Genomic DNA, 144,179 nt, shown 5'->3' with positions numbered 1-144,179 from the left:
TTAGCCGCTTTTTCTAAATCACGAAGTCCAATATTCGGATATATTGAGTCAAAATAATTTCTTAACCCATTGCGTAAAATAGCATTTGGGTTCCCCGCAATATATGCGTCAAAGTAAACACATCGTAACTTATGAATTTCCCAATGTGATATCCCCCATCTTTCGAACGAAAGCCTTTTATAAACCAAGGCATTCTTGGAACGTTCTTCGAATGTCTTACAAACTGATCTCGCCTTAAATAGTTGTGCCGAAGAATTCTGACCGACTCTAGACAAGATTTCATCAATCATGTCTCCGGGTAGGTCTCTTAAAATATTGGGTTGTCTATCCATTTTGTGTTTTTATACTGTAAAATAGACAAGAGTTAGATTCATAAAAAAAAATACTTATTAATACAATCAATTTTTACATATATCATAAAGCATAAGCACACTATATTACATATATTACACCACACGAATACAAATATCTTATTCCGACTCGCTTGTTTCTTCTTCTTCGGTTTTGGTTCATTTTGCCAAGTTTCTAGGGATATATGATGTTCCCCTAATACGAGCCGTCGTTTTCCACATTGGTTTTGAAAAACCTGGTGGTTTAGAGGTTCCCGGGTCATTGTTACAAATTAAGGACTTCGGGGGTTGACGATACATATAAAGTTCATCGGGGTTGGAATTAGATTTCTCTATTTTTATGCCCTTTCCTTTATTATTTTCTTTTGCCTTTTTAAATTCAGTTGGGGTAATTTCTATAACATCATCGGAATTCTCGTCGGAATCCGATTCATCGGAGAATTGGTAATTCTCCCAATATTTTGCTTCCTTGGCGGAAACACCATTGACCATAATTAACCTTGGTCGGTTGGTTGAGGATTTTCTTCTACTTAACCGTTTTATTATTTCCCCCACTGGTTCTATTTCTTCATCCGGTTCCGATTCTTCTTCCGATTCCGATTCTTCTTCCGGTTCCGACTCTTCTTCCGGTTCCTCTTCGGGAACTTGTGAATCAGTCCACGAATCATTCCAATTTACATTTGACTCTTCATTATTATTAGGTGAGTCAATGGGACTTGTTCTAGAGGTAGACATCTATCACATAATATCAAACGCGTTAAGAGATTAATATATCACATAATATTCACATGTTAAAAATATATAGTTTCCAACAAAATTTGTTAAGCAATCATTTTTCAAGTAAACACGGTCGAAGTCCAGACTCACTAATGCATCCTAACAAACTCGTTAAGACACACTAATGCAAAATTCTGGTTCTCTAAGACCGACGCTCGGATACCAACTGAAATGTCCCGTTCTTATTGATTAAAAACGTTCCATATTAATTGATTTCGTTGCGAGGTTTTGACCTCTATATGAGACGTTTTTCAAAGACTGCATTCATTTTTAAAACAAACCATAACCTTTATTTCATCAATAAAGGTTTAAAAAGCTTTACGTAGATTATCAAATAATGATAATGTAATATCCTGTTTACACACGACCATTACATAATGGTTTACAATACAAATATGTTACAACAAAATAAGTTTCTTGAATGCAGTTTTTACACAATATCATACAAGCATGGACTCCAAATCTCGTCCTTATTTAAGTATGCGACAGCGGAAGCTCTTAATAATCACCTGAGAATAAACATGCTTAAAACGTCAACAAAAATGTTGGTGAGTTATAGGTTTAACCTATATATATCAAATCATAATAATAGACCACAAGATTTCATATTTCAATACACATCCCATACATAGAGATAAAAATCATTCATATGGTGAACACCTGGTAACCGACATTAACAAGATGCATATATAAGAATATCCCCATCATTCCGGGACACCCTTCGGATATGATATAAATTTCGAAGTACTAAAGCATCCGGTACTTTGGATGGGGTTTGTTAGGCCCAATAGATCTATCTTTAGGATTCGCGTCAATTAGGGTGTCTGTTCCCTAATTCTTAGATTACCAGACTTAATAAAAAGGGGCATATTCGATTTCGATAATTCAACCATAGAATGTAGTTTCACGTACTTGTGTCTATTTTGTAAATCATTTATAAAACCTGCATGTATTCTCATCCCAAAAATATTAGATTTTAAAAGTGGGACTATAACTCACTTTCACAGATTTTTACTTCGTCGGGAAGTAAGACTTGGCCACTGGTTGATTCACGAACCTATAACAATATATACATATATATCAAAGTACGTTCAAAATATATTTACAACACTTTTAATATATTTTGATGTTTTAAGTTTATTAAGTCAGCTGTCCTCGTTAGTAACATACAACTAGTTGTCCACAGTTAGATGTACATAAATAAATCGATAAATATTATCTTGAATCAATCCACGACCCAGTGTATACGTATCTCAGTATTGATCACAACTCAAACTATATATATTTTGGAATCAACCTCAACCCTGTATAGCTAACTCCAACATTCACATATAGAGTGTCTATGGTTGTTCCGAAATATATATAGATGTGTCGACATGATAGGTCGAAACATTGTATACGTGTCTATGGTATCTCAAGATTATATAATATACAATTCAAGTTGATTAAGTTATGGTTGGAATAGATTTGTTACCAATTTTCACGTAGCTAAAATGAGAAAAATTATCCAATCTTGTTTTACCCATAACTTCTTCATTTTAAATCCGTTTTGAGTGAATCAAATTGCTATGGTTTCATATTGAACTCTATTTTATGAATCTAAACAGAAAAAGTATAGGTTTATAGTCGGAAAAATAAGTTACAAGTCGTTTTTGTAAAGGTAGTCATTTAAGTCGAAAGAACGACGTCTAGATGACCATTTTAGAAAACATACTTCCACTTTGAGTTTAACCATAATTTTTGGATATAGTTTCATGTTCATAATAAAAATCATTTTCTCAGAATAACAACTTTTAAATCAAAGTTTATCATAGTTTTTAATTAACTAACTCAAAACAGCCCGCGTTGTTACTACGACGGCGTAAATCCGGTTTTACGGTGTTTTTCGTGTTTCCAGGTTATAAATCATTAAGTTAGCATATCATATAGATATAGAACATGTGTTTAGTTAATTTTAAAAGTCAAGTTAGAAGGATTAACTTTTGTTTGCGAACAAGTTTAGAATTAACTAAACTATGTTCTAGTGATTACGAGTTTAAACCTTCGAATAAGATAGTTTTATATATATGAATCGAATGATGTTATGAACATCATTACTACCTCAAGTTTAGTAGGTAAACCTACTGGAAGTGAAAAGAAATGATCTAGCTTCAAAGGATCTTGGATGGCTTGAAAGTTCTTGAAGTAGGATCATGACACAAAAACAAGTTCAAGTAAGATTTTTACTCGAATTAAGATAGTTTATAGTTATAGAAATTGAATCAAAGTTTGAATATGAATATTACCTTGAATAAGAAAGATAACCTACTGTATATAAAAAAGGTTTCTTGATCTTAGATGATTACTTGGAATGGATTAGAAAGCTTGGAAGTAAATTAGTAAACTTGAAGGGATTTTTGAATTGTTCTTGAAGTGTTCTTCCTATGATGATTATAGCTTGATTCTTGAAGTGATTTTTGATGAAGATGATGATTAACTACTGGAAAAATACGTTCATAATAGTGTGTGTGTGTTGAGAGAGAATTGGAAGTGAAATGGAGTGAATGATGAGTGGTAATTGGTGAGTGGTGAGTGGGGTTAAAAGGAGTTCTAGTTAGTTGACTAGCTCATGGTAGAAGTTAAAATTGATTAGTCATACATGACATAATCAAGAGTGGAATCCCATGCTAGTTCCTATTGGTATATACCCATAGTAAGTACGTTTTGAAGCTGTGTATAATACGGGTAAGAATACGACTAGAATTCTTGATGAAAGAAAAGAATGGGAAAGTAACTGTAACCATTTTCGTTAAGTATGAGTGTTTTGATATATGTCTTGAAGTCTTCCAAAAGTATTTTAATACATCTAAATACACTACATGTATATACATTTTAACCGAGTCGTTAAGTCATCGTTAGTCGTTACATGTAAGTGTTGTTTTGAAACCTTTAAGTTAACGATCTCAATTAATGTTGTTAACCCATTGTTTATTATATCTAATTAGATGTTAAATTATTATATTATCATGATATTATGATATATTAATATATCTTAATATGATATATATACATTTAAATGTCGTTACAACGATAATCGTTACATATATGTCTCGTTTCGAAATCCTTAAGTTAGTAGTCTTGTTTATATGTATATAATTCATTGTTAATATACTTATGGAGATACTTACTTATCATAATCTCATGTTAACCATATGTATATCCATATATATATCGTCATGTCGTTTTTACAAGTTTTAACGTTCGTGAATCGCCGGTCAACTTGGGTGGTCAATTGTCTATATGAAACATATTTCAATTAATCAAGTCTTAACAAGTTTGATTGCTTAACATGTTGGAAACATTTAATCATGTAAATATCAATCTCAATTAATATATATAAACATGGAAAAGTTCGGGTCACTACATCATATTCAGTTGTTTCTGATTAAATATGTGTTGAAGACTTTTGTGGTCGGTATATATAATACTTTTGACCCCATATAAGTAGTGCCTCCAAGTCTTTAATGCAAAAACAACCGCGCCTAATTCCAAATCATGCGTCGTATAATTTTGTTCGTGAATCTTCAATTGTCTAGACGCATAAGCAATCACCTTCGTTCGTTGCATTAATACACAACCGAGACCTTGCTTTGATGCATCACAATAAATCACAAAATCATCATTCCCTTCAGGCAATGACAATATAGGTGCCGTAGTTAGCTTTTTCTTCAATAACTGAAACGCTTTCTCTTGTGCATCATTCCATTAAAATTTCTTCCCTTTATGCGTTAATGCAGTCAAGGGTTTTGCTATTCTGGAAAAGTCTTGGATGAACCTTCTGTAGTAACCAGCTAGTCCTAAAAACTGGCGTATGTATTTCGGAGTTTTTGGGGTTTCCCACTTTTCAACAGTTTCTATCTTTGCCGGATCCACCTTAATACCTTCTTTGTTCACTATGTGACCGAGGAATTGAACTTCTTCCAACCAAAATGCACACTTTGAAAACTTAGCGTACAATTCTTCCTTCCTCAATACTTCTAACACCTTTCTCAAATGTTCACCGTGTTCTTGGTCATTCTTTGAGTAAATAAGTATGTCATCAATGAAAACAATGACAAACTTGTCAAGGTATGGTCCACACACTCGGTTTATAAGGTCCATGAACACAGCTGGTGCATTAGTTAAACCAAACGGCATGACCATAAACTCGTAATGATCGTAACGTGTTCTGAAAGCAGTCTTTGGAATATCATCTTCTTTGACCCACATTTGATGATACCCGGAACGTAAGTCAATCTTTGAATAAACAGACGAGCCTTGTAGTTGATCAAATAAGTCGTCGATTCTCGGTAGTGGGTAGCGGTTCTTGATGGTAAGTTTGTTCAACTCTCGGTAGTCGATACACAACCTGAATGTACCATCTTTCTTCTTGACAAACAAAACAGGAGCTCCCCACGGTGATGTGCTTGGTCGAATGAAACCATGCTCTAAAAGTTCTTGTAATTGGCTTTGCAGGTCTTTCATCTCGCTGGGTGCGAGTCTGTAAGGAGCACGAGCTATTGGTGCAGCTCCTGGTACAAGATCTATTTGAAATTCAACGGATCGATGTGGGGGTAATCCCGGTAATTCTTTCGAAAATACATCGGGAAATTCTTTTGCAATGGGAACATCATTGATGCTCTTTTCTTCAGTTTGTACTTTCTCGACGTGTGCTAGAACAGCATAGCAACCTTTTCTTATTAGTTTTTGTGCCTTCAAATTACTAATAAGATGTAGCTTCGTGTTGCCCTTTTCTCCGTACACCATTAAGGGTTTTCCTTTTTCTCGTATAATGCGAATTGCATTTTTGTAACAAACGATCTCTGCTTTCACTTCTTTCAACCAGTCCATACCGATTATCACATCAAAACTCCCTAACTCTACTGGTATCAAATCAATCTTAAATGTTTCGCTAACCAGTTTAATTTCTCGATTCCGACATATATTATCTGCTGAAATTAATTTACCATTTGCTAATTCGAGTAAAAATTTACTATCCAAAGGCGTCAATGGACAACTTAATTTAGCACAAAAATCTCTACTCATATAGCTTCTATCCGCACCCGAATCAAATAAAACGTAAGCAGATTTATTGTCAATAAGAAACTTACCCGTAACAAGCTCCAGGTCTTCCTGTGCCTCTGCCGCATTAATATTGAAAACTCTTCCGCGGCCTTGTCCATTCGTGTTCTCCTGGTTTGGGCAATTTCTAATAATGTGGCCCGGTTTTCCACATTTATAACAAATTACATTGGCATAACTTGCTCCGACACTACTTGCTCCGCCATTACTCGTTCCGACACCATTTGTTCCTTTCGTTCTATTAACCCATGGTCTGTAGACCTCACACTTCACTGCACTATGATCATTTCTTTTACACTTGTTGCAAAATTTGGTGCAGAACCCCGAGTGATACTTTTCACACCTTTGGCATAGCTGCTTCTGATTGTTGTTATTGTTGCGGTTATTATTGTTGTTGGGATGATTGTTGTAGTTGCTGTTGTTATTGTTGTTGTTGTTGTTGTTATTGTTGGGCCGTTTGTTGTAGTTGCGATTGATGTTGCGATTGTTGGGATAATTGTTGCGATTATTGTTGTAATTGCTGTTGTTGTTGTATTGGAGATTCTTATCACCGTTTTCCTCTCACTTTCTTTTGACTTGCTTCACATTGGCCTCTTTAGCAGTCTGTTCTTTAATTCTTTCTTCAATCTGGTTCACTAGTTTATGAGCCATTCTACATGCCTGTTGTATGGAGGCGGGCTCGTGTGAACTTATATCTTCTTGGATTCTTTCCGGTAATCCTTTCACAAACGCGTCGATCTTCTCTTCCTCATCTTCGAATGCTCCCGGACACAATAGGTACAATTCTGTGAATCGTCTTTCGTACGTGGTAATATCAAATCCTTGGGTTCGTAACCCTCTAAGTTCTGTCTTGAGCTTATTGACCTCGGTTCTGGGACGGTACTTCTCGTTCATCAAGTGCTTGAATGCTGACCACGGTAGTGCGTACGCATCGTCTTGTCCCACTTGCTCTAGATAGGTATTTCACCATGTTAACGCAGAACCTATGAAGGTATGCGTAGCGTACTTCACTTTGTCCTCTTTAGTACACTTACTTATGGCAAACACCGATTCGACCTTCTCGGTCCACCGTTTCAATCCGATCGGTCCTTCGGTTCCATCAAATTCCAAAGGTTTGCAGGCAGTGAATTCTTTGTAGGTGCATCCTACACGATTTCCTGTACTGCTAGATCCAAGGTTATTATTGGTATGTAGCGCAGCCTGTACTGCGGCTATGTTTGAAGCTAGAAAAGTACGGAATTCCTCTTCATTCATATTCACGGTGTGTCGAGTAGTCGGTGCCATTTCCTTCAAAATAGTCAAATGGAACAAGTTAATCATACAGAATATTAAGAGTAGTTAATAGTATTTCGTAGCATAATATGAACTCATTTATAAAAGCTTATTCTTCATATTAGCGTTTTATAAGTTTAAATTCTGGTAGTACCTACCCTTTAAGTTCATATACAATTCAACTACTACAATTCTATATGAAAAATTGATTATAATAATATTTCGCGTTCAAACTTTTACACAATATTTTACAAACTTACAATACCGCTTATTTTACATATAGCATGAAATATAGCACACAGTAAATTTGATACAAGATGGTTGTGAAGATAATTCTAGCTAGTACACAAGTCGTTCAGCAAAGGCAATAAAAACACGTAATTCATACGTCCAGAAACAAGTCATGCATTCTGGTTTTACTAGGATTACTTCCCATCCTTGGTCTTGTGGAACATAACCGTTATGGCCGTTGATAAGACAGCGTGTTGTAACGTCATCAAAGGGACGAGGGTTACGTAATGTCCAACAGTCCCGTAACAATCTAAAAACCTCATTTCTTACCCCAATTACCGACTCCGTCACTTGTGGGAACGTTTTGTTTAATAGTTGTAGCCCGATGTTCTTGTTCTCACTTTGGTGAGAAGCGAACATTACTAATCCGTAAGCATAACATGCTTCTTTATATTGCATGTAAGCCGCTTTTTTTAAATCACGAAGTCCAATATTCGGATATATTGAGTCAAAATAATTTCTTAACCCATTGAGTAAAATAGCATTTGGGTTCCCCGCAATATATGCGTCAAAGTAAACACATCGTAACTTATGGATTTCCCAATGTGATATCCCCCATCTTTCGAACGAAAGCCTTTTATAAACCAAGGCATTCTTGGAACGTTCTTCGAATGTCTTACAAACTGATCTCGCCTTAAATAGTTGTGCCGAAGAATTCTGACCGACTCTAGACAAGATTTCATCAATCATGTCTCCGGGTAAGTCTCTTAAAATATTGGGTTGTCTATCCATTTTGTGTTTTTATATTGTAAAATAGACAAGAGTTAGATTCATAAAAAAAATACTTATTAATACAAGCAATTTTTACATATATCATAAAGCATAAGCACACTATATTACATATATTACACCACACGAATACAACTATCTTATTCCGACTCGTTTGTTTCTTCTTCTTCTTCGATTTTGGTTCGTTTTGCAAAGTTTCTAGGGATATATGATGTTCCCCTAATACGAGCCGTCGTTTTCCACATTGGTTTAGAAAAACCTGGTGGTTTAGAGGTTCCCGGGTCATTGTTACAACTTAAGGACTTCGGGGGTTGACGATACATATAAAGTTCATCGGGTTGGAATTAGATTTCTCTATTTTTATGCCCTTTCCCTTATTATTTTCTTTTGCCTTTTTAAATTCAGTTGGGGTAATTTCTATAACATCATCGGAATTCTCGTCGGAATCCGATTCATCGTAGAATTGGTAATCCTCCCAATATTTTGCTTCCTTGGCGGAAACACCATTGACCATAATTAACCTTGGTCGGTTGGTTGAGGATTTTCTTTTACTTAACCGTTTTATTATTTCTCCCACCGGTTCTATTTCTTCATCCGGTTCCGATTCTTCTTCCGGTTCCAATTCTTCTTCCGGTTCCGACTCTTCTTCCGGTTCCTCTTCGGGAACTTGTGAATCAGTCCACGAATCATTCCAATTTACATTTGACTCTTCATTATTATTAGGTGAGTCAATGGAACTTGTTCTAGAGGTAGACATCTATCACATAATATCAAACGCGTTAAGAGATTAATTGTAGTGACCCGTCCTAATCCATCTGGACGAAATCGTCAACAGTTGGTCCCATTGCGATGTTCTGACCTCTATATGCCATGAACGACTCCATGTAATATGAGCAAATGCACAGCGGAAGATTTCTTTCATACCTAAGAATAAACATGGTTTAAAGTGTCAACCAAAAGGTTGGTAAGTTCATAAATTTATCATAAAACAATAAAATTCATCATTTTGATAGATCACAAGATTTAAATGCGGCATGGTACAAATGGGCCCGAATCCTATTCCCACCTGTAAGGTACATGCGATGTCTTTTAAATACAGTACACCTTTTTCGTGTACAAAATCATCTTTCATAAATCTTAGTAATCGTACACATATCTCGTGCACAAAAATAACATACACATAACTTGTGTATAAAATCATTCTCTCGATACATAACATTCACTTTTCATTGCTTTCATAGCTTGGCTTAGTAACCGACCTTAACATATAATGCGCATAATAATATCCCCAAAACAGAACATATCGTCTGTATAATAATCATATAAACTTCGAAGTACTAAACACCACGCCCACTAGCCCTTCCGTCTAGTGAACATTCTGGGTGGGGGTGTTAAACCCGGTAGCTACCTTTAGGATTCGCGTCAATTAGGCGTGCACTAATTCTCAAAATTAGTGATGTTCCCTAATTCTTAGGTTACCAAGCAATAATAATCAGGGGAAAAATATTCATATCAATTGTGGCAATTATCACGTCCACATAATTCAATGGTGGCAATTATCACGTCCACATAATTCCTTCGAGGAATGTTTTGCTTGTGTCTTATCTCGTCAAACATTTATAAAAGCATTTCATGTATTCGCAGTTCAAAATGTATTTCAAAAGCATTTAATAAAGCAGTTGTAAAAGTAGCGCATGTATTCTCAGTCCCAAAAATGTAAAGAGTAAAAGGGAATCAAATGAACTCACGCATATAAATATTGTAAAATGGTTAATAAAGCATTTGCATGTATTCTCAGCTCAAAAACGTAAAGAGTAAAAGGGAGCAAATGAACTCACGATACGATATTTTATAGTAAAAATATCCATACGACGGAACTGAACAATGCAGGGTTGGCCTCGGATTCACGAACCTTAGAATAAGCTTCCTAAAAACAAATAGAAAACCGCCTCTGCCCGGGCTCGAACCCGCGACCTCTCGTTAAACCCAAACATTCTGAACCATTACGCTATGTGTTTCAATTCTGAAATAACACCCAACTTGAATTTTACTTCTGTATCCTTCTTCTTCTTTTTTTTTTCTAAAAAAAAATGCTTGAGCCCAGGCTCGAACCCGAGACCTCTCGGTTAAACGTACAAACACTCTTAACCCTTCCTCCAATTCTATTTTTCTGTTAATATATGGGGCCTAATTATATTTAACCCGTAATTATTTATTTCCCTTATTCTTCATCTTATTCATCAAATAAAACCCAATTTGCATCATGTATCTTCATCATCATTTCGCTACTGTACACATCCCATGATCACATCCTAATCTAATCATCATCATATATCATACATCATCGTTCCTTTTACATTATCATTATCGTCAATATGTATAGCATGTCATAATCTTCACAAACCCGTACCTGGCCCAAACGTACAGCCCAAGATAAAGTTTAATATTCTGCGGCCCAACAGAATAATTCACGGCCCAACATACAAAAACATAGTTCACGGCCTAAAAGCAGTTTAGCAAGCCCCAATATAATTTCATGGTTCAATCTACTTCCTAAGCCCACTAGTCTAAAAAAAAAAATATCCATCCCGTATTCAACTTGAGAAGGATGGATCCTTTATGTAACAATTATAAAGAAAAATATGTGTATGCCATGTTATATTAATCTACCCACATTTGTCGGCCACTAACACGTTCCATAAGCATCTATTTGAAACACAAGAAAAATAAAGAACGCAGTTGCAGTTGTGTTAATCATGGTTATAGAGATGGTTTAAGTGAGAGTTGTTTGTGAGATTGATATGATCGTTTGTGATTAGTATCGAACAGAAACAGAAAAGCAGCGGTGAGGAGTACATAACAACTTACAATAGTTTTGATTGTTAGACTAAGCTGAAACAGAAACGTTTACAACATTATCTTTGATCATAACAGAAAACAGGAAACGGGTAGTAGAAAGAATCATCGAGCAGCAGGTTGTAACAGTTGTGGGTTTTGGTTTGATTCAGGAAAAGAAAAAAAAATATGAACGCAGCAATAACCTGATTCAATGGTGGTGGTTTGATTAGCAACCGAACACGAAGACAGCAACAGCTTCAAATCTCAGGATTAGGGTTTGAATTTGGGTTTCATTATCATGGACCGGTGTCGGGTTGGGATGAACGTTTTAATGGGTTTGTTCGACATAAAGGAAATAGACCAAATGGGTTTTCGGTTTCATGAAGTTGGTGGTAATTGTCAATAGTCAAGTAACAAATAATATAGGAGATGGGTTGCGGTGTTGATCAAAATAACAAGAACAAAATGGAAACCATAGTTGTTGAGCAGCTGGAGAAAACTCATATATTTCTATGTGGGTATGGATCAATGAAGAGAAAAAAAATATAATACGGATCTATATTATGTGCATGTGTTTTCTAATAAAAACAAGATATAATATATATCTATATCTTATGCGTTCACAATAATATATAAAAATGAAATTTTTGTAACGTGTCTCAAAGGAAAAATCAAGTAGCCATTCCTATTTTGTCTTGTTGAACTCATAAGATAAGGAAAAGAAAACCCGTGATATTTTGTTATTTGCCACCAAAACCTATTTTAACAATACTTTATCAAAAGTTGTTTTATTCCTAGTAAATTGAATTCATCATTTTTTTTTTACAACACAAGTGCGTCTTGAAAATTTGGTGGTTAGCAAACCTTTTTGATTTAGGCATGTGAGAAGTGGGGTTCTTGTTGTACATGAAGGAGGAAAGTAAGTGTTTGTTTGGTACATGTGTGTCGATATATGCAAAATAATTGATTGATTATGTTAAATGATTACTCAATAACATTAAATAATATTATGGATTTACATTTATGTTTTCCACATACATTCATGCATTAAAGGAAGTCAACATGCAGTAGTCATTTTCCTATAGCTAGCTATCAATTAGTGTAATCATTCATATCACTGATTTAATTTATTTGTTATATACATACTTATATATACTATTGTAAATCAATATATAATCTAGGGAAAAGAATATGTAAGTTTCAAAAAATCATATCATCTAGCTATCTTTGTGAAAAATGTGATTTGGTCTCGGTTATATAACATTTATTTATGAAAGATCATCTAAACTCATTTAACTTATAATAACATTATAACAAATCGTCATCAGTCAATTAATAAAATTACATACCCTGTATTATTACTAAATAATATTTGTTATATTTTCATATATATATATATATATATATATATATATATATATATATATATATATATATATATATATATATATATATATATATATATATATATATATATATATATATATATATATATATTCAAATTCAAATACATACTATAGTTTGGTGAATCGTCGGTATAGTCAAAGGGTAAATGAATATATGAATACAGTTCAAATTTTTTTAAGACTTAACCTATCAGACTTTGCTTATCGTGTCAAAAATAAAAAATCGTATCGAGAATTTGGTTTAAAATTAGTCGAAATTTTCCTGGTCGTCATAGTACCTACCCGTTAAAGAAATTTCGTCCCGAAATTTGAGTGAGGTCGTCATAGTTAACAATGAGAATGTTTTCATGATGAATATGAGTTGATAAATAGAGTTTTATTACCATAGAGTAATATGGAATAATCGATTCGATTATGTGAAGTGTACGAGTGAAGCTGTCACAAAAGATTGATATAGAGACTTAACTTTTGACGTAGTGACTGTTGAATTCCGGAATTCAAGGAATTTAAAGAAAATCTTTGAAATCTTTATAAGATTTGATTCCTTAGAAATTAAGAAATTTAGGATCTCTTTAATTAAATGCGGTAATCTGCCTTGATTGTTATGCCTGAAATTTTACTATAAATTCATCTATTCCGTTCCATTATTTTCACAATTCCTCTACTTCCTTCTATTTTGAAGCTTCATGCTTCTGTTTTCTTCCCGACTTCAAGTGAAGAAAGTAATGGTCCAGAATTCGTAGGTATATAGTTTCGAATGATCGTAATATACTTTGCAGAAAGGAAAGGTAATAACACGATTTGATTTGTCGAATTACCAGAATCCATGAGGATAGAACTATCAAGAATATATTTTCTTGACATGTTCAGAGGTTAATTAGAATGAAAGAGTTATGTAACATGACACATGATGATGGTATGATCTGTGAATCATCATGTTTCATTAGAACTTCCAGCATAAATTACTGTAATATAATCACGTTGGCCAAGCGTCATTATATTATACTATCTCATGCTCAAATTCTTAACACTTCTCCAGAATTCATTCATAATTTATACTTAGATGTTACAGAATATTGAAAACTAAAACAGTTTTCAATATGATGTAATACAGATAGCACGAAGAGGTATATAATTTCGGATAAAGATATCTATGAAAGTATTCTCAGATATATCGAAGATATTTATGATGATATTTTGGAATTTCTAAGTTCGAAAGTTGATGAAGAAAAATTTTCCGTAAGATTTTAACATGGTTTCGGAGCAAGATATTCTCTAAAGATTTCATCGGATCCATAATTATCTGGATTCTTTGAATATAGGGTTTGGTCCTCCTTCATGGTTAGCTCAATCCATTTTTCAGTACCAAATTTTCTATCGAGAGTTCCCAACATTCCATTCTTTTATCATCACCTTTGGCCATTAAGACCATTTACCACATGCTACTTCGTCAGCATTTTCAATTTTAACAGATCTAAATCATTGGTTATCAAACCGAGGGGTTTCAAGAGAATTATATTTTTAGATGATTAAACGCTGATTGTAATCGTCAAGGTACAAAGGATGTTTAGGATGAAATCAAGTGGCAAACTTGAAGAATTGTTTAACTGTAGAAGATGTAACTTATTAACGATATTCTAAATCAAAATTTGTTATAATTTATGTTTCCTACTCTTTTAATACTTTTTAATTGTTCAAGGTTGGTAGTCCAATAGTCCAATAATCCCATAGTCCAATATATAATCCTAAAATTTTAAAATATTTAAGATCTGGAGATGATGAAGAAAATTTTACGTGGTTAATTAATTGGTTAATAATCAATTTTTAGTTTATTCATTATTTTCTTCATTACGCCACTTGTCAAATCTTGTCTTGGATTTTGATTGGCATAAACTCGTATACGAAATTGAATTGGGAGGAAAATGGTTATTCTTTGGTGAACGAATATGTGTATCTGTGGTTGTATGTAGGATAGTAGATGACTGTTGAATCGGATTTGAAGAATATACAGTGTAACATGTTAATGTGAAATCTAAATATTCCTTGGGTATTACCTACCCGTTAAAATATTTTTACCATTAACAGTTTGTACAAAAGAATTTTTAATTACAATTTTTATGAAAATATATATACATATATATTTTCTTCAGATGTAATCACGGATTTAATGATTTATTATGATATTAATCTCATTTGATTTATGGTTAGAACTTAGAGTACATAATCTCTAAAACATTAGAGATTACATAATCGCCATGTCGAATGGAGATAAATGATGTAGAACGATATATAGAACGAAGATATTCAATGTAGAACGAATATGTAGAACGAAGATAAATGGTGTAGAACGTCATGTAGAATAAGATTATGCTTGAGGTACAGATTGTGAGATTGAAGCTTATGATGCGAATGTTGAGGCTTGTGTTGTTGGTGCTGATGCTGGTGGTGTTGTTGATGTCGGTGATGTTGCTGAAGCTGATAATTTTTGCACCATAATTTCCAAAGCCACTACTCGAGCGCGAAGCTCGTTGACTTCTTCTATTACTCTGGAATGATTGGCGGTTGAAACGAGTGGATGGATAAGGTTTAGAATTGTAGATATTACGTAATCGTTACGAGATATCCTGAAAATGAGGGTTAATATGGTGTTTCGGACAGGTTCGCCGGGATCTTCACCAAGAGGTGAATTTGGTTGGTGGAAAGGATCGTGTTCTTCTCATCTCTATTGATTAAGTCGACTACGAACCCATCCCCAATTCATCCAGAATTGGTGATGACTGATTTGTTGATCCATTCCGGTTATACTGTTTTCGGAGCTCAAGTGTGTTTCCATATCGGATTAGCTGTCGGAATCCGAGGAACTTGAACTAGTGAAGAGTTCCTTTTCGTACGATTGAATAAAGGATTTTTGATATGAAATGAGTTTCGGCTATCGGATGGTATTCTAATTACATAGAATATATATATATATATATATATATATATATATATATATATATATATATATATATATATATATATATATATATATATATATATATATATATATATATATATATATATATATATGTATGTATATATAGAACAAAGGATTTCGTAGATTACGGAGTGATTTACAGAATATGTCAGGCAAAGTTTTACAGTAACAGATACGCTAAGATATGAATTAGCAGATACGCTAAGATATGTGTTTTGTCTATACACTAATCATGCAGTCAATGCAGTAAGATGTGCCTAGACTAAGAATAATGAGCAGGTAATTTCCTAAGGATGATAAGCAGGTAATTTTCGACACGAAACGATAAGCAAAACTTTTGACATGCAGACACGGTCGAAGTCCAGACTCACTAATGCATCTAAACAACTATCATTTAGACACACTAATGCAAGACCTGGTTCGCTAAGACCACCGCTCTGATACCACCTGTAGTGACCCGTCCTAATCCATCTGGACGAAATCTTCAACAGTTGGTCCCATTGCAATGTTCTGACCTCTATATGCCATGAACGACTCCATGTAATATGAGCAAATGCATAGCGGAAGATTTCTTTCATACCTAAGAATAAACATGCTTTAAAGTGTCAATCAAAAGGTTGGTGAGTTCATAAATTTATCATAAAACAAAAAAATTCATCATTTTGATAGATCACAAGATTTAAATGCGGCATGGTACAAATGGGCCCGAATCCTATACCCACCTGTAATGTACATGCAATGTCTTTTAAATACAGTACACCTTTTTCGTGTACAAAATCATCTTTCATAAATCTTAGTAATCGTACACATATCTCGTGCACAAAAATAACATACACATAACCTGTGTATAAAATCATTCTCTCGATACATAACATTCACTTTTCATTGCTTTCATAGCTTGGCTTAGTAACCGACCTTAACATATAATGCGCATAATAATATCCCCAAAACAGAACATATCGTCTGTATAATAATCATATAAACTTCGAAGTACTAAACACCACGCCCACTAGCCCTTCCGTCTAGTGAACATTCTGGGTGGGGGTGTTAAACCCGGTAGCTACCTTTAGGATTCGCGTCAATTAGGCGTGCACTAATTCTCAAAATTAGTGATGTTCCCTAATTCTTAGGTTACCAAGCAATAATAATCAGGGGAAAAATATTCATATCAATTGTGGCAATTATCACGTCCACATAATTCAATGGTGGCAATTATCACGTCCACATAATTCCTTCGAGGAATGTTTTGCTTGTGTCTTATCTCGTTAAACAATTATAAAAGCATTTCATGTATTCGCAGTTCAAAATGTATTTCAAAAGCCTTTAATAAAGCAGTTGTAAAAGTAGCGCATGTATTCTCAGTCCCAAAAATGTAAAGAGTAAAAGGGAATCAAATGAACTCACGCATATAAATATTGTAAAATAGTTAATAAAGCATTTGCATGTATTCTCAGCTCAAAAACGTAAAGAGTAAAAGGGAGCAAATGAACTCACGATACGATATTTTATAGTAAAAATATCCATACGACGGAACTGAACAATGCAGGGTTGGCCTCGGATTCACGAACCTTAGAATAAGCTTCCTAAAAACAAATAGAAAACCGCCTCTGCCCGGGCTCGAACCCGCGACCTCTCGTTAAACCCAAACATTCTGAACCATTACGCTATGTGTTTCAATTCTGAAATAACACCCAACTTGAATTTTACTTCTGTATCCTTCTTCTTCTTTTTTTTTTTTCTAAAAAAAAATGCTTGAGCCCAGGCTCGAACCCGAGACCTCTCGATTAAACCTACAAACACTCTTAACCCTTCCTCCAATTCTATTTTTCTGTTAATATATGGGGCCTAATTATATTTAACCCGTAATTATTTATTTCCCTTATTCTTCATCTTATTCATCAAATAAAACCCAATTTGCATCATGTATCTTCATCATCATTTCGCTACTGTACACATCCCATGATCACATCCTAATCTAATCATCATCATATATCATACATCATCGTTCCTTTTACATTATCATTATCGTCAATATGTATAGCATGTCATAATCTTCACAAACCCGTACCTGGCCCAAACGTACAGCCCAAGATAAAGTTTAATATTCTGCGGCCCAACAGAATAATTCACGGCCCAACATATAAAAACATAGTTCACGGCCTAAAAGCAGTTTAGCAAGCCCCAATATAATTACATGGTTCAATCTACTTCCTAAGCCCACTAGTCTAAAAAAAAAAATATCCATCCCGTTTTCAACTTGAGAAGGATGGATCCTTTATGTAACAATTATAAAGAAAAATATGTGTATGCCATGTTATATTAATCTACCCACAATTGTCGGCCACTAACACGTTCCATAAGCATCTATTTGATGATTTTATAAAGCTATGAGTATTAATATTTAATACATCTTTATTTCCTCTCTTTGAATAGAAACACAAGAAAAATAAAGAACGCAGTTGCAGTTGTGTTAATCATGGTTATAGAGATGGTTTAAGTGACGGTTGTTTGTGAGATTGATATGATCATTTGTGATTAGTATCGAACAGAAACAGAAAAGCAGCGGTGAGGAGTAGATAACAACTTACAATAGTTTTGATTGTTAGACTAAGCTGAAACAGAAACGTTTACAACATTATCTTTGATCATAACAGAAAACGGGAAACGGGTAGTAGAAAGAATCATCGAGCAGCAGGTTGTAACAGTTGTGGGTTTTGGTTTGATTCAGGAAAAGAAAAAAAAATATGAACGCAGCAATAACCTGATTCAATGGTGGTGGTTTGATTAGCAACCGAACACGAAGACAGCAACAGCTTCAAATCTCAGGGTTAGGGTTTGAATTTGGGTTTCATTATCATGGACCGGTGTCGGGTTGGGATGAACGTTTTAATGGGTTTGTTCGACATAAAGGAAATAGACCAAATGGGTTTTCGGTTTCATGAAGTTGGTGGTAATTGTCAATAGTCAAGTAACAAATAATATAGGAGATGGGTTGCGGTGTTGATCGAAATAACAAGAACAAAATGGAAACCATAGTTGTTGAGCAGCTGGAGAAAACTCATATATTTCTATGTGGGTATGGATCAATGAAGAGAAAAAAAATATAATACGGATCTATATTATGTGCATGTGTTTTCTAATAAAAACAAGATATAATATATATCTATATCTTATGCGTTCACAATAATATATAAAAATGAAATTTTTGTAACGTGTCTCAAAGGAAAAATCAAGTAGCCTTTCCTATTTTGTCTTGTTGAACTCATAAGATAAGGAAAAGAAAACCCGTGATATTTTGTTATTTGCCACCAAAACCTATTTTAACAATACTTTATCAAAAGTTGTTTTATTCCTAGTAAATTGAATTCATCATTTTTTTTTTACAACACAAGTGCGTCTTGAAAATTTGGTGGTTAGCAAACCTTTTTGATTTAGGCATGTGAGAAGTGGGGTTCTTGTTGTACATGAAGGAGGAAAGTAAGTGTTTGTTTGGTACATGTGTGTGTCGATATATGCAAAATAATTGATTGATTATGTTAAATGATTACTCAATAACATTAAATAATATTATGGATTTACACTTATGTTATCCACATACATTCATGCATTAAAGGAAGTCAACATGCAGTAGTCATTTTCCTATAGCTAGCTATCAATTAGTGTAATCATTCATATCACTGATTTAATTTATTTGTTATATACATACTTATATATACTATTGTAAATCAATATATAATCTAGGGAAAAGAATATGTAAGTTTCAAAAAAATCATATCATCTAGCTATCTTTGTGAAAAATGTGATTTGGTCTCGGTTATATGACATTTATTTATGAAAGATCATCTAAACTCATTTAACTTATAATAACATTATAACAAATCGTCATCAGTCAATTAATAAAATTACATACCCTGTATTATTACTAAATAATATTTGTTATATTTTCATATATATATATATATATATATATATATATATATATATATATATATATATATATATATATATATATATATATATATATATATATATATATATATATATTCAAATTCAAATACATACTATAGTTTGGTGAATCGTCGGTATAGTCAAAGGGCAAATGAATATATGAATACAGTTCAAATTTTTTTAAGACTTAACCTATCAGACTTTGCTTATCGTGTCAAAAATAAAAAATCGTATCGAGAATTTGGTTTAAAATTAGTCAAAATTTTCCTGGTCGTCATAGTTCTGACCTCCTTGGTCAAAATAAGAAAAATGTTTGGCACGCTATGGACCTCCGATTCACATGAGACTTGTTTTAACATGCTTATATATGAATAAAAACCTCAGAAAAATAGTTCGGGACCCTACCCGAACGTGTTGACTTTTTCGTTGATTTTGACCGACCAAAGTTTGACTTTTTGTCAAACTTGACCAAATGATTATGCAATCTTTCTAACATGATTCTTTACTCGTATCTTGCATGAAACTTGACAATTTGATTCACATGCTTCATAATCGAGTCGTAACGAGCCATAGGACTAATTGAACATCTTTGACCGTTTGTGTTTACCGCTATTGATACAACCTATATGTTTAGGTTAAGACTAGCTTTGTCTTTGCACGCGTTTACTTGTTGAAGTACTTTATTAACTCTTGCACTCAAGGTGAGATCATAGTCCCACTTTTACTCTTTTGAACTTACATTTGGGATGAGAAAACATAAACATTTCTTTTTAACTAAGTGAACACAGATGAGAAAACATAAACATTTCTTTTTAACTAAGTGAACACAAGTAGAGGAAAACAAACATTCTACATACGATTTTAGAACAAAATCCTCAATTCGATTATCATTAGTTACTCTTGCAGTGTGTAAGTGTAGGCATGAACTTATGTTGTATTGCCATATGGGTTTGACAAACCCTCATCTCGGACGGTTCGCTACCGTCTACGGATGAAATATATTTCCGAGAAACAGTGTTGTTTTAGCACTATTAATGGGGTTCAACGGACGGAATGTTAAGCCTTGATAATTGGGTGCTCGTGAATATTAACTTTTAGAATGTATTACTATTTTATCAATGTTGCAAATCTTGTGGTTCGACTTATTTTTACTCACTTACTTACTTAAACCTATGATTTCACCAACGTTTTCGTTGACAGATTTCTATGTTTTTCTCAGGTCTTTGAACGCTATGTGAAACATGCTTCCGCTCATTATTTGATACTTGCTTTGGACGTCGAGTATACATGCATTTCATGGAGCGTCTTTTGACTTTCTTTAAAACTGTGTCGCATAGGTTTCACATGTAACTACAACCTTGTAACGTAACTTTTGGATGAACAATTCTTGTAAACTTTGAAACAATCTTTATTTTTGAAAGGAATGCGACATATCTTTGGTCAAACGTCACGTTAAAGACCTATGACCACGCAACGGGACCTAAGTAGTCGACGCCGTCAATTGACGATTTGTCGGGGTCGCTACATTATGTGCTATATTTCATCCTATATGTATAATAGTGGTATTGTATTTTGTAAAATATTGTATAAAAGTTTGAACGCGAAATATTCTTGTAATAAGTTTTTCATATAGAATCGTAGTAGTTGAATTGTATAATAGCTACTAAGTATGAACTTAACGGGTAGGTACTACCCGAATTAAAACTATAAAATGCTAATATGAAGAAAAAGCTTTTATAAATAAGTTCATATTATGCTACGAAATACTATTGACTACTCTTAAATTCTATATGATTAACTCAATTCTTTTGGGCTATTTTTGAAGGAAATGGCACCGGCGACTCGTCATAATTTGAACATAAGCGAGGAAGACTTCTGTGACGACCCGGAAAAGTTCGACTAATTTTAAACCAAACTCTCGATACGATATTATATTTTTGACACGATAAGCGAAGTCTGTTAGGTTGAATCTCAAAAATTTTGAACCATTTCATATATTTAATTGAACTTCGACCAATTCTGACGATTCACGAACAGATAATTGTAAATAGATTTGTGTGTATTTAAATAAATATGTATATATAATTATAATAATTTGGAAATATAATTTTAAATATTATATGTCGTTGTTATTAAACTTAATAATGTAAAATAAAATAAAAAATGCGATATTATGATAATTAGTATTTAAAACATATCTATATATATAAATAAAGTATATTAAATATATATTTTGTGATTTCGAATCTATTTAGTAAACGACGGTAACACTCAAATGCCATTCGATGGATGTTAAGCAAGTTAAATTCAAACTTATATAATTTTAAAATAAATGGTGATCCGAAAATGGAGTACGATACACTCTCTGTGTAAACTGTCGACATAAATAATCAATTGAGTTAACGTTACTGTTTTTTTTATTTATTATTTAACTGACACGTTATTTTATTATTTGATTAAAATAGTATTATATTTTTGTTTAAAGTGATTGAAAACAACACGTAACAATACCACTTGTTTTATATGAGCATTTCATGAGATTCCATCGATTGAAATTACTTTTGTGATTGTTAGTGATTCTAATTGATTAATTGATTGATTAATAATTGGATGTTGTGCATATTAAAATATCTATTACTGTTTTTGATTGATTCAATCCCACTTTTCAAGTTAATTAAGTAAGCATCACTATGTTGATTTGTACGGGCATATGAATCCATCTGTGTTGTTTTAAGTTTCTCCACACATAGCATATTGCAAGATACAATCACCAAAAACTAAAACCCACATGTACCACTAATTTCTTTCTCTTACCTTTGCCTTTAAAACAACATTTGTTACCAAGACCATGCCATCATCCCTCTTTCTCTGTTTTAATAATCACCAATTCACCATTACCACCTAAACCCATTTCATGCACCCATCACCTTATCAACTTCTTCATTCATGCTTGAACACCCTTCTTTGAACACCATCACTCACCACAACCTAGTAACCCAACTTCACCTACTTTTTCTACGAGAACCGAATTCACCATCACTCTACATCTTCTTGATTAAACCCATCATATCCACCAAAACCTCCAACAACATCGAAGGTTTGCTGCTAATATCTTGCTTTTATTCTTTGAACACTGCTACGCTACTCACTACGATTCCTACTTCTATATGAAACCCACCACCACTTACTCGATTTATTTCTTGTTGGTTACGATAATAACAACCACCGGAACATACAACTACTGCAACTAATTATTTTCTGTTATTCCAAAACTTACTGCCATTTGATTTTCTTTCTATTCGGTTGAAATCTACAAACCCAGGAACCAACCTCAACCACCATCAACCATCATAAACCCACTTTTATTTTTCTGATTTCGTTGAAACCACAAAACAACCGTCCTCAACACTTCGTTTACTATTGCTACACGATTGTTGTGATGATGTACTAAGCCGTAAGACCATCTTTAAAATCCGCCATAAACAACCATCCGTCAACCCTTTAGTAACTGTATCCTCCTTTATGTTTCACCGTCTCCTCCTCTCTCAATAAACGAACAAAACAACCACCCAACCTGCTCTATCTATTCTGTCATTTATTTCTGTTTTGAAAACAAAGATGAACCCACACCACACCACTTCACTTTTGATCCATCTCTCTCTTCTCTCTCTCTCTCCTAACCGTAAACCGAGAACCATCATCCTCTTCGTTACATAGTGCTGATATACTTCTGTTTTTTTTCTGGTTGCTGAATCATGAACCACAAACCCAAAACCCAATTTATTAGAAACCCACTTCTGCTACGAAGGTTAACTGTTTCTGTCTCAGATACTTTTTTTTTTGTCTTCTTTGTTTCCTGCTCGAATAAACAACTGCCATCCTTAGGTTATTATTCCTTTGTTGTGGCCGACAATTTATTAAACAAAGAATGATAATATTAAAGCGGTGACGGGGACGTATATATATATATATTAAAGAAGACAACAACAGGTCAGTGTAATACTATAGTGGAGTTGGGCTTGGAATGAATAAGTTGGGCTGCCATAATCTGTTGGGCTGAATTATACCTGGATCACGATTGCAGACCCATCAATTTTCTGTTTTCTTATTCGACGACAATACACACACATATTATTTAAGTGACGATGACGGCTATGAAGAGACAATGATATTTGCACGTGATATACAATGATAAATTTATAATCTTGATGATGACGATTGGATGATTGTAAATGAAGAAGATGATGAATAGTACTTGACAATAATGATATACGATATACGAACCTATTTATGTCTGTAATTAATAAAGAGGAAGGTGAACCGAAGCCATGTTGTTAACCTACTACTGCCTTCTAAACCTGTTCCGTTCGAGTTGTCAAAAACCACAAACAACCATTACTGTTCGAGGTTTCTGCTAATATATTACTGTTGCGTATTTTTCTGTTCTGTGTCGATAGAGAAGCCCTAAACTAAACACCATTCTATTACGGCCTGCTACTGTTTCTAAATCTGTTTCTGCCCAACGAATGGCCCATAAAACAAAGTTATGGACTTAGTGGATCGGGTTAAATAAAAATAAGATGTGTTTTAAATTAGATAAACAGAAACGGAGGAGTGTTTATGAGTTGTTTCGGGTTAGCCAGAGATCTCGGGTTCGAGCCCCGTCGTGCGCAATTGTTTTTAGAAAAGTTTTCAAAAGGGTATACACACTTATATTCTCATTTTCAATATTATTATTATTATTATTATTATTACTATTATTATTATGAACATAAGAATTATTATTATTAAAAATTATAATCATTATTATTATCATCATTATTTTTATTACTAGTATTATCATTATTATTATTTTTACAACAAATAAATATTGTGCATATAAAGTTAAACTTATAATAAACATATTTTTTTATATAAACATTCATATTTAACAAATGATGTATTTTTAAATATAATATTAATCATATATAAATATTAATATAACTATATAAATATTAGTCATTTTTACATACAAATTGAATATATATAAGATATAATTTAAGATATAATAAATTTGTTCGATTATAAATATATGTGTTAATATATATAAATGATATAGGTTCGTGAATCCAAGGCCAACTTCAATATAGTCATATGTATTTTTACTACAAAATACATTAGGTGAGTTCATTTGATTCCCTTTTACTCTTTATATTTTTGGGACTGAGAATACATGCGCTGTTTTTACAACTGCTTTATTAAATGCTTTTGAAATATATTTTGAACTGTGAATACATGAAATGCTTTTATAAATGTTTGACGAGATAGACACATGCAAAACATTCCTTGAATGAATTATTATGCAGACAGAAGTTCTGCGGATTATTGTTGAATTATGTGGACATGATAATTGCCACCGTTGAATTATGTGGACATGATAATTGCCACCGTTGAATTATGTGGACATGATAATTGCCACCATTGAATTATGTGGACATGATAATTGCCACCATTGAATTATGTGGACATGATAATTGTCACCATTGAACTATGTGGACATGATAATTGCCACCAATTGATATGAATGTTATGTATCGAGAGAATGATTTTATACACAGGTTATGTGTATGTTATTTTTGTGCACGAGATATGTGTACGGTTACTAAGATTTATGAAAGATGATTTCGTACACGAGAAAGGTGTACTGTATTTAAAAGATATCGCATGTGCATTACAGGTGGGTATAAGATTCGGGCCCATTTGTACCATGCAGGATTTAAATCTTGTGGTCTTTCAAAATAAAGAATTTTATTGTTTTATGATAAACTTATGAACTCACTAACCTTTTGGTTGACACTTAAAAGCATGTTTATTCTCAGGTATGAAAGAAATCTTTCGCTGTGCATTTGCTCATATTACATGGAGTCGTTCATGGCATATAGAGGTCGGAACCTCGCAATGGGACCAACTGTTGAAGACTTCGTCCAGATAGATTAGGACGGGGCATTTCAGTTGGTATCAGAGCGGTGGTCTTAGCGAACCAGATCTAGCATTAGTGTGTCTAACTGATAGTTGTTTAGATGCATTAGTGAATCTGCACTTCGATTGTGTATGCATGTCAAAAGTTTTGCTTATCATTTAGTGTCGAAAATTATTTGCTTATCATCCTTAAAGTCTAGACATGTCTTACTGCCTCTATTGCATAGATAGTGTATTGAAAAAATTCATATCTTAGTGTATCTAATGATTCATATCTTAGCATATCTGTTACTGTAGACTTGCCTGACATACTCCGTAAGTCCCTCCGTAATCTACGCAACCTTTTGTCCTATATATATATATATATATATATATATATATATATATATATATATATATATATATATATATATATATGTATTCTATGTAAAAAGAATATCATTCGATATCCGAAAATCATTTCTTATCAAAAAAATCCTTCATCTGATCGTACGAGACGAATCCCTTAACCAGTTCGAATTCCTCGGATTCTGACAGCTATTCCGATATGGAGTTTCACCTAAGCTCCGAAATCAGTGTTACCAGAATGAATCATCCATCCCTAATTCATCTGATGGGTTAGTGATAAGAAGGTGATCCTTTCCACACACCAAATTTTCCTCTTGGTGAAGAACCTGAAGCATTTACTGATGAACCTGTCCGAAACACCATTTTCACCCTCATTTTCAGAATAGCTCGAAACGATTACGTAATATCTACAATTCTAGATCTTATTCATCCGCTCGTCCGAACCGACAATCATCCCGGTATAATAGAAGAAGTCAACGAGCTACGCACCCGAGTTGTAGCCTTGGAAAATATAGTGCAAAACGTACCAGCTTCAACAACATCACCGGTACCAACACTATCACCAATAACAACACTAGTACCACCAACAACTCAAGCTTTAACATCACATGCTTCAACATCTCATTCTGTACCTCAAGTATAAACATCGTTCTACATGACGTTCTACATTTTCGTTCTTCATGATGATTATGTAGTCCCTAATGTTTTAGAGATTATGTATTCTAATTCTAACGATAAATCAAATGAGATTAATATCACATTAACTCATTAAATCCATGATTATATCTGAAGAAAATATATATGTATATATATTTTCATAAAGATTGTAATTAAAAATTCTTTCGTACAAACTGTTAATGTTGAAAATATTTTAACGGGTAGGTAATACCCGAGGAATATTTAGATTTAACATTAATAAGTACGCTGTACATTCTTTCAAATCTAATTCATCTGTCATTTACTATCATATTTACATCCACAAGATATATGTATCCGTTCACCGCAGAATAATCTTTTTTATTCAATTTCATATTTGGATTTTGATCAATCAGAATCCAACAAGTGGCATAATGAAGAAAACATTGGACAAAAATAAAAATTTGTTAGAAACAAACAAATTAACCATGAGAAAATTTTGTTAAGAATCCACGCTAACAAAATCCTAGCTAACTGTTTCTAGCTAACTGATTACATTTTATTTATCGCAATTTAATTATCGTAATTTTATTTATCATCATTTAATTTCTGTTATTTACTTTACGCATTTTATTTATCGTCATTTAATTTCTGTATTTATTTTACGCACTTTAAATATCGGGACACGTATACAAGGTTTTGACATATCATATATATATATATATATATATATATATATATATATATATATATATATATATATATATATATATATATATATATATATATATATATATATATATTATTTGGAATAACCATAGACACTTTATATGCAGTAATGATCGAGTTCTCTATACAGGGTTGAGGTTGATTCTATAATAATATATATACTTTGAGTTGTGATCGAGTCCGAGACATGTACACGGGTCACGATACGTATTAATTAATTCGAATATTATATATTAAATTATATATGAATTATTGGACTGTTAACTGTGGACTATCGACTGTGGACTAATGACATTGGACAATTAAAATGAATTAAAATATTGATTATAACATATGAAACCAAAAAAAAAAAAAAATTTCTTCAAGTTGCTGAAAGGACCCGTCCTAATCCATCCGGACGATGTCCATATCGATTATAAACGATTCACAACAGTTGATTACATCGCGAGGTACTTGACCTCTATATGATACATTTTACAAACATTGCATTCATTTTTGAAAAGACAATCTTTCATTTCATCGAAAGTTGACAACATGCATACCATTTCGTAATATATCTTACTATAATAGACTTAATAACAATCTTGATGAACTCAATGACCCGAATGCAACGTCTTTTGAAATATGTCATGAATGACTCCCAGTAATATCTCCAAGATGATCAAATGCACAGCGGAAGATTTCTTTCGTACCTGAGAACAAACATGCTTTAAAGTGTCAACCAAAAGGTTGGTGAGTTCATTAGTTTAACATAAATAATCATTTCATAATTTTAATAGACCACAAGATTTCATATTTCCATTTCTCATGAACATACATCCCATGCATAGAGACAAAAATATCATTCATATGGATTGAACACCTGGTAACCGACATTCACAATATACATAAAAGAATATCCCCATCATTTCGGGATCCTCCTTCGGACATGATATAAATTTGGAAGTACTAAAGCATCCGGTACTTTGGATGGGGCTTGTTGGGCCCGATAGATCTATCTTTAGAGTTCGCGTCAATTAGGGTGTCTGTTCCTAAATTCTTAGATTACCAGACTATATAGGGGCATATTCAATTCGATCATTCAACCATACAATGTAGTTTCGATTACTTGTGTCTATTTCATAAAACATTTATAAAAACAGCGCATGTATTCTCAGTCCCAAAAATATATATTTTAAAAGCATTTAAAAAGGGATTAATGAAACTCATGCATATAAATATTGTAAAACAGTTAATAAAGCATTTGCATGTATTCTCAGCCCAAAAATATAAAGAGTAAATAGGGCAAATGAAACTCACTGTACTGTATTTTGTAGTAAAAATACATATGACGACATTGAACAACTGAACAATGCAGGGTTGGCCTCGGATTCACGAACCTATATCAATTGTATATTTATTAATATACATAGTTGTAATTAAACAAATATATATATATAAATTTATTAGTTATATCCTTTTTATATTAATAATATATATATGTTTCATATATTTATTTTGTATATAAATATATTATTTATTGTTATGTCATATATATATTAAACATATTATTTGTATATCAATAATAGTAATTACATTAATACCAAAATAATCTTAATAGTGATAGAATGATAATAATTATTATACTTAATATTGTTAATAAGATAATAATATTAATAATTCTATTAATGATAATATGCGTAAAAATATTAATTTTAGTGTTAATGACAGTTTTAAAAAAAATAATGATTTACTAATACTAATAATAATTCTAACCATAGTCATAATATTGATAATACTACTAAAATGGTAAGTTTAATAATATTAGTAATACTTATAATAGTACTAATGATAATATTAATAATAATATTACTTAATAATAATTCTAGTAATGATAATGTTGTTGGTAATAACAATTATCATAATAATAATAACAATAACTAAAAATAATCATAATCATAATAATACTTATATCAATACTATAAATGATATTATCAACACTTACTAATGTTACTTAGTAGTATCAATATTACTAATAATATCAATTATATTAATGATAATGGTATTCGCTTAATTATATCTAGGGATAATAATAATTTACATCACAACAACAATAATTACTAATAATGATAATAATAATAATAATAATCAATAACAAAAACAATAACAATATCAATATCAATAATAATAATAATATAATATTACTAATAATAAAAATGAAATATAAATGTATACCTTTTAAAAAAAAACTTTTCTAAAAAGATTGCCCAAGACTAGGCTCGAACCCGAGACCTCTCGGTTAATTGCACAAACCCCAAACCATCTAGCCGAACCTCTATTTCTGTAATTATACCCAATTTAATAAATATAGCCCGTCTATTCTTCCGTTTCTTCTCTTCTCCTTCCTCTTCATAATACACGACTGAAATTAACAATAACCATAACAGCAATTCAAAGGGGTTTTTTTAAGGACTTGCATACGTAATATGATCAACCCAATTTGATTCTTGAGTGAAATAAAAATAAAAAAAAAGATATATAAATTGAAAAAAATTCGCTGCTGCTGTACGGGGTTTAAAAAAAAAAAATAATTGATATTGAATTAGAGGACGTTATGGCCAAATGTTATAACACGAATTTGGTTGCAAAACACTCCTAAAAACTTTTAAAATTATCAATTGAACCATAATTGCAACAGGTATCACGAATTTGATTCAAGAACACTCGTTTGACTTTTTACTTCATAACCTTGACACGTAAAATTTGAACTCAATATGAAAAATTGGAAATCGAGACTTTCCAGATAGTTTTAATGAAGCATTTACAACAAGATTGCATTATTAGATTTTTAAATTGAATACAAAACCGTGATTTGGCCAAAAAGTTACATAACAGAGACGGGAGGTTTTTGTTTTAAAAATGCTGTTAAACTTCTCAGATAAATAATTGATAAAGATCGCGTTGGATAATAGTAGTGAGGAATGAAAATGTTTTTCAATTATTACTGCAATTCGATTGACTTAAAGGGAGGAATGTCGACATGAGTATTTCATCAGTACGAAAAATAAAAAAAAATAAAAATTCTAAATCTGACTTTACCCTCATCAGATTTTGTTGCTACTGGAATAAAGAGATTCGATTTGCTGAATGGTAGACGTAAGAAAACAAAATATAATACAGTTTATTTGTAACAAACTCTTGACTTTCTAATCCCTTTTTAGATTAAGATTAAATAAATTAATAATAATAATAATAAAAAGTAATAATACTAATTTCCAATACATATATAAATATATCTGTATATACTGCATATATGTATCTTTATAATAGTGGCAAAATTTGGAAATTTAATAAGTAATAATATATTAATACTATTAATAATAATAATATTATTGGTAAAACAATTAGTAATAATAAATAATAATTAATAATATGATGATACTAATATTACGAAAATTTTAATAATATTAATAATAATAATCAATCAATAATAGTAATTCTCAATGATAAAAATATTAATATTAGGTAATAATACTAATATTATTCATATTAGTTATAATTATAATTTTTACTATTAGTTATAATAATAATGATATTAATAATAGTAATAATAATATTAGTAATAATCAAATGTGTCAAATTTCATATATATAACATTATTAATAATACTTATGTTAATATTATTGATAACGAAAGTAATAATATCAATATAATATCTATATATTAACTTGTTATTAATTTATTAATAATTATGTAATATTATACAATACATTTTATGATAACTTTTATTGTATGTTTATTATTTATACATTTTATATATATTACATAATAATAGAATTTATATATATATATCTATGTATAGCTTCATTTTTAATAACAACTTTTTATCTTGTTAATTATTTTATATAACTAACTTAATTGATTAAGTTAATTTTATTAATTCAAATTATTACATATACATATATTTATATTTATACATATTTGTTTACACACAATTGTTCGTGAATCGTCGGGAATAGTTAAAGGTCAAATGCATACATGAACACAGTTCAAAGTTTTCAAGACTTAACATTACAGACTTTGCTTATCGTGTCGAGATCATATAAGATTCAAGTTTAAATTTAGTCGGAAATTCCCGGGTCATCACAGTACCTACCCGTTAAAGAAATTTCTTCCCGAAATTTGAGTGAGGTCGTCATGGCTAACAATAAATATGTTTTCCTGACGAATATGAGCTGATAAATAGAGTTTATCATTATTGAATAATACAGATAAAAATAATTCGATTATTCGAAGAGTACGAATGAAACTATCATGAGAGAGTTCCCAACGAGCATCATCCACCTTTGCCCAAAAACTTGCCCAAATTTTTAGCCGTTAGTAAAATAAAAAAAATAAAAAAAAAATTTCCAACGGCTATCCCAACGGTCACTTTTACACTATAAAAACACTAACCATATACTTCATTTTATACACTCAAACATATATTTCTTTTATATTTCCACCTTTCTCAAAATCAAAATCAAACACTCCCAAACTGCAAAATGTTAACACTTCCCCCAATGATTGTTTAATTCGATGTTCATTACGGAGGTGCGTTCTGTAATCAAATGAAGGAATATAAGTGGGGCGACAGTATTTCGTTTAAAGATATCGACATTCGTGATGTTGGTTTACAAGACTTGCTATCCTTTCTAAAGGAAAAAGTTCCGTGTGAATTCACGTCTGTGTTCTTTTATAAAGACGATTATGATGCGGATTGTAGGGCAAGTTTTCTGTGTACCGATGATCAATGGTACTTTATAAAAGATACTATTGAAGATCGCGGTAAACGCATTTCTTTGTATGCGGTTCTTGAAGATGAAGAGACGTTGGGTTATCGTTACCTCAATGAATCAGCTGAAGCAGCAGTTGAGGCATCAAGAGAAATACTGATGTCTCCAGAGTACCTCACGGATGGTGAAATGACTGGTGAACACTGAAATGTCCCGTTCTTATTGATTAAAAATGTTCCATATTAATTGATTTCGTTGCGAGGTTTTGACCTCTATATGAGACGTTTTTCAAAGACTGCATTCATTTTAAAACAAACCATAACCTTTATTTCATCAATAAAGGTTTAAAAAGCTTTACGAAGATTATCAAATAATGATAATCTAAAATATCCTGTTTACACACGACCATTACATAATGGTTTACAATACAAATATGTTACAACAAAATAAGTTTCTTGAATGCAGTTTTTACACAATATCATACAAGCATGGACTCCAAATCTCGTCCTTATTTAAGTATGCGACAGCGGAAGCTCTTAATAATCACCTGAGAATAAACATGCTTAAAACGTCAACAAAAATGTTGGTGAGTTATAGGTTTAACCTATATATATCAAATCATAATAATAGACCACAAGATTTCATATTTCAATACACATCCCATACATGGAGATAAAAATCATTCATATGGTGAACACCTGGTAACCGACATTAACAAGATGCATATATAAGAATATCCCCATCATTCCGGGACACCCTTCGGATATGATATAAATTTCGAAGTACTAAATCATCCGGTACTTTGGATGGGGTTTGTTAGGCCCAATAGATCTATCTTTAGGATTCGCGTCAATTATGAAATGTCCCGTTCTTATTGATTAAAAACGTTCCATATTAATTGATTTCGTTGCGAGGTTTTGACCTCTATATGAGACGTTTTTCAAAGACTGCATTCATTTTTAAAACAAACCATAACCTTTATTTCATCAATAAAGGTTTAAAAAGCTTTACGTAGATTATCAAATAATGATAATCTAAAATATCCTGTTTACACACGACCATTACATAATGGCTTACAATACAAATATGTTACAACAAAATAAGTTTCTTGAATGCAGTTTTTACACAATATCATACAAGCATGGACTCCAAATCTCGTCCTTATTTAAGTATGCGACAGCGGAAGCTCTTAATAATCACCTGAGAATAAACATGCTTAAAACGTCAACAAAAATGTTGGTGAGTTATAGGTTTAACCTATATATATCAAATCATAATAATAGACCACAAGATTTCATATTTCAATACATATCCCATACATAGAGATAAAAGTCATTCATATGGTGAACACCTGGTAACCGACATTAACAAGATGCATATATAAGAATATCCCCATCATTCCGGGACACCCTTCGGATATGATATAAATTTCGAAGTACTAAAGCATCCGGTACTTTGGATGGGGTTTGTTAGGCCCAATAGATCTATCTTTAGGATTCGCGTCAATTAGGGTGTCTGTTCCCTAATTCTTAGATTACCAGACTTAATAAAAAGGGGCATATTCGATTTCGATAATTCAACCATAGAATGTAGTTTCACGTACTTGTGTCTATTTTGTAAATCATTTATAAAACCTGCATGTATTCTCATCCCAAAAATATTAAATTTTAAAAGTGGGACTATAACTCATTTTCACAGATTTACTTCGTCGAGAAGTAAGACTTGGCCACTGGTTGATTCACGAACCTATAACAATATATACATATATATCAAAGTATGTTCAAAATATATTTACAACACTTTTAATATATTTTGATGTTTTAAGTTTATTAAGTCAGCTGTCCTCGTTAGTAACCTACAACTAGTTGTCCACAGTTAGATGTACAGAAATAAATCGATAAATATTATCTTGAATCAATCCACGACCCAGTGTATACGTATCTCAGTATTGATCACAACTCAAACTATATATATTTTGGAATCAACCTCAACCCTGTATAGCTAACTCCAACATTCACATATAGAGTGTCTATGGTTGTTCCGAAATATATATAGATGTGTCGACATGATAGGTCGAAACATTGTATACGTGTCTATGGTATCTCAAGATTACATAATATACAATACAAGTTGATTAAGTTATGGTTGGAATAGATTTGTTACCAAATTTCACCTAGCTAAAATGAGAAAAATTATCCAATCTTGTTTTACCCATAACTTCTTCATTTTAAATCCGTTTTGGGTGAATCAAATTGCTATGGTTTCATATTGAACTCTATTTTATGAATCTAAATAGAAAAATTATAGGTTTATAGTCGGAAAAATAAGTTACAAGTCATTTTTGTAAAGGTAGTAATTTCAGTCGAAAGAACGACGTCTAAATGACCATTTTAGAAAACATACTTCCACTTTGAGTTTAACCATAATTTTTGGATATAGTTTCATGTTCATAATAAAAATCATTTTCTCAGAATAACAACTTTTAAATCAAATTTTATCATAGTTTTTAATTACGACGACGGCGTAAATCCGGTTTTACGGTGTTTTTCGTGTTTCCAGGTTTTAAATCATTAAGTTAGCATATCATATAGATATAGAACATGTGTTTAGTTGATTTTAAAAGTCAAGTTAGAAGGATTAACTTTTGTTTGCGAACAAGTTTAGAATTAACTAAACTATGTTCTAGTGATTACAAGTTTAAACCTTCGAATAAGATAGCTTTATATGTATGAATCGAACGATGTTATGAACATCGTTACTACCTTAAGTTCCTTGGATAAACCTACTGGAAAAGAGAAAAATGGATCTAGCTTCAACGGATCCTTGGATGGCTCGAAGTTCTTGAAGCAGAATCATGACACGAAAACAAGTTCAAGTAAGATCATCACTTGAAATAAGATTGTTATAGTTATAGAAATTGAACCAAAGTTTGAATATGATTATTACCTTGTATTAGAATGATAACCTAATATAAGAAACAAAGATTTCTTGAGGTTGGATGATCACCTTACAAGATTGGAAGTGAGCTAGCAAACTTGAAAGTATTCTTGATTTTATGTAACTAGAACTTGTAGAATATATGAAGAACACTTAGAACTTGAAGATAGAACTTGAGAGAGATCAATTAGATGAAGAAAATTGAAGAATGAAAGTGTTTGTAGGTGTTTTTGGTCGTTGGTGTATGGATTAGATATAAAGGATATGTAATTTTGTTTTCATGTAAATAAGTCATGAATGATTACTCATATTTTTGTAATTTTATGAGATATTTCATGCTAGTTGCCAAATGATGGTTCCCAAATGTGTTAGGTGACTCACATGGGCTGCTAAGAGCTGATCATTGGAGTGTATATTCCAATAGTACATACATCTAAAAGCCGTGTATTGTACGAGTACGAATACGGGTGCATACGAGTAGAATTGTTGATGAAACTGAACGAGGATGTAATTGTAAGCATTTTTGTTAAGTAGAAGTATTTTGATAAGTGTATTGAAGTCTTTCAAAAGTGTATAAATACATATTAAAACACTACATGTATATACATTTTAACTGAGTCGTTAAGTCATCGTTAGTCGTTACATGTAAGTGTTGTTTTGAAACCTTTAGGTTAACGATCTTGTTAAATGTTGTTAACCCAATGTTTATAATATCAAATGAGATTTTAAATTATTATATTATCATGATATTATCATGTATGAATATCTCTTAATATGATATATATACATTAAATGTCTTTACAACGATAATCGTTACATATATGTCTCGTTTAAAAATCATTAAGTTAGTAGTCTTGTTTTTACATATGTAGTTCATTGTTAATATACTTAATGATATGTTTACTTATCATAGTATCATGTTAACTATATATATATCCATATATATGTCATCATATAGTTTTTACAAGTTTTAACGTTCGTGAATCACCGGTCAACTTGGGTGGTCAATTGTCTATATGAAACATATTTCAATTAATCAAGTCTTAACAAGTTTGATTGCTTAACATGTTGGAAACATTTAATCATGTAAATATCAATCTCAATTAATATATATAAACATGGAAAAGTTCGGGTCACTACAGTACCTACCCGTTAAATAAATTTCGTCCCGAAATTTTAAGCTGTTGAAGGTGTTGACGAATCTTCTGGAAATAGATGCGGGTATTTCTTCTTCATCTGATCTTCACGCTCCCAGGTGAACTCGGGTCCTCTACGAGCATTCCATCGAACCTTAACAATTGGTATCTTGTTTTGCTTAAGTCTTTTAACCTCACGATCCATTATTTCGACGGGTTCTTCGATGAATTGAAGTTTTTCGTTGATTTGGATTTCATCTAACGGAATAGTGAGATCTTCTTTAGCAAAACATTTCTTCAAATTCGAGACGTGGAAAGTGTTATGTACAGCCGCGAGTTGTTGAGGTAACTTAAGTCGGTAAGCTACTGGTCCGACACGATCAATAATCTTGAATGGTCCAATATACCTTGGATTTAATTTCCCTCGTTTACCAAATCGAACAACGCCTTTCCAAGGTGCAACTTTAAGCATGACCATCTCTCCAATTTCAAATTCTATATCTTTTCTTTTAATGTCAGCGTAGCTCTTTTGTCAACTTTGGGCGGTTTTCAACCGTTGTTGAATTTGGATGATCTTCTCGGTAGTTTCTTGTATAATCTCCGGACCCGTAATCTGTCTATCCCCCACTTCACTCCAACAAATCGGAGACCTGCACTTTCTACCATAAAGTGCTTCAAACGGCGCCATCTCAATGCTTGAATGGTAGCTGTTGTTGTAGGAAAATTCTGCTAACGGTAGATGTCGATCCCAACTGTTTCCGAAATCAATAACACATGCTCGTAGCATGTCTTCAAGCATTTGTATCGTCCTTTCGCTCTGCCCATCAGTTTGTGGATGATAGGCAGTACTCATGTCTAGACGAGTTCCTAATGCTTGCTGTAATGTCTGCCAGAATCTTGAAATAAATCTGCCATCCCTATCAGAGATAATAGAGATTGGTATTCCATGTCTGGAGATGACTTCCTTCAAATACAGTCGTGCTAACTTCTCCATCTTGTCATCTTCTCTTATTGGCAGGAAGTGTGCTGATTTGGTGAGACGATCAACTATTACCCAAATAGTATCAAAACCACTTGCAGTCCTTGGTAATTTAGTGATGAAATCCATGGTAATGTTTTCCCATTTCCATTCCGGGATTTCGGGTTGTTGAAGTAGACCTGATGGTTTCTGATGCTCAGCTTTGATCTTAGAACACGTCAAACATTCTCCTACGTATTTAGCAACATCGGCTTTCATACCCGGCCATCAAAAATGTTTCTTGAGATCCTTGTACATCTTCCCCGTTCCAGGATGTATTGAGTATATGGTTTTATGAGCTTCTCTAAGTACCATTTCTCTCATATCTCCAAATTTTGGTACCCAAATCCTTTCAGCCCTATACCGGGTTCCGTCTTCCCGAATATTAAGATGCTTCTCCAATCCTTTGGGTATTTCATCCTTTAAATTTCCTTCTTTTAAAACTCCTTGTTGCGCCTCCTTTATTTGAGTAGTAAGGTTATTATGAATCATTATATTCATAGATTTTACTCGAATGGGTTCTCTGTCCTTCCTGCTCAAGGCATCGGCTACCACATTTGCCTTCCCCCGGGTGGTAACGAATCTCAAAGTCGTAATCATTCAATAATTCAATCCACCTACGCTGCCTCATATTCAGTTGTTTCTGATTAAATATGTGTTGAAGACTTTTGTGGTCGGTATATATAATACTTTTGACCCCATATAAGTAGTGCCTCTAAGTCTTTAATGCAAAAACAACCGCGCCTAATTCCAAATCATGCGTCGTATAATTTTGTTCGTGAATCTTCAATTGTCTAGACGCATAAGCAATCACCTTCGTTCGTTGCATTAATACACAACCGAGACCTTGCTTTGATGCGTCACAATAAATCACAAAATCATCACTCCCTTCAGGCAATGACAATATAGGTGCCGTAGTTAGCTTTTTCTTCAATAACTGAAACGCTTTCTCTTGTTCATCATTCCATTCATATTTCTTCCCTTTATGCGTTAATGCAGTCAAGGGTTTTGCTATTCTGGAAAAGTCTTGGATGAACCTTCTGTAGTAACCAGCTAGTCCTAAAAATTGGCGTATGTGTTTCGGAGTTTTCGGGGTTTCCCATTTTTCAACAGTTTCTATCTTTGCCGGATCCACCTTAATACCTTCTTTGTTCACTATGTGACCGAGGAATTGAACTTCTTCCAACCAAAATGCACACTTTGAAAACTTAGCGTACAATTCTTCCTTCCTCAATACTTCTAACACCTTTCTCAAATGTTCACCGTGTTCTTGGTCATTCTTTGAGTAAATAAGTATGTCATCAATGAAAACAATGACAAACTTGTCAAGGTATGGTCCACACACTCGGTTCATAAGGTCCATGAACACAGCTGGTGCATTAGTTAAACTAAATGGCATGACCATAAACTCGTAATGATCGTAACGTGTTCTGAAAGCAGTCTTTGGAATATCATCTTCTTTTACCCGCATTTGATGATACCCGGAACGTAAGTCAATCTTTGAATAAACAGACGAGCCTTGCAGTTGATCAAATAAGTCGTCGATTCTCGGTAGTGGGTAGCGGTTCTTGATGGTAAGTTTGTTCAACTCTCTGTAGTCGATACACAACCTGAATGTACCATCTTTCTTCTTGACAAACAAAACAGGAGCTCCCCACGGTGATGTGCTTGGTCGAATGAAACCACGCTCTAAAAGTTCTTGTAATTGGCTTTGCAGTTCTTTCATCTCGCTGGGTGCGAGTCTGTAAGGAGCACGAGCTATTGGTGCAGCTCCTGGTACAAGATCTATTTGAAATTCAACGGATCGATGTGGGGGTAATCCCGGTAATTCTTTCGGAAATACATCGGGAAATTCTTTTGCAATGGGAACATCATTGATGCTCTTTTCTTCAGTTTGTACTTTCTCGACGTGTGCTAGAACAGCATAGCAACCTTTTCTTATTAGTTTTTGTGCCTTTAAATTACTAATAAGATGTAGCTTCGTGTTGCCCTTTTCTCCGTACACCATTAAGGGTTTTCCTTTTTCTCGTATAATGCGAATTGCATTTTTGTAACAAACGATCTCTGCTTTCACTTCTTTCAACCAGTCCATACCGATTATCACATCAAAACTCCCTAACTCTACTGGTATCAAATCAATCTTAAATGTTTCGCTAACCAGTTTAATTTCTCGATTCCGACATATATTATCTGCTGAAATTAATTTACCATTTGCTAATTCGAGTAAAAATTTACTATCCAAAGGCGTCAATGGACAACTTAATTTAGCACAAAAATCTCTACTCATATAGCTTCTATCCGCACCCGAATCAAATAAAACGTAAGCAGATTTATTGTCAATAAGAAACGTACCCGTAACAAGCTCCGGGTCTTCCTGTGCCTCTGCCGCATTAATATTAAAAACTCTTCCGCGGCCTTGTCCATTCGTGTTCTCCTGGTTCGGGCAATTTCTAATGATGTGGCCCGGTTTTCCACATTTATAACAAACTACATTGGCATAACTTGCTCCGACACTACTTGCTCCGCCATTACTCGTTCCGACACCATTTGTTCCTTTCGTTCTATTAACCCCTGGTCCGTAGACCTCACACTTCGCAGCACTATGACCATTTCTTTTACACTTGTTGCAAAATTTGGTGCAGAACCCCGAGTGATACTTTTCACACCTTTGGCATAGCTGCTTCTGATTGTTGTTGCGGTTATTATTGTTGTTGGGATGATTGTTGTTGTTGTTATTGTTGTTGTTGTTGTTGTTGTTGTTGTTGTTGTTGGGCCGTTTGTTGTAGTTGCGATTGATGTTGCGATTGTTGGGATAATTGTTGCGATTATTGTTGTAATTGCTGTTGTTGTTGTATTGGTGATTCTTATCACCGTTTTCCTCCCACTTTCTTTTGACTTGCTTCACATTGGCCTCTTCAGCAGTCTGTTCTTTAATTCTTTCTTCAATCTGGTTCACTAGTTTGTGAGCCATTCTACATGCCTGTTGTATGGAGGCGGGCTCGTGTGAACTTATATCTTCTTGGATTCTTTCCGGTAATCCTTTCACAAACGCGTCGATCTTTTCTTCCTCATCTTCGAATGCTCCCGGACACAATAGGCACAATTCTGTGAATCGTCTTTCGTACGTGGTAATATTAAATCCTTGGGTTCGTAACCCTCTAAGTTCTGTCTTGAGCTTATTGACCTCGGTTCTGGGACGGTACTTCTCGTTCATCAAGTGCTTGAATGCTGACCACGGTAGTGCGTACGCATCGTCTTGTCCCACTTGCTCTAGATAGGTATTCCACCATGTTAACGCAGAACCTGTGAAGGTATGCGTAGCGTACTTCACTTTGTCTTCTTCAGTACACTTACTTATGGCAAACACCGATTCGACCTTCTCGGTCCACCGTTTCAATCCGATCGGTCCTTCGGTTCCATCAAATTCCAAAGGTTTGCAGGCAGTGAATTCTTTGTAGGTGCATCCTACACGATTTCCTGTACTGCTAGATCCAAGGTTATTGTTGGTATGTAGCGCAGCCTGTACTGCAGCTATGTTTGAAGCTAGAAAAGTACGGAATTCCTCTTCATTCATATTCACAGTGTGTCGAGTAGTCGGTGCCATTTCCTTCAAAATAGTCAAATGGAACAAGTTAATCATGCAGAATATTAAGAGTAGTTAATAGTATTTCGTAGCATAATATGAACTCATTTATAAAAGCTTTTTCTTCATATTAGCGTTTTATAAGTTTAAATTCGGGTAGTACCTACCCGTTAAGTTCATACTTAGTAGCTAATATACAATTCAACTACTACAATTCTATATGAAAAACTGATTATAATAATATTTCGCGTTCAAACTTTTACACAATATTTTACAAACTTACAATACCGCTTATTTTACATATAGCATGAAATATAGCACACAATAAATTTGATACAAGATGGTTGTGAAGATAATTCTAACTAGTACACAAGTCGTTCAGCAAAGGCAATAAAGACACGTAATTCATACGTCCAGAAACAAGTCATGCATTCTGGTTTTACTAGGATTACTTCCCATCCTTGGTCTTGTGGAACATAACCGTTATGGCCGTTGATAGGACAGCGTGTTGTAACGTCGTCAAAGGGACGAGGGTTACGTAATGTCCAACAGTCCCGTAAAAATCTAAAAACCTCATTTCTTACCCCAATTACCGACTCCGTCACTTGTGGGAATGTTTTGTTTAATAGTTGTAGCCCGATGTTCTTGTTCTCACTTTGGTGAGAAGCGAACATTACTAATCCGTAAGCATAACATGCTTCTTTATGTTGCATGTTAGCCGCTTTTTCTAAATCACGAAGTCCAATATTCGGATATATTGAGTCAAAATAATTTCTTAACCCATTGCGTAAAATAGCATTTGGGTTCCCCGCAATATATGCGTCAAAGTAAACACATCGTAACTTATGGATTTCCCAATGTGATATCCCCCATCTTTCGAACGAAAGCCTTTTATAAACCAAGGCATTCTTGGAACATTCTTCGAATGTCTTACAAACTGATCTCGCCTTAAATAGTTGTGCCGAAGAATTCTGACCGACTCTAGACAAGATTTCATCAATCATGTCTCCGGGTAGGCCTCTTAAAATATTGGGTTGTCTATCCATTTTGTGTTTTTATACTGTAAAATAGACAAGAGTTAGATTCATAAAAAAAATACTTATTAATACAAGCAATTTTTACATATATCATAAAGCATAAGCACACTATATTACATATATTACACCACACGAATACAACTATCTTATTCCGACTCGCTTGTTTCTTCTTCTTCGGTTTTGGTTCGTTTTGCCAAGTTTCTAGGGATATATGATGTTCCCCTAATACGAGCCGTAATTTTCCACATTGGTTTAGAAAAACCTGGTGGTTTAGAGGTTCCCGGGTCATTGTTACAACTTAAGGACTTCGGGGGTTGTCGATACATATAAAGTTCATCGGGGTTGGAATTAGATTTCTCTATTTTTATGCCCTTTCCCTTATTATTTTCTTTTGCCTTTTTAAATTCAGTTGGGGTAATTTCTATAACATCATCGGAATTCTCGTCGGAATCCGATTCGTCGGAGAATTGGTAATCCTCCCAATATTTTGCTTCCTTGGCGGAAACACCATTGACCATAATTAACCTTGGTCGGTTGGTTGAGGATTTTCTTTTACTTAACCGTTTTATTATTTCCCCCACCGGTTCTATTTCTTCATCCGGTTCCGATTCTTCTTCCGGTTCCGATTCTTCTTCCGGTTCCGACTCTTCGGGAACTTGTGAATCAGTCCACGAATCATTCCAATTTACATTTGACTCTTCATTATTATTAGGTGAGTCAATGGGACTTGTTCTAGAGGTAGACATCTATCACATAATATCAAACGCGTTAAGAGATTAATATATCACATAATATTCACATGTTAAAAATATATAGTTTCCAACAAAATTTGTTAAGCAATCATTTTTCAAGTAAACACGGTCGAAGTCCAGACTCACTAATGCATCCTAACAAACTCGATAAGACACACTAATGCAAAATTCTGGTTCTCTAAGACCAACGCTCGGATACCAACTGAAATGTCCCGTTCTTATTGATTAAAAACGTTCCATATTAATTGATTTCGTTGCGAGGTTTTGACATCTATATGAGACGTTTTTCAAAGACTGCATTCATTTTAAAACAAACCATAACCTTTATTTCATCAATAAAGGTTTAAAAAACTTTACGTAGATTATCAAATAATGATAATCTAAAATATCCTGTTTACACACGACCATTACATAATGGTTTACAATACAAATATGTTACAACAAAATAAGTTTCTTGAATGCAGTTTTTAAACAATATCATACAAGCATGGACTCCAAATCTCGTCCTTATTTAAGTATGCGACAGCGGAAGCTCTTAATAATCACCTGAGAATAAACATGCTTAAAACGTCAACAAAAATGTTGGTGAGTTATAGGTTTAACCTATATATATCAAATCATAATAATAGACCACAAGATTTCATATTTCAATACACATCCCATACATAGAGATAAAAGTCATTCATATGGTGAACACCTGGTAACCGACATTAACAAGATGCATATATAAGAATATCCCCATCATTCCGGGACACCCTTCGGATATGATATAAATTTCGAAGTACTAAAGCATCCGGTACTTTGGATAGGGTTTGTTAGGCCCAATAGATCTATCTTTAGGATTCGCGTCAATTAGGGTGTCTGTTCCCTAATTCTTAGATTACCAGACTTAATAAAAAGGGGCATATTCGATTTCGATAATTCAACCATAGAATGTAGTTTCACGTACTTGTGTCTATTTTGTAAATCATTTATAAAACCTGCATGTATTCTCATCCCAAAAATATTAGATTTTAAAAGTGGGACTATAACTCACTTTTACAGATTTACTTCGTCGGGAAGTAAGACTTGGCCACTGGTTGATTCACGAACCTATAACAATATATACATATATATCAAAGTATGTTCAAAATATATTTACAACACTTTTGATATATTTTGATGTTTTAAGTTTATTAAGTCAGCTGTCCTCGTTAGTAACCTACAACTAGTTGTCCACAGTTAGATGTACAGAAATAAATCGATAAATATTATCTTGAATCAATCCATGACCCAGTGTATACGTATCTCAGTATTGATCACAACTCAAACTATATATATTTTGGAATCAACCTCAACCCTGTATAGCTAACTCCAACATTCACATATAGAGTGTCTATGGTTGTTCCGAAATATATATAGATGTGTCGACATGATAGGTCGAAACATTGTATACGTGTCTATGGTATCTCAAGATTACATAATATACAATACAAGTTGATTAAGTTATGGTTGGAATAGATTTGTTACCAAATTTCACGTAGCTAAAATGAGAAAAATTATCCAATCTTGTTTTACCCATAACTTCTTCATTTTAAATCCGTTTTGGGTGAATCAAATTGCTATGGTTTCATATTGAACTCTATTTTATGAATCTAAACAGAAAAATTATAGGTTTATAGTCGGAAAAATAAGTTACAAGTCATTTTTGTAAAGGTAGTCATTTCAGTCGAAAGAACGACGTCTAGATGACCATTTTAGAAAACATACTTCCACTTTGAGTTTAACCATAATTTTTGGATATAGTTTCATGTTCATAATAAAAATCATTTTCTCAGAATAAAAACTTTTAAATCAAAGTTTATCATAGTTTTTAATTAACTAACCCAAAACAGCCCGCGGTGTTACTACGACGGCGTAAATCCGGTTTTACGGTGTTTTTCGTGTTTCCAGGTTTTAAATCATTAAGTTAGCATATCATATAGATATAGAACATGTGTTTAGTTGATTTTAAAAGTCAAGTTAGAAGGATTAACTTTTGTTTGCGAACAAGTTTAGAATTAACTAAACTATGTTCTAGTGATTACAAGTTTAAACCTTCGAATAAGATAGCTTTATATGTATGAATCGAATGATGTTATGAACATCATTACTACCTTAAGTTCCTTGGATAAACCTACTGGAAAAGAGAAAAATGGATCTAGCTTCAACGGATCCTTGGATGGCTCGAAGTTCTTGAAGCAGAATCATGACACGAAAACAAGTTCAAGTAAGATCATCACTTGAAATAAGATTGTTATAGTTATAGAAATTGAACCAAAGTTTGAATATGATTATTAACTTGTATTAGAATGATAACCTACTGTAAGAAACAAAGATTTCTTGAGGTTGGATGATCACCTTACAAGATTGGAAGTGAGCTAGCAAACTTGAAAGTATTCTTGATTTTATGTAACTAGAACTTGTAGAATATATGAAGAACACTTAGAACTTGAAGATAGAACTTGAGAGAGATCAATTAGATGGAGAAAATTGAAGAATGAAAGTTTTTGTAGGTGTTTTTGGTCGTTGGTGTATGGATTAGATATAAAGGATATGTAATTTTGTTTTCATGTAAATAAGTCATGAATGATTACTCATATTTTTGTAATTTTATGAGATATTTCATGCTAGTTGCCAAATGATGGTTCCCACATGTGTTAGGTGACTCACATGGGCTGCTAAGAGCTGATCATTGGAGTGTATATACTAATAGTACATACATCTAAAAGTTGTGTATTGTACGAGTACGAATACGAGTGCATACGAGTAGAATTGTTGATGAAACTGAACGAGGATGTAATTGTAAGCATTTTTGTTAAGTAGAAGTATTTTGATAAGTGTATTGAAGTCTTTCAAAAGTGTGTAAATACATATTAAAACACTACATGTATATACATTTTAACTGAGTCGTTAAGTCATCGTTAGTCGTTACATGTAAGTGTTGTTTTGAAACCTTTAGGTTAACGATCTTGTTAAATGTTGTTAACCCAATGTTTATAATATCAAATGAGATTTTAAATTATTATATCATCATGATATTATCATGTATGAATATCTCTTAATATGATATATATACATTAAATGTCTTTACAACGATAATCGTTACATATATGTCTCGTTTAAAAATCATTAAGTTAGTTGTCTTGTTTTTACATATGTAGTTCATTGTTAATATACTTAATGATATGTTTACTTATCATAGTATCATGTTAACTATATATATATATATATATCCATATATATGTCATCATATAGTTTTTACAAGTTTTAACGTTCGTGAATCACCGGTCAACTTGGGTGGTCAATTGTCTATATGAAACATATTTCAATTAATCAAGTCTTAACAAGTTTGATTGCTTAACATGTTGGAAACATTTAATCATGTAAATATCAATCTCAATTAATATATATAAACATGGAAAAGTTCGGGTCACTACAAATTAGGGTGTCTGTTCCCTAATTCTTAGATTACCAGACTTAATAAAAAGGGGCATATTCGATTTTGATAATTCAATCATAGAATGTAGTTTCACGTACTTGTGTCTATTTTGTAAATCATTTATAAAACCTGCATGTATTCTCATCCCAAAAATATTAGATTTTAAAAGTGGGACTATAACTCACTTTCACAGATTTTTAATTCGTCGGGAAGTAAGACTTGGCCACTGGTTGATTCACGAACCTATAACAATATATACATATATATCAAAGTATGTTCAAAATATATTTACAACACTTTTAATATATTTTGATGTTTTAAGTTTATTAAGTCAGCTGTCATCGTTAGTAACCTACAACTAGTTGTCCATAGTTAGATGTACAGAAATAAATCGATAAATATTATCTTGAATCAATGCACGACCCAGTGTATACGTATCTCAGTATTGATCACAACTCAAACTATATATATTTTGGAATCAACCTCAACCCTGTATAGCTAACTCCAACATTCACATATAGAGTGTCTATGGCTGTTCCGAAATATATATAGATGTGTCGACATGATAGGTCGAAACATTGTATACGTGTCTATGGTATCTCAAGATTACATAATATACAATACAAGTTGATTAAGTTATGGTTGGAATAGATTTGTTACCAATTTTCACGTAGCTAAAATGAGAAAAATTATCCAATCTTGTTTTACCCATAACTTCTTCATTTTAAATCCGTTTTGAGTGAATCAAATTGCTATGGTTTCATATTGAACTCTATTTTATGAATCTAAATAGAAAAAGTATAGGTTTATAGTCGGAAAAATAAGTTACAAGTCGTTTTTGTAAAGGAAGTCATTTCAGTCGAAAGAACGATTTCTAGATGACCATTTTAGAAAACATACTTCCACTTTGAGTTTAAGCATAATTTTTGGAAATAGTTTTATGTTCATAATAAAAATCATTTTCTCAGAATAACAACTTTTAAATCAAAGTTTATCATAGTTTTTAATTAACTAACCCAAAACAGCCCGCGGTGTTACTACGACGGCGTAAATCCGGTTTTACGGTATTTTTTGTGTTTCCAGGTTTTAAATCATTAAGTTAGCATATCATATAGATATAGAACATGTGTTTAGTTGATTTTAAAAGTCAGGTTAGAAGGATTAACTTTTGTTTGCGAACAAGTTTAGAATTAACTAAACTATGTTCTAGTGATTACAAGTTTAAACCTTCGAATAAGATAGCTTTATATGTATGAATCGAATGATGTTATGAACATCATTACTACCTTAAGTTCCTTGAATAAACCTACTGGAAAAGAGAAAAATGGATCTAGCTTCAACGGATCCTTGGATGGCTCGAAGTTCATGAAGCAGAATCATGACACGAAAACAAGTTCAAGTAAGATCATCACTTGAAATAAGATTGTTATAGTTATAGAAATTGAACCAAAGTTTGAATATGATTATTACCTTGTATTAGAATGATAACCTACTGTAAGAAACAAAGATTTCTTGAGGTTGGATGATCACCTTACAAGATTGGAAGTGAGCTAGCAAACTTAAAAGTATTCTTGATTTTATGTAACTAGAACTTGTAGAATATATGAAGAACACTTAGAACTTGAAGAAAGAACTTGAGAGAGATCAATTAGATGAAGAAAATTGAAGAATGAAAGTGTTTGTAGGTGTTTTTGGTCGTTGGTGTATGGATTAGATATAAAGGATATGTAATTTTGTTTTCATGTAAATAAGTCATGAATGATTACTCATATTTTTGTAATTTTATGAGATATTTCATGCTAGTTGCCAAATGATGGTTCCCACATGTGTTAGGTGACTCACATGGGCTGCTAAGAGCTGATCATTGGAGTGTATATACCAATAGTACATACATCTAAAAGCTGTGTATTGTACGAGTACGAATACGGGTGCATACGAGTAGAATTGTTGATGAAACTGAACGAGGATGTAATTGTAAGCATTTTTGTTAAGTAGAAGTATTTTGATAAGTGTATTGAAGTTTTTCAAAAGTGTATAAATACATATTAAAACACTACATGTATATACATTTTAACTGAGTCGTTAAGTCATCGTTAGTCGTTACATGTAAGTGTTGTTTTGAAACCTTTAGGTTAACGATCTTGTTAAATGTTGTTAACCCAATGTTTATAATATCAAATGAGATTTTTAATTATTATATTATCATGATATTATCATGTATGAATATCTCTTAATATGATATATATATACATTAAATGTCTTTACAACGATAATCGTTACATATATGTCTCGTTTAAAAATCATTAAGTTAGTAGTCTTGTTGTTACATATGTAGTTCATTGTTAATATACTTAATGATATGTTTACTTATCATAGTATCATGTTAACTATATATATATATATATATATATATATATATATATATATATATATATATATATATATATATATATATATCCATATATATGTCATCATATAGTTTTTACAAGTTTTAACGTTCGTGAATCACCGGTCAACTTGGGTGGTCAATTGTCTATATGAAACATATTTCAATTAATCAAGTCTTAACAAGTTTGATTGCTTAACATGTTGGAAATATTTAATCATGTAAATATCAATCTCAATTAATATATATAAACATGGAAAAGTTCGGGTCACTACAGTACCTACCCGTTAAATAAATTTCGTCCCGAAATTTTAAGCTGTTGAAGGTGTTGACGAATCTTCTGGAAATAGATGCGGGTATTTCTTCTTCATCTGATCTTCACACTCCTAGGTGAACTCGGGTCCTCTACGAGCATTCTATCGAACCTTAACAATTGGTATCTTGTTTTGCTTAAGTCTTTTAACCTCACGATTCATTATTTCGACGGGTTCTTCGATGAATTGAAGTTTTTCGTTGATTTGGATTTCATCTAACTGAATAGTGAGATCTTCTTTAGCAAAATATTTCTTCAAATTGGAGACGTGGAAAGTGTTATGTACAGTCGCGAGTTGTTGAGGTAACTCAAGTCGGTAAGCTACTGGTCCGACACGATCAATAATCTTGAATGGTCCAATATACCTTGGATTTAATTTCCCTCGTTTACCAAATCGAACAACGCCTTTCCAAGGTGCAACTTTAAGCATGACCATCTCTCCAATTTCAAATTCTATATCTTTTCTTTTAATGTCAGCGTAGCTCTTTTGTCGACTTTGGGCGGTTTTCAACCGTTGTTGAATTTGGATGATCTTCTCGGTAGTTTCTTGTATAATCTCCAGACCCGTAATCTGTCTATCCCCCACTTCACTCCAACAAATCGGAGACCTGCACTTTCTACCATAAAGTGCTTCAAACGGCGCCATCTCAATGCTTGAATGGTAGCTGTTGTTGTAGGAAAATTCTGCTAACGGTAGATGTCGATCCCAACTGTTTTCGAAATCAATAACACATGCTCGTAGCATGTCTTCAAGCGTTTGTATCGTCCTTTCGCTCTGCCCATCAGTTTGTGGATGATAGGCAGTACTCATGTCTAGACGAGTTCCTAATGCTTGCTGTAATGTCTGCCAGAATCTTGAAATAAATCTGCCATCCCTATCAGAGATAATAGAGATTGGTATTCCATGTCTGGAGACGACTTCCTTCAAATACAGTCATGCTAACTTCTCCATCTTGTCATCTTCTCTTATTGGCAGGAAGTGTGCTGATTTGGTGAGACGATCAACTATTACCCAAATAGTATCAAAACAACTTGCAGTCCTTGGCAATTTAGTGATAAAATCCATGGTAATGTTTTCCCATTTCCATTCCGGGATTTCGGGTTATTGAAGTAGACCAGATGGTTTCTGATGCTCAGCTTTGACCTTAGAACACGTCAAACATTCTCCTATGTATTTAGCAACATTGGCTTTCATACCCGGCCACCAAAAATGTTTCTTGAGATCCTTGTACGTCTTCCCCGTTCCAGGATGTATTGAGTATCTAGTTTTATGAGCTTCTCTAAGTACCATTTCTCTCATATCTCCAAATTTTGGTACCCAAATCCTTTCAGCCCTATACCGAGTTCCGTCTTCCCGAATATTAAGATGCTTCTCCGATCCTTTGGGTATTTCATCCTTTAAATTTCCCTTTTTTAAAACTCCTTGTTGCGCCTCCTTTATTTGAGTAGTAAGGTTATTATGAATCATTATATTCATAGATTTTACTCGAATGGGTTCTCTGTCCTTCCTGCTCAAGGCATCGGCTACCACATTTGCCTTCCCCGGGTGGTAACGAATCTCAAAGTCGTAATCATTCAATAATTCAATCCACCTACGCTGCCTCATATTCAGTTGTTTCTGATTAAATATGTGTTGAAGACTTTTGTGGTCAGTATATATAATACTTTTGACCCCATATAAGTTGTGCCTCCAAGTCTTTAATGTAAAAACAACCGCGCCTAATTCCAAATCATGCGTCGTATAATTTTGTTCGTGAATCTTCAATTGTCTAGACGCATAAGCAATCACCTTCGTTCGTTGCATTAATACACAACCGAGACCTTGCTTTGATGCGTCACAATAAATCACAAAATCATCATTCCCTTCAGGCAATGACAATATAGGTGCCGTAGTTAGCTTTTTCTTCAATAACTGAAACGCTTTCTCTTATTCATCATTCCATTCAAATTTCTTCCCTTTATGCGTTAATGTAGTCAAGGGTTTTGCTATTCTGGAAAAGTAATGGATGAACCTTCTGTAGTAACCAGCTAGTCCTAAAAACTGGCGTACGTGTTTCGGAGTTTTCGGGGTTTCCCACTTTTCAACAGTTTCTATCTTTGCCGGATCCACCTTAATAGCTTCTTTGTTCACTATGTGACCGAGGAATTGAACTTCTTCCAACCAAAATGCACACTTTGAAAACTTAGCGTACAATTCTTCCTTCCTCAATACTTCTAACACCTTTCTCAAATGTTCACCGTGTTCTTGGTCATTCTTTGAGTAAATAAGTATGTCATCAATGAAAACAATGACAAACTTGTCAAGGTATGGTCCACACACTCGGTTCATAAGGTCCATGAACACAGCTGGTGCATTAGTTAAACCAAACGGCATGACCATAAACTCATAATGACCGTAACGTGTTCTGAAAGCAGTCTTTGGAATATCATCTTCTTTCACCCGCATTTGATGATACCCGGAACGTAAGTCAATCTTTGAATAAATAGACGAGCCTTGTAGTTGATCAAATAAGTCGTCGATTCTCGGTAGTGGGTAGCGGTTCTTGATGGTAAGTTTGTTCAACTCTCGGTAGTCGATACACAACCTGAATGTACCATCTTTCTTCTTGACAAACAAAACAGGAGCTCCCCACGGTGATGTGCTTGGTCGAATGAAACTACGCTCTAAAAGTTCTTGTAATTGGCTTTGCAGTTCTTTCATCTCGCTGGGTGCGAGTCTGTAAGGAGCACGAGCTATTGGTGCAGCTCCTGGTACAAGATCTATTTGAAATTCAACGGATCGATGTGGGGGTAATCCCGGTAATTCTTTCGAAAATACATCGGGAAATTCTTTTGCGACAGGAACATCATTGATGCTCTTTTCTTCAGTTTGTACTTTCTCGACGTGTGCTAGAACAGCATAGCAACCTTTTCTTATTAGTTTTTGTGCCTTCAAATTACTAATAAGATGTAGCTTCGTGTTGCCCTTTTCTCCGTACACCATTAAGGGTTTTCCTTTTTCTCGTATAATGCGAATTGCATTTTTGTAACAAACGATCTCTGCTTTCACTTCTTTCAACCAGTCCATACCAATTATCACATCAAAACTCCCTAACTCTACTGGTATCAAATCAATCTTAAATGTTTCGCTAACCAGTTTAATTTCTCGATTCCGACATATATTATCTGCTGAAATTAATTTACCATTTGCTAATTCGAGTAAAAATTTACTATCCAAAGGCGTCAATGGACAACTTAATTTAGCACAAAAATCTCTACTCATATAGCTTCTATCTGCACCCGAATCAAATAAAACGTAAGCAGATTTATTGTCAATAAGAAACATACCCGTAACAAGCTCCGGGTCTTCCTGTGCATCTACCACATTAATATTGAAAACTCTTCCGCGGCCTTGTCCATTCGTGTTCTCCTGGTTCGGACAATTTCTAATAATGTGGCCCGGTTTTCCACATTTATAGCAAACTACATTGGCATAACTTGCTCCGACACTACTTGCTCCGCCATTACTCGTTCCGACACCATTTGTTCCTTTCGTTCTATTAACCCCTGGTCCGTAGACCTCACAATTCACCGCGCTATGACCATTTCTTTTACACTTGTTGCAAAATTTGGTGCAGAACCCCGAGTGATACTTTTCACACCTTTGGCATAGCTGCTTCTGATTGTTGTTGTTGTTGCGGTTATTATTGTTGTTGGGATGATTGTTGTAGTTGCTGTTGTTGTTGTTGTTGTTGTTGGGCCGTTTGTTGTAGTTGCGATTGAAGTTGCGATTGTTGGGATAATTGTTGCGATTATTGTTGTAATTGCTGTTGTTGTTGTTGTATTGGTGATTCTTATCACCGTTTTCCTCCCACTTTCTTTTGACTTGCTTCACATTGGCCTCTTCAGCAGTCTGTTCTTTAATTCTTTCTTCAATCTGGTTCACTAGTTTGTGAGCCATTCTACATGCCTGTTGTATGGAGGCGGGCTCGTGTGAACTTATATCTTCTTGGATTCTTTCCGGTAATCCTTTCACAAACGCGTCGATCTTCTCTTCCTCATCTTCGAATGCTCCCGGACACAATAGGCACAATTCTGTGAATCGTCTTTCGTACGTGGTAATATCAAATCCTTGGGTTCGTAACCCTCTAAGTTTTGTCTTGATCTTATTGACCTCGGTTCTGGGATGGTACTTCTCGTTCATCAAGTGCTTGAATGCTGACCACGGTAGTGCGTACGCATCGTCTTGTCCCACTTGCTCTAGATAGGTATTCCACCATGTTAACGCAGAACCTGTGAAGGTATGCGTAGCATACTTCACTTTGTCCTCTTCAGTACACTTACTTATGGCAAACACCGATTCGACCTTCTCGGTCCACCATTTCAATCCGATCGGTCCTTCGGTTCCATCAAATTCCAAAGGTTTGCAGGCAGTGAATTCTTTGTAGGTGCATCCTACACGATTTCCTGTACTGCTAGATCCAAGGTTATTGTTGGTATGTAGCGCAGCCTGTACTGCGGTTATGTTTGAAGCTAGAAAAGTACAGAATTCCTCTTCATTCATATTCACGGTGTGTCGAGTAGTCGGTGCCATTTCCTTCAAAATAGTCAAATGGAACAAGTTAATCATACAGAATATTAAGAGTAATTAATAGTATTTCGTAGCATAATATGAACTCATTTATAAAAGCTTTTTCTTCATATTAGCATTTTATAAGTTTAAATTCGGGTAGTACCTACCCGTTAAGTTCATACTTAGTAGCTAATATACAATTCAACTACTACAATTCTGTATGAAAAACTGATTATAATAATATTTCGCGTTCAAACTTTTACACAATATTTTACAAACTTACAATACCGCTTATTTTACATATAGCATGAAATATAGCACACAATAAATTTGATACAAGATGGTTGTGAAGATAATTCTAGCTAGTACACAAGTCGTTCAGCAAAGGCAATAAAGACACGTAATTCATACGTCCAGAAACAAGTCATGCATTCTGGTTTTACTAGGATTACTTCCCATCCTTGGTCTTGTGGAACATAACCGTTATGACCGTTGATAAGACAGCGTGTTGTAACGTCGTCAAAGGGACGAGGGTTACGTAATGTCCAACAGTCCCGTAACAATCTAAAAACCTCATTTCTTACCCCAATTACCGACTCCATCACTTGTGGAAACGTTTTGTTTAATAGTTGTAGCCCGATGTTCTTGTTCTCACTTTGGTGAGAAGCGAACATTACTAATCCGTAAGCATAACATGCTTCTTTATGTTGCATGTTAGCAGCTTTTTCTAAATCATGAAGTCCAATATTCGGATATATTGAGTCAAAATAATTTCTTAACCCATTGCGTAAAATAGCATTTGGGTTCCCCGCAATATATGCGTCAAAGTAAACACATCGTAAATTATGGATTTCCCAATGTGATATCCCCCATCTTTCGAACGAAAGCCTTTTATAAACCAAGGCATTCTTGGAACGTTCTTCGAATGTCTTACAAACTGATCTCGCCTTAAATAGTTGTGCCGAAGAATTCTGACCGACTCTAGACAAGATTTCATCAATCATGTCTCCAGGTAGGTCTCTTAAAATATTGGGTTGTCTATCCATTTTGTGTTTTTATACTGTAAAATAGACAAGAGTTAGATTCATAAAAAAAATACTTATTAATACAAGCAATTTTTACATATATCATAAAGCATAAGCACACTATATTACATATATTACACCACACGAATACAACTATCTTATTCCGACTCGCTTGTTTCTTCTTCTTCGGTTTTGGTTCGTTTTGCCAAGTTTCTAGGGATATATGATGTTCCCCTAATACGAGCCGTCGTTTTCCACATTGGTTTAGAAAAACCTGGTGGTTTAGAGGTTCCCGGGTCCTTGTTACAACTTAAGGACTTCGGGGGTTGACGATACATATAAAGTTCATCGGGGTTGGAATTAGATTTCTCTATTTTTATGCCCTTTCCCTTATTATTTTCTTTTGCCTTTTTAAATTCAGTTAGGGTAATTTCTATAACATCATCGGTATTCTCGTCAGAATCCGATTCATCGGAGAATTGGTAATCCTCCCAATTGGCGGAAACACCATTGACCATAATTAACCTTGGTTGGTTGGTTGAGGATTTTCTTTTACTTAACCGTTTTATTATTTCCCCCACCGGTTCTATTTCTTCATCCGGTTCCGATTCTTCTTCCGGTTCCTATTCTTCTTCCGGTTCCGACTCTTCTTCCGGTTCCGACTCTTCTTCCGGTTCCTCTTCGGGAACTTGTGAATCAGTCCACGAATCATTCCAATTTACATTTGACTCTTCATTATTATTAGGTGAGTCAATGGGACTTGTTCTAGAGGTAGACATCTATCATATAATATCAAACACGTTAAGAGATTAATATATCACATAATATTCACATGTTAAAAATATATAGTTTCCAACAAAATTTGTTAAGCAATCATTTTTCAAGTAAACACGGTCGAAGTCCAGACTCACTAATGCATCCTAACAAACTCGATAAGACACACTAATGCAAAATTCTGGTTCTCTAAGACCAACGCTCGGATACCAACTGAAATGTCCCGTTCTTATTGATTAAAAACGTTCCATATTAATTGATTTCGTTGCGAGGTTTTGACCTCTATATGAGACATTTTTTCAAAGACTGCATTCATTTTAAAACAAACCATAACCTTTATTTCATCAATAAAGGTTTAAAAAGCTTTACGAAGATTATCAAATAATGATAATCTAAAATATCCTGTTTACACACGACCATTACATAATGGTTTACAATACAAATATGTTACAACAAAATAAGTTTCTTGAATGCAGTTTTTACACAATATTATACAAGCATGGACTCCAAATCTCGTCCTTATTTAAGTATGCGACAGCGGAAGCTCTTAATAATCACCTGAGAATAAACATGCTTAAAACGTCAACAAAAATTTTGGTGAGTTATAGGTTTAACCTATATATATCAAATCATAATAATAGACCACAAGATTTCATATTTCAATACACATCCCATACATAGAGATAAAAATCATTCATATGGTAAACACCTGGTAACCGACATTAACAAGATGCATATATAAGAATATCCCCATCATTACGGGACACCCTTCGGATATGATATAAATTTCGAAGTACTAAAGCATCCGGTACTTTGGATGGGGTTTGTTAGGCCCAATAGATCTATCTTTAGGATTCGCGTCAATTAGGGTGTCTGTTCCCTAATTCTTAGATTACCAGACTTAATAAAAAGGGGCATATTCGATTTCGATAATTCAACCATAGAATGTAGTTTCACGTACTTGTGTATATTTTGTAAATCATTTATAAAACCTGCATGTATTCTCATCCTAAAAATATTAGATTTTAAAAGTGGGACTATAACTCACTTTCACAGATTTTTACTTCGTCGGGAAGTAAGACTTGGCCACTGGTTGATTCATGAACCTATAACAATATATACATATATATCAAAGTATGTTCAAAATATATTTACAACACTTTTAATATATTTTGATGTTTTAAGTTTATTAAGTCAGCTGTCCTCGTTAGTAACCTACAACTAGTTGTCCACAGTTAGATGTACAGAAATAAATCGATAAATATTATCTTGAATCAATCCACGACCCAGTGTATACGTATCTCAGTATTGATCACAACTCAAACTATATATATATTTTGGAATCAACCTCAACCCTGTATAGCTAACTCCAACATTCACATATAGAGTGTCTATGGTTGTTCCAAAATATATATAGATGTGTCGACATGATAGGTCAAAACATTGTATACGTGTCTATGGTATCTCAATATTACATAATATACAATACAAGTTGATTAAGTTATGGTTGGAATAGATTTGTTACCAATTTTCACGTAGCTAAAATGAGAAAAATTATCCAATCTTGTTTTACCCATAACTTCTTCATTTTAAATCCGTTTTGAGTGAATCAAATTGCTATGGTTTCATATTGAACTCTATTTTATGAATCTAAACAGAAAAAGTATAGGTTTATAGTCGGAAAAATAAGTTACAAGTCGTTTTTGTAAAGGAAGTCATTTCAGTCGAAAGAACGACGTCTAGATGACCATTTTAGAAAACATACTTCCACTTTGAGTTTAAGCATAATTTTTGGATATAGTTTTATGTTCATAATAAAAATCATTTTCTCAGAATAACAACTTTTAAATCAAAGTTTATCATAGTTTTTAATTAACTAACCCAAAACAGCCCGCGGTGTTACTACGACGGCTTAAATCCGGTTTTACGGTATTTTTAGTGTTTCCAGGTTTTAAATCATTAAGTTAGCATATCATATAGATATAGAACATGTGTTTAGTTGATTTTAAAAGTCAGGTTAGAAGGATTAACTTTTGTTTGCGAACAAGTTTAGAATTAACTAAACTATGTTCTAGTGATTACAAGTTTAAACCTTCGAATAAGATAGCTTTATATGTATGAATCGAATGATGTTATGAACATCATTACTACCTTAAGTTCCTTGGATAAACCTACTAGAAAAGAGAAAAATGGATCTAGCTTCAACGGATCCTTGGATGGCTCGAAGTTCTTGAAGCAGAATCATGACACGAAAACAAGTTCAAGTAAGATCATCACTTGAAATAAGATTGTTATAGTTATAGAAATTGAACCAAAGTTTGAATATGATTATTACCTTGTATTAGAATGATAACCTACTATAAGAAACAAAGATTTCTTGAGGTTGGATAATCACCTTACAAGATTGGAAGTGAGCTAGCAAACTTAAAAGTATTCTTGATTTTATGTAACTAGAACTTGTAGAATATATGAAGAACACTTAGAACTTGAAGATAGAACTTGAGAGAGATCAATTAGATGAAGAAAATTGAAGAATGAAAGTGTTTGTAGGTGTTTTTGGTCATTGGTGTATGGATTAGATATAAAGGATATGTAATTTTGTTTTTATGTAAATAAGTCATGAATGATTTCTCATATTTTTGTAATTTTATGAGATATTTCATGCTAGTTGCCAAATGATGGTTCCCACATGTGTTAGGTGACTCACATGGGCTGCTAAGATCTGATCATTGGAGTGTATATACCAATAGTACATACATCTAAAAGCTGTGTATTGTACGAGTACGAATACGGGTGCATACGAGTAGAATTGTTGATGAAACTGAACGAGGATGTAATTGTAAGCATTTTTGTTAAGTAGAATTATTTTAATAAGTGTATTGAAGTCTTTCAAAAGTGTAAAAATACATATTAAAACACTACATGTATATATATTTTAACTGAGTCGTTAAGTCATCGTTAGTCGTTACATGTAAGTGTTGTTTTGAAACCTTTAGGTTAACGATCTTGTTAAATGTTGTTAACCCAATTTTTATAATATAAAATGAGATTTTAAATTATTATATTATCATGATATTATCATGTATGAATATCTCTTAATATGATATATATACATTAAATGTCTTTACAACGATAATCGTTACATATATGTCTCATTTAAAAATCATTAAGTTAGTAGTCTTGTTTTTACATATGTAGTTCATTTTTAATATACTTAATGATATGTTTACTTATCATAGTATCATGTTAACTATATATATATATATATATATATATATATATATATATATATATATATATATATATATATATATATATATATATATATATATATATATATATATATATATATGTATGTATATGTCATCATATAGTTTTTACAAGTTTTAACGTTCGTGAATCACCGGTCAACTTGGGTGGTCAATTGTCTATATGAAACATATTTCAATTAATCAAGTCTTAACAAGTTTGATTGATTAACATGTTGGAAATATTTATGTAAATATCAATCTCAATTAATATATATAAACATGGAAAAGTTCTGGTCACTACAAACGCTACTTTGCAGATGACAATTGACTTCGGGGCAAGATATTCTCTAAAGATTTCAACGGATCCAGAATTATCTGGATTCTTTGATTATAGGGTATGGTCCTTGTATTTGTCCTTGGTCTCCTTCATGGTTAACTCTATCCGTTTTCCAGTTCTAACTTTTCTGAGCTTTTCCAACATACTATTCTTTATCATCAACTTCCGACGGTTAATGTCGTTTACGGTTGTCTATCGTTTCTGCTGCTTCATTCAGCTTTTTCAAAGATCAATGTATTGATTCGTAGGCTGGATGCTTTTCAAAATTTAAGAATGGAAAATCTTAATTTCGAGAGATAAATGCTATATGTATACGTTTAACTGTTGATGTAGAGACATTGTGAGATTCAAAATACTGATTGCTATTTCCCGGTAATTGGTATGGCAATTCTTGTTACAAGATGTGGATGAGTATATGATGAGACTTCAATAGATAAATATAGTGATTTGTAGGAGGGATTTAAACCAAGGAGCAACGAGATTACTGGTATGTTTGCTGGTAATATGGTAGAATATAAAAGGTTCCCTGGTAGCAATAAAAGAGCATGCATATATATCAAGATTATAATAAGGTTATTTCGAACGAAAAGTCGATGTTGACTTGCTGGAGCTGTGACAAAATTTGCTACTTTGAAAATGAATAGCAAAGTTATTTTCGGTAATAACAACGCCAAAAGAGCTAGCACAGATACGTTTTAAGCGTTTACTCAGGTTCCGAGTATTTTCAGGTGCATAACTATATGCATCAATCTTTTCCCCCATAGATGAAGTGTGGTTGATCCATCCTCTTGATTGAGGTGTTTTCAAGAATCATGAAAGGTTTGAACGCAGATTGTAATCAGCAAGATACAATTGAGGTTTAAGATGAGATCAAGTGGCAAACTTGAAGAATTGTTTAGTTTCATATGTTATAATCAGTATTTTAATTCATTTTAATTGTCCAATATTGGCAGTCCACAGCCAATAGTCCACAGTTAACAGTCCAATAATTCATACATTGTTTAATATATAATATTCGAATTAATTAATTCATATCGTGACCCGTGTACATGTCCAGACTCGATCACAACTCAAAGTATATACATTATTTGAGAATCAACCTCAACCCTGTATAGAGAACTCGATCATTACTGCATATAGAGTGTCTATGGTGATTGTAAATAATATATATAGATGTGTCGATATGATATGTCAAAACCTTGTATACGTGTCACGATATTTAAAGTGCGTAAAAATAAATAACAGAAATTTAAATGACGATAAATAAAGTGCGTAAAGTAAATAACAAAAATTAAATGACGATAAATAAAATTGCGAGAATGTAAATTGCGATAAATAAAATGTAATCAGTTAGCTAGGAACAATTAGCTAGGAACAGTTAGCGTGGATTCTTAACAAAACTTCTCATAGTTAATTTGTTTGTTTCTAACAAATTTTATTTTGTCAAATGTTTTCTTCATTATGCCACTTGTTGGATTCTGATAAATCAAAATCCAAATATGAAATTGGATGAATATGGTTATTCTGTGGTGAACGGATTTGTATATCGGTGGATGTAAGTAGGATAGTATATGACTGTTGAAACAGATTCGAAGAACGTACAAGGTAACTTATAAATGTGAAATTTAAATATTCCTCGAGTATTACCTACCCGTTAAAATATTTTCACCATTAACAGTTTGTACAAGAGAATTTTTAATTACAATCTTTATGAAAACATATATACATATATATTTTCTTCAGATGTATTCATGGATTTAATGAGTTAATATGATATTAAACTCATTTGCTTTTCGGTTGGAACTAGAATGAATAATCTCTAAAACTTTAGAGATTACATATTCGCCATGTCGAACGAAGATAAATGAGGTAGAACGATACGTAGAATGAAGATCATACTCAAAGTACAGATGATGATATTGAAGCATGGATTGTTGATGGTACTGATGCTGTTATTGATGGTACTGTTGGTGCCGGTGATGTTTTTGAAGCTGGTACATTTTGCACCATATTCTCCGAATTGATTATTCGAGCGTGAAGTTCGTTGACTTATTACTCCAGGATGATTGTCGGTCGGAACGAGCGGATGAATAAGGTTCTGAATTGTGGATATAATATAATCTTGCCGAGTTACCCTGGAAATGAGATTGAAAATGGTGTCTCGAACAGGTTCGCCGGTAAACGCTTCAAGTTCATTGTCAAGAGGTGAATTCGGTTGATGGAAGGGATTGCCGTCTGCGCGTCTCCATCGATTAAGTCGACAACGAATCCCTCAGATGAATTGGGGATGGATGATTGGTTGATTCATTCTGGTGACACTGCTTTCGGAGCTTAGGTGAAACTCCATATTGGAATAGCTGTCGGAATCCGAGGAATTCGATCTGGTTGAGTGATTCATCTCGTACGATCAGATGAATGATTTTCGATAAGAAATAGATTATAGGATGTAGATTAGTACCCTGCAATACATAATTTACATATGCATATATAATACTAAAATCCCATAAGTTACGGAGGAATCTACGGAAACTGTCAGGCATCGGTAACAATAATAGGTACGCTAAGATATGAATTAGCAGATATGCTAAGATAAATTTTTTTTTTTATACACTAATCATGCAATTAATGCAATAAGATGTGTCTAGACTAAGGATGATAAGCAAGTGATTCTCTAGAAATGATAAGCAGGAATTTTCGACACGAAATGATAAGCAAAACTTTTGACATCCAGACACGGTCAAAGTCCTGACTCACTAATGCATCCTAACGACTTATCAGTTAGACACACTAATGCAGACCCGGTTCACTAAGACCACCTCTCTGATACCAACTGAAAGGACCCGTCCTAATCCATCCGGACGATGTCCATATCGATTATAAACGATTCACAACAGTTGATTACATCGCGAGGTACTTGACCTCTATATGATGATACATTTTACAAACATTGCATTCGTTTTTGAAAAGACAATCTTTCATTTCATCGAAAGTTGACAACATGCATACCATTTCGTAATATATCTTACTATAATAGACTTAATAATAATCTTGATGAACTTAACGACTCGAATGCAACGTCTTTTGAAAAATGTCATGAATGACTCCCAGTAATATCTCTAAGATGATCAAATGCACAGCGGAAGATTTCTTTCGTACCTGAGAACAAACATGCTTTAAAGTGTCAACCAAAAGGTTGGTGAGTTCATTAGTTTAACATAAATAATTATTTCATAATTTTAATAGACCACAAGATTTCATATTTCCATTTCTCATGAACATAGGTCCCTTGCATAGAGACAAAAATATCATTCATATGGATTGAACACCTAGTAACCGACATTCACAATATACATAAAAGAATATCCCCATCATTCCGGGATCCTCCTTCGGACATGATATAAATTTCGAAGTACTAAAGCATCCGGTACTTTGGATGGGGCTTGTTGGGCCCGATAGATCTATCTTTAGAGTTCGCGTCAATTAGGGTGTCTGTTCCCAAATTCTTAGATTACCAGACTATATAGGGGCATATTCGATTCGATCATCCAACCATACAATGTAGTTTCGATTACTTGTGTCTATTTCGTAAAATATTTATAAAAACAGCGCATGTATTCTCAGTCCCAAAAATATATATTTTAAAAGCATTTAAAAAGGGATTAATGAAACTCATGCATATAAATATTGTAAAACAGTTAATAAAGCATTTGCATGTATTCTCAGCCCAAAAATATAAAGAGTAAATAGGGCAAATGAAACTCACTGTACTGTATTTTGTAGTAAAAATACATATGACGACATTGAACAACTGAACAATGCAGAGTTGGCCTCGAATTCACGAACCTATATCAATTGTATATTTATTAATATACATAGTTGTAATTAAACAAATATATATATAAATTTATTAGTTATATCCTTTTTATATTAATAATATATATATGTTTCATATATTTATTTTATATATAAATATATTATTTATTGTTATGTCATATATATATTAAACATATTATTTGTATATCAATAATAGTAATTATATTAATACCAAAATAATCTTAATAGTGATAGAATGATAATAATTATTATACTTAATATTGTTAATAAGATAATAATATTAATAATTCTATTAATGATAATATGCGTAAAAATATTAATTTTATTGTTAATGACAGTTTTAAAAAAAATAATGATTTACTAATACTAATAATAATTCTAACCATAGTCATAATATTGATAATACTACTAAAATGGTAAGTTTAATAATATTAGTAATACTTATAATAGTACTAATGATAATATTAATAATAATATTACTTAATAATAATTCTAGTAATGATAATGTTGTTGGTAATAACAATTATCATAATAATAATAACAATAACTAAAAATAATCATAATCATAATAATACTTATATCAATACTATAAATGATATTATCAACACTTACTAATGTTACTTAGTAGTATCAATATTACTAATAATATCAATTATATTAATGATAATGGTATTCGCTTAATTATATCTAGGGATAATAATAATTTACATCACAACAACAATAATTACTAATAATGATAATAATAATCAATAACAAAAACAATAACAATATCAATATCAATAATAATAATAATAATAATAATATAATATTACTAATAATAAAAATGAAATATAAATGTATACCTTTTAAAAAAAACTTTTCTAAAAAGATTGCCCAAGACTAGGCTCGAACCCGAGAACTCTCGGTTAATTGCACAAACCCCAGACCATCCAGCCGAACCTCTATTTCTGTAATTATACCCAATTTAATAAATATAGCCCGTCTATTCTTCTGTTTCTTCCCTTCTCCTTCCTCTTCATAATACACGACTGAAATTAACAATAACCATAACAGCAATTCAAAGGGGTTTGTTTTAAGGACTTGCATACGTAATATGATCAACCCAATTTGATTCTTGAGTGAAATAAAAATAAAAAAAAGATATATAAATTGAAAAAAATTCGCTGCTGCTGTACGGGGTTTTAAAAAAAAAATAATTGATATTGAATTAGAGGACGTTATGGCCAAATGTTATAACATGAATTTGGTTGCAAAACACTCCTAAAAACTTTTAAAATTATCAATTGAACCATAATTGCAACAGGTATCACGAATTTGATTCAAGAACACTCGTTTGACTTTTTACTTCATAACCTTGACTCGTAAAATTTGAACTCAATATGAAAAATTGGAAATCGAGACTTTCCAGATAGTTTTAATGAAGCATTTACAACAAGATTGCATTATTAGATTTTTAAATTGAATACAAAACCATGATTTGGCCAAAAAGTTACATAACAGAGACGGGAGGTTTTTGTTTTAAAAATGCTGTTTAACTTCTCAGATAAATAATTGATAAAGATCGCGTTGGATAATAGTAGTGAGGAATGAAAATGTTTTTCAATTATTACTGCAATTCGATTGACTTAAAGGGAGGAATGTCGACATGAGTATTTCATCAGTACGAAAAAAATAAAATAAAAATTCTAAATCTGACTTTACCCTCATCAGATTTTGTTGCTACTGGAATAAAGAGATTCGATTTGCTGAATGGTAGACGTAAGAAAACAAAATATAATATAGTTTATTTGTAACAAACTCTTGACTTTCAAATCCCTTTTTAGATTAAGATTAAATAAATTAATAATAATAATAATAACAAGTAATAATACTAATTTCCAATACATATATAAATATATATCTGTATCTACTGCATATATGTATCTTTATAATAGTCGCAAAATTTGGAAATTTAATAAGTAGTAATATATTAATACTATTAATAATAATAATATTATTGGTAAAAGAATTAGTAATAATAAATAATAATTAATAATATGATGATACTAATATTACGAAAATTTTAATAATATTAATAATAATAATCAATCAATAATAGTAATTCTCAATGATAAAAATATTAGTATTAGGTAATAATACTAATATTATTCATATTAGTTATAATTATAATTTTTACTATTAGTTATAATAATAATGATATTAATAATAGTAATAATAATATTAGTAATAATCAAATGTGTCAAATTTCATATATATAACATTATTAATAATACTTATGTTAATATTATTGATAACGAAAGTAATAATATCAATATAATATCTATATATTAACTTGTTATTAATTTATTAATAATTATGTAATATTATACAATACATTTTATGATAACTTTTATTGTATGTTTATTATTTATACATTTTATATATATTACATAATAATAGAATTTATATATATATCTATGTATAGCTTCATTTTTAATAACAACTTTTTATCTTGTTAATTATTTTATATAACTAACTTAATTGATTAAGTTAATTTTATTAATTCAAATTATTACATATACATATATTTATATTTATACATATTTGTTTACACACAATTGTTCGTGAATCGTCGGGAATAGTTAAAGGTCAAATGCATACATGAACACAGTTCAAAGTTTTCAAGACTTAACATTACAGACTTTGCTTATCGTGTCGAGATCATATAAGATTCAAGTTTAAATTTAGTCGGAAATTCCCGGGTCATCACAGTTGCCACTTGATTTCATCTTAAACCTCATTTGTATCTTGACGATTATGATCTGCGTTCAAACCTTTCATGATTCTTGAAAACACCTCAATCTAGAGGATGAACCAACCACAAATCATCTACGGAAGAAAAGATTGATGCATATAGCTATGCACCTGAGAAACACTCGGAATCTGAGTAAACGTCTAACACATATATGTGCTAACTCCTTTGACATTATTATTACCAAAAATAACTTTGCAATTCCTTTTCAAATTAGCCAAATTTGTCACAGCTCCAGCAAGTCAACTTCGACTTTTCAGTCGGACTAGCCTTACTATAACCTTGATAAATATGCATGCTCTTTTATTGTTACCGGGGAACCTTTTATATTCCACCATATTACTAGCAGATGTACCAGCAACCTCGTTGCTCCTTGGCTTAAATCTCTTCGACAAATCACTATATTTATCTATTGAAGTCTCATAATGTACTCATCCGCATCTTATAACAAGAATTGCCATACCAATTACCGGAAATCAGCAAATCTGTATTGTGAGTCTCGCATCGTTCCTACATCAACAGTTATATGTATCCATATAACATTTATCTCTTAGAATTACGATCTTCAATTCTGAAATTTTGAAAAGCACCCTGCCCACGAATCAATACATTGAACTTTGAAAAAGCTGAATGAAGCAGCAGAAAACTGTAGACAACCGTAAACGACCTTAATCATCGGAAGTTTGATGATAAAGAATAGTATGTTAGAAAAGCTCAGAAAAGTTGGAATTGGAAAACGGATTGAGCTAACCACGAAGGAGACTAAGGACAAATACAAGGACCATACCCTATATTCAAAGAATCCAGGTAATTCTGGATCCAATGAAACCTTCAACGTATATCTTGCTCCATACTCATGTTAAAATCTTGCGAAAAATCTTTCTTCATCAACCATCGATATTAGAAATTCCAAGATATCATCGTATCTTTCATTATAAATATCCTCCATATTTCTGAAGATATTTTCATAACTATTCTTGTCAAAAATCATTAATCTCTTCGTGCTATCAGTGTTACATCATATAGAAACTTTTAGTTTCTATATTCTGTAAACTTTCGAGCTTAAAATATGAATGTTATTGAAGTAATGTTGGGAACTGATGCATGAGTTAGTATAATATAATGACACTTGATCAACGTGATTATATTACAGTAAGTCATGCTGAGTTTCTAATGGAATGTGATGATTCAAAGATCATACCATCATCATGTGTCATGTTACATAACTTTTACATTCTACTTAAACTCCTGAACATATCAAGAAAATGTATTCTTGATGGTTCTATCTTTCGTGATGTTGATAAATTTGAAAATTAAATCGTGCTATCACATTCCTTCCTGCCTAGAACATTATAATCATTTGAAACTCTATATCTACAAATTCTGGACTATTATTCGTTTGACGTAGAATCGGGACGAGAAAACAAAAGCATGAAGCTCCGAAAGAGAAAGGGGGTATAAATCGCAGCAAATAAAAGAGAGCATTAATTGTGAATGACGATGATTATAGAAGACGGAAGCAGGGACTCTAAAATATAAGAGAAAATATAAAGCACAATAACATCACGGAGGTTACAAACCATGGATACTAATACGAATAGCAATATAAAGACACGGTATAATTAAGAATAGTATCACCCCAAGGTAATAGTAGAAGTAAACAGATTCTTCTGATGGAAAATTGAAAAGAAGGATGACAGAAATGATAATTAGAAAAATATCAAGGATTAGAACTGGATTAAGCATTTTCACAATCCTTTAGATGTATGAACTAAGAAAGAAAGTATAGGAATGATGAGAATAATAAAATGGAAGAGATAAATTTATAATGGAAACATCCGACAGAGCAATCGAGACAGATGATCGCATTTAATTAAAGAGATTCTAATTTCCTTGTTTACTGAAGAATCAAATCTTATATAGATTTCGAAGATTTTCTTTAAATTCCTTGAATTCCGGAAATCAACTATAACTACATCAAAAGTTAAGGCGAACAGTTATTTCCACAGTTCACTATTTTGTGATAGCTTCACTCGTACTCTTCAAGTAATCGAATTATCTTATCCATGTTACCCAACAGTGATAAAACTATATTTATCAGCTCATATTCGTCAGAAAAAAATTCTTATCGTTAGCCATGACGATCTCTATCAAATTTCGGGACGAAATTTATTTAACGGGTAGGTACTATGACGACTCGAAAAATTTTGACTAATTTTAAACTAAACTCTCGATACGATATTATATTTTTGACACGATAAGCAAAGTTTGTTAGGTTGAATCTCAAAAATTTTGAACCATTTCATATATTTAATTGAACTTCGACCAATTCTGACGATTCACGAACAGATAATTGTAAATAGATTTGTGTGTATTTAAATAAATATGTATATATAATTATAATAATTTGGAAATATAATTTTAAATATTATATGTCGTTGTTATTAAACTTAATAATGTAAAATAAAATAAAAAATGCGATATTATGATAATTAGTATTTAAAACATATCTATATATATAAATAAAGTATACTAAATATATATTTTGTGATTTCGAATCTATTTAGTAAACGACGGTAACACTCAAATGCCATTCGATGGATGTTAAGCAAGTTAAATTCAAACTTATATAATTTTAAAATAAATGGTGATCCGAAAATGGGCTATATGAATCATAGACCTATTAAAAATATATGATTTTTCTGAATATATTTTATCCGCCACTGATTAAATAACGGAGTACGATACACTCTCTGTGTAAACTGTCGACACAAATAATCAATTGAGTTAACGTTATTGTTTTTTTTATTTATTATTTAACTCACACGTTATTTTATTATTTGATTAAAATAGTATTATATTTTTGTTTAAAGTGATTGAAAACAACACATAACAATACCACTTGTTTTATATGAGCATTTCATGAGATTCCATCGATTGAAATTACTTTTGTGATTGTTAGTGATTCTAATTGATTAATTGATTGATTAATAATTGGATGTTGTGCATATTAAAATATCTATTACTGTTTTTGATTGATTCAACCCCACTTTTCAAGTTAATTAAGTAAGCATCACTATGTTGATTTGTACGGGCATATGAATCCATCTGTGTTGTTTTAAGTTTCTCCACACATAGCATATTGCAAGATACACTCACCAAAAACTAAAACCCACATGTACCACTAATTTCTTTCTCTTACCTTTGCCTTTAAAACAACACTTGTTACCAAGACCATGCCATCATCCCTCTTTCTCTGTTTTACTAATCACCAATTCACCATTACCACCTAAACCCATTTCATGCACCCATCACCTTATCAACTTCTTCATTCATGCTTGAACACCCTTCTTCGAACACCATCACTCACCACAACCTAGTAACCCAACTTCACCTACTTTTTCTACGAGAACCGAATTCATCATCACTCTACATCTTCTTGATTAAACCTATCATATCCACCAAAACCCCCAACAACATCGAAGGTTTGCTGCTAATATCTTGCTTTTATTCTTTGAACACTACTACGCTACTCACTACGATTCCTACTTCTATATGAAACCCACCACCACTTACTCGATTTATTTCTTGTTGGTTACGATAACAACAACCACCGGAACATACAACTACTGCAACTAATTATTTTCTGTTATTCCAAAACTTACTGCCATTTGATTTTCTTTCTATTCGGTTGAAACCTACAAACCCAGGAACCAACCTCAACCACCATCAACCATCATAAACCTACTTTTATTTTTCTGATTTCCTTGAAACCACAAAACAACCGTCCTCAACACTTCGTTTGCTACTGCTACACGATTGTTGTGATGATGTACTAAGCTGTAAGACCATCTTTAAAATCCGCCATAAACAACCATCCATAAACCCTTTAGTAACTGTATCCTCCATTATGTTTCACCGTCTCCTTCTCTCTCAATAAACGAACAAAACAACCACCCAACCTGCTCTATCTATTCTGTCATTTATTTCTGTTTTGAAAACAAAGATGAACCCACACCACACCACTTCACTTTCGATCCATCTCTCTCTTCTCTCTCTTTCTCCTAACCGTAAACCGAGAACCATCATCCTCTTCGTTACATAGTGCTGATATACTTCTGTTTTTTTCTGGTTGCTGAATCATGAACCACAAACCCAAAACCCAATTTATTAGAAACCCACTTCTGCTACGAAGGTTAACTGTTTCTGTCTCAGATACATTTTTTTTTGTCTTCTTTGTTTCCTGCTCGAATAAACAACTGCTATCCTTAGGTTATTATTCCTTTGTTGTGGCCGACAATTTATTAAACAAAGAATGATAATATTAAAGCGGTGACGGGGACGTATATATATATATATATATATATATATATATATATATATATATATATATATATATATATATATATATATATATATATATATATTAAAGAAGACAACAACAGGTCAGTGTAATACTAGAGTGGAGTTGGGCTTGTAACGAATAAGTTGGGCAGCCATAATCTGTTGGGCCGAATTATACCTGGATCACGATTGCAGACCCATCAATTTTCTGTTTTCTTATTCGACGACAATACACACACATATTATTTAAGTGACGATGACGAGGGCTATGAAGATACAATGATATTTGCACGTGATATACAATGATAAATTTATAATCTTGATGATGACGATTGGATGATTGTAAATGAAGAAGATGATGAATAGTACTTGACAATAACGATATGCGATATACGAACCTATTTATGTCTGTAATTAATAAAGAGGAATGTGAACCGAAGCCATGTTGTTAACCTACCACAAACAACCATTACTGTTCGAGGTTGCTGCTAATATTTTAATGTTGCGTATATTTCTGTTCTGTGTCGATAGAGAAGCCCTAAACTAAACACCATTCTATTACGGCCTGCTACTGTTTCTAAATATGTTTCTGCCCAACGAATGGCCCATCAAACAAAGTTATGGACTTAGTGGATAGGTTTAAATAAAAATAAGATGTGTTTTAAATCAGATAAACAGAAACGGAGGAGTGGTTATGAGTTGTTTCGGGTTAGCCAGAGATCTCGGGTTCGAGCCCCGTCGTGCGCAATTGTTTTTAGAAAAGTTTTCAAAAGGGTATACACACTTATATTCTCATTTTCAATATTATTATTACTATTACTATTATTATTATGAACATAAGAATTATTATTATAAAAAATTATAATCATTATTATTATCATCATTATTTTTATTACTAGTATTATCATTATTATTATTTTTACAACAAATAAATATTGTGCATATAAAGTTAAACTTATAATAAACATATTTTTTTTATATAAACATTCATATTTAACAAATGATGTATTTTTAAATATAATATTAATCATATATAAATATTAATATAACTATATAAATATTAGTCATTTTTAAAGATACATACAAATTGAATATATATATAATATATAATTTAAGATATAATAAATTTGTTCGATTATAAATATATGTGTTAATATATATAAATGATATAGGTTCGTAAATCCAAGGCCAACCCTACACTTGTTCAATATAGTCATATGTATTTTTACTACAAAATACATTAGGTGAGTTCATTTGATTCCCTTTTACTCTTTATATTTTTGGAACTGAGAATACATGTGCTGTTTTTACAATTGTTTTATTAAATTATTTTGAAATATATTTTGAACTGCGAATACATGAAATGCTTTTATAAATGTTTGACGAGATAGACACATGCAAAACATTCCTCGAATGAATTATTATGCAGACAAAAGTTCTGCGAATTATTATTGAATTATGTGGACATGATAATTGCCACCGTTGAATTATGTGGACATGATAATTGCCACCATTGAATTATGTGGACATGATAATTGCCACCATTGAATTATGTGGACATGATAATTGCCACCAATTGATATGAATGTTATGTATCGAGAGAATGATTTTATACACAGGTTATGTGTATGTTATTTTTGTGCACGAGATATGTGTACGGTTACTATGATTTATGAAAGATGATTTCGTACACGAGAAAGGTGTACTGTATTTAAAAGATATCGCATGTACATTACATGTGGGTATAGGATTTGGGCCCATTTGTACCATGCAGGATTTAAATCTTGTGGTCTATCAAAATAATGAATTTTATTATTTTATGATAAACTTATGAACTCACCAACCTTTTGGTTGACACTTTAAAGCATGTTTATTCTCAGGTATGAAAGAAATCTTCCGCTGTGCATTTGCTCATATTACATGGAGTCGTTCATTGCATATAGAGGTCGGAACCTCGCAATGGGACCAACTGTTGAAGACTTCGTCCAGATAGATTAGGACGGGGCATTTCAACTTCCGTGTTTTCCTTGCAGCAAACATAGCCGCAGTACAGGCTGCGATGCAAAATAACAATAACTCTGGATCTAGCAGTGGAACTAATTCCACAAGAAATTGTGTAGGATGCTCCTACAAAGAATTCACTGCCTGCAAACCTTTGGAATTTGATGGAACTGAAGGACCAATTGGATTGAAAAGGTGGACCGAGAATGTCGAATTGATGTTTACCATAAGTAAGTGTACTGAAGAGGACAATGTTAAGTACTCTACGCATACCTTCACAGGTACTGCGTTAACGTGGTGGAACACCTATCTTGAATAGGTAGGACAAAATGCTGCTTACGCACTACCGTGGTCGGCATTCAAGCAATTGATGAACGAGCAGTACCGTCCTAGAAACGAAGTCAATAAGCTCAAGGTAGAACTTAGAGAGTTACGAACACAAGGATTCAACATTACCACATATGAACAACGATTCACAGAGTTGTGCCTATTGTGTCCGGGAGCATTCGAAGATGAAGAAGAGAAGATCATCCAAATTCAACAACGGTTGAAAACCGCCCAAAGTCGACAAAAGAGCTACGCTGACATTAAAAGAAAAGATATAGAAATTGAAATTGGAGAGATGGTCATGCTTAAAGTTGCACCTTGGAAAGGCGTTGTTCGATTTGGTAAAAAAAGGAAATTAAATCCAAGGTATATTGGACCATTCAAGATTATTGATCGTGCCGAACCAGTAGCTTACCGACTTGAGTTACCTCAACAACTCGCGGGTGTACATAACACTTTCCACGTCTCGAATTTGAAGAAATATTTTGCTAAAGAAGATCTCACTATTCTGTTAGAAGAAATCCAAATCAACGAAAAACTTCAATTCATCGAAGAACCAGTCGAAATAATGGACCATGAGGTTAAAAGACTTAAGCAAAACAAGATACCAATTGTTAAGGTTCTATGGAATGCTTGTAGAGGACCTGAGTTCACCTGGGAACGAGAAGATCAGATGAAGAAGAAATACTCGTACTTATTTCTATAAGATACGTCAACACCTCCAACTGCTTAAAATTTTGGGACGAAATTTATTTAACGGGTAGGTACTGTAGTGACCCGAACTTTTCCATGTTTATATATATTAAATGAAATTATTATTTACATGATTAAGTGTTTCCAACATGTTAAGTAATCTAACTTGTTACGACTTGATTAATTGAAATAGGTTTCATATAGACAATTGACCACCCAAGTTGACCGGTGATTCACGAACGTTAAAACTTGTAAAAACTATATGATGTCATATATATGGATATATATAGTTAACATGGTATTGTGATAAATAAACATATCATTAAGTATATTAACAATGAACTACATATGTAAAAACAAGACTACTAACTTAAGGATTTCGAAACGAGGCATATATGTAACGATTATCGTTGTAACGACATTTAATTGTATATATACCATATTAAGATAAATTAATACATCATAATATCATGATAATGTAATAATTTAATATCTCTTTAGATATAATAAACAATGGGTTAACAACATTTAACAAGATCGTTAACCTAAAGGTTTCAAAACAACACTTACATGTAACGACTAACGATGACTTAACGACTCAGTTAAAATGTATATACATGTAGTGTTTCAATATGTATTCATACACTTTTGAAAGACTTCAAGAAACTTATCAAAGTACTTCTACTTAACAAAAATTCTTACAATTACATCCTCATTCATTTTCATCAACAATTCTACTCGTATGCACTCGTATTCGTACTCGTACAATACCCAGCTTCTAAATGTATTCACTATTGATATATACACTCAAATGATAAGCTCTTATCAGCCCTTGTGAGTCACCTAACACATGTGGGAACCATAATTTGGCAACTAGTATGAAATATCTCATAAAATTACAAAAATATTAGTAATCGTTCATGACTTATTTACAAGTAAACAAAATTACACATTCTTTATATCTAATCCGTATACTAACGACCAAAAACACCTACAAACACTTTAATTCTTCAATTTTCTTCATCTAATTGATCTCTCTTAAGTTCTATCTTCAAGTTCTAAGTGTTCTTCATAAATTCTATAAGTTCTAGTTTCATAAAATCAAGAATACTTCCAAGTTTGCTAGCTTACTTCCAATCTTGTAAAGTGATCATCCAACCTCAAGAAATCTTTCTTATTTACAGTAAGATATCTTTCTAATACAAGGTAATACTCATATTCAAAATTTGATTCAATTTCTATAACTATAACAATCTTATTTCGAGTGGAAATCTTACTTGAACTTGTTTTCGTGTCATGATTCTGCTTCAAGAAATTTCAAGCCATCCAAAGATCCTTTGAAGCTAGATCTATTTTTCTTATTTCCAGTAGGTTTACCTACTAAAATTAAGATAGTAATTATGTTCATAACATCATTCGACTCATACATATAAAACTATCTTATTCGAAGATTTAAACTTGTAATCACTAGAACATAGTTTAGTTAATTCTAAACTTGTTCGCAAATAAACTTAATCCTTCTAACTTGACTTTTAAAATCAACTAAACACATGTTATATATCTATATGATATGCTAACTTAATGATTTAAAACCTGGAAACACGAAAAACACCGTAAAATCGGATATACACCGTCGTAGTAACACCGCGGGCTGTTTTGGGTTAGTTAATTAAAAACAATGATAAACTTTGATTTAAAAGTTTTTCTTCTGGGAAAATTATTTTTATTATAAACATGAAACTATATCCAAAAATCATGGTTAAACTCAAAGTGGAAGTATATTTTCCAAAATGGTCATCTGGACGTCGTTCTTTCGACTGAAATGACTACCTTTACAAAAACAACTTGTAACCTATATTTCTGACTATAAACTTAAATTTTTATGTTTAGATTCATAAACTTAAGTTCAATATGAAATCATAGCAACTTGAAACGCTCAAAACGGATTTAAAACGAAGAAGTTATGGGTAAAACAAGATTGGGTAATTTTTCTTGTTGTAGCTACGTGAAAATTGGTAACAAATCTATATTAATCATATCCTAGCTAACTCATATTGTTTTACACATGTATTCTAATATATTATGTAATCTTGGGATACCATAGACACGAATACAATGTTTTGACATATCATATCGACCCATCTATATATATATTTCGGAACAACCATAGACACTCTATATGCAGTAATGTTGGAGTTAGCTATACAGGGTTGAGGTTGATTCCAAAATATTATATATACTTTGAGTTGTGATCTAGCCTGAGGCTTGTATACACGAGGTCGTGGATTGATTCAAGATAATATATATTGTCTTATTTTCTGTACATCTAACTGTGGACAACTAGTTGTAGGTTACTAACGAGGACAACTGACTTAATAAACTTAAAACAGCAAAACGTATTAAAAATATTTTAAATATATTTTGAACATTCTTTGATATATATGTACATATTTGTTATAGGTTCGTGAATCGACCAGTGGCCAAGTCTTACTTCCCGACGAAGTAAAAATCTGTGAAAGTGAGTTATAGTCCCACTTTTAAAATCTAATATTTTTGGATGAGAATACATGCAGTTTTATAAATGTTTTACAAAATAGACACAAGTAAATGAAACTACATTCTATGGCTGGATTATTAAACTGAATATGCCCCTTTTTTGTCTGGTAATCTAAGAATTAGGGAACAGACACCCTAATTGACACGAATCCTAAAGATAGATCTATTGGGCCCAACGAGCCCCATCCAAAGTACCGAATGTTTTAGTACTTCGAATTCATCATGTCCGAAGGGAGTCCAGGAATGATAGGGGATATTCTATATGCATCTTGTTAAGGTCGGTTACCAGGTGTTCACCATATGAATGATTTTTATCTCTATGTATGGAATGTATATTGAAATATGAAATCTTGTGGTCTATTATTACGATTTGATAAATATAGATTTAACCTATAACTCACCAACATTTTTGTTGACGTTTAAAGCATGTTTATTCTCAGGTGATTATTAAGAGCTTCCGCTGTTGCATGCTATTATATGTGTAGTGACCCGAACTTTTCCATGTTTATATATATTAATTGAGATTGATATTTACATGATTAAATGTTTCCAACATGTTAAGCAATCAAACTTGCTAAGACTTGATTAATTGAAATATGTTTCATATAGACAATTGACCACCCAAGTTGACCGGTGATTCACGAACGTTAAAACTTGTAAAAACTATATGATGACATATATATGGATATATATATAGTTAACATGATACTATGATAAGTAAACATATCATTAAGTATATTAACAATGAACTACATATGTAAAAACAAGACTACTAACTTAATGATTTTTAAACGAGACATATATGTAACGATTATCGTTGTAAAGACATTTAATGTATATATATCATATTAAGAGATATTCATACATGATAATATCATGATAATATAATAATTTAAAATCTCATTTGATATTATAAAACATTGGGTTAACAACATTTAACAAGATCGTTAACCTAAAGGTTTCAAAACACCACTTACATGTAACGACTAACGATGACTTAACGACTCAGTTAAAATGTATATACATGTAGTGTTTTAATATGTATTTATAAACTTTTTAAAGACTTCAATACACTTATCAAAATACTTCTACTTAACAAAAATGCTTACAATTACATCCTCGTTCAGTTTTATCAACAATTCTACTCGTATGCACCCGTATTCGTACTCGTACAATACACAGCTTTTAGATGTATGTACTATTAGTATATACATTCCAATGATCAGCTCTTAGCAGCCCATGTGAGTCACCTAACACATGTGGGAACCATCATTTGGCAACTAGCATGAAATATCTCATAAAATTACAAAAATATGAGTAATCATTCATGACTTATTTACATGAAAACAAAATTACATATCCTTTATATCTAATCCATACACCAACGACCAAAAACACCTATAAACACTTTCATTCTTCAATTTTCTTCATCAATTGATCTCTCTCAAGTTCTATCTTCAAGTTCTAAGTGTTCTTCATATATTCTACAAGTTCTAGTTACATAAAATCAAGAATACTTTCAAGTTTGCTAGCTCACTTCCAATCTTGTAAGGTGATCATCTGTAGTGACCCGAACTTTTCCATGTTTATATATATTAACTGAGATTGATATTTATATGATTAAATGTTTCCAACATGTTAAGTAATCAAACTTGTTAAGACTTGATTAATTGAAATAGGTTTCATATAGACAATTGAGCACCCAAGTTGACCGGTGATTCACGAACGTTAAAACTTGTAAAAACTATATGATGACATATATATGGATATATATATAGTTAACATGATACTATGATAAGTAAACATATCATTAAGTATATTAACAATGAACTACATATGTAAAAACAAGACTACTAACTTAATGATTTTTAAACGAGACATATATGTAACGATTATCGTTGTAAAGACATTTAATGTATATATATATAATATTAAGAGATATTCATACATGATAATATCATGATAATATAATAATTTAAAATCTCATTTGATATTATAAACATTGGGTTAACAACATTTAACAAGACCGTTAACCTAAAGGTTTAAAAACAACACTTACATGTAACGACTAACGATGACTTAACGACTCAGTTAAAATGTATATACATGTAGTGTTTTAATATGTATTTATACACTTTTGAAAGACTTCAATACACTTATCAAAATATTTCTACTTAACAAAAATGCTTACAATTACATCCTCGTTCAGTTTCATCAACAATTCTACTCGTATGCACCCGTATTCGTACTCGTACAATACACAGCTTTTAGATGTATGTACTATTGGTATATACACTCCAATGATCAGCTCTTAGCAGCCCATGTGAGTCACCTAACACATGTGGGAACCATCATTTGGCAACTAGCATGAAATATCTCATAAAATTACAAAAATATGAGTAATCATTCATGACTTATTTACATGAAAACAAAATTACATATCCTTTATATCTAATCCATACACCAACGACCAAAAACACCTACAAACACTTTCATTCTTCAATTTTCTTCATCTAATTGATCTCTCTCAAGTTCTATCTTCAAGTTCTAAGTGTTCTTCATAAATTCCAAAAGTTCTAGTTTCATAAAATCAAGAATACTTTCAAGTTTGCTAGCTCACTTCCAATCTTGTAAGGTGATCATCCAACCTCAAGAAATCTTTGTTTCTTACAGTAGGTTATCATTCTAATACAAGGTAATAATCATATTCAAACTTTGGTTCAATTTCTATAACTATAACAATCTTATTTCAAGTGATGATCTTACTTGAACTTGTTTTCGTGTCATGATTCTGCTTCAAGAACTTCGAGCCATCCAAGGATCCATTGAAGCTAGATCCATTTTTCTCTTTTCCAGTAGGTTTATCCAAGGAACTTAAGGTACTAATGATGTTCATAACATCATTCAATTCATACATATAAAGCTATCTTATTCGAAGGTTTAAACTTGTAATCACTAGAACATATTTTAGTTAATTCTAAACTTGTTCGCAAACAAAAATTAATCCTTCTAACTTGACTTTTAAAATCAACTAAACACATGTTCTATATCTATATGATATGCTAACTTAATGATTTAAAACCTGGAAACACGAAAAACACCGTAAAACCGGATTTACGCCGTCGTAGTAACACCGCGGGCTGTTTTGGGTTAGTTAATTAAAAACTATGATAAACTTTGATTTAAAAGTTGTTATTCTGAGAAAATTATTTTTATTATGAACATAAAACTATATCCAAAAATTATGGTTAAACTCAAAGTGGAAGTATGTTTTCTAAAATGGTCATCTAGACGTCGTTCTTTCGACTGAAATGACTACCTTTACAAAAACGACTTGTAACTTATTTTTCCGACTATAAACCTATACTTTTTCTGTTTAGATTCATAAAATAGAGTTCAATATGAAACTATAGCAATTTGATTCACTCAAAACGGATTTAAAATGAAGAAGTTATGGGTAAAACAAGATTGGATAATTTTTCTCATTTTAGCTACGTGAAAATTGGTAACAAATCTATTCCAACCATAACTTAATCAACTTGTATTGTATATTATGTAATCTTGAGATACCATAGACACGTATACAATGTTTTGACCTATCATGTCGACACATCTATATATATTTCGGAACAACCATAGACACTCTATATGTGAATGTTGGAGTTAGCTATACAGGGTTGAGGTTGATTCCAAAATATATATAGTTTGAGTTGTGATCAATACTGAGATACGTATACACTGGGTCGTGGATTGATTCAAGATAATATTTATCGATTTATTTCTGTACATCTAACTGTGGACAACTAGTTGTAGGTTACTAACGAGGACAGCTGACTTAATAAACTTAAAACATCAAAATATATTAAAAGTGTTGTAAATATATTTTGAACATACTTTGATATATATGTATATATTGTTATAGGTTCGTGAATCAACCAGTGGCCAAGTCTTACTTCCCGACGAAGTAAAAATCTGTGAAAGTGAGTTATAGTCCCACTTTTAAAATCTAATATTTTTGGGATGAGAATACATGCAGGTTTTATAAATGATTTACAAAATAGACACAAGTACGTGAAACTACATTCTATGCTTGAATTATCGAAATCGAATATGCCCCTTGTTATTAAGTCTGGTAATCTAAGAATTAGGGAACAGACACCCTAATTGACGCGAACTCTAAAGATAGATCTATCGGGCCCAACAAGCCCCATCCAAAGTACCGGATGCTTTAGTACTTCGAAATTTATATCATATCCGAAGGGTGTCCCGGAATGATGGGGATATTCTTATATATGCATCTTGTTAATGTCGGTTACCAGGTGTTCACCATATGAATGATTTTTATCTCTATGTATGGGATGTGTATTGAAATATGAAATCTTGTGGTCTATTATTATGATTTGATATATATAGGTTAAACCTATAACTCACCAACATTTTTGTTGACGTTTTAAGCATGTTTATTCTCAGGTGATTATTAAGAGCTTCCGCTGTCGCATACTTAAATAAGGACGAGATTTGGAGTCCATGCTTGTATGATATTGTGTAAAAACTGCATTCAAGAAACTTATTTTGTTGTAACATATTTGTATTGTAAACCATTATGTAATGGTCGTGTGTAAACAGGATATTTTAGATTATCATTATTTGATAATCTACGTAAAGCTTTTTAAACCTTTATTGATGAAATAAAGGTTATGGTTTGTTTTAAAATGAATGCAGTCTTTGAAAAACGTCTCATATAGAGGTCAAAACCTCGCAACGAAATCAATTAATATGGAACGTTTTTAATCAATAAGAACGGGACATTTCAGTTGGTATCCGAGCGTTGGTCTTAGAGAACCAGAATTTTGCATTAGTGTGTCTTATCGAGTTTGTTAGGATGCATTAGTGAGTCTGGACTTCGACCGTGTTTACTTGAAAAATGATTGCTTAACAAATTTTGTTGGAAACTATATATTTTTAACATGTGAATATTATGTGATATATTAATCTCTTAACGCGTTTGATATTATGTGATAGATGTCTACCTCTAGAACAAGTCCCATTGACTCACCTAATAATAATGAAGAGTCAAATGTAAATTGGAATGATTCGTGGACTGATTCACAAGTTCCCGAAGAGGAACCGGAAGAAGAGTCGGAACCGGAAGAAGAATCGGAACCGGATGAAGAAATAGAACCGGTGGGGGAAATAATAAAACGGTTAAGTAAAAGAAAATCCTCAACCAACCGACCAAGGTTAATTATGGTCAATGGTGTTTCCGCCAAGGAAGCAAAATATTGGGAGGATTACCAATTCTCCGATGAATCGGATTCCGACGAGAATTCCGATGATGTTATAGAAATTACCCCAACTGAATTTAAAAAGGCAAAAGAAAATAATAAGGGAAAGGGCATAAAAATAGAGAAATCTAATTCCAACCCCGATGAACTTTATATGTACCGTCAACCCCCGAAGTCCTTAAGTTGTAACAATGACCCGGGAACCTCTAAACCACCAGGTTTTTCTAAACCAATGTGGATAACGACGGCTCGTATTAGGGGAAAATCATATATCCCTAGAAACTTGGCAAAACGAACCAAAACCGAAGAAGAAGAAACAAGCGAGTCGGAATAAGATAGTTGTATTCATGTGGTGTAATATATGTAATGTAGTGTGCATATGCTTTATGATATATGTAAAAATTGCTTGTATTAATAAGTATTTTTTTTTATGAATCTAACTCTTGTCTATTTTACAGTATAAAAACGCAAAATGGATAGACAACCCAATATTTTAAGAGACCTACCCGGAGACATGATTGATGAAATCTTGTCTAGAGTCGGTCAGAATTCCTCGGCACAACTATTTAAGGCGAGATCAGTTTGTAAGACATTCGAAGAACGTTCCAAGAATGTCTTGGTTTATAAGAGAATTTCGTTTGAAAGATGGGGGATATCACATTGGGAAACCCATAAGTTACGATGTGTTTACTTTGACGCATATATTGCGGGGAACCCAAATGCTATTTTACGCAATGGGTTAAGAAATTATTTTGACTCAATATATCCGAATATTGGACTTCGTGATTTAGAAAAAGCGGCTAACATGCAACATAAAGAAGCATGTTATGCTTACGGATTAGTAATGTTCGCTTCTCACCAAAGTGAGAACAAGAACATCGGGCTACAACTATTAAACAAAACGTTCCCACAAGTGACGGAGTCGGTAATTGGGGTAAGAAATGAGGTTTTTAGATTGTTACGGGACTGTTGGACATTACGTAACCCTCGTCCCTTTGACGACGTTACAACACGCTGTCTTATCAACGGCCATAACGGTTATGTTGCACAAGACCAAGGATGGGAAGTAGTCCTAGTAAAACCAGAATGCATGACTTGTTTCTGGACGTATGAATTACGTGTCTTTATTGCCTTTGCTGAATGACTTGTGTACTAGCTAGAATTATCTTCACAACTATCTTGTATCAAAGTTATTGTGTGCTATATTTCATGCTTTATGTAAAATAAGCGGTATTGTAAGTTTGTAAAATATTGTATAAAAGTTTGAACGCGAAATATTATTATAATCAGTTTTTCATATAGAATTGTAGTAGTTGAATTGTATATTAGCTACTAAGTATGAACTTAACGGGTAGGTACTACCCGAATTTAAACTTATAAAACGCTAATATGAAGAAAAAGCTTTTATAAATGAGTTCATATTATGCTACGAAATACTATTAACTACTCTTAATATTCTGTATGATTAACTTGTTCCATTTAACTATTTTGAAGGAAATGGCACCGACTACTCGACACACCGTGAATATGAATGAAGAGGAATTCCGTACTTTTCTAGCTTCAAACATAGCCGCAGTACAGGCTGCGCTACATACCAACAATAACCTTGGATCTAGCAGTACAGGAAATCGTGTAGGATGCACCTACAAAGAATTCACTGCCTGCAAACCTTTGGAATTTGATGGAACCGAAGGACCGATCGGATTGAAACGGTGGACCGAGAAGGTTGAATCGGTGTTTGCCATAAGTAAGTGTACTGAAGAGGACAAAGTGAAGTACGCTACGCATACCTTCACAGGTTCTGCGTTAACATGGTGGAATACCTATCTAGAGCAAGTGGGACAAGACGATGCGTACGCACTACCGTGGTCAGCATTCAAGCACTTGATGAACGAGAAGTACCGTCCCAGAACCGAGGTCAATAAGCTCAAGACAGAACTTAGAGGGTTAGGAACCCAAGGATTTGATATTACCACGTACGAAAGACGATTCACAGAATTGTGCCTATTGTGTCCGGGAGCATTCGAAGATGAGGAAGAGAAGATCGACGCGTTTGTGAAAGGATTACCGGAAAGAATCCAAGAAGATATAAGTTCACACGAGCCCGCCTCCATACAACAGGCATGTAGAATGGCTCACAAACTAGTGAACCAGATTGAAGAAAGAATTAAAGAACAGACTGCTGAAGAGGCCAATGTGAAGCAAGTCAAAAGAAAGTGGGAGGAAAACGGTGATAAGAATCACCAATACAACAACAACAGCAATTATAACAATAATCGCAACAACTATCCTAACAATCGCAACATCAATCGCAACTACAACAAACGGCCCAACAACAACAACAACAACAACAACAACAACAACCACAACAATCATCTTAACAACAATAATAACCGCAACAACAACAACAATCAGAAGCAGCTATGCCAAAGGTGTGAAAAGTATCACTCGGGGTTCTGCACCAAATTTTGCAACAAGTGTAAAAGAAATGGTCATAGCGCGGCGAAGTGTGATGTCTACGGACCAGGGGTTAACAGAACGAAAGGAACAAATGGTGTCGGAACGAGTAATGGCGGAGCAAGTAGTGTCGGAGCAAGTTATGCCAATGTAGTTTGTTATAAATGTGGAAAACCAGGCCACATTATTAGAAATTGCCCGAACCAGGAGAACATGAATGGACAAGGCCGCGGAAGAGTTTTCAATATTAATGCGGCAGAGGCACAGGAAGACCCGGAGCTTGTTACGGGTACGTTTCTTATTGACAATAAATCTGCTTACGTTTTATTTGATTCGGGTGCGGATAGAAGCTATATGAGTAGAGATTTTTATGCTAAATTAAGTTGTCCATTGACGCCTTTGGATAGTAAATTTTTACTCGAATTAGCAAATGGTAAATTAATTTCAGCAGATAATATATGTCGGAATCGAGAAATTAAACTGGTTAGCGAAACATTTAAGATTGATTTGATACCAGTAGAGTTAGGGAGTTTTGATGTGATAATCGGTATGGACTGGTTGAAAGAAGTGAAAGCAGAGATCGTTTGTTACAAAAATGCAATTCGCATTATACGAGAAAAAGGAAAACCCTTAATGGTGTACGGAGAAAAGGGCAACACGAAGCTACATCTTATTAGTAATTTGAAGGCACAAAAACTAATAAGAAAAGGTTGCTATGCTGTTCTAGCACACGTCGAGAAAGTACAAACTGAAGAAAAGAGCATCAATGATGTTCCCATCGCAAAAGAATTTCCCGATGTATTTCCGAAAGAATTACCGGGATTACCCCCACATCGATCCGTTGAATTTCAAATAGATCTTGTACCAGGAGCTGCACCAATAGCTCGTGCTCCTTACAGACTCGCACCCAGCGAGATGAAAGAACTACAAAGCCAATTACAAGAACTTTTAGAGCGTGGTTTCGTTCGACCAAGCACATCACCGTGGGGAGCTCCTGTTTTGTTTGTCAAGAAGAAAGATGGTACATTCAGGTTGTGTATCGACTACCGAGAGTTGAACAAACTTACCATCAAGAATCGCTACCCACTACCGAGAATTGACGACTTATTTGATCAACTACAAGGCTCGTCTGTTTATTCAAAGATTGACTTACGTTCCGGGTATCATCAAATGCGGGTGAAAGAAGATGATATTCTAAAGACTGCTTTCAGAACACGTTACGGTCATTACGAGTTTATGGTCATGCCATTTGGTTTAACTAATGCACCAGCTGTGTTCATGGACCTTATGAACCGAGTGTGTGGACCATACCTTGACAAGTTTGTCATTGTTTTCATTGATGACATACTTATTTACTCAAAGAATGACCAAGAACACGGTGAACATTTGAGAAAGGTGTTAGAAGTATTGAGGAAGGAAGAATTGTACACTAAGTTTTCAAAGTGTGCATTTTGGTTGGAAGAAGTTCAATTCCTCGGTCACATAGTGAACAAAGAAGGTATTAAGGTGGATCCGGCAAAGATAGAAACTGTTGAAAAGTGGGAAACCCCGAAAACTCCGAAACACATACGCCAATTTTTAGGACTAGCTGGTTACTACAGAAGGTTCATCCAAGACTTTTCCAGAATAGCAAAACCCTTGACTGCATTAACGCATAAAGGGAAGAAATTTGAATGGAATGATGAACAAGAGAAAGCGTTTCAGTTATTGAAGAAAAAGCTAACTACGGCACCTATATTGTCATTGCCTGAAGGGAATGATGATTTTGTGATTTATTGTGATGCATCAAAGCAAGGTCTCGGTTGTGTATTAATGCAACGAACGAAGGTGATTGCTTATACGTCCAGACAATTGAAGATTCACGAACAAAATTATACGACGCATGATTTGGAATTAGGCGCGGTTGTTTTTGCATTAAAGACTTGGAGGCACTACTTATATGGGGTCAAAAGTATTATATATACCGACCACAAAAGTCTTCAACACATATTTAATCAGAAACAACTGAATATGAGGCAGCGTAGGTGGATTGAATTATTGAATGATTACGACTTTGAGATTCGTTACCACCCGGGGAAGGCAAATGTGGTAGCCGATGCCTTGAGCAGGAAGGACAGAGAACCCATTCGAGTAAAATCTATGAATATAATGATTCATAATAACATTACTACTCAAATAAAGGAGGCGCAACAAGGAGTTTTAAAAGAGGGAAATTTAAAGGATGAAATACCCAAAGGATCGGAGAAGCATCTTAATATTCGGGAAGACGGAACCAGGTATAGGGCTGAAAGGATTTGGGTACCAAAATTTGGAGATATGAGAGAAATGGTACTTAGAGAAGCTCATAAAACCAGATACTCAATACATCCTGGAACGGGAAAGATGTACAAGGATCTCAAGAAACATTTTTGGTGGCCAGGTATGAAAGCCGATGTTGCTAAATACGTAGGAGAATGTTTGACGTGTTCTAAGGTCAAAGCTGAGCATCAGAAACCATCAGGTCTACTTCAACAACCCGAAATCCCGGAATGGAAATGGGAAAACATTACCATGGATTTCATCACTAAATTGCCAAGGACTGCAAGTGGTTTTGATACTATTTGGGTAATAGTTGATCGTCTCACCAAATCAGCACACTTCCTACCAATAAGAGAAGATGACAAGATGGAGAAGTTAGCACGACTGTATTTGAAGGAAGTCGTCTCCAGACATGGAATACCAATCTCTATTATCTCTGATAGGGATGGCAGATTTATTTCAAGATTCTGGCAGACATTACAGCAAGCATTAGGAACTCGTCTAGACATGAGTACTGCCTATCATCCACAAACTGATGGGCAGAGCGAAAGGACGATACAAACGCTTGAAGACATGCTACGAGCATGTGTTATTGATTTCGGAAACAGTTGGGATCGACATCTACCGTTAGCAGAATTTTCCTACAACAACAGCTACCATTCAAGCATTGAGATGGCGCCGTTTGAAACACTTTATGGTAGAAAGTGCAGGTCTCCGATTTGTTGGAGTGAAGTGGGGGATAGACAGATTACGGGTCCGGAGATTATACAAGAAACTACCGAGAAGATCATCCAAATTCAACAACGGTTGAAAACCGCCCAAAGTCGACAAAAGAGCTACGCTGACATTAAAAGAAAAGATATAGAATTTGAAATTGGAGAGATGGTCATGCTTAAAGTTGCACCTTGGAAAGGCGTTGTTCGATTTGGTAAACGAGGGAAATTAAATCCAAGGTATATTGGACCATTCAAGATTATTGATCGTGTCGGAACAGTAGCTTACCGACTAGAATTACCTCAACAACTCGCGGCTGTACATAACACTTTCCACGTCTCGAATTTGAAGAAATGTTTTGCTAAAGAAGATCTCACTATTCCGTTAGATGAAATCCAAATCAACGAAAAACTTCAATTCATCGAAGAACCCGTCGAAATAATGGATCGTGAGGTTAAAAGACTTAAGCAAAACAAGATACCAATTGTTAAGGTTCGATGGAATGCTCGTAGAGGACCCGAGTTCACCTGGGAGCGTGAAGATCAGATGAAGAAGAAATACCCGCATCTATTTCCAGAAGATTCGTCAACACCTTCAACAGCTTAAAATTTCGGGACGAAATTTATTTAACGGGTAGGTACTGTAGTGACCCGAACTTTTCCATGTTTATATATATTAACTGAGATTGATATTTATATGATTAAATGTTTCCAACATGTTAAGCAATCAAACTTGTTAAGACTTGATTAATTGAAATAGGTTTCATATAGACAATTGACCACCCAAGTTGACCGGTGATTCACGAACGTTAAAACTTGTAAAAACTATATGATGACATATATATGGATATATATATAGTTAACATGATACTATGATAAGTAAACATATCATTAAGTATATTAACAATGAACTACATATGTAAAAACAAGACTACTAACTTAATGATTTTTAAACGAGACATATATGTAACGATTATCGTTGTAAAGACATTTAATGTATATATATCATATTAAGAGATATTCATACATGATAATATCATGATAATATAATAATTTAAAATCTCATTTGATATTATAAACATTGGGTTAACAACATTTAACAAGACCGTTAACCTAAAGGTTTAAAAACAACACTTACATGTAACGACTAACGATGACTTAACGACTCAGTTAAAATGTATATACATGTAGTGTTTTAATATGTATTTATACACTTTTGAAAGACTTCAATACACTTATCAAAATATTTCTACTTAACAAAAATGCTTACAATTACATCCTCGTTCAGTTTCATCAACAATTCTACTCGTATGCACCCGTATTCGTACTCGTACAATACACAGCTTTTAGATGTATGTACTATTGATATATACACTCCAATGATCAGCTCTTAGCAGCCCATGTGAGTCACATAACACATGTGGGAACCATCATTTGGCAACTAGCATGAAATATCTCATAAAATTACAAAAATATGAGTAATCATTCATGACTTATTTACATGAAAACAAAATTACATATCCTTTATATCTAATCCATACACCAACAACCAAAAACACCTACAAACACTTTAATTCTTCAATTTTCTTCATCTAATTGATCTCTCTCAAGTTCTATCTTCAAGTTCTAAGTGTTCTTCATAAATTCCAAAAGTTCTAGTTTCATAAAATCAAGAATACTTTCAAGTTTGCTAGCTCACTTCCAATCTTGTAAGGTGATCATCCAACCTCAAGAAATCTTTGTTTCTTACAGTAGGTTATCATTCTAATACAAGGTAATAATCATATTCAAACTTTGGTTCAATTTCTATAACTATAACAATCTTATTTCAAGTGATGATCTTACTTGAACTTGTTTTCGTGTCATGATTCTGCTTCAAGAACTTCGAGCCATCCAAGGATCCATTGAAGCTAGATCCATTTTTCTCTTTTCCAGTAGGTTTATCCAAGGAACTTAAGGTACTAATGATGTTCATAACATCATCCAATTCATACATATAAAGCTATCTTATTCGAAGGTTTAAACTTGTAATCACTAGAACATAGTTTAGTTAATTCTAAACTTGTTCGCAAACAAAAATTAATCCTTCTAACTTGACTTTTAAAATCAACTAAACACATGTTCTATATCTATATGATATGCTAACTTAATGATTTAAAACCTGGAAACACGAAAAACACCGTAAAACCAGATTTACGCCGTCGTAGTAACACCGCGGGCTGTTTTGGGTTAGTTAATTAAAAACTATGATAAACTTTGATTTAAAAGTTGTTATTCTGAGAAAATTATTTTTATTATGAACATGAAACTATATCCAAAAATTATGGTTAAACTCAAAGTGGAAGTATGTTTTCTAAAATGGTCATCTAGACGTCGTTCTTTCGACTGAAATGACTACCTTTACAAAAACGACTTGTAACTTATTTTTCCGACTATAAACCTATACTTTTTCTGTTTAGATTCATAAAATAGAGTTCAATATGAAACTATAGCAATTTGATTCACTCAAAACGGATTTAAAATGAAGAAGTTATGGGTAAAACAAGATTGGATAATTTTTCTCATTTTAGCTACGTGAAAATTGGTAACAAATCTATTCCAACCATAACTTAATCAACTTGTATTGTATATTATGTAATCTTGAGATACCATAGACACGTATACAATGTTTCGACCTATCATGTCGACACATCTATATATATTTCGGAACAACCATAGACACTCTATATGTGAATGTTGGAGTTAGCTATACAGGGTTGAGGTTGATTCCAAAATATATATAGTTTGAGTTGTGATCAATACTGAGATACGTATACACTGGGTCGTGGATTGATTCAAGATAATATTTATCGATTTATTTCTGTACATCTAACTGTGGACAACTAGTTGTAGGTTACTAACGAGGACAGCTGACTTAATAAACTTAAAACATCAAAATATATTAAAAGTGTTGTAAATATATTTTGAACATACTTTGATATATATGTATATATTGTTATAGGTTCGTGAATCAACCAGTGGCCAAGTCTTACTTCCCGACGAAGTAAAAATCTGTGAAAGTGAGTTATAGTCCCACTTTTAAAATCTAATATTTTTGGGATGAGAATACATGCAGGTTTTATAAATGATTTACAAAATAGACACAAGTACGTGAAACTACATTCTATGGTTGAATTATCGAAATCGAATATGCCCCTTGTTATTAAGTCTGGTAATCTAAGAATTAGGGAACAGACACCCTAATTGACGCGAACTCTAAAGATAGATCTATCGGGCCCAACAAGCCCCATCCAAAGTACCGGATGCTTTAGTACTTCGAAATTTATATCATATCCGAAGGGTGTCCCGGAATGATGGGGATATTCTTATATATGCATCTTGTTAATGTCGGTTACCAGGTGTTCACCATATGAATGATTTTTATCTCTATGTATGGTCTATTATTATGATTTGATATATATAGGTTAAACCTATAACTCACCAACATTTTTGTTGACGTTTTAAGCATGTTTATTCTCAGGTGATTATTAAGAGCTTCCGCTGTCGCATACTTAAATAAGGACGAGATTTGGAGTCCATGCTTGTATGATATTGTGTAAAAACTGCATTCAAGAAACTTATTTTGTTGTAACATATTTGTATTGTAAACCATTATGTAATGGTCGTGTGTAAACAGGATATTTTAGATTATCATTATTTGATAATCTACGTAAAGCTTTTTAAACCTTTATTGATGAAATAAAGGTTATGGTTTGTTTTAAAATGAATGCAGTCTTTGAAAAACGTCTCATATAGAGGTCAAAACCTCGCAACGAAATCAATTAATATGGAACGTTTTTAATCAATAAGAACGGGACATTTCATCATCCAACCTCAAGAAATCTTTGTTTTTTACAGTAGGTTATCATTCTAATACAAGGTAATAATCATATTCAAACTTTGGTTCAATTTCTATAACTATAACAATCTTATTTCAAGTGATGATCTTACTTGAACTTGTTTTCGTGTCATGATTCTGCTTCAAGAACTTCGAGCCATCCAAGGATCCGTTGAAGCTAGATCCATTTTTCTCTTTTCCAGTAGTTTTATCCAAGGAACTTAAGGTAGTAATGATGTTCATAACATCATTCAATTCATACATATAAAGCTATCTTATTCGAAGATTTAAACTTGTAATCACTAGAACATAGTTTAGTTAATTCTAAACTTGTTCGCAAACAAAAGTTAATCCTTCTAACTTGACTTTTAAAATAAACTAAACACATGTTCTATATCTATATGATATGCTAACTTAATGATTTAAAACCTGGAAACACGAAAAACACCTTAAAACCGGATTTACGCCGTCGTAGTAACACCGCGGGCTGTTTTGGGTTAGTTAATTAAAAACTATGATAAACTTTGATTTAAAAGTTGTTATTCTGAGAAAATGATTTTTATTATGAACATGAAACTATATCCAAAAATTATGGTTAAACTCAAAGTGGAAGTATGTTTTCTAAATTGGTCATCTAGACGTCGTTCTTTCGACTGAAATGACTACCTTTACAAAAACGACTTGTAACTTATTTTTCCGACTATAAACCTATAATTTTTCTGTTTAGATTCATAAAATAGAGTTCAATATGAAACCATAGCAATTTGATTCACTCAAAACGGATTTAAAATGAAGAAGTTATGGGTAAAACAAGATTGGATAATTTTTCTCATTTTAGCTACGTGAAAATTGGTAACAAATCTATTCCAACCATAACTTAATCAACTTGTATTGTATATTATGTAATCTTGAGATACCATAGACACGTATACAATGTTTCGACCTATCATGTCGACACATCTATATATATTTCGGAACAACCATAGACATTCTATATGTGAATGTTGGAGTTAGCTATACAGGGTTGAGGTTGATTCCAAAATATATATAGTTTGAGTTGTGATCAATACTAAGATACGTATACACTGGGTCGTGGATTGATTCAAGATAATATTTATCGATTATTTTCTATACATCTAACTGTGGACAACTAGTTGTAGGTTACTAACGAGGACAGCTGACTTAATAAACTTAAAACATCAAAATATATTAAAAGTGTTGTAAATATATTTTGAACATACTTTGATATATATGTATATATTGTTATAGGTTCGTGAATCAACCAGTGGCCAAGTCTTACTTCCCGACGAAGTAAAAATCTGTGAAAGTGAGTTATAGTCCCACTTTTAAAATCTAATATTTTTGGGATGAGAATACATGCAGGTTTTATAAATGATTTACAAAATAGACACAAGTACGTGAAACTACATTCTATGGTTGAATTATCGAAATCGAATATGCCCCTTTTTATGAGGTCTGGTAATCTAAGAATTAGGGAACAGACACCCTAATTGACGCGAATCCTAAAGATAGATCTATTGGGCCTAACAAACCCCATCCAAAGTACCAGATACTTTAGTACTTCGAAATTTATATCATATCCGAAGGGTGTCCCGGAATGATGGGGATATTCTTATATATGCATCTTGTTAATGTCGGTTACCAGGTGTTCACCATATGAATGATTTTTATCTCTATGTATGGGATGTGTATTGAAATATGAAATCTTGTGGTCTATTATTATGATTTGATATATATAGGTTAAACCTATAACTCACCAACATATTTGTTGACGTTTTAAGCATGTTTATTCTCAGGTGATTATTAAGAGCTTCCGCTGTAGCATACTTAAATAAGGACGAGATTTGGAGTCCATGCTTGTATGATATTGTGTAAAAACTGCATTCAAGAAACTTATTTTGTTGTAACATATTTGTATTGTAAACCATTATGTAATGGTCGTGTGTAAACAGGATATTTTAGATTATCATTATTTGATAATCTACGTAAAGCTTTTTAAAACCTTTATCTATGAAATAAAGGTTATGGTTTGTTTTAAAAATGAATGCAGTCTTTGAAAAACGTCTCATATAGAGGTCAAAACCTCGCAACGAAATCAATTAATATGGAACGTTTTTAATCAATATGAACGGGACATTTCAGTTGGTATCCGAGCGTTGGTCTTAGAGAACCAGAATTTTGCATTAGTGTGTCTTATCGAGTTTGTTAGGATGCATTAGTGAGTCTGGACTTCGACCGTGTTTACTTGAAAAATGATTGCTTAACAAATTTTGTTGGAAACTATATATTTTTAACATGTGAATATTATGTGATATATTAATCTCTTAACACGTTTGATATTATGTGATAGATGTCTACCTCTAGAACAAGTCCCATTGACTCACCTAATAATAATGAAGAGTCAAATGTAAATTGGAATGATTCGTGGACTGATTCACAAGTTCCCGAAGAGGAACCGGAAGAAGAGTCGGAATCGGAAGAAGAATCGGAACCGGAAGAAGAATCGGAACCGGATGAAGAAATAGAACCGGTGGGGGAAATAATAAAACGGTTAAGTAAAAGAAAATCCTCAACCAACCGACCAAGGTTAATTATGGTCAATGGTGTTTCCGCCAAGGAAGCAAAATATTGGGAGGATTACCAATTCTCCGATGAATCGGATTCCGACGAGAATTCCGATGATGTTATAGAAATTACCCCAACTGAATTTAAAAAGGTAAAAGAAAATAATAAGGGAAAGGGCATAAAAATAGAGAAATCTAATTCCAACCCCGATGAACTTTATATGTATCGTCAACCCCCGAAGTCCTTAAGTTGTAACAATGACCCAGGAACCTCTAAACCACCAGGTTTTTCTAAACCAATGTGGAAAACGACGGCTCGTATTAGGGGAACATCATATATCCCTAGAAACTTGGAAAAACGAACCAAAACCGAAGAAGAAGAAACAAGCGAGTCGAAATAAGATAGTTGTATTAGTGTGGTGTAATATATGTAATATAGTGTGCTTATGCTTTATGATATATGTAAAAATTGCTTGTGTTAATAAGTATTTTTTTTTATGAATCTAACTCTTGTCTATTTTACAGTATAAAAATACAAAATGGATAGACAACCCAATATTTTAAGAGACCTACCCGGAGACATGATTGATGAAATCTTGTCTAGAGTCGGTCAGAATTCTTCGGCACAACTATTTAAGGCGAGATCAGTTTGTAAGACATTCGAAGAACGTTCCAAGAATGCCTTGGTTTATAAAAGGCTTTCGTTCGAAAGATGGGGGATATCACATTGGGAAATCCATAAGTTACGATGTGTTTACTTTGACACATATATTGCGGGGAACCCAAATGCTATTTTACGCAATGGGTTAAGAAATTATTTTGACTCAATATATCCGAATATTGGACTTCGTGATTTAGAAAAAGTGGCTAACATGCAACATAAAGAAGCATGTTATGCTTACGGATTATTAATGTTCGCTTCTCACCAAAGTGAGAACAAGAACATCGGGCTACAACTATTAAACAAAACATTTCCACAAGTGACGGAGTCGGTAATTTGGGTAAGAAATGAGGTTTTTAGATTGTTACGGGACTGTTGGACATTACGTAACCCTCGTCCCTTTGATGACGTTACAACACGCTGTCTTATCAACGGCCATAACGGTTATGTTCCACAAGACCAAGGATGGAAAGTAATCCTAGTAAAACCAGAATGCATGACTTGTTTCTGGACGTATGAATTACGTGTCTTTATTGCCTTTGCTGAACGACTTGTGTACTAGCTAGAATTATCTTCACAACCATCTTGTATCAAATTTATTGTGTGCTATATTTCAAGCTATATGTAAAATAAGCGGTATTGTAAGTTTGTAAAATATTGTGTAAAAGTTTGAACGCGAAATATTATTATAATCAGTTTTTCATATAGAATTGTAGTAGTTGAATTGTATATTAGCTACTAAGTATGAACTTAACGGGTAGATACTACCCGAATTTAAACTTATAAAACGCTAATATGAAGAAAAAGCTTTTATAAATGAGTTCATATTATGCTACAAAATACTATTAACTACTCTTAATATTCTGTATGATTAACTTGTTCCATTTGACTATTTTGAAGGAAATGGCACCGACTACTCGACAAACCGTGAATATGAATGAAGAGGAATTCCGTACTTTTCTAGCTTCAAATATAGCCGCAGTACAGGCTGCGCTACATACCAACAATAACCTTGGATCTAGCAATACAGGAAATCGTGTAGGATGCACCTACAAAGAATTCACTGCCTGCAAACCTTTAGAATTTGATGGAACCGAAGGACCGATCGGATTGAAACGGTGGACCGAGAAGGTCGAATCGGTGTTTGCCATAAGTAAGTGTACTGAAGAGGACAAAGTGAAGTACGCTACGCATACCTTCACAGGTTCTGCGTTAACATGGTGGAATACCTATCTAGAGCAAGTGGGACAAGATGATGCGTACGCACTACCGTGGTCAGCATTCAAGCACTTGATGAACGAGAAGTACCATCCCAGAACCGAGGTCAATAAGCTCAAGACAGAACTTAGAGGGTTACGAACCCAAGGATTTGATATTACCACGTACGAAAGACGATTCACAGAATTGTGCCTATTGTGTCCGGGAGCATTCGAAGATGAGGAAGAGAAGATTGACGCGTTTGTGAAAGGATTACCGGAAAGAATCTAAGAAGATATAAGTTCACACAAGCCCGCCTCCATACAACAGGCATGTAGAATGGCTCACAAACTAGTGAACCAGATTGAAGAAAGAATTAAAGAACAGACTGCAAAAGAGGCCAATGTGAAGCAAGTCAAACGAAAGTGGGAGGAAAACGGTGATAAGAATCACCAATACAACAACAACAGCAATTATAACAATAATCGCAACAATTATCCCAACAATTCCAACATCAATCGCAACTACAACAAACGGCCCAACAACAACAACAACAACAACAACAACAACAACAACAACAGCAACTACAACAATCATCCCAACAACAATAATAACCGCAACAACAACAACAATCAGAAGCAGCTATGCCAAAGGTGTGAAAAGTATCACTCGGGGTTCTGCACCAAATTTTGCAACAAGTGTAAAATAAATGGTCATAGCACGGCGAAGTGTGCGGTCTACGGACCAGGGGTTAATAGAACGAAAGGAACAAATGGTGTCGGAACGAGTAATGGCGGAGCAAGTAGTGTCGGAGCAAGTTATGCCAATGTAGTTTGTTATAAATGTGGAAAACCGGGCCACATTATTAGAAATTGCCAGAACCAGGAGAACACGAATGGACAAGGCCGCGGAAGAGTTTTCAATATTAATGCGGCAGAGGCACAGGAAGACCCGGAGCTTGTTACGGGTACGTTTCTTATTGACAATAAATCTGCTTACGTTTTATTTGATTCGGGTGCGGATAGAAGCTATATGAGTAGAGATTTTTGTGCTAAATTAAGTTGTCCATTGACGCCTTTGGATAGTAAATTTTTACTCGAATTAGCAAATGGTAAATTAATTTCAGCAGATAATATATGTCGGAATCGAGAAATTAAACTGGTTAGCGAAACATTTAAGATTGATTTGATACCAGTAGAGTTAGGGAGTTTTGATGTGATAATCGGTATGGACTGGTTGAAAGAAGTGAAAGCAGAGATCGTTTGTTACAAAAATGAAATTCGCATTATACGAGAAAAAGGAAAACCCTTAATGGTGTACGGAGAAAAGGGCAACACGAAGCTACATCTTATTAGTAATTTGAAGGCACAAAAACTAATAAGAAAAGGTTGCTATGCTATTCTAGCACACGTCGAGAAAGTACAAACTGAAGAAAAGAGCATCAATGATGTTCCCATTGCAAAAGAATTTCCCGATGTATTTCCGAAAGAATTACCGGGATTACCCCCACATCGATCCGTTGAATTTCAAATAGATCTTGTACCAGGAGCTGCACCAATAGCTCGTGCTCCTTACAGACTCGCACCCAGCGAGATGAAAGAACTACAAAGCCAATTACAAGAACTTTTAGAGCGTGGTTTCATTCGACCAAGCACATCACCGTGGGGAGCTCCTGTTTTGTTTGTCAAGAAGAAAGATGGTACATTCAGGTTGTGTATCGACTACCGAGAGTTGAACAAACTTACCATCAAGAACCGCTACCCACTACCGAGAATCGACGACTTATTTGATCAACTACAAGGCTCGTCTGTTTATTCAAAGATTGACTTACGTTCCGGGTATCATCAAATGCGGGTGAAAGAAGATGATATTCCAAAGACTGCTTTCAGAACACGTTACGGTCATTACGAGTTTATGGTCATGCCGTTTGGTTTAACTAATGCACCAGCTGTGTTCATGGACCTTATGAACCGAGTGTGTGGACCATACCTTGACAAGTTTGTCATTGTTTTCATTAATGACATACTTATTTACTCAAAGAATGACCAAGAACACGGTGAACATTTGAGAAAGGTGTTAGAAGTATTGAGGAAGGAAGAATTGTACGCTAAGTTTTTAAAGTGTGTATTTTGGTTGGAAGAAGTTCAATTCCTCAGTCACATAGTGAACAAAGAAGGTATTAAGGTGGATCCGGCAAAGATAGAAACTGTTGAAAAGTGGGAAACCCCGAAAACTCCGAAACACATACGCCAATTTTTAGGACTAGCTGGTTACTACAGAAGGTTCATCCAAGACTTTTCCAGAATAGCAAAACCCTTGACCGCATTAACGCATAAAGGGAAGAAATTTGAATGGAATGATGAACAAGAGAAAGCGTTTCAGTTATTGAAGAAAAAGCTAACTACGGCACCTATATTGTCATTGCCTGAAGGGAATGATGATTTTGTGATTTATTGTGATGCATCAAAGCAAGGTCTCGGTTGTGTATTAATGCAACGAACGAAGGTAATTGCTTATGCGTCTAGACAATTGAAGATTCACGAACAAAATTATACGACGCATGATTTAGAATTAGGCGCGGTTGTTTTTGCATTAAAGACTTGGAGGCACTACTTATATGGGGTCAAAATTATTATATATACCGACCACAAAAGTCTTCAACACATATTTAATCAGAAACAACTGAATATGAGGCAGCGTAGGTGGATTGAATTATTGAATGATTACGACTTTGAGATTCTTTACCACCCGGGGAAGGCAAATGTGGTAGCCGGTGCCTTGATCAGGAAGGACAGAGAACCCATTCGAGTAAAATCTATGAATATAATGATTCATAATAACCTTACTACTCAAATAAAGGAGGCGCAACAAGGAGTTTTAAAAAAGGGAAATTTAAAGGATGAAATACCCAAAGGATCGGAGAAGCATCTTAATATTCGGGAAGACGGAACCCGGTATAGGGCTGAAAGGATTTGGGTACCAAAATTTGGAGATATGAGAGAAATGGTACTTAGAGAAGCTCATAAAACCAGATACTCAATACATCCTGGAACGGGGAAGATGTACAAGGATCTCAAGAAACATTTTTGGTTGACGGGCATGAAAGCCGATGTTGCTAAATACGTAGGAGAATGTTTACGTGTTCTAAGGTCAAAGCTGAGCATCAGAAACCATCAGGTCTACTTCAACAACCCGAAATCCCAGAATGGAAATGGGAAAACATTACCATGGATTTCATCACTAAATTGCCAAGGACTGCAAGTGGTTTTGATACTATTTGGGTAATAGTTGATCGTCTCACCAAATCAGCACACTTCCTGCCAATAAGAGAAGATGACAAGATGGAGAAGTTAGCACGACCGTATTTGAAGGAAGTCGTCTCCAGACATGGAATACCAATCTCTATTATCTCTGATAGGGATGGCAGATTTATTTCAAGATTCTGGCAGACATTACAGCAAGCATTAGGAACTCGTCTAGACATGAGTACTGCCTATCATCCATAAACTGATGGCCAGAGTGAAAGGACGATACAAACGCTTGAAGACATGTTACGAGCATGTGTTATTGATTTCGGAAATAGTTGGGATCGACATCTACCGTTAGTAGAATTTTTCTACAACAACAGCTACCATTCAAGCATTGAGATGGCGCCGTTTGAAGCACTTTATGGTAGAAACTGCAGGTCTCCGATTTGTTGGAGTGAAGTGGGGGATAGACAGATTACGGGTCCGGAGATTATACAAGAAACTACCGAGAAGATCATCCAAATTCAACAACGGTTGAAAACCGCCCAAAGTCGACAAAAGAGCTACGCTGACATTAAAAGAAAAGATATAGAATTTGAAATTGGAGAGATGGTCATGCTTAAAGTTGCACCTTGGAAAGGCGTTGTTCGATTTGGTAAACGAGGGAAATTAAATCCAAGGTATATTGGACCATTCAAGATTATTGATCGTGTCAGACCAGTAGCTTACCGACTTGAGTTACCTCAACAACTCGCGGCTGTACATAACACTTTCCACGTCTCGAATTTAAAGAAATGTTTTGCTAAAGAAGATCTCACTATTTCGTTAGATGAAATCCAAATCAACGAAAAACTTCAATTCATCGAAGAACCCGTCAAAATAATGGATCGTGAGGTTCGATGGAATGCTCGTAGAGGACCCGAGTTCACCTGGGAGCGTGAAGATCAGATGAAGAAGAAATACCCGCATCTATTTCCAGAAGATTCGTCAACACCTTCAACAGCTTAAAATTTCGGGACGAAATTTATTTAACGGGTAGGTACTGTAGTGACCCGAACTTTTCCATGTTTATATATATTAATTGAGATTGATATTTACATGATTAAATGTTTCCAACATGTTAAGCAATCAAACTTGTTAAGATTTAATTAATTGAAATATGTTTCATATAGACAATTGACCACCCAAGTTGACCGGTGATTCACGAACGTTAAAACTTGTAAAAACTATATGATGACATATATATGGATATATATATAGTTAACATGATGCTATGATAAGTAAACATATCATTAAGTATATTAACAATGAACTACATATGTAAAAACAAGACTACTAACTTAATGATTTTTAAACGAGACATATATGTAACGATTATCGTTGTAAAGACATTTAATGTATATATATATATATCATATTAAGAGATATTTAAAATGTGCCGTTCTTATTGATTAAAAACGTTCCATATTAATTGATTTCGTTGCGAGGTTTTGACCTCTATATGAGACGTTTTTCAAAGACTGCATTCATTTTAAAACAAACCATAACCTTTATTTCATCAATAAAGGTTTAAAAAGCTTTACGTAGATTATCAAATAATGATAATCTAAAATATCATGTTTACACACAACCATTACATAATGGTTTACAATACAAATATGTTACAATAAAATAAGTTTCTTGAATGCAGTTTTTACACAATATCATACAAGCATGGACTCCAAATCTCGTCCTTATTTAAGTATGCAACAGCGGAAGCTCTTAATAATCACCTGAGAATAAACATGCTTAAAACGTCAACAAAAAATGTTGGTGAGTTATAGGTTTAACCTATATATATCAAATCATAATAATAGACCACAAGATTTCATATTTCAATACACATCCCATACATAGAGATAAAAATCATTCATATGGTGAACACCTGGTAATCGACATTAACAAGATGCATATATAAGAATATCCCCATCATTCCGGGACACCCTTCGGATATGATATAAATTTCGAAGTACTAAAGCATCCGGTACTTTGGATGGGGTTTGTTAAGCCCAATAGATCTATCTTTAGGATTCGCGTCAATTAGGGTGTCTGTTCCCTAATTCTTAGATTACCAGACTTAATAAAAAGGGGCATATTCGATTTCGATAATTCAACCATAGAATGTAGTTTCACGTACTTGTGTCTATTTTGTAAATCATTTATAAAACCTGCATGTATTCTCATCCCAAAAATATTAGATTTTAAAAGTGGGACTATAACTCACTTTCACAGATTTCTACTTTGTCGAGAAGTAAGACTTGGCCACTGGTTGATTCACGAACCTATAACAATATATACATATATATCAAAGTATGTTCAAAATATATTTACAACACTTTTAATATATTTTGATGTTTTAAGTTTATTAAGTCAGCTGTCCTCGTTAGTAACCTAAAACTAGTTGTCCACAGTTAGATGTACAGAAATAAATCGATAAATATTATCTTGAATCAATCCACGACCCAGTGTATACGTATCTCAGTATTGATCACAACTCAAACTATATATATTTTGGAATTAACCTCAACCCTGTATAGCTAACTCCAACATTCACATATAGAGTGTCTATGGTTGTTCCGAAATATATATAGATGTGTCGATATGATAGGTCGAAACATTGTATACCTGTCTATGGTATCTCAAGATTACATCATATACAATACAAGTTGATTAAGTTATGGTTGGAATAGATTTGTTACCAATTTTCACGTAGCTAAAATGAGAAAAATTATCCAATCTTGTTTTACCCATAACTTCTTCATTTTAAATCCGTTTTGAGTGAATCAAATTGCTATGGTTTCATATTGAACTCTATTTTATGAATCTAAACAGAAAAATTATAGGTTTATAGTCGGAAAAATAAGTTACAAGTCGTTTTTGTAAAGGTAGTCATTTCAGTCGAAAGAACGACGTCTAGATGACCATTTTAGAAAACATACTTCCACTTTGAGTTTAACCATAATTTTTGGATATAGTTTCATGTTCATACTAAAAATCATTTTCTCAGAATAACAACTTTTAAATCAAAGTTTATCATAGTTTTTAATTAACTAACCCAAAACAGCCCGCGGTGTTACTACGATGGCGTAAATCCGGTTTTACGGTGTTTTTCGTGTTTCCAGGTTTTAAATCATTAAGTTAGCATATCATATAGATATAGAACATGTGTTTATTTGATTTTAAAAGTCAAGTTAGAAGGATTAAATTTTGTTTGCGAACAAGTTTAGAATTAACTAAACTATGTTCTAGTGATTACAAGTTTAAACCTTTGAATAAGATAGCTTTATATATATGAATCGAATGATGTTATGAACATCATTACTATCTTAAGTTCCTTGGATAAACCTACTGGAAAATAGAAAAATGGATCTCGATTCAACGGATCCTTGGATGGCTCGAAGTTCTTGAAGTAGAATCATGACACGAAAACAAGTTCAAGTAAGATCATCACTTGAAATAAGATTGTTATAGTTATAGAAATTGAACCAAAGTTTGAATATGATTATTACCTTGTATTAGAATGATAACCTACTGTAAGAAACAAAGATTTCTTGAGGTTGGATGATCACCTTATAAGATTGGAAGTGAGCTAGCAAACTTGAAAGTATTCTTGATTTTATGTAACTAGAACTTGTAGAATATATGAAGAACACTTAGAACTTGAAGATAGAACTTGAGAGAGATCAATTAGATGAAGAAAATTGAAGAATGAAAGTGTTTGTAGGTGTTTTTGATCGTTGGTGTATGGATTAGATATAAAGGATATGTAATTTTGTTTTCATGTAAATAAGTCATGAATGATTACTCATATTTTTGTAATTTTATGAGATATTTCATGCTAGTTGCCAAATGATGGTTCCCACATGTGTTAGGTGACTCACATGGGCTGCTAAGAGCTGATCATTGGAGTGTATATACCAATAGTACATACATCTAAAAGCTGTGTATTGTACGAGTACGAATACGGGTGCATACGAGTAGAATTGTTGATGAAACTGAACGAGGATGTAATTGTAAGCATTTTTGTTAAGTAGAAGTATTTTGATAAGTGTATTAAAGTCTTTCAAAAGTGTATAAATACTTATTAAAACACTACATGTATATATATTTTAACTGAGTCGTTAAGTCATCGTTAGTCGTTACATGTAAGTGTTGTTTTGAAACCTTTAGGTTAACGATCTTGTTAAATGTTGTTAACCCAATGTTTATAATATCAAATGAGATTTTAAATTATTATATTATCATAATATTATCATGTATGAATATCTCTTAATATGATATATATACATTAAATGTCTTTACAACGATAATCGTTACATATATGTCTCGTTTAAAAATTATTAAGTTAGTAGTCTTGTTTTTACATATGTAGTTCATTGTTAATATACTTAATGATATGTTTACTTATCATAGTATCATGTTAACTATATATATATCCATATATATATATCATCATATAGTTTTTACAAGTTTTAACGTTCGTGAATCACCGGTCAACTTGGGTGGTCAATTGTCTATATGAAACATATTTCAATTAATCAAGTCTTAACAAGTTTGATTGCTTAACATGTTGGAAACATTTAATCATGTAAATATCAATCTCAATTAATATATATAAACATGGAAAAGTTCGGGTCACTACAATATTCATACATGATAATATCATGATAATATAATAATTTAAAATCTCATTTGATATTATAAACATTGGGTTAACAACATTTAACAAGATCGTTAACCTAAAGGTTTCAAAACAACACTTACATGTAACGACTAACGATGACTTAACGACTCAGTTAAAATGTATATACATGTAGTGTTTTAATATTTATTTATACACTTTTGAAAGACTTCAATACACTTATCAAAATACTTCTACTTAACAAAAATGCTTACAATTACATCCTCATTCAGTTTCATCAACAATTCTACTCGTATGCACCCGTATTCGTACTCGTACAATACACAGCTTTTAGATGTATGTACTATTGGTATATACATTCTAATGATCAGCTCTTAGCAGCCCATGTGAGTCACCTAACACATGTGGGAACCATCATTTGCAACTAGCATGAAATATCTCATAAAATTACAAAAATATGAGTAATCATTCATGACTTATTTACATGAAAACAAAATTACATATCCTTTATATCTAATCCATACACCAATAACCAAAAACACCTACAAACACTTTCATTCTTCAATTTTCTTCATCTAATTGATCTCTCTCAAGTTCTATCTTCAAGTTCTAAGTGTTCTTCATATATTCTACAAGTTCTAGTTACATAAAATCAAGAATACTTTCAAGTTTGCTAGCTCACTTCCAATCTTGTAAGGTGATCATCCAACCTCAAGAAATCTTTGTTTCTTACAGTAGGTTATCATTCTAATACAAGGTAATAATCATATTCAAACTTTGGTTCAATTTCTATAACTATAACAATCTTATTTCAAGTGATGATCTTACTTGAACTTGTTTTCGTGTCATGATTCTGCTTCAAGAACTTCGAGCCATCCAAGGATCCGTTGAAGCTAGATCCATTTTTCTCTTTTCCAGTATGTTTATCCAAGGAACTTAAGGTAGTAATGATGTTCATAACATCATTCGATTCATACATATAAAGCTATCTTATTCGAAGGTTTAAACTTGTAATCACTAGAACATAGTTTAGTTAATTCTAAACTTGTTCGCAAACAAAAGTTAATCCTTCTAACTTGACTTTTAAAATCAACTAAACACATGTTCTATATCTATATGATATGCTAACTTAATGATCTAAAACCTGGAAACACGAAAAACACCGTAAAACCGGATTTACGCCGTCGTAGTAACACCGCGGGCTGTTTTGGGTTAGTTAATTAAAAACTATGATAAACTTTGATTTAAAAGTTGTTATTCTGATAAAATGATTTTTATTATGAACATGAAACTATATCCAAAAATTATGGTTAAACTCAAAGTGGAAGTATGTTTTCTAAAATGGTCATCTAGACGTCGTTCTTTCGACTGAAATGACTACCTTTACAAAAATGACTTGTAACTTATTTTTCCGACTATAAACCTATACCTTTTCTGTTTAGATTCATAAAATAGAGTTCAATATGAAACCATAGCAATTTGATTCACTCAAAACGAATTTAAAATGAAGAAGTTATGGGTAAAACAAGATTGGATAATTTTTCTCATTTTAGCTACGTGAAAATTGGTAACAAATCTATTCCAACCATAACTTAATCAACTTGTATTGTATATTATGTAATCTTGAGATACCATAGACACGTATACAATGTTTCGACCTATCATGTCGACACATCTATATATATTTCGGAACAACCATAGACACTCTATATGTGAATGTTGGAGTTAGCTATACAGGGTTGAGGTTGATTCCAAAATATATATAGTTTGAGTTGTGATCAATACTGAGATACGTATACACTGGGTCGTGGATTGATTCAAGATTATATTTATCGATTTATTTCTGTACATCTAACTGTGGACAACTAGTTGTAGGTTACTAACGAGGACAGCTGACTTAATAAACTTAAAACATCAAAATATATTAAAAGTGTTGTAAATATATTTTGAACATACTTTGATATATATGTATATATTGTTATAGGTTCGTGAATCAACCAGTGGCCAAGTCTTACTTCCCGACGAAGTAAAAATCTGTGAAAGTGAGTTATAGTCCCACTTTTAAAATCTAATATTTTTGGGATGAGAATACATGGAGGTTTTATAAATGATTTATAAAATAGACACAAGTACGTGAAACTACATTCTATGGTTGAATTATCGAAATCGAATATGCCCCTTTTTATTAAGTCTGGTAATCTAAGAATTAGGGAACAGTCACCCTAATTGACGCGAATCCTAAAGATAGATCTATTGGGCCTAACAAACCCCATCCAAAGTACCAGATGCTTTAGTACTTCGAAATTTATATCATATCCGAAGGGTGTCCCGGAATGATGGGGATATTCTTATATATGCATCTTGTTAATGTCGGTTACCAGGTGTTCACCATATGAATGATTTTTATCTCTATGTATGGGATGTGCATTGAAATATGAAATCTTGTGGTCTATTATTATGATTTGATATATATAGGTTAAACCTATAACTCACCAACATTTTTGTTGACGTTTTAAGCATGTTTATTCTCAGGTGATTATTAAGAGCTTCCGCTGTCGCATACTTAAATAAGGACGAGATTTGGAGTCCATGCTTATATGATATTGTGTAAAAACTGCATTCAAGAAACTTATTTTGTTGTAACATATTTGTATTGTAAACCATTATGTAATGGTCGTGTGTAAACAGGATATTTTAGATTATCATTATTTGATAATCTACGTAAAGCTTTTTAAAACCTTTATCTATGAAATAAAGGTTATGGTTTGTTTTAAAAATGAATGAAGTCTTTGAAAAACGTCTCATATAGAGGTCAAAACCTCGCAACGAAATCAATTAATATGGAACGTTTTTAATCAATAAGAACGGGACATTTCAATATGGACAAGATTTGATGTCAGCATGCTTGTATAATATTGTTTAAAACTGCATTCGAGATTTATTTTGTTGTAACATATTAATATTTGTAAACCAATATGTATTGGTAGTGTGTATGTGTGATATTTGTTAGATTATCATTTCTGGATAATCTAAGCGGTATCTTGTTAACCTTGTCGATAAAATAAAGGTTATGGTTTGTTCTAAAAACGAATGCAGTCTTTGAAAAACGTCTCATATAGAGGTCAAAACCTCGCAACGAAATCAATTAATATGGAACGTTTATAATCAATATGAACGGGACATTTCAGTCTGTCTCAAATATTTTTCGAAACGTGACCTCGAAAGCCTTCAATTTTGCCTTTTTTCAATTTTGACGTTTTTGAATTTCATTCATATTATTCCTTTGTGTACGTATGATTTAGCATGGTACATATTTTATGGCCTATTATTTCACTCGCAATGTAATTATGTATAATGCATATAAATTTGAATCTAATGTCACTTCATTAAACACTTTTTTTAAATCATTAGTATGCGCCGCCAGATGCAGTACCATTTGGCGGCTCATAACCTTCGGTTTTCAGATTCTGATGAAATTCTCAAGATCACCCTAAAACATCGGAACAAGCAAGACTAACGTGCTTGCCATTCGAAGTAGTCTAGATCATGAAAAAGACATCTTTCCTCGCAAAATCGCACCACGCACTAAACACCACCGACGGTTCATGGTGCTTGGTGTTTTGTGTCTTTGGCCAAAATGTTAGATCTATCGTATATTTTGACTCGTAGCTCTGATTTAGTCACCGTTTTTTTTAGTCGTGTATTTTTTCGGGATCTATCCGTTGGCAAACAGCCGTGGGCGGTTTGTGTGACGACCCGAAAATTTCTGACCAAATTTAAACTTAATCTTTATATGGTTTTGACACGATAAGTAAAGTCTGTAATGTTGAGTCTCAAAAATTTTAAACTATTTCATATATTCAATTGACCTTCGACCATTCCCGACGATTCACGAACAACTAATTTGTAAATAGATATATATAATTTTATTTGAAATAATATATGATTAAATTGTTGGAAATAAATATATAAAATAATATCAGTATATTTAATATTATTAATTTAATATATAATATATAGATATGCATATAATTAAATATATATATATATATATATATATATATATATATATATATATATATAAATATATATGTATATTATAAAATGAAATATTATATATTGTAATTGTTATAACCAATGTTGAAAAATAATAATAATATATAATTATTATTATTTAAAGAGTTTATATATATAGATAAAGTATGTAGAATATATATTTTGTGATTTCGAAGTTATTTAATAAACGACGGTAACGCTCAATTGTCATTCGATAGATAGTAAACGAGTTAAAAAGGAACTTATGTGATTTTAAAATAAATGGTGATCCGAAAATGGGTTTTATAAATTATTGAGATGACCTCGACCTTATCCTCCCGGACGAAGTCTTCAACAGTTGATCCCATAGCGATGATCGACTCCAAGTAATGTCCTTAAAATGAGCAAATGCACAGCGGAAGACTTAACTCGTACCTGAGAATAACATGCTTTAAAATGTCAACATAAAGTTGGTGAGATATATAGGTTTGATGCTAGCAGCGTTATAACTATGGACCACAAGATTTCATATTTATAAACATAATACACTCGCAAGTGTATGAAAAGCATTCCAAGCAGTGGGCACCCGGTAACTAGCCTTAACAAGAGTGTGTACCCCTGAGTTATAATAATATGTGCACCGAATCAAGTGCGTTCCGTTAACCTCGAAGTACTAAACACCCGTTCTTCTAGTTTAGTAGTGACTAGAACAACATCTGGGTGGGGGTGTAAAACCCGATAGATCTATCTTTAGGATTCGCGCCTACCAGTTCATAAACCAATAGTTAAAGTTACCAAGCTAGGGGATTTTTGATTCAAACCCATGTAGAACGTAATTTTAGTCACTTGTGTCCATAACGTAAATCATTTATAAAAATAGCGCATGTATTCTCAGCCCAAAAATATTTAGAGTTTAAAAGGGACTATATACTCACCTAATGTATTTTGTAGTAAAAATACATATAACATCATTTAACATGTGCAAGGTTAGCCTTCGATTCACGAACCCTTTTAAAATTGTGATAAAAAGAGTTGTTCACGACGAGGCTCGAACCCCCGACCTCCCGCTCTATGCTAACACCTTAATCCATGGAACCGATTCAGTTTTGTTATATTAATCAGATACCATGTGCATTTAACCCGAAATTTTTAGTTTGTCTTTGCCCAATCTCCAACCAAACACGGCCCAAGTATAAGAAGTATATAGAACTTGGTCCAACAATTATCATTAATGTCCTGCGGCCCAGTTGGAATTTCGGCCCGACTGAAAAAGAAATAGAAACGGAAATGTTGCTGTAGAATTCCTATCCTCTATTTCATAGTTACGTAAAAAATCCAAAAGTCACAAGACTAAATTTTGGGTCGGCCACTAAGAGGTAATAACCTTCCACTTGCATGCTTTGTCCCACAAATTACAGATGTAAAATGTTTTAAACTCCTATACACTCATGTTGTCACACCTTAACTAACCCATCATTTGGTTCCACTGGAAATAAAATATAGTCTCTTTTTACCTTACTTATTCATCAACCATTACCTTATATCACATATAATCATTGTTATTTCATGGTCATCGTTAGAAACAAGAATCGATTCATAGCTCTCTCTTCTATTCGAATGAAGTAGAAAACAGAAATAGCTATTGCAGTTAAAGTAGTACGAAAGGTTGTAAGTGTGTTTTGGTTCGAACGAAAAGTAGAAACAGAAGATTAATAGCAGTTATGGTTCATTGGTTGTGAAGTTGGGTTGCTGAGTCGAATGGGTCTTATCGAGCAAGAAAAAAAAATGATGATTTAAGTGGGTTTCTTGAAGGGTTCATTGGTTAGATAGTGGTAATATGAGAAGAAGGGTGGTGGAAGTGAGGGTTGGTCACCATGGTAGAAGAGGTTGATTATCATTCGAAGTAGAAGAGAAATGGGAGGCAGGAGATGGTGATTAACAGAAGGAGGTCACATGAGTAGGAGTTTGGTGATGACGTTAATCTAATCAACCCAAAGTTGAAGATAGTGGTTAAACATTTGGTTACATGATGCTTTCTGGGTTGTTCTTGAACCGAAGCAAAATAAAGGATAAAAGCAATTATTAAATTGGTTTGGTGATATTGATCTTGCTTCAATGGTGGTTGTTTGATTATTAACAAAAACAAAAAGAAATCAGGTAATAGAGTATCCGATGAGATTTAAAGGTGGTGATAGCGAGGGTGTTTGATGATCAAAGTAATTTGTTTTGAACTTGTTTTGGTTGGTATGTAATGTGGATTGTGTGATTGGTTATGGTGTTGAGATATCAACTAGTTTTTTTTTTTTCCAAATACCATATGCCTAATCTTATTTATAAACAGACGAAATCAATTCGACAGGAAAAACTTAGAAATATTATGAGAAAGAGATAGCTAACCACATTTGTTTGATTATAGAACAATTTGCAATCAACCGTACCAATTATCAAAAGTAATACAGTTTAATGGGAACGTGTCTCAGCAGGAACCCCTTTTTGATTTCATATAATAATTAAAATAATATTAATAAAAATAATTGTATTAATAATAAGAATATCAAATAATAATAATAATGAATAATAATACTAATAATAATGATAATGTTATTATTAGTATAACCAATTACGTGTTTCAAATCTGATGTTATTATTTATAAATATGTTAATGATAAAAGTAATAATGATATTTATATAAACATATATATTTAATACACAAATCTATCTACAATTTCTTGTTCGTGAATCGTCTGGCATGGTCAAAGAATATAGATTTCAGACTTTCTAGACTCAACATTTAGGGTTTTTGCTTATCGTGTCGGAAACATATAGAGATTAGGGTTTAAATTTGGTCGGAAATTTCCGGGTCGTTACAGTACCCACCCGTTAAAGAAATTTCGTCCTCGAAATTTGGTAGAGGTTGTCATGAATAACAATAGGAATGTTTTCATGACGAATATGAGGTAATAACGAAGTTTTATCATTATTGAGAGATCTAGATAAAACGATTCGATCATGTGAAGCGTACGAGTGAAGCTATCACAAAAGAGTGAAATGAGAGAGACAAGTTTCATCATAGCCTTTGATTAGTCATGATTGAATTTCCGGAATTCAAAGGATTTAAAGAAAATCTTCGTAAATAGATTTGGTTCTTCGGCGATTTAGGAAATCAGGATCTTCTTTAATTAAATGAAATAATCTGTTTCGATTGTTCTATCGGATATTTCACTATAATTCACCCCTTTGTTTCCTTATTTTCCACAACTCACATCTTCTACTCTTTTTCCTTAATTCCTACTTCAAGACATTCGCCAATATGCTTCATCCCGTTCTGATTCTTGTTATACTTCTAACTTTCATATCTTTCATTCTTCTCTTTCATCTACCGCCAGAAGAATCTATTCACTTCTATCATTTCCTCGAAATTATAATGTTTTTAATTCTCCCGTGTCCTTATGTGGCAATATGCATTGATATGCACTGTTTGTAATTTCTGAGTAATTGTTGGTTGTTATATCTTCCCGTCCTCGAGTCAAGCGAACAATGGTCTGGAATCCATGGGTATGAAATTTGGAATGAACACAGCTAATACTCTCAGAAAGAAATGGAAATGGCACGATCTTGATTTGTTAAATTACCAGAATACCCTAGAAAAGACCGAATCATCAAGAAATATTTTCTTGATATTTTTAGAAGTTGGATAGAATGTAAGAGCCGTGTAACATGGCATATGATGACGGTACTGTGAATCATCACATTCCATTAGAAACTTAACATGACTTACTGTAATATAATGAAGTTGATCAAGTTTCATTATATTATACTAATTCATGCATCAATTCCCAACACTGCTTCAAAACATTCTTATTTTAAACTTGAAGGTTTCAGAATTTAGAGACTAACACAGTTTCTTTTATGTTGTAACGCAGATATTAAGGAGAGATACATGATCTCAGATAAGATTAGTTGTGAAAATATCTCCAGAAATATGGAGAGTATGTATAACGGAAGATATGAAAATATCTTATAATATCTAAGATAAGATGATGATGATGAATATCATCTGGAAAGGCTTAGAGTAAGGATTAGGGTTCTTACTAACGGTTTCAGCAGACACTGAATTTTTTTGGATTCTTTGAAAACAGGTTCAGTTCTTGTGATTTATCCACATCCTCCTTCATACTTTGCTCAATCCATTTTCCAATTCCAACCCCTTCTATTTTTCTGAGCTTTACCAACACACTATACTTTTTCATCAAACTTTTGACTGTTAAAGTCGGTTATAGTTTTTGCTGCTTCATCAGCATTCCAAGAACTACTTCACAGTTCAGGGTGTTCTTCAAAAACTTCACATTCGAAGTATGAAATTCTTAGGGATAGACATTTTCGGTATAACTGGAAGAATTTCTACGAGATTTTAAAATACTAATTGTGGATTTCGCCAAAGAGATAACGAGTTGCGGGTACATCTGATGATGATGTCGGAGATATAAAAGGTTCTCCAGTAACGACGGCGAAAATACAATGTATTTATATCGAGATGATAGTAAGAATAGTTTTACTGAGAAGTCGAAGCGGAGCTGTAAAAAAAATTTTGGCTACTTGAAAAGAAATCATAGGGTTGCTTTTACTAATGGATGATAAGGAATTTTGACGCGGATATGTTTTAACTATAACTTCGGTTTTGAAAGTTTTTCAGGTGAATAAATGTATGCATAAATCTTTCTTCCGTAGACGAGGTGCGGCTGGTTCAACTTCTCGGTCGAGGTGTTTTCAAGAATCATGAAAAGTTGTGAATGCGAATTGTAATCGTCAAGATAAGAATGAGGTTTAAAATAGAATCAAGTGGCAAACTTGAAGAATTGTTTAGTTTCATATGTTATAATCAGCATTTTAACTCATTTTAATTGTCCAAAGTTAACAGTCCAATAGTCTGATTGTCCAATGGTTCAATAGATTCATATATAAATTAGATATATATAATATTCGAATTACTTAATACGTATCGTGACCCGTGTACCGGTCTCGGTGTCGATCACAACTCAAAGTATATATATATTTTGGAATCAACTCCAACCCTGTATAGCCAACTCCCATCTTCACATATAGAGTGTCTACGGTTGTTCCGAAATATATATATAGATGGGTCGATATGATAAGTCGAAACCTTGCATACGTGTCCCATTATTTATAGTGCGTAAAAGTAAATAACAGAAATTAAATGACGATAAATAAAATTGCGAGAATGTAATTTGCGATACATTAAATGTTAATCAGTTAGCTGGGAACAGTTAGCCGGAACAGTTAGCGTGAAATCCTATCACAATTTCAATTAATTAATTCGTTTGTTTCTAACACTTTTTTTTTTTTGTCCAATGTTTTCTTCGTTATGCCACTTGTTGGATTTTGATAGGTCAAAATCCAAATATGAAATGTGAATAGAAATGGTTATTCTGTGGTGAACGGATACGTATATCGGTAGTTGTGAGTAGGATAGCAAATGACCGTTGAATCAAATTTGGAGGATGTAACTTATTAATGTGAGTTCTAAATATTCCTCGGGTACTACCCACCCGTTAAAATATTTTCATCATTAACAGTTGGTACAAAAGAATTTTTAATTACGATCTTTATGAAAATATACTTGCATATATATTTTCTTCAGATGTAATTATGGATTTAATGAGTCAATAAGGTATTAAACTCATCTGATTTATCGTTAATACTGGATTACATGATCTCTAAAACATTAGAGATTTCATAATCACCATGTCGAACGAAGGTATATGAAGTAGAACGTTACGTAAAGCGAAGGTAATCGATGTAAAACGATATATAGAACGAGGATTATACTTGAAGTACAGATGATGATATTGAAGCGTGTGATGTTGATATCCGAGGTACAGATCGTGATGTTGTGACTTACGACGTGATTGTGGTTGGGGTGTTAAGAGTATTGTCGGCGTTGATGATGATGATACGGATTATGCTGTTGGTGCTGCTGCTGCTGTTAGTAGCCTCCGCACCAGATTCTCCAAAGCCATTACTCGAGCACGTAGTTCGTTAACTTCTGCTGGTACACCGAAATGATTGGAGGTTGGAGCGTGCGGATAAATAAAATTCGATATATGGGATAGTGTATAATCGTGACTAGATAATCTGGAAATAAAGGAGGGAATGGTTTCTCGAACAGGTTCGCCAGTAAGCGCTTCAGGTTCATTACTAAGAGGGCAATTTTGATGAATTGAAGGGATCTTTGTTGTGAAATGTTTTTCAAATAAGGATGATACTCTAACTTCATAGAATATCTATATATATTACAAAAGGTTATGTAAACCTCGGAGGAATTTACGGCATGAGTCAGGCAATTCTACAGTAACAGATATGCTAAGATATGAATTTTGTCTATACACTATCGATGCACTAAATGCAGTAAGACGTGTCTAGACTTAGGATGATAAGCAGGCAATTTTCTAAGGATGATAAGCAGATGATTTCCGACTAGATATGATAAGCAAAACTTTTGACATGTAGACACGGTCAAAGTCCAGACTCACTAATGTATCCTAACAACTACCAGTTAGACACACTAATGGGAGACCTGGTTCGCTAAGACCAACGCTCTGATACCACCTGAGATGACCTCGACCTTATCCTCCCGGACGAAGTCTTCAACAGTTGATCCCATAGCGATGATCGACTCCAAGTAATGTCCTTAAAATGAGCAAATGCACAGCGGAAGACTTAACTCGTACCTGAGAATAACATGCTTTAAAATGTCAACATAAAGTTGGTGAGATATATAGGTTTGATGCTAGCAGCGTTATAACTATGGACCACAAGATTTCATATTTATAAACATAATACACTCGCAAGTGTATGAAAAGCATTCCAAGCATTGGGCACCCGGTAACTAGCCTTAACAAGAGTGTGTACCCCTGAGTTATAATAATATGTGCACCGAATCAAGTGCGTTCCGTTAACCTCGAAGTACTAAACACCCGTTCTTCTAGTTTAGTAGTGACTAGAACAACATCTGGGTGGGGGTGTAAAACCCGATAGATCTATCTTTAGGATTCGCGCCTACCAGTTCATAAACCAATAGTTAAAGTTACCAAGCTAGGGGATTTTTGATTCAAACCCATGTAGAACGTAATTTTAGTCACTTGTGTCCATAACGTAAATCATTTATAAAAATAGCGCATGTATTCTCAGCCCAAAAATATTTAGAGTTTAAAAGGGACTATATACTCACCTAATGTATTTTGTAGTAAAAATACATATAACATCATTTAACATGTGCAAGGTTAGCCTTCGATTCACGAACCCTTTTAAAATTGTGATAAAAAGAGTTGTTCACGACGAGGCTCGAATCCCCGACCTCCCGCTCTATGCTAACACCTTAATCCATGGAACCGATTCAGTTTTGTTATATTAATCAGATACCATGTGCATTTAACCCGAAATTTTTAGTTTGTCTTTGCCCAATCTCCAACCAAACACGGCCCAAGTATAAGAAGTATATAGAACTTGGTCCAACAATTATCATTAATGTCCTGCGGCCCAGTTGGAATTTCGGCCCGACTGAAAAAGAAATAGAAACGGAAATGTTGCTGTAGAATTCCTATCCTCTATTTCATAGTTACGTAAAAAAATCCAAAAGTCACAAGACTAAATTTTGGGTCGGCCACTAAGAGGTAATAACCTTCCACTTGCATGCTTTGTCCCACAAATTACAGATGTAAAATGTTTTAAACTCCTATACACTCATGTTGTCACACCTTAACTAACCCATCATTTGGTTCCACTGGAAATAAAATATAGTCTCTTTTTACCTTACTTATTCATCAACCATTACCTTATATCACATATAATCATTGTTATTTCATGGTCATCGTTAGAAACAAGAATCGATTCATAGCTCTCTCTTCTATTCGAATGAAGTAGAAAACAGAAATAGCTATTGCAGTTGAAGTAGTACGAAAGGTTGTAAGTGTGTTTTGGTTCGAACGAAAAGTAGAAACAGAAGATTAATAGCAGTTATGGTTCATTGGTTGTGAAGTTGGGTTGCTGAGTCGAATGGGTCTTATCGAGCAAGAAAAAAAAATGATGATTTAAGTGGGTTTCTTGAAGGGTTCATTGGTTAGATAGTGGTAATATGAGAAGAAGGGTGGTGGAAGTGAGGGTTGGTCACCATGGTAGAAGAGGTTGATTATCATTCGAAGTAGAAGAGAAATGGGAGGCAGGAGATGGTGATTAACAGAAGGAGGTCACATGAGTAGGAGTTTGGTGATGACGTTAATCTAATCAACCCAAAGTTGAAGATAGTGGTTAAACATTTGGTTACATGATGCTTTCTGGGTTGTTCTTGAACCGAAGCAAAATAAAGGATAAAAGCAATTATTAAATTGGTTTGGTGATATTGATCTTGCTTCAATGGTGGTTGTTTGATTATTAACAAAAACAAAAAGAAATCAGGTAATAGAGTATCCGATGAGATTTAAAGGTGGTGATAGCGAGGGTGTTTGATGATCAAAGTAATTTGTTTTGATCTTGTTTTGGTTGGTATGTAATGTGGATTGTGTGATTGGTTATGGTGTTGAGATATCAACTAGTTTTTTTTTTTTTTCCAAATACCATATGCCTAATCTTATTTATAAACAGACGAAATCAATTCGACAGGAAAAACTTAGAAATATTATGAGAAAGAGATAGCTAACCACATTTGTTTGATTATAGAACAATTTGCAATCAACCGTACCAATTATCAAAAGTAATACAGTTTAATGGGAACGTGACTCAGCAGGAGCCCCTTTTTGATTTCATATAATAATTAAAATAATATTAATAAAAATAATTGTATTAATAATAAGAATATCAAATAATAATAATAATGAATAATAATACTAATAATAATGATAATGTTATTATTAGTATAACCAATTACGTGTTTCAAATCTGATGTTATTATTTATAAATATGTTAATGATAAAAGTAATAATGATATTTATATAAACATATATATTTAATACACAAATCTATCTACAATTTCTTGTTCGTGAATCGTCGGGCATGGTCAAAGAATATAGATTTCAGACTTTCTAGACTCAACATTTAGGGTTTTTGCTTATCGTGTCGGAAACATATAGAGATTAGGGTTTAAATTTGGTCGGAAATTTCCGGGTCGTTACAATTATAGACCTAGTAAAAATGTATTTAGGAGCTATTTATTAAATTTTAAAACTTTTTATATTTTACTTGGGGTTGGGAGTGAATAATTAATGTAATTTTTATTTAATAGTTAATGATCGAATTTTATACCATAATGACCAAAATAAATAAATATAATAACTGTAAAAATTTGGGATTTTTCGAAGACTTTTATCCGCCACTGATTTCAAATAGTATACGATACACAGTCCGTGAAAACTATTGGTAGGAATGATACAAAATGACAGCTATTGTTGAATCACACGTTTTGAATTATGAATATTTTATTTTGCTACTATGCTTGATTTGTCTAATATAATCACAATATATATCCACATACATGTGATTTTGATATTCACAACACATAACCTCTTTGACTCTCATGAAACACAACCCACCATCTACTAAACTATTACCAACTTGTATTTTTTTTTTTGTTTGAGCAACCATCAAACCCCACGAAGAAGATTACCACCACCTTCTCGATTCTGTTTGAAGCTCGAAACCACCTTCATCACCATTGATTTTATATATTCCTAATTGTCTATCAAATTAAAACTAAAACTCACAACAAATCTTATTGTTTGCATGATATTATTTCTGTTCCTACTTCACTTTGTACGATCAACCATAACCACGATATTCACTTCTGTTTTGCTGTTCAAACGAGACCACCATCTCCTCACTTTCTCAACCATAAACTGCCAATCCACCATCACAAACGGCCATCAGTCACCACCTCTCTTCTTCTTCTCTCTCTCTCTCTCTCTCTCTATATCCAAATCTTTATAACCGAGAACCATGAACAACATCTTGTTTCAATATGTGACTACGATCACCATTATCACTACCAAATAAACACCATCGATCAAACCACCATATCACCACCACCACCACTAGGATCGTTGACTGCTGCTACCTACTGCAGCTGCTATCTTCTCTATGTTTCTGTTTCGCTGTCAACCCAAAACAATAGAAACCCATGATGTTCAATCACCATAAATATCATTCTATTCACTACTATTATTTCCTGTCTCCTGATTACGTTGCAAACCCAGAAACAAAAAAAAATCACTGTGCGCTGCTATAGTTGTTCTTCTGTTTTATATTACCGCGAACGACCACCTTAGACCATTAACACTTCTACCACTACCATGGTTGATCAACTACTGCTGTACACTTCACGTTTCTGTTTCTACTTCCATTTCGGCTAAAAACAACGATGTTGAAGATGATGATTTATAGAATATGGTGAATAGTGATTATGGATGATAGAGTTCGATTATGATTTATGGATAATAATGATCCATGATGTTGATAATAGAAGTTGTTGAACGATTTGATGATGATGAAGATGAAACGAGTTCCTCCAAGTTGTTGTCTGCCACTATAATTTTTATTATATTAAACCCTAAAAATGTTATTCGATTATGCCACTAGTCATGATCGATTTTATTTGCTGGGTCAAGGATTAAGTTAAGTGGATTACTTAACAAATTAGGCCGATGATATATATATTAAGCTGGATACGATTTGGGCCGTAATTGTTCTTGGGCCAAAAGTTTATTCCTATTTTTGGGTGGACTGAATTTTAGGAAGATGAAAGAAGAGAAATAATGAAAACGGGTTATAGTTATTTAAATGGGATCAATAACAGAAAAACAGAATTGGTCCATTGGTTGAACGTGTTTGTGTGTAAACGAGGGGTCTCGAGTTCGAGTCCTGTCTGGAGCATTTCTTTTTAGACAAAGCTTTTAAGGGTATACACAATTATTTTATTATTATTATTATTATTATTATTATTATTATTATTATTATTATTATTATTATTATTATTATTATTATTATTATTATTATTATTATTATTATTATTATTATTATTATTATTATTATTATTATTATTATTTATTGTTATTATTGTAGAGACCCGTCCTAATCCATCCGGACGAAGTCCATATCGATTATAAACAATTCCCAACAGTTGATTATATCGCGAGGTACTTGACCTCTATATGATACATTTTACAAACATTGCATTCGTTTTTAAAAGACAAACTTTCATTTACATCGACGGTTGACAGACATGCATACCATTTCATAATATATCCAAATTTAATTAACTTAATAATAATCTTGATGAACCCGATGATTCGAATGCAACGTCTTTTGAAATATGCCATGAATGACCCCAAGTAATATCTATAAAATGAGCAAATGCACAGCGGAAGATTTCTTTCGTACCTGAGAATAAACATGCTTTCAAGTGTCAACCAAAAGGTTAGTGAGTTCATTAGTTTAACATAAATAATCATTTCATAATTTTAATAGACCACAAGATTTCATATTTCCATTTCTCATAAACATACGTCCCATGCATAGAGACAAAATATCATTCATATGGATTGAACACCTGGTAACCGACATTCACAATATGCATATAAGAATATCCCCATCATTCCGGGATCCTCCTTCGGACATGATATAAATTTCGAAGTACTAAAGCATCTGGTACTTTGGATGGGGCTTGTTGGGCCCGATAGATCTATCTTTAGAGTTCGCGTCAATTAGGGTTTCTGTTCCCTAATTCTTAGATTACCAGACTAAATAGGGTGATATTCGATTTGATAATCCAACCATAGAATGTAGTTTCGATTACTTGTGTCTATTTCGTAAAACATTTATAAAAGCAGTGCATGTATTCTCAGTCCCAAAAATATATATAAAAAGGGAGTAATGAAAAATCACAATACTGTATTTCGTAGTAAGTATGCATATGATGGCACTGAACATGTGCAGGGCTGGCCTCGGATTCACGAACCTATATAATTTATATGTATATTAACACATATAATGGTAATCGAACAAATTTAGGTATTATTATTAATTGTTATTTTAGTAACTTGTTCGTTTCATTAATAACTAAATTAACTATATTTATATTTATATACATTAAATAGATAATTAATATTTATTACAAACATATTAATATAGTTATATTTTATGTAAATAATGTATTTTTTATATAAAAATCTTTATTTGATATATTAATAATACTAATAATAATAATGATAAAAATAATAATATTAGTGTTAGAAATAATAAAAATGATAGTAAAAATAATAATGATAAAAAAAGTAATGATAGTTCTAATAATAATAATAATGATAGTTCTAATAATAAAAAGGATAATTTTTATAAAAAAATTAGTTTCAATAATAATACTACTTACATTAAAAATGATAATAATAATAATAATAATAATAATAATAATAATAATAATAATAATAATAATAAAAATAATAAAAATAATAATAATAATAATAATAATAATAATAATAATAATAATAATAATAATAATAATAATAATAATAATAATAATAATAATAATAGTAAATATAATAATAATGATAATTATAAGACTACCTTTAATGATAAGCTTTCCAAAAAGAAAATGCCCCAAACAAGGCTCGAACCCTCAACCTCTCGTTCACCCAAAACATACTTAACCATTGCACCATTCCTAATTTTCTGGAATTAAACCCGTCAAAAAAACTATAACCCGTTTTAATTGTTTCTCTTTTCTTTTTCAAATAATTCGGCCTAAACTCTTGCTATTTTTGAAGCCCAGTAACACCCCAATCAATAATTATTCCAAGCCCTATTTACATAAGCCCAAAACATGTTTTAATTTATATTGATGAAGTGTTTAGTGGGAGGTGGGGTTCGTTTAGATCCTGGTGTGCGAGGAATACAGAAATGAAGCAGTATCATGATTTATGTGATGGTTTTTGATTTATGATCGAACAAAAAAAATATTGTATACAGCCGTAGAAAAATCAACAATAATATCATCATCTTTATTATCGCTAATCATCATCATCGTACTCATTTATCATCCCTACCATATCATATCATCGTCAAAATTTCGCTGTTTACAGAAACATGGAATAGAACGATAGCAGTAGCATGCAGTCGAGTAACGTGATGGGTTTTTTTTTTTTTTTTTTTTTTTAGTGCGTGGATTAGACTAGATCGAAAGACAAAATATTACGATGGTGGTAACAACAAGAAACAAGCTGAGCAGAAGCATAAACGTATATGTAGTAGTAACATCAATTAATTTAATTTGAAGGTAATTAGTGACGGTTTGGTGATGGGTTGATGATATTGCTACAAACAATGATATAACGAAATAATGATAGTAGTTGGTGAAAATGGTGTTCGATGGTTGGTGATGGAAAGTGATTCTTGGGTTTCATGAAGAAGAAAAATAAGAGAGAAGGAGGAGAGAGAGGTGGAAGGTGGTCGACGGAGGAGGTGATCGGTTGTATGGTGGTGATAGGGCGGTGGCCGGTGGTGTCGTGTGGGTTAATAGTGATTGTGGTGGTTGTTTTCGGTTCCCAACAAAAACAAAAGAAATGGGTTTTGAAACCGAGTGACTGTAGCTCGTTGGTCATTCATCTCTATTATTAGAAGTTATAAATTAAAAATTACATACATGCAATCCAAAGTTTTAGAATACTTGGAAAGCTTGCATTCTTAAAATGTTCATGTACTGCACATCATGCGTCCGTTACCGTCCTTTCAAAGTCATGGTTAAATTGTTATTTGTTTGGGACTGATTTGGTTTGTACGATGAAGAAGACGAGCGGGACATATAGTGTTTCTTTCAACAAAAGCAGATCGTTTTGGAGTTGGAAAGACTTGCAATATCACCAGCAAGCATTAAAACTACAATTGTCATGGTGGGTTAAATGAAAAACGGGTAGGGATTAATGAAATGATATAATATCGTTAATATGATAAATAATATAATGAAATGACATTATGCATGAAGTGGGTGGTGGAATGTCACTAGCATATATCATATAATAATGCAATGATATAATATAATAATATGATTAATCTACAAAAACGTGTAAGAAAATTTAGCAGCCTTCTCACTCTGCCGACAATTTTAACTGGGTATTATATCGTGGTCCGTTGCTAAACAGTTGTCGTATAAAAGTGTTCCTAAAAATCCCAAACTTTTAGATTAAATGTAATTAATTATTTCACTCAATACCTGATTGAAACCTGATCAAAAAGGTTCTAAAAATATTTAATTTCTATTCCAATTTATATGTACGGAGTACTAATATTTAATCTTAAAAAGGTAAAAATATATTTAATAAATCTAGAATCTTTGTAAACAATTTACAGTCCAACTTTTATTTCACTCCTTCATGAACATGTACAATATCTATATTAAAACTAATGAAACGTCAACCGAGTGTTTCTGACGTTTAATAATTAAGCCCGAAATCATTCATTTTCAATATACTATATATATGTATATATATACATTATAAATAACATGTTTTATTACATAAATGAATTTACTAATTATATATATATATATATATATATATATATATATATATATATATATATATATATATATATATATATATATATATATATATATATATATATATATATATATATATATATATATATATTTTAAACAAATAACATCAGTATTATTATTCATATACGTATATATATAATAATTTCATTACTTATTATTTATAACAACAATTTCATTCAATAGATAAATATCAGTTCAAGTTATTATATAAATATATTTATTTATATATATCTATATACATATCTATTTACAATTAGTTGTTCGTGAATCGTCGAAAACAGTCGAAGGTCAAATGAATATATGAAACAGTTCAAAAATTTTGAGGCTCAACTTTATAGACTTTGCTTATCGTGTCGAAACCACATAAAGATTAAGTTTAAATTTGGTCGGAAATTCCCGGGTCATCACAGTACCTACCCGTTAAAGAAATTTCGTCCCGAAATTTGAGTGAGGTGGTCATGACTAACAATAAAGATGTTTTTATGACGAATATAAGTTGATAAATAGAATTTTATTATCATTGAGTAATATTGATAAAACGGTTCGATTTCTCGAAGCGTACGAGTGAAGTTATCACTATATAGTGAAATGAGAAATGAAATGTCCCGTTCTTATTGATTAAAAACGTTCCATATTAATTGATTTCGTTGCGAGGTTTTGACCTCTATATGAGACGTTTTTCAAAGACTGCATTCATTTTTAAACAAACCATAACCTTTATTTCATCAATAAAGGTTTAAAAAGCTTTACGTAGATTATCAAATAATGATAATCTAATATATCCTATTTACACACGACCATTACATAATGGTTTACAATACAAATATGTTACAACAAAATAAGTTTCTTGAATGCAGTTTTTACACAATATCATACAAGCATGGACTCCAAATCTTGTCCTTATTTAAGTATGCGACAGCGGAAGCTCTTAATAATCACCTGAGAATAAACATGCTTAAAACGTCAACAAAAATGTTGGTGAGTTATAGGTTTAACCTATATATATCAAATCGTAACAATAGACCACAAGATTTCATATTTCAATACACATCCCATACATAGAGATAAAAATCATTCATATGGTGAACACCTGGTAACCGACAATAACAAGATGCATATATAAGAATATCCCCATCATTCCGGGACACCCTTCGGATATGATATAAATTTCGAAGTACTAAAGCATCCGGTACTTTGGATGGGGTTTGTTAGGCCCAATAGATCTATCTTTAGGATTCACGTCAATTAGGGTGTCTGTTCCCTAATTCTTAGATTACCAGACTTAATAAAAAGGGGCATATTCGATTTCGATAAATCAACCATAGAATGTAGTTTCACGTACTTGTGTCTATTTTGTAAATCATTTATAAAACCTGCATGTATTCTCATCCCAAAAATATTAGATTTTAAAAGTGGGACTATAACTCACTTTCACAGATTTTTACTTCGTCGGGAAGTAAGACTTGGCCACTGGTTGATTCACGAACCTATAACAATATATACATATATATCAAAGTATGTTCAAAATATATTTACAACACTTTTAATATATTTTGATGTTTTAAGTTTATTAAGTCAGCTGTCCTCGTTAGTAACCTACAACTAGTTGTCCACAGTTAGATGTACAGAAATAAATCGATAAATATTATCTTGAATCAATCCACGACCCAGTGTATACGTATCTCAGTATTGATCACAACTCAAACTATATATATTTTGGAATCAACCTCAACCCTGTATAGCTAACTCCAACATTCACATATAGAGTGTCTATGGTTGTTCCGAAATATATATAGATGTGTCGACATGATAGGTCGAAACATTGTATACGTGTCTATGGTATCTCAAGATTACATAATATATAATACAAGTTGATTAAGTTATGGTTGGAATAGATTTGTTACCAATTTTCACGTAGCTAAAATGAGAAAAATTATCCAATCTTGTTTTACCCATAACTTCTTCATTTTAAATCCGTTTTGAGTGAATCAGATTGCTATGGTTTCATATTGAACTCTATTTTATGAATCTAAACAAAAAAAGTATAGGTTTCTAGTCGGAAAAATAAGTTACAAGTCGTTTTTGTAAAGGTAGTCATTTCAGTCGAAAGAACGACGTCTAGATGACCATTTTAGAAAACATACTTCCACTTTGAGTTTAACCATAATTTTTGGATATAGTTTCATGTTCATAATAAAAATCATTTTCTCAGAATAACAACTTTTAAATCAAAGTTTATCATAGATTTTAATTAACTAACCCAAAACAGCCCGCGGTGTTACTACGACGGCGTAAATCCGGTTTTACGGTGTTTTTCGTGTTTCCAGGTTTTAAATCATTAAGTTAGCATATCATATAGATATAGAACATGTGTTTAGTTGATTTTAAAAGTCAAGTTAGAAGGATTAACTTTTGTTTGCGAACAAGTTTAGAATTAACTAAACTATGTTCTAGTGATTACAAGTTTAAACCTTCGAATAAGATAGCTTTATATGTATGAATCGAATGATGTTATGAACATCATTACTACCTTAAGTTCCTTGGATGAACCTACTGGAAAAGAGAAAAATGGATCTAGCTTCAATGGATCCTTGGATGGCTCAAAGTTCTTGAAGCAAAATCATGACACGAAAACAAGTTCAAGTAAGATCATCACTTGAAATAAGATTGTTATAGTTATAGAAATTGAACCAAAGTTTGAATATGATTATTACCTTGTATTAGAATGATAACCTACTGTAAGAAACAAAGATTTCTTGAGGTTGGATGATCACCTTACAAGATTGGAAGTGAGCTAGCAAACTTGAAAGTATTCTTGATTTTATGAAACTAGAACTTTTGGAATTTATGAAGAACACTTAGAACTTGAAGATAGAACTTGAGAGAGTTCAATTAGATGAAGAAAATTGAAGAATGAAAGTGTTTGTAGGTGTTTTTGGTCGTTGGTGTATGGATTAGATATAAAGGATATGTAATTTTGTTTTCATGTAAATAAGTCATGAATGATTACTCATATTTTTGTAATTTTATGAGATATTTCATGCTAGTTGCCAAATGATGGTTCCCACATGTGTTAGGTGACTCACATGGGCTGCTAAGAGCTGATCATTGGAGTGTATATACCAATAGTACATACATCTAAAAGCTGTGTATTGTACGAGTACGAATACGGGTGCATACGAGTAGAATTGTTGATGAAACTGAACGAGGATGTAATTGTAAGCATTTTTGTTAAGTAGAAGTATTTTGATAAGTGTCTTGAAGTCTTTCAAAAGTGTATGAATACATATTAAAACACTACATGTATATACATTTTAACTGAGTCGTTAAGTCATCGTTAGTCGTTACATGTAAATGTTGTTTTGAAACCTTTAGGTTAACGATCTTGTTGAATGTTGTTAACCCATTGTTTATTATAACAAATGAGATATTAAATTGTTATATTATCATGATATTATGATATATAATATATCTCAGTATGATGTATATACAGTTAAATGTCGTTACAACGATAATCGTTACATATATGTCTCGTTTCGAAATCATTAAGTTAGTAGTCTTATTTTTACATATGTATTTCATTGTTAATACACTTAATAATATATTTACTTATCATTTAACATAATTAACCAAGTGTATCAATATCTTAATATGATTCATATGTACCTAGTAAGACGTTGTTATAACGATAATCGTTATATATATCGTTTTCGAGTTTCTTAAATTAATAGTCTCATTTTTATGTATATAACTCATTGTTAAAATACCTAATGAGATACATACTTATAATAAAAACATGTTAACTATATATATAACCATATATATGTCATCGTATAGTTTTTACAAGTTTTAACGTTCGTGAATCACCGGTCAACTTGGGTGGTCAATTGTCTATATGAAACATATTTCAATTAATCAAGTCTTAACAAGTTTGATTGCTTAACATGTTGGAAACATTTAATCATGTAGACATCAATCTCAATTAATATATATAAACATGGAAAAGTTCGGGTCACTACAGTACCTACCCGTTAAATAAATTTCGTCCCGAAATTTTAAGCTGTTGAAGGTGTTGACGAATCTTCTGGAAATAGATGCGGGTATTTCTTCTTCATCTGATCTTCACGCTCCCAGGTGAACTCGGGTCCTCTACGAGCATTCCATCGAACCTTAACAATTGGTATCTTGTTTTGCTTAAGTCTTTTAACCTCACGATCCATTATTTCGACGGGTTCTTCGATGAATTGGAGTTTTTCGTTGATTTGGATTTCATCTAACGGAATAGTGAGATCTTCTTTAGCAAAACATTTCTTCAAATTCGAGACGTGGAAAGTGTTATGTACAGCCGCGAGTTGTTGAGGTAACTCAAGTCGGTAAGCTACTGGTCCGACACGATCAATAATCTTGAATGGTCCAATATACCTTGGATTTAATTTCCCTCGTTTACCAAATCGAACAACGCCTTTCCAAGGTGAAACTTTAAGCATGACCATCTCTCCAATTTCAAATTCTATATCTTTTCTTTTAATGTCAGCGTAGCTCTTTTGTCGACTTTGGGCGGTTTTCAACCGTTGTTGAATTTGGATGATCTTCTCGGTAGTTTCTTGTATAATCTCCGGACCCGTAATCTGTCTATCCCCCACCTCACTCCAAAAAATTGGAGACCTGCACTTTCTACCATAAAGTGCTTCAAACGGCGCCATCTCAATGCTTGAATGGTAGCTGTTGTTGTAGGAAAATTCTGCTAACGGTAGATGTCGATCCCAACTGTTTCCGAAATCAATAACACATGCTCGTAGCATGTCTTCAAGCGTTTGTATCGTCCTTTCGCTCTGCCCATCAGTTTGTGGATGATAGGCAGTACTCATGTCTAGACGAGTTCCTAATGCTTGCTGTAATGTCTGCCAGAATCTTGAAATAAATCTGCCATCCCTATCAGAGATAATAGAGATTGGTATTCCATGTCTGGAGACGACTTCCTTCAAATACAGTCGTGCTAACTTCTCCATCTTGTCATCTTCTCTTATTGGTAGGAAGTGTGCTGATTTGGTGAGACGATCAACTATTACCCAAATAGTATCAAAACCACTTGCAGTCCTTGGCAATTTAGTGATGAAATCCATGGTAATGTTTTCCCATTTCCATTCCGGGATTTCGGGTTGTTGAAGTAGACCTGATGGTTTCTGATGCTCAGCTTTGACCTTAGAACACGTCAAACATTCTCCTACGTATTTAGCAACATCGACTTTCATACCCGGCCACCAAAAATGTTTCTTGAGATCCTTGTACATCTTCCCCGTTCCAGGATGTATTGAGTATCTGGTTTTATGAGCTTCTCTAAGTACCATTTCTCTCATATCTCCAAATTTTGGTACCCAAATCCTTTCAGCCCTATACCGGGTTCCGTCTTCCCGAATATTAAGATGCTTCTCCGATCCTTTGGGTATTTCATCCTTTAAATTTCCCTCTTTTAAAACTCCTTGTTGCGCCTCCTTTATTTGAGTAGTAAGGTTATTATGAATCATTATATTCATAGATTTTACTCGAATGGGTTCTCTGTCCTTCCTGCTCAAGGCATCGGCTACCACATTTGCCTTCCCCGGGTGGTAACGAATCTCAAAGTCGTAATCATTCAATAATTCAATCCACCTACGCTGCCTCATATTCAGTTGTTTCTGATTAAATATGTGTTGAAGACTTTTGTGGTCGGTATATATAATACTTTTGACCCCATATAAGTAGTGCCTCCAAGTCTTTAATGCAAAAACAACCGCGCCTAATTCCAAATCATGCGTCGTATAATTTTGTTCGTGAATCTTCAATTGTCTAGACGCATAAGCAATCACCTTCGTTCGTTGCATTAATACACAACCGAGACCTTGCTTTGATGCATCACAATAAATCACAAAATCATCATTCCCTTCAGGCAATGACAATATAGGTGCCGTAGTTAGCTTTTTCTTCAATAACTGAAACGCTTTCTCTTGTTCATCATTCCATTCAAATTTCTTCCCTTTATGCGTTAATGCAGTCAAGGGTTTTGCTATTCTGGAAAAGTCTTGGATGAACCTTCTGTAGTAACCAGCTAGTCCTAAAAACTGGCGTATGTGTTTCGGAGTTTTCGGGGTTTCCCACTTTTCAACAGTTTCTATCTTTGCCGGATCCACCTTAATACCTTCTTTGTTCACTATGTGACCGAGGAATTGAACTTCTTCCAACCAAAATGCACACTTTGAAAACTTAGCGTACAATTCTTCCTTCCTCAGTACTTCTAACACCTTTCTCAAATGTTCACCGTGTTCTTGGTCATTCTTTGAGTAAATAAGTATGTCATCAATGAAAACAATGACAAACTTGTCAAGGTATGGTCCACACACTCGGTTCATAAGGTCCATGAACACAGCTGGTGCATTAGTTAAACCAAACGGCATGACCATAAACTCGTAATGACCGTAACGTGTTCTGAAAGCAGTCTTTGGAATATCATCTTCTTTCACCCGCATTTGATGATACCCGGAACGTAAGTCAATCTTTGAATAAACAGACGAGCCTTGTAGTTGATCAAATAAGTCGTCGATTCTCGGTAGTGGGTAGCGGTTCTTGATGGTAAGTTTGTTCAACTCTCGGTAGTCGATACACAACCTGAATGTACCATCTTTCTTCTTGACAAACAAAACAGGAGCTCCCCACGGTGATGTGCTTGGTCGAATGAAACCACGCTCTAAAAGTTCTTGTAATTGGCTTTGTAGTTCTTTCATCTCGCTGGGTGCGAGTCTGTAAGGAGCACGAGCTATTGGTGCAGCTCCTGGTACAAGATCTATTTGAAATTCAACGGATCGATGTGGGGGTAATCCCGGTAATTCTTTCGGAAATACATCGGGAAATTCTTTTGCAATGGGAACATCATTGATGCTCTTTTCTTCAGTTTGTACTTTCTCGACGTGTGCTAGAACAGCATAGCAACCTTTTCTTATTAGTTTTTGTGCCTTTAAATTACTAATAAGATGTAGCTTCGTGTTGCCCTTTTCTCCGTACACCATTAAGGGTTTTCCTTTTTCTCGTATAATGCGAATTGCATTTTTGTAACAAACGATCTCTGCTTTCACTTCTTTTAACCAGTCCATACCGATTATCACATCAAAACTCCCTAACTCTACTGGTATCAAATCAATCTTAAATGTTTCGCTAACCAGTTTAATTTCTCGATTCCGACATATATTATCTGCTGAAATTAATTTACCATTTGCTAATTCGAGTAAAAATTTACTATCCAAAGGCGTCAATGGATAACTTAATTTAGCACAAAAATCTCTACTCATATAGCTTCTATCCGCACCCGAATCAAATAAAACGTAAGCAGATTTATTGTCAATAAGAAACGTACCCGTAACAAGCTCCGGGTCTTCCTGTGCCTCTGCCGCATTAATATTGAAAACTCTTCCGCGGCCTTGTCCATTCGTGTTCTCCTGGTTCGGGCAATTTCTAATAATGTGGCCTGGTTTTCCACATTTATAACAAACTACATTACCATAACTTGCTCCGACACTACTTGCTCCGCCATTACTCGTTCCGACACCATTTGTTCCTTTCGTTCTATTAACCCCTGGTCCGTAGACCTCACACTTCGCCGCGCTATGACCATTTCTTTTACACTTGTTGCAAAATTTGGTGCAGAACCCCGAGTGATTCTTTTCACACCTTTGGCATAGTTGCTTCTGATTGTTGTTGTTGTTGCGGTTATTATTGTTGTTGGGATGATTGTTGTAGTTGCTGTTGTTGTTGTTGTTGTTGTTGTTGGGCCGTTTGTTGTAGTTGCGATTGATGTTGCGATTGTTGGGATAATTGTTGCGATTATTGTTGTAATTGCTGTTGTTGTTGTATTGGTGATTCTTATCACCGTTTTCCTCCCACTTTCTTTTGACTTGCTTCACATTGGCCTCTTCAGCAGTCTGTTCTTTAATTCTTTCTTCAATCTGGTTCACTAGTTTGTGAGCCATTCTACATGCCTGTTGTATGGAGGCGGGCTCGTGTGAACTTATATCTTCTTGGATTCTTTCCGGTAATCCTTTCACAAACGCGTCGATCTTCTCTTCCTCATCTTCGAATGCTCCCGGACACAATAGGCACAATTCTGTGAATCGTCTTTCGTACGTGGTAATATCAAATCCTTGGGTTCGTAACCCTCTAAGTTCTGTCTTGAGCTTATTGACCTCGGTTCTGGGACGGTACTTCTCGTTCATCAAGTGCTTGAATGCTGACCACGGTAGTGCGTACGCATCATCTTGTCCCACTTGCTCTAGATAGGTATTCCACCATGTTAACGCAGAACCTGTGAAGGTATGCGTAGCGTACTTCACTTTGTCCTCTTCAGTACACTTACTTATGGCAAACACCGATTCAACCTTCTCGGTCCACCGTTTCAATCCGATCGGTCCTTCGGTTCCATCAAATTCCAAAGGTTTGCAGGCAGTGAATTCTTTGTAGGTGCATCCTACACGATTTCCTGTACTGCTAGATCCAAGGTTATTGTTGGTATGTAGCGCAGCCTGTACTGCGGCTATGTTTGAAGCTAGAAAAGTACGGAATTCCTCTTCATTCATATTCACGGTGTGTCGAGTAGTCGGTGCCATTTCCTTCAAAATAGTCAAATGGAACAAGTTAATCATACAGACTCTTAAGAGTAGTTAATAGTATTTCATAGCATAATATGAACTCATTTATAAAAGCTTTTTCTTCATATTAGCGTTTTATAAGTTTAAATTCGGGTAGTACCTACCCGTTAAGTTCATACTTAGTAGCTAATATACAATTCAACTACTACAATTCTATATGAAAAACTGATTATAATAATATTTCGCGTTCAAACTTTTATACAATATTTTACAAACTTACAATACCGCTTATTTTACATAAAGCATGAAATATAGCACACAATAACTTTGATACAAGATAGTTGTGAAGACAATTCTAGCTAGTACACAAGTCGTTCAGCAAAGGCAATAAATACACGTAATTCATACGTCCGGAAACAAGTCATGCATTCTGGTTTTACTAGGACTACTTCCCATCCTTGGTCTTGTGCAACATAACCGTTATGGCCGTTGATAAGACAGCGTGTTGTAACGTCATCAAAGGGACGAGGGTTACGTAATGTCCAACAGTCCCGTAATAATCTAAAAACCTCATTTCTTACCCCAATTACCGACTCCGTCACTTGTGGAAACGTTTTGTTTAATAGTTGTAGCCCGATGTTCTTGTTCTCACTTTGGTGAGAAGCGAACATTACTAATCCGTAAGCATAACATGCTTCTTTATGTTGCATGTTAGCCGCTTTTTCTAAATCACGAAGTCCAATATTCGGATATATTGAGTCAAAATAATTTCTTAACCCGTTGCGTAAAATAGCATTTGGGTTCCCCGCAATATATGCGTCAAAGTAAACACATCGTAACTTATGGGTTTTCCAATGTGATATCCCCCATCTTTCAAATGAAAGTCTCTTATAAACCAAGACATTCTTGGAACATTCTTCGAATGTCTTACAAACTGATCTCGCCTTAAATAGTTGTGCCGAAGAATTCTGACCGACTTTAGACAAGATTTCATCAATCATGTCTCCGGGTAGGTCTCTTAAAATATTGGGTTGTCTATCCATTTTGTATTTTTAAACTGTAAAATAGACAAGAGTTAGATTCATAAAAAAATACTTATTAATACAAGCAATTTTTACATATATCATAAAGCATAAGAACACTATATTCCATATATTACACCACACGAATACAACTATCTTATTCCGACTCGCTCGTTTCTTCTTCTTCGGTTTTGGTTCGTTTTGCCAAGTTTCTAGGGATATATGATGTTCCCCTAATACGAACCGTCGTTGTCCACATTGGTTTAGAAAAACCTGGTGGTTTAGAGGTTCCCGGGTCATTGTTACAACTTAAGGACTTCGGGGGTTGACGATACATATAAAGTTCATCGGGGTTGGAATTAGATTTCTCTATTTTTATGCCCTTTCCCTTATTATTTTCTTTTGCCTTTTTAAATTCAGTTGGGGTAATTTCTATAACATCATCGGAATTCTCGTCGGAATCCGATTCATCGGAGAATTGGTAATCCTCCCAATATTTTGCTTCCTTGGCGGAAACACCATTGACCATAATTAACTTTGGTCGGTTGGTTGAGGATTTTCTTTTACTTAACCGTTTTATTATTTCCCCCACCGGTTCTATTTCTTCATCCGGTTCCGATTCTTCTTCCGGTTCCGATTCTTCTTCCGGTTCCGACTCTTCTTCCGGTTCCTCTTCGGGAACTTGTGAATCAGTCCACAAATTATTCCAATTTACATTTGACTCTTCATTATTATTAGGTGAGTCAATGGGACTTGTTCTAGAGGTAGACATCTATCACATAATATCAAACACGTTAAGAGATTAATATATCACATAATATTCATATGTTAAAAATATATAGTTTCCAACAAAAATGTTAAGCAATCATTTTTAAAGAAAACACGGTCGAAGTCCAGACTCACTAATGCATCCTAACAAACTCGATAAGACACACTAATGCAAATTTTCTGGTTCTCTAAGACCAACGCTCGGATACCAACTGAAATGTCCCGTTCTTATTGATTAAAAACGTTCCATATTAATTGATTTCGTTGCGAGGTTTTGACCTCTATATGAGACGTTTTTCAAAGACTGCATTCATTTTTAAACAAACCATAACCTTTATTTCATCAATAAAGGTTTAAAAAGCTTTACGTAGATTATCAAATAATGATAATCTAATATATCCTGTTTACACACGACCATTACATAATGGTTTACAATACAAATATGTTACAACAAAATAAGTTTCTTGAATGCAGTTTTTACACAATATCATACAAGCATGGACTCCAAATCTTGTCCTTATTTAAGTATGCGACAGCGGAAGCTCTTAATAATCACCTGAGAATAAACATGCTTAAAACGTCAACAAAAATGTTGGTGAGTTATAGGTTTAACCTATATATATCAAATCGTAACAATAGACCACAAGATTTCATATTTCAATACACATCCCATACATAGAGATAAAAATCATTCATATGGTGAACACCTGGTAACCGACAATAACAAGATGCATATATAAGAATATCCCCATCATTCCGGGACACCCTTCGGATATGATATAAATTTCGAAGTACTAAAGCATCCGGTACTTTGGATGGGGTTTGTTAGGCCCAATAGATCTATCTTTAGGATTCGCGTCAATTAGGGTGTCTGTTCCCTAATTCTTAGATTACCAGACTTAATAAGAAGGGGCATATTCGATTTCGATAATTCAACCATAGAATGTAGTTTCACGTACTTGTGTCTATTTTGTAAATCATTTATAAAACCTGCATGTATTCTCATCCCAAAAATATTAGATTTTAAAAGTGGGACTATAACTCACTTTCACAGATTTTTACTTCGTCGGGAAGTAAGACTTGGCCACTGGTTGATTCACGAACCTATAACAATATATACATATATATCAAAGTATGTTCAAAATATATTTACAACACTTTTAATATATTTTGATGTTTTAAGTTTATTAAGTCAGCTGTCCTCGTTAGTAACCTACAACTAGTTGTCCACAGTTAGATGTACAGAAATAAATCGATAAATATTATCTTGAATCAATCCACGACCCAGTGTATACGTATCTCAGTATTGATCACAACTCAAACTATATATATTTTGGAATCAACCTCAACCCTGTATAGCTAACTCCAACATTCACATATAGAGTGTCTATGGTTGTTCCGAAATATATATAGATGTGTCGACATGATAGGTCGAAACATTGTATACGTGTCTATGGTATCTCAAGATTACATAATATATAATACAAGTTGATTAAGTTATGGTTGGAATAGATTTGTTACCAATTTTCACGTAGCTAAAATGAGAAAAATTATCCAATCTTGTTTTACCCATAACTTCTTCATTTTAAATCCGTTTTGAGTGAATCAGATTGCTATGGTTTCATATTGAACTCTATTTTATGAATCTAAACAAAAAAATTATAGGTTTCTAGTCGGAAAAATAAGTTACAAGTCGTTTTTGTAAAGGTAGTCATTTCAGTCGAAAGAACGACGTCTAGATGACCATTTTAGAAAACATACTTCCACTTTGAGTTTAACCATAATTTTTGGATATAGTTTCATGTTCATAATAAAAATCATTTTCTCAGAATAACAACTTTTAAATCAAAGTTTATCATAGTTTTTAATTAACTAACCCAAAACAGCCCGCGGTGTTACTACGACGGCGTAAATCCGGTTTTACGGTGTTTTTCGTGTTTCCAGGTTTTAAATCATTAAGTTAGCATATCATATAGATATAGAACATGTGTTTAGTTGATTTTAAAAGTCAAGTTAGAAGGATTAACTTTTGTTTGCGAACAAGTTTAGAATTAACTAAACTATGTTCTAGTGATTACAAGTTTAAACCTTCGAATAAGATAGCTTTATATGTATGAATCGAATGATGTTATGAACATCATTACTACCTTAAGTTCCTTGGATGAACCTACTGGAAAAGAGAAAAATGGATCTAGCTTCAATGGATCCTTGGATGGCTCAAAGTTCTTGAAGCAAAATCATGACACGAAAACAAGTTCAAGTAAGATCATCACTTGAAATAAGATTGTTATAGTTATAGAAATTGAACCAAAGTTTGAATATGATTATTACCTTGTATTAGAATGATAACCTACTGTAAGAAACAAAGATTTCTTGAGGTTGGATGATCACCTTACAAGATTGGAAGTGAGCTAGCAAACTTGAAAGTATTCTTGATTTTATGAAACTAGAACTTTTGGAATTTATGAAGAACACTTAGAACTTGAAGATAGAACTTGAGAGAGTTCAATTAGATGAAGAAAATTGAAGAATGAAAGTGTTTGTAGGTGTTTTTGGTCGTTGGTGTATGGATTAGATATAAAGGATATGTAATTTTGTTTTCATGTAAATAAGTCATGAATGATTACTCATATTTTTGTAATTTTATGAGATATTTCATGCTAGTTGCCAAATGATGGTTCCCACATGTGTTAGGTGACTCACATGGGCTGCTAAGAGCTGATCATTGGAGTGTATATACCAATAGTACATACATCTAAAAGCTGTGTATTGTACGAGTACGAATACGGGTGCATACGAGTAGAATTGTTGATGAAACTGAACGAGGATGTAATTGTAAGCATTTTTGTTAAGTAGAAGTATTTTGATAAGTGTCTTGAAGTCTTTCAAAAGTGTATGAATACATATTAAAACACTACATGTATATACATTTTAACTGAGTCGTTAAGTCATCGTTAGTCGTTACATGTAAATGTTGTTTTGAAACCTTTAGGTTAACGATCTTGTTGAATGTTGTTAACCCATTGTTTATTATAACAAATGAGATATTAAATTGTTATATTATCATGATATTATGATATATAATATATCTCAGTATGATGTATATACAGTTAAATGTCGTTACAACGATAATCGTTACATATATGTCTCGTTTCGAAATCATTAAGTTAGTAGTCTTATTTTTACATATGTATTTCATTGTTAATACACTTAATAATATATTTACTTATCATTTAACATAATTAACCAAGTGTATCAATATCTTAATATGATTCATATGTACCTAGTAAGACGTTGTTATAACGATAATCGTTATATATATCGTTTTCGAGTTTCTTAAATTAATAGTCTCATTTTTATGTATATAACTCATTGTTAAAATACCTAATGAGATACATACTTATAATAAAAACATGTTAACTATATATATAACCATATATATGTCATCGTATAGTTTTTACAAGTTTTAACGTTCGTGAATCACCGGTCAACTTGGGTGGTCAATTGTCTATATGAAACATATTTCAATTAATCAAGTCTTAACAAGTTTGATTGCTTAACATGTTGGAAACATTTAATCATGTAGACATCAATCTCAATTAATATATATAAACATGGAAAAGTTCGGGTCACTACAAGAAAGACATGTTCCATCATAACTTTTGACTAGTCATGGTTGAATTTAGAAGATATGGTGCGTCATAGCTTTTGACGTAGAGGGTTGAATTCCGGAATTCAAGAGATTTAAAGAAGATCTTCAAAATCTAAAAGATTTGGTTCTTCGGCGAATAAGGAGATTAAGATCTCTATAATTAAATACGGTGATACTGTAGTGACCCGAACTTTTCCATGTTTATATATATTAATTGAGATTGATATTTACATGATTAAATGTTTCCAACATGTTAAGCAATCAAACTTGTTAAGACTTGATTAATTGAAATATGTTTCATATAGATAATTGACCACCCAAGTTGATCGGTGATTCACGAACGTTAAAACTTGTAAAAACTATATGATGACATATATATGGATATATATATATATAGTTAACATGATACTATGATAAGAAAACATATCATAAAGTATATTAACAATGAACTACATATGTAAAAACAAGACTACTAACTTAATGATTTTTAAACGAGACATATATGTAACGATTATCGTTGTAAAGACATTTAATGTATATATATCATATTAAGAGATATTCATACATGATAATATCATGATAATATAATAATTTAAAATCTCATTTGATATTATAAACATTGGGTTAACAACATTTAACAAGATCGTTAACCTAAAGGTTTCAAAACAACACTTACATGTAACGACTAACGATGACTTAACGACTCAGTTAAAATGTATATACATGTAGTGTTTTAATATGTATTTATACACTTTTGAAAGACTTCAATACACTTATCAAAATACTTCTACTTAACAAAAATGCTTACAATTACATCCTCGTTCAGTTTCATCAACAATTCTACTCGTATGCACCCGTATTCGTACTCGTACAATACACAGCTTTTAGATGTATGTACTATTGGTATATACACTCCAATGATCAGCTCTTAGCAGCCCATGTGAGTCACCTAACACATGTGGGAACCATCATTTGGCAACTAGCATGAAATATCTCATAAAATTACAAAAATATGAGTAATCATTCATGACTTATTTACATGAAAACAAAATTACATATCCTTTATATCTAATCCATACACCAACGACCAAAAACACCTACAAACACTTTAATTCTTCAATTTTATTCATCTAATTGATCTCTCTCAAGTTCTATCTTCAAGTTCTAAGTGTTCTTCATAAATTCCAAAAGTTCTAGTTTCATAAAATCAAGAATACTTTCAAGTTTGCTAGCTCACTTCCAATCTTGTAAGGTGATCATCCAACCTCAAGAAATCTTTGTTTCTTACAGTAGGTTATCATTCTAATACAAGGTAATAATCATATTCAAACTTTGGTTCAATTTCTATAACTATAACAATCTTATTTCAAGTGATGATCTTACTTGAACTTGTTTTCGTGTCATGATTCTGCTTCAAGAACTTCGAGCCATCCAAGGATCCATTGAAGCTAGATCCATTTTTCTCTTTTCCAGTAGGTTTATCCAAGGAAATTAAGGTAGTAATGATGTTCATAACATCATTCGATTCATACATATAAAGCTATCTTATTCGAAGGTTTAAACTTGTAATCACTAGAACATAGTTTAGTTAATTCTAAACTTGTTCGCAAACAAAAGTTAATCCTTCTAACTTGAATTTTAAAATCAACTAAACACATGTTCTATATCTATATGATATGCTAACTTAATGATTTAAAACCTGGAAACACGAAAAACACCGTAAAACCGGATTTACGCCGTCGTAGTAACACCGCGGGCTGTTTTGGGTTAGTTAATTAAAAACTATGATAAACTTTGATTTAAAAGTTGTAATTCTGAGAAAATGATTTTTATTATGAACATGAAACTATATCCAAAAATTATGGTTAAACTCAAAGTGGAAGTATGTTTTCTAAAATGGTCATCTAGACGTCGTTCTTTCGACTGAAATGACTACCTTTACAAAAACGACTTGTAACTTATTTTTCCGACTATAAACCTATACTTTTTCTGTTTAGATTCATAAAATAGAGTTCAATATGAAACCATAGCAATTTGATTCACTCAAAATGGATTTAAAATGAAGAAGTTATGGGTAAAACAAGATTGGATAATTTTTCTCATTTTAGCTACGTGAAAATTGGTAACAAATCTATTCCAACCATAACTTAATCAACTTGTATTGTATATTATGTAATCTTGAGATACCATAGACACGTATACAATGTTTCGACCTATCATGTCGACACATCTATATATATTTCGGAACAACCATAGACACTCTATATGTGAATGTTGGAGTTAGCTATACAGGGTTGAGGTTGATTCCAAAATATATATAGTTTGAGTTGTGATCAATACTGAGATACGTATACACTGGGTCGTGGATTGATTCAAGATAATATTTATCGATTTATTTCTGTACATCTAACTGTGGACAACTAGTTGTAGGTTACTAACGAGGACAGCTGACTTAATAAACTTAAAACATCAAAATATATTAAAAGTGTTGTAAATATATTTTGAACATACTTTGATATATATGTATATATTGTTATAGGTTCGTGAATCAACCAGTGGCCAAGTCTGAAATGTCCCGTTCTTATTGATTAAAAACGTTCCATATTAATTGATTTCGTTGCGAGGTTTTGACCTCTATATGAGACGTTTTTCAAAGACTGCATTCATTTTTAAACAAACCATAACCTTTATTTCATCAATAAAGGTTTAAAAAGCTTTACGTAGATTATCAAATAATGATAATCTAAAATATCCTGTTTACACACGACCATTACATAATGGTTTACAATACAAATATGTTACAACAAAATTAGTTTCTTGAATGTAGTTTTTACACAATATCATACAAGCATGGACTCCAAATCTTGTCCTTATTTAAGTATGCGACAGCGGAAGCTCTTAATAATCACCTGAGAATAAACATGCTTAAAACGTCAACAAAAATGTTGTTGAGTTATAGGTTTAACCTATATATATATCAAATCGTAACAATAGACCACAAGATTTCATATTTCAATACACATCCCATACATAGAGATAAAAATTATTCATATGGTGAACACCTGGTAACCGACAATAACAAGATGCATATATAAGAATATCCCCATCATTCCGGGACACCCTTCGGATATGATATAAATTTCGAAGTACTAAAGCATCCGGTACTTTGGATGGGGTTTGTTAGGCCCAATAGATCTATCTTTAGGATTCGCGTCAATTAGGGTGTCTGTTCCCTAATTCTTAGATTACCAGACTTAATAAGAAGGGGCATATTCGATTTCGATAATTCAACCATAGAATGTAGTTTCACGTACTTGTGTCTATTTTGTAAATCATTTATAAAACCTGCATGTATTCTCATCCCAAAAATATTAGATTTTAAAAGTGGGACTATAACTCACTTTCACAGATTTTTACTTCGTCGGGAAGTAAGACTTGGCCACTGGTTGATTCACGAACCTATAACAATATATACATATATATGAAAGTATGTTCAAAATATATTTACAACACTTTTAATATATTTTGATGTTTTAAGTTTATTAAGTCAGCTGTCCTCGTTAGTAACCTACAACTAGTTGTCCACAGTTAGATGTACAGAAATAAATCGATAAATATTATCTTGAATCAATCCACGACCCAGTGTATACGTATCTCAGTATTGATCACAACTCAAACTATATATATTTTGGAATCAACCTCAACCCTGTATAGCTAACTCCAACATTCACATATAGAGTGTCTATGGTTGTTCCGAAATATATATAGATGTGTCGACATGATAGGTCGAAACATTGTATACGTGTCTATGGTATCTCAAGATTACATAATATATAATACAAGTTGATTAAGTTATGGTTGGAATAGATTTGTTACCAATTTTCACGTAGCTAAAATGAGAAAAATTATCCAATCTTGTTTTACCCATAACTTCTTCATTTTAAATCCGTTTTGAGTGAATCAAATTACTATGGTTTCATATTGAACTCTATTTTATGAATCTAAACAAAAAAAGTATAGGTTTCTAGTCGGAAAAATAAGTTACAAGTCGTTTTTGTAAAGGTAGTCATTTCAGTCGAAAGAACGACGTCTAGATGACCATTTTAGAAAACATACTTCCACTTTGAGTTTAACCATAATTTTTGGATATAGTTTCATGTTCATAATAAAAATCATTTTCTCAGAATAACAACTTTTAAATCAAAGTTTATCATAGTTTTTAATTAACTAACCCAAAACAGCCCGCGGTGTTACTACGACGGCGTAAATCCGGTTTTACGGTGTTTTTCGTGTTTCCAGGTTTTAAATCATTAAGTTAGCATATCATATAGATATAGAACATGTGTTTAGTTGATTTTAAAAGTCAAGTTAGAAGGATTAACTTTTGTTTGCGAACAAGTTTAGAATTAACTAAACTATGTTCTAGTGATTACAAGTTTAAACCTTCGAATAAGATAGCTTTATATGTATGAATCGAATGATGTTATGAACATCATTACTACCTTAAGTTCCTTGGATGAACCTACTGGAAAAGAGAAAAATGGATCTAGCTTCAATGGATCCTTGGATGGCTCAAAGTTCTTGAAGCAAAATCATGACACGAAAACAAGTTCAAGTAAGATCATCACTTGAAATAAGATTGTTATAGTTATAGAAATTGAAACAAAGTTTGAATATGATTATTACCTTGTATTAGAATGATAACCTACTGTAAGAAACAAAGATTTCTTGAGGTTGGATGATCACCTTACAAGATTGGAAGTGAGCTAGCAAACTTGAAAGTATTCTTGATTTTATGAAACTAGAACTTTTGGAATTTATGAAGAACACTTAGAACTTGAAGATAGAACTTGAGAGAGTTCAATTAGATGAAGAAAATTGAAGAATGAAAGTGTTTGTAGGTGTTTTTGGTCGTTGGTGTATGGATTAGATATAAAGGATATGTAATTTTGTTTTCATGTAAATAAGTCATGAATGATTACTCATATTTTTGTAATCTTATGAGATATTTCATGCTAGTTGCCAAATGATGGTTCCCACATGTGTTAGGTGACTCACATGGGCTGCTAAGAGCTGATCATTGGAGTGTATATACCAATAGTACATACATCTAAAAGCTGTGTATTGTACGAGTACGAATACGGGTGCATACGAGTAGAATTGTTGATGAAACTGAACGAGAATGTAATTGTAAGCATTTTTGTTAAGTAGAAGTATTTTGATAAGTGTATTGAAGTCTTTCAAAAGTGTATAAATACATATTAAAACACTACATGTATATACATTTTAACTGAGTCATTAAGTCATCGTTAGTCGTTACATGTAAGTGTTGTTTTGAAACCTTTAGGTTAACGATCTTGTTAAATGTTGTTAACCCAATGTTTATAATATCAAAAGAGATTTTAAATTATTATATTATCATGATATTATGATGTACGAATATCTCTTAATATGATATATATACATTAAATGTCGTTACAACGATAAACGTTACATATATGTCTCGTTTCAAAATCATTAAGTTAGTAGTCTTGTTTTTACATATGTAGTTCATTGTTAATATAATTAATGATATGTTTACTTATCATAATATCATGTTAACTATATATATAACCATATATATGTCATCATATAGTTTTTTTTACAAGTTTTAACGTTCGTGAATCACCGGTCAACTTGGGTGGTCAATTGTCTATATGAAACATATTTCAATTAATCAAGTCTTAACAAGTTTGATTGCTTAACATGTTGGAAACATTTAATCATGTAAACATCAATCTCAATTAATATATATAAACATGGAAAAGTTCGGGTCACTACAGTACCTACCCGTTAAATAAATTTCGTCCCGAAATTTTAAGCTGTTGAAGGTGTTGACGAATCTTCTGGAAATAGATGCGGGTATTTCTTCTTCATCTGATCTTCACGCTCCCAGGTGAACTCGGGTCCTCTACGAGCATTCCATCGAACCTTAACAATTGGTATCTTGTTTTGCTTAAGTCTTTTAACCTCACGATCCATTATTTCGACGGGTTCTTCGATGAATTGGAGTTTTTCGTTGATTTGGATTTCATCTAACGGAATAGTGAGATCTTCTTTAGCAAAACATTTCTTCAAATTCGAGACGTGGAAAGTGTTATGTACAGCCGCGAGTTGTTGAGGTAACTCAAGTCGGTAAGCTACTGGTCCGACACGATCAATAATCTTGAATGGTCCAATATACCTTGGATTTAATTTCCCTCGTTTACCAAATCGAACAACGCCTTTCCAAGGTGACACTTTAAGCATGACCATCTCTCCAATTTCAAATTCTATATCTTTTCTTTTAATGTCAGCGTAGCTCTTTTGTCGACTTTGGGCGGTTTTCAACCGTTGTTGAATTTGGATGATCTTCTCGGTAGTTTCTTGTATAATCTCCGGACCCGTAATCTGTCTATCCCCCACCTCACTCCAACAAATCGGAGACCTGCACTTTCTACCATAAAGTGCTTCAAACGGCGCCATCTCAATGCTTGAATGGTAGCTATTGTTGTAGGAAAATTCTGCTAACGGTAGATGTCGATCCCAACTGTTTCCGAAATCAATAACACATGCTCGTAGCATGTCTTCAAGCGTTTGTATCGTCCTTTCGCTCTGCCCATCAGTTTGTGGATGATAGGCAGTACTCATGTCTAGACGAGTTCCTAATGCTTGCTGTAATGTCTGCCAGAATCTTGAAATAAATCTGCCATCCCTATCAGAGATAATAGAGATTGGTATTCCATGTCTGGAGACGACTTCCTTCAAATACAGTCGTGCTAACTTCTCCATCTTGTCATCTTCTCTTATTGGTAGGAAGTGTGCTGATTTGGTGAGACGATCAACTATTACCCAAATAGTATCAAAACCACTTGCAGTCCTTGGCAATTTAGTGATGAAATCCATGGTAATGTTTTCCCATTTCCATTCCGGGATTTCGGGTTGTTGAAGTAGACCTGATGGTTTCTGATGCTCAGCTTTGACCTTAGAACACGTCAAACATTCTCCTACGTATTTAGCAACATCGGCTTTCATACCCGGCCACCAAAAATGTTTCTTGAGATCCTTGTACATCTTCCCCGTTCCAGGATGTATTGAGTATCTGGTTTTATGAGCTTCTCTAAGTACCATTTCTCTCATATCTCCAAATTTTGGTACCCAAATCCTTTCAGCCCTATACCGGGTTCCGTCTTCCCGAATATTAAGATGCTTCTCCGATCCTTTGGGTATTTCATCCTTTAAATTTCCCTCTTTTAAAACTCCTTGTTGCGCCTCCTTTATTTGAGTAGTAATGTTATTATGAATCATTATATTCATAGATTTTACTCGAATGGGTTCTCTATCCTTCCTGCTCAAGGCATCGGCTACCACATTTGCCTTCCCCGGGTGGTAACGAATCTCAAAATCGTAATCATTCAATAATTCAATCCACCTACGCTGCCTCATATTCAGTTGTTTCTGATTAAATATGTGTTGAAGACTTTTGTGGTCGGTATATATAATACTTTTGACCCCATATAAGTAGTGCCTCCAAGTCTTTAATGCAAAAACAACCGCGCCTAATTCCAAATCATGCGTCGTATAATTTTGTTCGTGAATCTTCAATTGTCTAGACGCATAAGCAATCACCTTCGTTCGTTGCATTAATACACAACCGAGACCTTGCTTTGATGCGTCACAATAAATCACAAAATCATCATTCCCTTCAGGCAATGACAATATAGGTGCCGTAGTTAGCTTTTTCTTCAATAACTGAAACGCTTTCTCTTGTTCATCATTCCATTCAAATTTCTTCCCTTTATGCGTTAATGCAGTCAAGGGTTTTGCTATTCTGGAAAAGTCTTGGATGAACCTTCTGTAGTAACCAGCTAGTCCTAAAAACTGGCGTATGTGTTTCGGAGTTTTCGGGGTTTCCCACTTTTCAACAGTTTCTATCTTTGCCGGATCCACCTTAATACCTTCTTTGTTCACTATGTGACCGAGGAATTGAACTTCTTCCAACCAAAATGCACACTTTGAAAACTTAGCGTACAATTCTTCCTTCCTCAATACTTCTAACACCTTTCTCAAATGTTCACCGTGTTCTTGGTCATTCTTTGAGTAAATAAGTATGTCATCAATGAAAACAATGACAAACTTGTCAAGGTATGGTCCACACACTCGGTTCATAAGGTCCATGAACACAGCTGGTGCATTAGTTAAACCAAACGGCATGACCATAAACTCGTAATGACCGTAACGTGTTCTGAAAGCAGTCTTTGGAATATCATCTTCTTTCACCCGCATTTGATGATACCCGGAACGTAAGTCAATCTTTGAATAAACAGACGAGCCTTGTAGTTGATCAAATAAGTCGTCGATTCTCGGTAGTGGGTAGCGGTTCTTGATGGTAAGTTTGTTCAACTCTCGGTAGTCGATACACAACCTGAATGTACCATCTTTCTTCTTGACAAACAAAACAGGAGCTCCCCACGGTGATGTGCTTGGTCGAATGAAACCACGCTCTAAAAGTTCTTGTAATTGGCTTTGCAGTTCTTTCATCTCGCTGGGTGCGAGTCTGTAAGGAGCACGAGCTATTGGTGCAGCTCCTGGTACAAGATCTATTTGAAATTCAACGGATCGATGTGGGGGTAATCCCGGTAATTCTTTCGGAAATACATCGGGAAATTCTTTTGCAATGGGAACATCATTGATGCTCTTTTCTTCAGTTTGTACTTTCTCGACATATGCTAGAACAGCATAGCAACCTTTTCTTATTAGTTTTTGTGCCTTCAAATTACTAATAAGATGTAGCTTCGTGTTGCCCTTTTCTCCGTACACCATTAAGGGTTTTCCTTTTTCTCGTATAATGCGAATTGCATTTTTGTAACAAACGATCTCCGCTTTCACTTCTTTCAACCAGTCCATACCGATTATCACATCAAAACTCCCTAACTCTACTGGTATCAAATCAATCTTAAATGTTTCGCTAACCAGTTTAATTTCTCGATTCCGACATATATTATCTGCTGAAATTAATTTACCATTTGCTAATTCGAGTAAAAATTTACTATCCAAAGGCGTCAATGGACAACTTAATTTAGCACAAAAATCTCTACTCATATAGCTTCTATCCGCACCCGAATCAAATAAAACGTAAGCAGATTTATTGTCAATAAGAAACATACCCGTAACAAGCTCCGGGTCTTCCTGTGCCTCTACCGCATTAATATTGAAAACTCTTCCACGGCCTTGTC

This window comes from Rutidosis leptorrhynchoides, chromosome 3, assembly GCF_046630445.1.
Source record: "Rutidosis leptorrhynchoides isolate AG116_Rl617_1_P2 chromosome 3, CSIRO_AGI_Rlap_v1, whole genome shotgun sequence".
NCBI classification, from domain to species: domain Eukaryota; kingdom Viridiplantae; phylum Streptophyta; class Magnoliopsida; order Asterales; family Asteraceae; genus Rutidosis; species Rutidosis leptorrhynchoides.
This window is presented reverse-complemented; position numbering follows the sequence as displayed.